The sequence below is a fragment of the Vicugna pacos genome, unplaced genomic scaffold (genome assembly GCF_048564905.1).
Source record: "Vicugna pacos unplaced genomic scaffold, VicPac4 scaffold_66, whole genome shotgun sequence".
Lineage (NCBI taxonomy): Eukaryota > Metazoa > Chordata > Mammalia > Artiodactyla > Camelidae > Vicugna > Vicugna pacos.
The window spans coordinates 135733-279911 of record NW_027328747.1 but is presented as its reverse complement, the minus strand read 5'-3'; the positions used below and the strand labels follow the sequence as shown (position 1 = coordinate 279911).

The 144179-nt window shown below is 44.3% G+C and overlaps 1 protein-coding gene, 3 long non-coding RNA genes and 1 pseudogene across 6 annotated transcripts; 4 read left to right on the top strand and 1 right to left on the bottom strand.

The window, feature by feature from the left end:
* Window positions 1–15646: 15646 nt before the first annotated feature.
* Window positions 15647–20181, bottom strand: LOC140694621 (uncharacterized). Its single transcript, XR_012070203.1, has 3 exons — window positions 19947–20181; window positions 16722–16850; window positions 15647–15869 (listed from the first exon to the last, which is right to left on the bottom strand). It is a non-coding gene; the product is annotated as an uncharacterized lncRNA (long non-coding RNA).
* A 7390-nt stretch (window positions 20182–27571) lies between these two features.
* Window positions 27572–35752, top strand: LOC140694617 (uncharacterized). The gene is made up of 5 exons (XR_012070199.1): window positions 27572–27794; window positions 28854–28958; window positions 31151–31283; window positions 33982–34094; window positions 35494–35752. It is a non-coding gene; the product is annotated as an uncharacterized lncRNA (long non-coding RNA).
* A 128-nt stretch (window positions 35753–35880) lies between these two features.
* Window positions 35881–85999, top strand: LOC140694615 (trafficking protein particle complex subunit 9-like; annotated as a pseudogene).
* On the top strand, window positions 85934–112339 carry LOC116278606 (trafficking protein particle complex subunit 9-like). Of its 3 annotated transcripts, XM_072957765.1 has the most exons (4): window positions 85934–86074; window positions 86426–86549; window positions 109807–110020; window positions 112146–112339. In XM_072957765.1, exons 2-3 carry the CDS (start codon window positions 86433–86435, stop codon window positions 109957–109959), a joined length of 270 nt encoding a protein of 89 aa, XP_072813866.1. In that variant the 5' UTR covers window positions 85934–86074; window positions 86426–86432; the 3' UTR covers window positions 109960–110020; window positions 112146–112339. The 3 variants fall into 3 exon arrangements, 1 of the variants encoding a protein (XP_072813866.1); XR_012070197.1 differs by lacking the exons at window positions 85934–86074; window positions 86426–86549 and adding an exon at window positions 107954–108055; XR_012070196.1 differs by lacking the exons at window positions 85934–86074; window positions 86426–86549 and adding an exon at window positions 108907–108975.
* LOC140694616 (uncharacterized) lies at window positions 105131–108051 on the top strand. Its single transcript, XR_012070198.1, has 4 exons — window positions 105131–105332; window positions 106750–106896; window positions 107529–107762; window positions 107858–108051. It is a non-coding gene; the product is annotated as an uncharacterized lncRNA (long non-coding RNA).
* Window positions 112340–144179: the final 31840 nt, after the last annotated feature.

The following is a 144179-nucleotide window of genomic DNA, read 5'->3' as shown; positions in this document are numbered from 1 at the left end:
CACTGCCTGGGGCAGGGTTCTAGAAGGTAGGGAAGGTGTCAGAGGAGAAAAGCTTTCTGCACTGACATCTGAAGGATTCCAGCAAATCTCTAGACCAGGAGAGTGCGTGGTGGGGACGGGATTCTCCGCAGCTTGTGTGTCTCGTGCAGAGGTCTGGTCATGTCTATGAGCCCTTTGCACTTAGGGAAGGAAGGTCAGTGAGGCTAGAGGCTGTGGGGAACTAACGGAAGCTGAGGCTGAAAAAAAGCAACAATTAGGTGATGAGAAGGTGTGACGTTAAATCAGGGAGCGTGGACTTCCTCACATACGCAACGGGGAATTCTTTGGGGTTTTAAGGAGGAGAGTGACACAGATTAGTCATTAAAAGTGAGAAAAGTGGATTGTTCACTCTAAAGAACAGCACTGGGGAGACTAGCGACGGGTGTGAATTAATGCAGTGGGAAGCAAGAAGAAGGGACTTAGTTGGGGGTTATTAAGGAAGAGAATTTTAGTACTGATGGGGGTGAGGGAGTGGAAAAGTAAAGGAAAACTCCCAGATGTATGGCACGGAAAATAGATGGGATAGTGATGCCATTGTTTGAAGAAGTAAACTTAGTTCTGAGCGGGTGTAAATTCAAACACACAGAGCTTGAGATTTTTATGGGCTAATCAAGTGGGAATGTTTACTTGTCAATTATAAGTATATTTCTGGGACTGAAATGAAATGTCCTTGCTGGAAAAGATTTGACAGTTAATCAGTGGACAGAGAGAAGTTGAAGCCACGGGAATAAATGCCACCCACAGACAGTTTACCAAAGAAAAGCGAAGGAGGGCACTTCTGGTTCAGAAAACATGGCAGACCGGAAACTTGAAGACCCACTCACTGCAGACACATAAAAACGTAGGACACAATGCCACCAATCTTTTCTTTTCTTTTTTTTAAAGGCAACTTTATTGTGGTATGATTCCTGTATAGTAAATTACACATATTTCACATGTACTATTTGATGAATTTGATAGATGTCTACACCCAGAATACCATCACCACAATCAAGATAGCTAACATTTCCATAACTCCCCAAGAGGGACACTTTTCCAATTCCCATATTTATCCCTTCCCATCCCCTTCTTTCCCTGGTAACCGTAAGTTTGTTTCTCTATGTCTGTGGGTCAGTTTCTCTTCTGTAGTTAAGTTCATCTGTGTCATTTTTTAGATTACACATATAAGTGATATCATATGGCATTTTTCTCTTTTTCTGGCTTACTTCACTTAGAATGACTATCTCTACATCCATCCATGTTGCTGCAAATGACATTATTTTGTTTTTTTCATGGCTGAGTAGTATTCCTTTGTATAAATATACTACTACATCTTTATCCAGTCAGCTGTCAATGGACATTTGGGTTGTTGCCATGTCCTGGCTATTATAAATAGTGCTGCTTTGAGCATTGAGGTGCATGTGACTTTTTGAATTAGAGTTTTCTTCTGATACATGCCCGGGAGTGGGAAGGCTGGATCATGAGTTAAGTCTATTTTCAGTTTTTAAAGGAAATTCCAGACTTCCGGGCAAGATGGCGGAGTAGAAGGACGCTTGTAAGCCACCCTCTCCCACAAATACACCAAGACCCACATCTACAGACCCACTCAGCCAACCAGAGCACCTGCGGAACTCCAACAGATCATCGCCCTCTTCAAAAGACAAAGACGCCAAAAATCTGGTAGGAGAAAAGGAAAAAAGAAAGAACAAAAGGCAAAGCAGCGCGGGACGGGTCCCGCGGGGAGGGAGCGGCAAAGGAGGACTGGCGCTTGCTCGCTGGGTCTCCCCTCTCCAACTGAGAGGCCAGCGGGACGGAGGGGGAGCCTCCGAGGCTCGGATCTGTACAGAGCAGCCCTTGTCTGACAGAACTAAGTTAAACGGGCACAGAGCGTCCCCCCGACACCCAGCCTGAGACACGGGCCAGCAGCGGCGGGCAGGGCCAGGCTGCATAATCTGGGCGGAGGACGGGGGCGGCTGCACGGAGGAAACTCCGGGGGACTGCAAGGGGCTGGGCGCCGGGGCTGTGGGTGTACAGGACAGAACAACCTGGGCCCTCCATAAAACAGCAAGGTTGATGTGCTCTCGGGGGAAGGGTGCATACCCCCATCTCTGAAAACACGCGGAAACTTTTCAGGGGAAGAGGGGCGGGGCCCAGGCAGAGCCGCCATATTCCCCGGCGCTTAACACCCAGGCAGGGGCAGAGACGAAACCTGCGTCCGCACCGAAGGGCTTAGCAGCCTCAAGGGCCAGACTGAGACGGGCCTACAGCCCTGGGCAGATAGGACCCTTCCATTCTGGTCCCCCAGAGAACTTGCTCCACAAAGACAAACAAGCAGCTGTGTCTTGGCTCGGCGCAGGGACGAGGCTGCCCCTCGGTCTTCCCCGAGCCCACCCGCGGAGCGTGACCAGGGCGGAGTGCCGAACGGGGCGGAGCGCGACCAGGGCGGAGCGCCGGCGCAGAGCGCGCAGCCGCACAGAGCAGCGGAGCTACCGGCGACGCAGGCAGGGGAAGAGCGGCCCCCCGCCTGTCGGGCAGGAACACAACCCCTGACCGAGGTGCTGGGAAGGGGCACGACCCGTCCTCCTGCCTGGCCAGTCTGCAACATCTGTCTGCGGCATCCAGAGGGGCAGTGACCCGCCCGCCCGCAGCAGAGGAGAGCTGCATCTGACCCCATGTTAGGAGGAGGCGCGATCTGCTTGCCGACAGGTGCTGGGAGCAGCACAGAAGAGGGCGCCAACGGAGGGCCTATGAAAACAAGCTGAGCTTCCAAAACAGGACGAAGACAGAAGGACTTCACATTAAAAGCACACAGACTCCAGGAGAACACCGACACCGACAACCCCCTTTTTTTTTTTTTTTTTGGTTTCTGTTTTGCTTTGTTTTGTTTTTTGTTTTCTGTTTTTGTTTTTGTTTTTGTTTTTTTTTTCTGTTTTTACCTCTTCTATTTTCAATTACTCTCTTAATTTTTACTTCTTAATTCATTTCTATTTCTCTTGGGTTTTGATATCCTGTTATAGATTAGACACAGGCTTCAAACACATATATTCATCTCCCCACCCCTTTTTTTTTTTAAAGGTTTTAAAAGGACGTCTCCACCTGATTAATACTCTGCTTCAACTCCCTCTTCTATTATTCATTATACATTGTTTTCAAACCCTCTTTCTCCCTTCTTTTAAAACTCTTTTTCTCTCTCTCTTATTTTTTTCTCTTTTTTTGTTTTTTGTTTTTTCTTTTTTTTTCCTAAGTTCTATTCCTAAATACGCATTAGATAGATAAAATCCTTAAGATCCAAAATAGACAACTGATACTCCATAAACCACAGTGCCAGAGAGGTATGAGCAAGACGAAGAAGCAGAGAAACCTTTCCCAATTAAAAGAACAAGAGGAATCCCCTGAAAGAAAGCTCAATGAAATAGACATCGATAGCCTACTAGATCAAGATTTCAAAAAAAGAGTGATCAAATTGCTGAAGGAATTAAAAGAGATAATGCTTAGAGAAATAAAATATGTCAAAAATGAAATTGAAGCTATAAAGAAGAGCCAAGCAAAATGGGAAAACTCACTGACAGAGATGAGGAATGATCTAACAGCTGTGCAAAGCCGACTAGTTAATGCAGAGGAACGAATTAGTGATCTAGAAGAAAGGGCAACAGAAAGCACCCATTCACAAGAACTACAAGATAAGCAAATAAAAAATAATGATAATAGCATAAGGGACCTATGGGATAATATAAAGCGTCCCAATCTTCACATAATAGGGGTCCCAGAAGGGGAAGAAGGATCAAAGGGAATTGAAAAGGTTTTTGAAGAAATCATGACTGAAAACTTCCCAAACTTAAAGAAGGAATCAGATATACAAGTACAGGAAGCTCAGAGGGTCCCAAACAGGAAGAACTCAAATAGACCCACACCAAGACATATCATAATCAAGATGGCCAACGCCAAGGATAAAGAAATGATTCTAAAGGCAGCAAGAGAAAAGCAAAGAGTGAACTACAAGGGAACCCCCATAAGGCTCTCAGCTGATTTCTCTACACAAACACTACAGGCCAGAAGGGAGTGGCAAGATATATACAAAGCCCTGAATGAAAAAAAGATGCAGCCTAGGATACTTTATCCAGTAAGGCTATCCTTTAGGATAGAAGGAGAAATAAAGAGTTTCACAGACAAAAAAAAGCTGCAGGAGTTTAGCAACACTAAACCCATGCTAAAAGAAATATTGAAAGGGCTATTCCAAATAGAAAAGCAGCAGGATGCTACAGAAATGAGAAACGTACAACTGGAAAGGTGATAACTCATGAATTACAAATAAAGAAAACACGAAATTATAAAAGAAGACATACAAATCACTGAGAGTGGGAGAGGGAGGCAGGGAAATATAGAATTTTTTTTCTTTCTTTTTTAAATTTTCTTAACAGTAGGATGGGTTTGAGATCATGTTATTATCAGTTTATTAAAAACGGGTATAGGTTAATAGATTTAGAAAAAAGGGTAACCACAAGTCAAAAATTTACAAGGGAGTCACAAAAATTAAATAAAATCCATGATAATACAAAGGAAAATTACCAAACCACAAAAGGAAGAAGAAAGGAACAAAGAGGATATACCAATTCAACTGCAAAGATAAGTTCAAAATAGCAATAAACACATATCTATCATTAAGTACTGTAAATGTTAATGGACTAAATGCTCCAGTCAAAAGACATAGAGTGGCAGAGTGGATAATAAAGCAACAACCTTCAATATGATGCATACAAGAGACCCACTTTAGGGAGAAGGACACATAAAGATTGAGAGTGAAAGGATGGAAAAGGATATTCCATGCAAATGGAAAAGCCAAAAAAGCAGGTGTTGCAGTACTGATTTCAGACAAAATAGACTTTAAAACAAAGGCCATAAAGAAAGATAAAGAAGGACATTTTATAATGATTAAAGGAGTGATACAAGATGAAGATATTACACTCGTTAATATATATGCACCCAATATAGGAGCACCTAAGTACATACAAGAATTACTAACAGAGATAAAGGGGGATATTGATGGGAATACAATCATAGTTGGAGATTTTAACACTGCATTAACATCACTACACAGATCTTCCAGACAGAAAATAAACAAGGCAACAGAGAAATTAAATACTACAATAGAAAAACTAGATTTGGTGGATATTTTCAGAGCTTTACACCCCCCAAAAATAGAATATACATTCTTTTCAAGTGCACATGGAACATTTTCCAGGATCGATCATGTACTTGGACACAAAAGAAACCTCAACAAATTTAAGAAGATAGAAATTATCTCAAGCATCTTTACTGACCACAATGCCATGAAACTGGAAATCAACAACAGAGAAACAAAGGACAAAAAAAGAAAAGCATGGAGATTAAACAATATGTTATTGAAAAAACAATGGATCAATGAGGAAATCAAAGCTGAAATTAAAAAATACCTTGAGACAAATGATAATGAAAGCACAACCACTCAAAACCTATGGGACACAGCAAAGGCACTGCTAAGAGGGAAGTTTATAGCGATACAGGCCTTAATTAAAAAAGAAGAAAAATCTCAAATAAACAAGATAACCCACCACCTGAATCAATTAGAAAAAGAAGAACAAAAAGCCCCAAAAAGCAGCAGAAGGAAGGAAATTATAAAGATCAGAGAGGAATTAAATACAATAGAGATTAACAAGACCATAGAAAAAATCAACCAAACCAAAAGTTGGTTTTTTGAAAAAGCAAATAAAATCGACACAGCTCTGGCCAAACTCACAAAGAAGAAAAAAGAGAGAGCACAAATTAGCAAAATAAGAAAGGAAAATGGAGAAATTACAACAAACAAAATAGAAATACAGAATATCATACGAGAATATTATGAAAAACTATATGGAAACAAACTGGATAACCTAGAGGAGATGGACAAGTTTCTGGAAACATACTGTCCACCAAAACTGAATCAAGAAGAAACTGAACACTTGAACAACCCGATCACTAGAAAGGAAATAGAAATAGCAATTAAAAACCTCCCTACAAATAAAAGTCCAGGACCGGACGGCTTCACCGGGGAATTCTACCAAACATACAAAGAAGAACTCATACCAGTCCTTCTCAAACTCTTCCAGAGGATTGAAAAGGAAGGAATACTCCCAAACTCTTTCTATGAAGCCACCATCACCCTGATACCAAAACCAGGCAAAGACACTACAAAAAAAGAGAATTATAGGCCCATATCACTGATGAACATAGACGCTAAAATCCTCACCAAAATTTTAGCAAATAGAATCCAACAACACATAAAAAAGATTATACATCATGACCAAGTGGGGTTCATCCCAGGGACACAAGGCTGTTTCAACATATGCAAATCAATCAATGTAATACATCACATCAACAAGAGAAAGGACAAAAACCACATGATCATCTCAATCGATGCAGAAAAAGCATTTGATAAAATTCAACACCCATTTATGATAAAAACTCTCACCAAAGTGGGTATAGAGGGAACATATCTCAACATAATAAAAGCTATATATGACAAACCTATAGCCAGCATAGTTCTCAACGGTGAAAAACTCAAAAGCTTCCCACTAAAATCTGGGACAAGACAAGGATGCCCACTATCACCACTCCTATTCAATATAGTCCTGGAAGTCCTAGCCACAGCAATCAGGCAAGAGAAAGAAATAAAAGGGATCCAAATTGGAAAAGAAGAAGTAAAAGTGTCATTATATGCTGACGACATGTTACTATATATAGAAAACCCTAAAAGGTCCACAAAAAAGCTACTAGAGCTGATCGAAGAATTCAGCAAGGTAGCAGGTTACAAAATTAATGTTCAAAAATCAGTTGCCTTTCTTTACACTAACGATAAATCAACAGAAAAAGAAAGTAAAGAAACAATCCCCTTTAAAATAGCACCCAAAGTAATAAAATATCTGGGAATAAATCTAACCAAGGAGGTGAAAGAATTATACACAGAAATCTATAAACCATTGATGAAGGAAATTAAAGAAGACTTTAAAAAATGGAAAGATATTCCATGCTCTTGGATTGGAAGAATCAATATTGTTAAAATGGTCACACTGCCCAAGGCAATCTACAGATTTAATGCAATCCCTATCCAATTACCCAGGACATATTTCACAGAACTAGAACAAATCATAATAAAATTTATATGGAACCATCAAAGACCTAGAATTGCTAAAGCATTACTGAAGAGAAAGAATGAGGCTGGAGGAATAACTCTCCCAGACTTCAGACAATACTATAGAGCTACAGTCATCAAGACAGCATGGTATTGGTACCAAAACCGACATATAGACCAATGGAACAGAATAGAGAGCCCGGAAATGAACCCACAAATCTTTGGTCAACTCATCTTCGACAAAGGAGGCAAGAATATACAATGGAATAAAGACAGTCTCTTCAGTAAATGGTGTTGGGAAAACTGGACAGCAGCATGTAAAACAATGAAGCTAGAACACACCCTTACACCATATACAAAAATCAACTCAAAATGGATTAAAGACTTAAACATAAGACAAGATACAATAAACCTCCTAGAGGAAAACATAGGCAAAACATTATCTGACATACATTTCAAAAATTTTCTCCTAGAAGAAATAAAAGCAAGAATAAACAAATGGGACCTAATGAAACTTACAAGCTTCTGCAGAGCAAAGGAAACCAGAGATAAAACAAGAAGAAAACCTACGGAATGGGAGAAAATTTTTGCAAGCGAAACCGACAAAGGCTTGATCTCCAAAATATATAAGCAGCTCATACGACTCAATAAGAAAAAATAAACAACCCAATCCAAAAATGGGCAGAAGACCTAAACAAGCAATTCGCCAAGGAAGACATACAAATGATCAAAAAACACATGAAAAAATGTTCAATATCACTAATTATCAGAGAAATGCAAATCAAAACTACAATGAGGTATCACCTCACACCAGTCAGAATGGCCGTCATTCAAAAATCCAAAAATGACAAATGCTGGAGAGGCTGTGGAGAAAGGGGAACCCTCCTACATTGCTGGTGGGAATGCAGTTTGGTGCAGCCACTATGGAAAACAGTGTGGAGATTCCTCAAAAGACTAGGAATAGACTTACCATATGACCCAGGAATCCCACTCCTGGGCTTGTACCCAGAAGGAAATCTACTTCAGGATGACACCTGCACCCCAATGTTCATAGCAGCAGTATTTACAATAGCCAAAACATGGAAACAACCTAAATGTCCATCAACAGGTGACTGGATAAAAAGATGTGGTATATTTATACAATGGAATACTACTCAGCCATAAAAACCGACAACATAATGCCATTTGCAGCAACATGGATGCTCCTAGAGAATGTCATTCTAAGTGAAGTAAGCCAGAAAGAGAAAGAAAAATACCATATGAGATCGCTCATATGTGGAATCTAAAAAACAAAAACAAACAAACAAACAAAAACAAAGCATAAATACAGGACAGAAATGGACTCATGGACAGAGAATACAGACTTGTGGTTACTGGGGTGGGGGGTGGGGTAGAGGGTGGGAAGGGATAGACTGGGATTTCAAAATTGTAGAACAGATAAACAAGATTACACTGTATAGCACAGGGAAATATACACAAAATGTTATGATAAATCACAGAGAAAAAATGTGACAATGAGTGTGTATATGTCCATGTATGACTGAAAAATTGTACTGAACGCTGGAATTTGACACAACACTGTAAAATGATTATGAATCAATAAAAATGTTAAAAAAAAAATAAAGGAAATTCCACACTGTCTTCTCTAGTGACAATGCAGCCCGTTTTGTGAAAGCAGAGCCGTGCTCAGAAAGTAATGGGTATTTCTAGGGGCCAGACATGAAGCGCAGTGAGTGTGGCCTGTTCAAGAATCAGAGGGCAGTCTGCCAGGGCTGGAGGAGAGTGACAAGGGAAGTGTGGTAGAGGTAGGATTCAGACCACGTGGGGACCTGACAGGCTGGGATAAGGAGCCTGGACTTGCAGTCATCCCTTGGTAACTATGGGGCACTGGTTCCAGGACTCCCCTCAGACGTCAACATCCATGGATGCTGACGCCTCTTGTATAAAATGGCATAGGACTTGCATGGAACTTATGTGCACCCTCCCATGTACTTTTTATATATATATATACAAACATTTTTTATTGAGTTATAGTCATTTTACAATGTTGCATCAAATTCCAGCTTAGAGCACAATTTTTCAGTTATACATGAATATACACGTACATTCGTTGTCACATTCTCTTTTGCTGTGTCCTCCTGTGTACTTTAAATCATCTCTAGATTACTCACGGTATCTAATACCACATGAATGCTATGTAAGTAGTTGTCAGTGTATGGCAAATTCAAGTGTTGCTTTTGGAAACTTTCTGTTTTTTCACGAATATTTTCAAACCACAGTTAGTTGAATCTGCTGGATAGGGAGCCCCTAGATACGGAGAACCCCCAAGCTCTTCCTTTCCACCTCCTAAATTTCCACTGCAAGCACTGAAGGGGTCCAAACATAGAAGAGAGCCATCTAACTGCTGGAAACGCTGAGGAATTCCTTCAGCTTTTGTAGCTCAGGAGAGAAGGTATAGGGACAACTAGTGGGAAAGGAGGGCCTGCCTGGAGAGGAAGGAGGAAGGACCGCATTGGAAGCCAGCTCGTACCCTTACTGGAGCTAGCTGATAGCAGTGAGGGACGCTGAGGAACTGAAGACACGTCACGTGGGGGGCAATCCTGGCCACCATGTGCAGGGTTCGCATAGCTGGGACCCAGTTTGCAAGATCAAAATTACAAGGGGGGAGAGGGGCTGCCTCAGTCCCGGGATCCTGACAACGGCCACAGCGCCGTGACCCCAGCTAATGCGGCTCCCCTAGTAAGCCAGAAAAAGGAAACTCTGAGCCAAGATATTGCAGATTCCACCGCAGCCACACGGATAACTAGATCTCAAAGCTGACAAAGTTTAACAACCAGAAACAGGAATCTTTCCTTTTCTCTTCATTTGGACCTTTGGACCGGGAGCCACACATCTCTGACGGGAACCATCTTTAATCCAATAGAGAGCTCACTTTTTCAGGAATAAGCATGGAGAAAAAGAGTGGGCTGATGGTTTAAAGTGGAAGTCAAAGCGGAAGCCCATCTGAGAAATGGTAAAAACATGTTTCTCAATGAATCCGAGTTATGGCAAAAAGAAGGAGGAAGGTTAAGGAAACCTCTATCCACCAGACAAGACTAGCCAGTCATAAAAAGACAGCACTTTAAATCAAGAAAACTTTTTTGCTTTTTTGGTGATGAAAAACAATGCCATATTTTAAAACAAGGCTTGGGCCATCAACAACAGGCTGAGAGTTGTTGAGGAGAACATAAAGCTGCATATAGACATGAAAGTGTTCCAATTCCACTGTTCGAAAAAACTTAACCTATCATGTGTCCAGTTGATTTGAAAATACCGATAAGTAAATAACTCAAAAGTGGGAAAGACATGGTATTAAATAGTGGTAGTGAGCAATGAAATCCAAGAAGTTTATACCTATATTTTCATTGTTAATATAACAAACTGAAAGCAACTGTCTAAAAAGTAGTAACTGGAGGACACACACAAACACACACACAAACGCACACACACACAATCTGGAACAGCAGAGAGGTAAAATATGCTAAATTTATCATTATTGAGGAACAGGATCTAATAGATTATTTCATTTTTGATAGTGTTATAGGAATACTGTTCCAATTACATGTAAAGTTATGAACTTAGAGATGATTTATAAAAATTTAGAGAGAATTTTCATTAAAAGGCAATATAGCTTCCAAATCATTGAAGAGAAAATAAACAATAAAAAAATTAATCAATCCAGCTAATATGGAGTAACAGAGACCATATTCACCATCCTAAAATAAACCACAAAATGGATACAATACATGAAGCAATGATTTTTAAGAGATGTGAAAACGATCATCCGCTAGGACCCTGTCCTGCCACCCACACATACCAAGGCTGCTTGGCTTCCTACTGCCATCACCAACAATGTCCACCAAGAGGCGACAATTCATTCCTCTGCTCCTACTGCAGGGCCAGTCCTGAGCAGTCCTTTTCCAGGTTTTGGCAGGCACCTCCCAGAAGTGCTCTCGTGGGCCTTGGTCCCTTTTGGCCACCAGCAAAGGGATCAAGGATGAGCAGTAAGCCTCCTTACTCATCCAAGACCCAGGAACCTATCTGATTTCTGAGCAGGGCTTCACTCTTGTCTGCTGTCTGGTACTCTCTGCCCGGCTTCCGGAGTCCCCGGCTTGGGCAGCCTGCATGCTGGCCGCAGCCCATTAGAATCTGTTCCCCCGCCAAGAGGCCATGCGTGATCGTGAGCAGGGCTCCAGGCCTCTGGAGCAGCGTGGCTTGGACTGCGTCCTGGCCCTGGGCGCGCGAGCTCCATGCCCTTGGTTGAGTCAGTTAACATCTCTAAGCTAAGTTTCCTCATCAGTAAAATGAAGACATATCAATATGGAAAAAATAATTCAGAATCAGGGGGCAATAAGTTTCTGGTGACTGAAGATTTTTTTAATATTGAAATATACAGTGAAAGACATCATACAAATTTTACGACTTCAGAATTCTAAAGGACAGCTTCTACTGTTAAAACTAATGCATGCATGTACACACACGTGCAGACACACTGACTCTGCTCCACATACATCCCTACACACACACGTACATGGACTCATGTACCACACACACACATACCATACACATAACCACACACGTCCTCAGGCGCACACACACACAGCATACACACAACCACATACATCCCCAGGCGCGCGCGCGCACATCCACACACACACTCACAGTCATGTACCACACAATTCCCCAGGTGCGTGCGTGCACACTCACACGTCATACACACCTTTGGCGTTATTCTAAATCAATTTACAATTGAGGGTCTCAGTGTCCATTGTTTTATCCCCTCAGATGATCCTGACTTCGGAGCGTGAAGCAGGAGCCCCTCCTCTCTGGAGACGGTCTTTGCCACTCCAGAGAGCCAACATAAATGCTCTGGACCTTTGGAAGTGCAGTTCCAGAGCATACCTGGGAGCTCACATCCTATATATCTAAACATTTTAAGTGCAGTAGGTTCTAAAGTCCTGCCTTTACAAATATACATTCATTATAAGGGGGAAGGCCAGGTTCAAAATTAGAATTCCCAGACTCAGGGGAGTCCTGCAAAGAAAGTGAGCGTGTGGGGAGAGCTGATTCCCAGACTCTGATCACTAGCCTGACCCTTTTCTTCCCAATGCTGGGTCCATCCCTTGCAATAAGGGGCCTTGGATGTGCACAGGGGGACACTCAGACTTCACGTCCGGGCTCTGCCTATAACCTCCAGGTAAACAGCTGCCCTTTGGCCTCTCTGTGAGTCCTGGAAATCTGAACTCCGGGGAGAGGCGGTGCAGGCACTAGAAATGGGTCAGGGGCTGCTGAGGCAGGGCATTCAGGGTCCTGGGTTTCTAGAGCACGGGATGGAGCCAATGACCATGCCCCCTTGGCCCTGCTGACTCCACCCGATGGAGGGCGTGGCCAGAGGAAGTGTCAGGGCCAGGGGGACCCTCTGCAGTGCAGGACCCAGGTCAGTGGGCCCCCTTGCCGGGGTCTAAGGCGAGAAGCCCTAAGGAAAGGTCTGAGGAGGCTGTAAGGTATTTTCATTCACATTAATTAAAAAAAAACAAAAGCTTACCACAGGTGTGCGTGAGAAGGGTTTTGTTATAACAAGGGAAGGCACTTGCCAAGGTCTGGCCATAGAGGGCTGGTGGGTTTGCCAGGTTGATGAGGAACCGAGAGGCCGTTAACATCCCCTGGGTCTAAACACTGCCTGAATTCCTCCAGGTGACACTTAAATGCAGTGAGTCATGGAACCCTCTCAAGTTGTTAAAATATTCATGGTGAGCCATTCAACTCTCTCCTCATTCTTGGCTACGAAAGCATGAAAAACACAGGTGGGAATCTCATTAGCTTGTCGGTTGGTTCACTGTCCATCTGGCGCCCCCTCTTGTAGGAGCCTTTATCACATCACCCGGGGCTGACCCATCTCAGAATTACAGCTGATTTTCCACAGGTGGCATCACTTGCTGGTGACACGGAGGCATTTTAGCCACCTCCCAAACACTGAGGCTTCTCCTGGGAGGAGCCTGCAGATCCCCAGTCCAGCCTCTGCACAATGATGCTCCTCAGTGTCACTCCCGGCTTGCTGCCCTAGCCTCTAACTCTGGCCAGAACCTCGCTGGATTGTCGATAAATGTCACCCATGCACCACGTCTAAGCTTGGGGTCCAGATGTGACCATGGTTCTTATTTTCTTCCCATCGATGGATTGTTTGATCTTCTTGTAATTGTGTTGGCAGGAAGGCCAGTACCGCCCTCTTGAGGCCTCCCCGATCCGCCTCTGTCTATAACTGTCCTGGCGCCCCAGGGGATCGGGTCTGAAGCCTGGCAGTCAGACAGGAGGATGACAGCTGGAGAGACAGGAATCCACTCCTGCTGTGGCTTCTGCTGAGGCTCGATGTGGCCATACAAACGGATCCCACAGGCCCTGACGTCACTTGACTCGCTGCAGGGATGCTCCCACACTGCCCCATTCCCCCGAGAGACCGAGGGCTTTCTGCTTGTTCCCGAAGGCCCCATCCCCGAGGGGGCACTGGGTCCAGTGGAGCTTCCAGCCTGGTTCCCCGCCAGCCCTTAGGGCTTTGGTGGGGCCTGGAACATCAACTACGCTCCCCTTAGGGGCCCGTTTATCCTTTCCAGCCAACAGACCTAGGTCATAAGCACTTTAACTCCCCTGAGGGTGTTTTCCTCACTTCAGGGGCAGTGAGGACTGGGTTTCTTCACACTCCAAGTGCCCCCAGTCTGGATGCAGACAGTCTGGCTCTCCCCCAAGTCCTGCAGGTCCCGGCCACACCTGCTGCTGGTCACTGAGTCTGTGCTGTGTTCTCTTCCAGGACAAGAGGTGCACTCTGCCCCCCACCCCGCCCCCACCAGCGGTGGCAGAGGCGGCGGACAGGCAGGTGAGCTGGGGCCTGAGACTGTGCCCGCAAATCAGCGCCCCAGAGGCCGCTGGTGACTAGAGGGACCACGGGGCAGAAGGTAGCATGGGAAGGGAGGAGGAGGAAGGTTCAAGATAAGGAGATGTAAGGGGGAACGGATAGCAATGTGAGGACCTCGACCATGAAAGGGAAGAGACAAGACAGAGACAGCTGGAGCAGTGTCGGCGTTAAAAGTTGCGGGCTTTTTTTTTTTAATTTTATTAATTACCAATATATATTGACAGATTTCTTATTTTATTAAAGATTATGTGCCATGTCATACAACAGGATATAGTATGTTATTATTTATTAAATAATACATAATAGAAAATATACTTGCATATTATGTTCTGTTTATTAGCAGATAGTATATAATACATATGTAGGTGTTTATATACATAATATATCATTCATGCATCTATATAATATATAACCCATAACAAATAACGTAAGACTATGATTAATATATAATATAACAAGATTACATAACAATAATGATGTAATATTACCCATTGTATGTTTTGGTTCATGACACATTCTCATCATAGGTGCCTGTCAGAGGTATTTATGTATTAAAATTAATATTATAAGACACATTTATGAACATATCACCCAGCATCATAACAGGAATATTGACAGTGACATACTGTGTCCTCTTTCCCTATCCTGCACTTGGCCTCTTCTCACAGGAAGTAACCAGCATCCTGAATCCTGGCTTACCCTTCTCTTGTGTTATTTTCACACACACAATATTTAAGATCAGTTAAAACAAATGAACTGCAGGTACATGCAACGAAATGGATGAATCATACACTCTATGTTAAACTGAAAAAGTAAGCCCTAGAAGGTAGCCTACAGTGTGCTATGCTTTTAACTTTGTATATATATGTCAACTAAACTCACTAAATTAAGAACAACTACAGCTAGAGTGCAGGTGGGAGAAGGACAGATGAAAGGTGAGGTGAGCAGATTTGCTGCAGGTGAGCGAGTTTCTTTCCAGTAACATGTCATTCTCTCCAAAGCAGGAGGCAAGGCCATCTGCTGGGAGTCAGGGAAGAGACAGAGGGAAGCTTAGACGTGTGCAGAGAGCAGAGAATGTTGACACCACTGAGTGGTAAGTGGGGAAATGTGCTCACAAGAGAAATCCTGGAGGATTGCCTGGCAGTGGCAACATGGTGGGCATTGATTTGTAGTCTTAGAAATCTGTGCTGGGAGAGCCTGCTGCCTGCAGGCTCAGAACAAATAGAGCTGGGTGAAGCGAGATGGAAGTCGTCCTGGTGAGGAACTGAAAAGATCAAGGGTCAAGGGGGTTTTGTTTGTCATAAAGAGAGTGCTGACTGTGGATGCAGAGCTGGAAGGTGGGGAAGTGGAAGTAAGAGGAACGTGGACAGGCAGGAAAGCAGAGGAGTCAGTGCTTGATGCCCCAGTGAGGGTGAAGGAGGGCCAGGGAGGCTGGTGGAGAAGCAGCTGGACGGCTAGAGGTAGGCACTTAAAGGAGACAGGCTGGACCTGGGTGGAGACACGCCCGGGTATGAGCCCGGGGGTAGGATGAATGGGGGGTGGCTGGCTCAGGCTGACGGAGAAGAAGACCCTAAAATGACCATACTGGTTGGTGGAGGGAGAATGAACTTTGACATCTTGATGGTAGGAGGTGAGGCAATACAGAGCTGGTGGTCCAGGTGCTCCTGACTGAGGCAGATGAGCAGGGAGGCCAGGGTGGCAGACACTGCTAGGAAAGGATCTGGGTTTTCCAGGTGCTCCCAAGAGAGGAGGAGCAATGATCTGAAGGTGGAAAGTGAGCACAAGGAGGTCAACCCAGGCTCCTGATCAAATGGGGGGGTGTGAGGGGGCAAAGCGTCAACTCCAGAGATGGTTACCCAGGAAGCAGGGACCACGGGTGAAGTGAGGGGACACTCAGAGAAGAGAGGGAGAAAAGTCTTCTGGGTGTATGGGGAAGAGAGGCCCCAGGACAAAGGAGCACAGAGGCACAGTGATGAGGATGGTCTGGCTCTATGGTGACACTGAAGGGATGGCTGGATCTTTGTCCTGAGGGCTTAGCTTGGGGGGACTACTGGCCTCATGAGGACTCCCCTCTCAGCAGCCAGGAAAGACTCTCCCGCTCCTGAGAGCTGTGTGGCCACCACTGTTCCCGGAGGGCCTCTGCCTCCATCTTCTCTTATCAGACTTTTCTGCCCAGCCCCCGACTGCCAGCGAGGGAGCCTGGGCCTCGCAGCTGCTTTCCGTGGAGGGACACAAGCTCCCTGGAGAAGCAGGCTGATCTTACTTTTCTCCGTAAACCAGAGCCTAGCAAAGCGCCAGCCCATGCGTGAGCCATGTAGGGGCTCGGCTACTTACTAAACTAACTCAAAGCAGTAGAATAGCAGAGCTGGAGGAAGTGACCACTGAGCTCACAGAGTTCACTGCCCACACCCCCATTTGACAGATGAGGAATCAGAGACCAAGCAGTGAAGCAGCCTTGGCCAAGGTCACGCTGCTCTTAAATGCTGGCCTGTGTCAGGCATGCCAAGTGATGAGCTGCAGTGAAGGGGCTGAGAGAGGGCTCTGGGGCCAGACAGCTTGGGTTCAAGTCCCAGCTCTGCCATTATTAGCCGTGTGATTAATGAATGTCCTTACCTTTAAAGTGGAACTCATAGTGGTGTCAACTCATTGGGTTGTCGTGAACACAGCGTTCCTGGAACAGCAGGACAGAGTTCTGTAGGGTTTGCTATTGCTTTGGTTACTATTATTATCACCAAGTGAACCCTGAAATAAAGAACAAAGGCAGCAAGAATTTTTATTTTAAAGGATTTTAAAATCCTCTGATGAAAGTTTCATTTCATCTATTCAAGTTTGCCTTTGACCCTTACTAACAACTACACAATGGATGACTTTTGAGGCAATCTTGCTTCATGTCTTTAATTCTCACTAACGACACAGGCTATTTAACAGGCAGCAGTTTCTTTTCCAGGAAGAGGGACAAAAAGTTAAAAATGACTCAGTGCCTCTCGGTCTCCAGTGAGTTGGTTGTGACCTGTCAACCCAGCTTTGGGGAAGTGCCCGCTCCCCCTGGGCTCGCTAAGCTGCCCCCCGGACTCCAGGGGGCGCTGTACCCCCACATGAATCCAGTCTCTTGGTTCCTATCTTGCTTCAGATCCCTCAAGGACTGCCTATGCCCCAGGGCCCCTTCTGCCCCACCAGCCTTGGCTGCTGGACTCCAGGACACTATCCTGGGTCTCATCCATCCTCTGTTCCTACGCCCGCCCCACTACTCTACATTTTGTCCTTCAAGTGTGGGCTCCTGTGGCTCGCCACACAGCAGGGGTCTCCCTGTCCTCCACCTAGGGTAACTGCATTGTCCTGCAAGGTGCCTAGCGAACCCGTGTGGAGGCAGGAAAAATACAGAACAACAGGTGCTCAGAGGGGCTGCCTTTCCCACTGCAGGGGCCCTAAAGGGCTTCCTTCCGGCTGGTTATTCACAGGCGCTGAAGCTGTGGAATCTCGATCTCACCAATCTAAAGGACATCATCACTAATTACAAAAGCAATCATTTCTTCAGTAGCAAATGGAGAAAAGACTTTGTGTTCCCACCTCCAACTTTTTCCCCCTACCTTCAGATGTTTCTCATCTCTGGGCAAGGGTAGAAAGAAACGCACAGAATATTATTTTTCAATGTTTTTTCCCCACTCTGAAGATTGCTTTCCCAGAACCGATGAAGGCTAGAATGGTTTAGCTTTCCTGGACTGAGTATTCAGAGGCCTAGGGGGGGAGGAGGGAGGTGAGATAACTCAGCAATATTGAACCTAACAGAGACATTAAAAGGTTCTATTCTAAACAGAAAGGAAGCAGGATGCTATAGAAACAGGAAAACCACAGTTGGAAATGCAATAACGAGTTACAAGAGAATAAACATAAAGATGTAAAAATGAAAAAGGACATCAAAATAAAAAAAGGTGGGAATGGGAGAGGGGGGCAAGAAAATATAGATTTTTTTCTTTCTTTTTTTTCTTTGTTATTCTTAGGATGTGTTGGAGCCTACGTGATTATCAGTCTAAAGGAAATAGATATAGTAATGAGTTGATATATTTGAAGAATAAGGTAACCACAAATCAAAAACATACAATAGAATCACAAAAAAAACAAAAAGAAACAAACTCAAAATGGCTTAAAGACTTAAATATTAGACAAGACAGTATAAACTTCTCACAAGAAAACATAGGCAAAACATTATTTGACATACATCTCAGCAATGTTTTCCGAGGGCAATCTAAGCAACCCAAGCAACAGAAATAAAAGCCAAAATAAATAAATGAGACCTAATTAAACTTATAAACTTTTGCATAGCAATAGAAACCATAAGTAAAACAAAAAGACAAACTACGGAATGGGAGAAAATATTTGCAAATGATGAGACTGACCATGGCTTAATTTCTAGACTATATAAATAGTTCATACAACTTAATAAGAAAAAAATAAACAACCAAATCCAAAAATGGGCAGAACAACTAAAGAAGCAATTCTCCAATGAAGACACACAAATGGCCAATAGGCATATAAAAAAATGCTCAATATCGCTCAATTATCAGAGAAATGCAGCTCCAAACTACAATGTTATCATCTCACACCTGTCAGAATGGCCATCATTCAAAAGTCCACAAGCCATAAATGCCGGAGAGGCTGTGAAGAAAAGGAAACCCTCCTACAATGTTGGTGGGAATGTAGTTTGGTGCAGCCACTGTGGAAAACAGTATGGAGATTCCTCAAAAGGCAAAAAAAAAAAAGAAAAAAGAAAAAGACTTATCACCTAATCCAGCAGTCCCACTCCTGGGCATATATCCAGAGGGAACCTTAATTCCAAAAGATACCCGCACCCCAATGTTCACAGAAGCACTGTTTACAGTGGCCAAGACATAGAAGCAAACTAAACGTCCACTGACAGATGACTGGACAAAGATGTGGTATATAGATATAACAGAGTATTACTCAGTTGTAACAAAGAAGGAAATAAGGCCATTTACAGCAAGTTAGTTGGAACTGGAGATTATCTCACTAAGTGAAATAAGTCAGACAAAGACAAGTATCATATGATATCATTTATATGTGGAATTTTTAAAAAATGATACAAATGAACTTATTTATAAAACAAAAACAGACTCACAGACTTATAAAACAAACTTAGGAGTTTGGGATTAACAGATACAAATTACTATATGTAAAACAGACAAACGACAAGGATTCACTGTAGAACACAGGGAACGATATTCAGTATCTTGCAACCTATAATGGAAAAGAACCTGAAAAAGAATAGACTATGTATATGTACAACTGAATCACTATGCTGTATACCTGAAACTAACAAAACATTGTAAATCAACCACATTTCAATTTAAAAAAATTGATAAGCTCTAAATAGCTTTATTCAAAGAAAATCTTGAACTGTTCCCTCTTACAAAACTTAAAATGGGTAGTTTGAGCAGGACCAAATTATACTGGCTGGGCAGTTACATATCTTCTCCAGCACGTGGCCTATGCTACACACACATCGTGTTTTCCTACAGGTAAGAACAGCCCTGACTGCACAGGGAGCGAGTCCTTCTGGGACAAGGCCTATGTGGCAGTGTCCTCCTTGTCACTACTCCATCTCACTAGGAGGCCAGGTTTTTCAGAGGTGAGGGGACATAGAGCTCCTACACTTCAAATTGACTTCCCGAAAAAACTATGGAAAAACCAAATTCACCTGCAGTGTGGGAAACTTGAGCAGGGCCCCTAAGCAGACCGACAAGCCCAAAGTAAGATGGCCCGATGTTCATTCGGAACCAGAACAACGACCACCTGGCCCCAGTTAAATGACCACCACCTCACCTGCAATGAACTGCTCGTACTCAGTGTCAGGGATGTTTCTTTTGAGACTTGGGAGGTCAAAGGAGTCGGACCAGGGAATCCAGACCTGGTTGATGTCGGGGTTCTGCCAGTGGTAGAGGTGGCCCCAAGGGGATAGCACCAGTACCGGCTCTTCCATCTCCAGCAGGGTCTTCAGGAGGAAGGCAATGTGGATGCAGACGTTCCTACGGAGGCTGAAGCCCTCTGGAGGGTTGAAGTCACACAGAATGTACCTGGCAGGGAGCAAAGGAGGGCGGGTCTTCAAGGCCAGGCCTCTGCACAGGAATCCCGGCTTAGATAGAACAGATACAAAGGGAATCCCTGCACACCCCATGGCCTAGACTCCAGACACATTCAGCAGCTTCTGGTTTGTAAACTGGAGGCACTGCCCACCCATCTCCATGTGGCCAATTACTTCAAGTCCGGGAGCAGTTGCGGAAGACATCTTGGCATCCGTCTAACACCACTAAGCACCTGACTAGCACCTGAGAACCCGTTCTCCAGGGGCTCTCAAACTTCTTGTTCTACAGAACCCTATACACTCTTAACAATTACTGAGAACTCCAAAAGGCTGTTATTTATGTGAGTTAAATCTATCAATATTTCCTGTGTTAGAAGTTAAATAAGAAGTTAGAAAAAGTGTATGAATTCACTTAAAAATAATAACAATCTACTATATGTTACCATTAATACTCTTAAACAAAATATAATTCTATTTTTCAAAACAAAAACCATTAGTGAGAAGAATAGCAGTGATTTTAATTTCTGCAAATCTCTTTTGGACTGGTGAGAGCTGAATTCTCCTATCTGCCTCTGCATTCCCTGTTTTGTGATATCACAGGCCAGGTTTTCCCTGGAAAACCCCACAGGAACTCGGGAGAGCAAGAGTGTGCAAAAGGCAGGTGACATCCCGGCGTTTCTATGAAAATGGTCTTGCACCACCGGGGCCTTGGATACACTTTCAAAACTGCTGCCCTATCCTAGGCGAGACTCTTCTACACAAGAGACAGGCAAGGGTCCTGGATTCTGTAATGAGTTACCGCCACCACACCCCTCCCTTCTGTGTGTTTCTCACAACCTCCATTACTGCAGATGAGGATTTAATCCTCAGCTGGGGCCTCTAATCCCAGAAGACTGCTAACTTCAAGAGAGAGGGTCCCATCTACCACCCCTACACCCCGCATAGTTTATTTTGAGTCAAGCCCTAGATAACTGCTTATCGGCACTGACCCTTGTGTCTTATTCCTGAGGTTGACTGAAGGAACCAACATCTGGATGGAACTGAAATTTCCCTGCAGATAAACAAGGCTGATAAACCACCCCATTCCAACATCTGATTCTGGGGCTCTTCAAAACCCGGGTAAGGCCCCGCTTCATCTAAGATGGGTCCTCCGCCTGCCCTTCCCGGGGGTTTCTGGGAGGCCGCGGCCACCAAGGGCGACCCAGACTCGCGGCCCCAGCCCCAGGGCCTGAGGGGGAGGAAAGCTTGAGGCTGTGCCCAAGCCCTGCCCCGCTCCGCCCCAACACGCTCCCCGGCACCGCAGCCCTCCCCGGCCACCACCCCAACCCCCATCCCACCCCGGTTCATGTCCAACGGCCCCGCCGATGGCGCGGACGTACGTTTACCGTCTGTGGGACGCCGCCCCAGACAGGATGTCTGCCGCCGACTGACCAGGCCAGAACTAGTCGCCCGGCCGTGCAAGTCGCCATCCCCAGCAGCAAGCACCGCCATGGTCCCTGGCAGCTACACACTTCCGGAGCCCGCTCCCCGCCCCAGAAGCGCACGCCGGTCCGCGCGGAGCGCGGCGCCTGTAACCATGGCAACGCCGCGGGGCCCTCCCCTAGCGCTTGCGTCGTGCGTCCTCCCGAGTCTAGATGTGCGAGAGCAGAACTTGCGGAGCCAATGGGAGGCAGGGCGCGGCCAGGACGGGGGTGGGGGGAGGCTTATGGGACAGCTGGGCTGGGCCGTGGCGGGCGGGGCCGCGCGGAAGTCCTGACCTGCAGGTGGCGCCGGCCGGAGGCTGGGGCGGTGCTGCCACCAGTGGGCGGGACGGCGGGGCAGCGGGGCAGCGGGGCGGGGGCACCCTCACCTGTCCGTGTGTGGGGATCAGCCTGGGCTCCGCGGCCTCCGCTTGCACTGGACGTGGACCCAGGCTACCGGTGGGCAAGATAGAGGACTGAGCCCAGGCACGCACGGCTGGCCAGGTAGGGCATCTGAAGTGCAGATCCGCCGGGCCCGCTGCCGGCCTTGAATACGCGCTGCTAGGCAGTTTCCAAGAAGACGGGATCTGTCATAAGAGGGGAGGTAGGGCTGGGGTGCCAGATGCCGGGTTGGGTGCAGTCTCACAGGAGAGCCACGGTGAGAGGGCGCAGAGTGGCCCCTGTGTTGTTGGAGCTAAGAGTTTGGGGTATAGGGTGGGGGTGGTGTGTGCCTTGCTCTGTGGTCTCCCCAAGAACCCTCACTCCAGAGCAAGGGGCTCTGCTCCCCCCACCCCTCACTGCACTCCCTGCCTTCCCCAGCACCACCAGGGGTGTGGTCATGTCTGGGCAGGGAAGACCCAGGGAAGGGGCTCATTCAGGGGCAGGGGCCACTCTGCAGGGATGCTGGACCTGACAGCGATGTGGTGCTTCGGAACTCCCCTGGGCTGGGTTTCTAACCAGTGGGATGGAAGGGCCTCTCCTTCCTGGGGTGCAATTGGGGGAACTAGATCCATCATGAATGTCAGCCCTGAAAATGGAGGCTGCGCTACATGCATTCCTGGAAAGAAAAATCAGGCCCCTCCAGCCCAGGTGACTCACAAAGTCATTCAGCAATTTTCGGGGTCCCCAGTTTAGGCTTTCAATTAGAGCTGAGCGGCTCAGGAGGCCAGATCCCTGTCCGTGGCTCCAGGAGTAGGCTTTCTGCTGGGGGACAGGATCCTCACAAACACCTGTGTCTTTGTGGGCCACTCCCCTCTGACAAGCTGGGAGGCAGGGTGCAGTTGTGGGAAATCGTGTTTCCATGAGGAGAGGGCCACCAAGTGGTGGGGGCACAGGAGACAGTGAGAAAGAGTCCCACAGCCTTTCTGGAATCAAAAAACTGGCAAATGTGAAAAAGTGCATAATTTGTTTTATCGAACAGGCTGCTTATGTACGTTTGGAGGGCCAGGTTCAAGGACCCTGCATCCCTGCAGGACAGTAGCCTCAAGAGAAGAACACACAGAGCAGGAGGAGATGTGGGGTTTCTCCCAGGAATGAGGCGGAACAGGGATTTCTGCAGATTTGCAAGGAGACCCCGACCACTGAGCACGGGCTTACAACCCCACGTGACCCCTGTCGTGTTTGGCTTGGGCTCTGGGTCTGGCCTGAACATGTATTCTTCAAGCTGAGTTCCAGAAACTCAGAGGGTAGACTTAGAGAGGCTGCGTTTGGAACCCGGTGTGGAGACGGAGGGACCTTTATCCTGAGTCCCCTCAGCCTAATCACTGTAGCTGAGTTCCAACACCACCCAGGCCCCCAGGGTGGCCGTTGAGGGAGAGCAAGCCTGGCAGGTGACCCAGGGGTCCCACTGCTGTTCCCTTCCCTTATCTTTGTTCCCTTTCACCCCGGAAGGTGTGATTGTCTCATGTCATGGTGACAAGCCATCTCTCTTCTCTGTCAGGTGGGGTCCCCACCCCTGCTCAGCCTTCTCTCTGCATGGATGCTGAAGGACAAGGCTCACTTGAATTTCTGAGCTTGAGCAGTAAGGTGGAAACAAAGAAACCAATGGAAACAAAGAAACAAGTCATTGTGGCAAAGCTCCCCACCACAGAGAAGCTGCCCTGAGTGGAAGGGAGGGTGTGGGCATGCCCATTTGTTTCCTGTCTCCCAGTGCTCTTCACTTTCTTATTGCAGACCTGCATGGTTACAACAAAATGATCTGCAAAACTGAAAATATTTACTCTCTGGCTTTTACAGAAAAGGCTGACCAGCCTCTGGTTCCCGGTCAGGTGATTGGAGTACCTTTCCAGTTTGGAAACATCTGGGCAGGCCCAGGTTTGCAAAATTCTTTGAGTAGTTACGGAGTTTTGCTTCTAAGCATTTTTACGGCTGTATATTTCTGAGCTGAGGTTGTGCTGTGTAATTCTGAGCCGGGATTTTCTCAAACTGTTTCTCATTTCTTATACCGGACACCCCTAAATTCCAAGGGGAATGGGGTGTTAAGGAAGCCATGGAGTTTAGGAAAAAGATACAGATTTCATTTCCATGTAAGCATCGATGTATCTCCATCCTAGGCAGTATCGGTTCTGTGGTATTGATAGGGGAACTAAATAGCAACCAAATTTATAGAAAATAGTGGGTCATTGGGTACACAAGTTCTTCTTTTCAACATTTTTGTAATGTTTGCAGTTTAAGATGACCATTCCTGAGAAGCAGGCAGCCTCTTAGAATGAAATAGCATTTTCCCTGAACCATAATCAATTTTTATTTTGTAGACAGCAGGAAGGGCAATCACACATCCAACACTTGGGGACCTCAAAGATAAAATGCAACTTTCTGAGAGCACACTCCCCCCGTCTCCCTGTGCTCTTTTCACTGTCCCATTGTCCCTGAAGGCTCTTCCGTATCTTCTGCTCATGACTCCAGTAACTCTTCCTCCTCGTTCCTCAGCTGGTAAGTTTACTTTTCTACTTTGACCAAGCAAACTGAAGCCAACAGAAGAGAACTTTCACCAGCAACTCCCAGCACACCCGCTTGCCTTCTGATGTCTGTGACCTAACTCTCGCTGCCCCACCTCTTATTACAGGTGACATCGAAAGCCAGATCATCCAAAAGTCGCCAGGGGGCCCATCCATCCAATCTTCTCCAGGCTGTCACTCCCACATCCATCCTCTCTGTCACTAACTCATCTATTTTGTTCTCTGGCTAGTTGGCTCCTATCAGTATATAAAAGACCCTCCTCTTAAAAGAAACAAACAGCACTCTTTGACCCTAATTCACCCCCACCAATTGCCAGCCCATGTCTTTGCAGCAAATCTTTAATGAGTAGTTTAAACTCACTGTCTGCATATTCTCCTGAGCCATCCCCTTTTGCACCCACTCTGGCTTTTCCCCTGATCCCTCGCTCTATGGAAACTGCTCTGTCAAGGCTATCAGTGACCGCACGTTGCTAAATATTGTGGTCAGTTTTTAGTCTTCATCATGCGTGGCCCTTTGGCAGCATTTGACCCAGCTCTGCCATCTCTCCTCCCCCGTGTTCCTGCTTTACTTGGCCTCCAGCCCATCGTTCTGCTTTCGATCCACTGGCTGGTCTTTTGCCAACGTCTCCTCTTTTTTCCAAACATTTACTGTGAATGTGCCCCGGAGATGGGTCCTGGGTCTCTCCTCTCTCTCTCTGCTATACCTTTGGTGGAAGCAACCAGACTTGGAAATTGACATGCCATCAATTTCTCGATTTGTCCAAAACTCCCTGATTTGCCCTTTCCATTTGGAACTCTCTCCCTGATACTCAAATTCTTTTTCTTTCGTTCATCTTGCTTTCACATTCATACATATGTTCTACTGTGTAAATTACTTTTCCAAATTTTGAATCAGTCCATACGTATCATGTAAAATGCTCAGATCTCTATTATTTCCACTAAGATGCTTATTCTACCTTAGAACCTTTCTGCATTTCTGTATTTATGTCAATAAAGTGAATAGTATTTCTACAAGCCTCATAGTTAAACAGTGTGTTGGTTTGGGGCTATTATGTAACATGAAATAATGATACATCAACATAGTCCTTTTTCATTTAATTTTATGTAACACCAAGATGAGGTTTTTGCACTGAAGACTGGTTTTATTGAAATTTAACCTACGTTATGGACAGTCAGTTTATGTGAAAGCACTCATTCCTCCCCTTTTCTGATATATTTTCCATTTGGCTATTATAATGTATACCTTGGCATGAAATAAAATTCCAAACTCATTCACATAATAAAATTAATACATTTAAATTATATTTTTTAATATTAAAAAGAAAGAAAACAAAAAACCACACTCCTCTACCTATTGGGCATTTCTGTGGCAATATCTAATAGACTCCTTAACCATGACATTGAAGAACTGAGCTGATTCCAGCCCCTTTCCACCTGCTCAGCCCCATCTTGTCCCATCCCCTGTGGATGGAGAGGACATCCATCCCATTTTCCAGGTCCAGATGTTGGAACCATGTTCTTTCTCTCCCTTTCTCTTACACACACACAGCAAATCCAGCTTGTTTTTTCTAATTTTCTAATTCTGGCTACTCTGTCTTCATTAACCACCTACTCCCTGTTCCCCACCTTCCTAGGAGCCACCTTCAGCGCCTTCTTGGACACCAAATAGCCTCCTTCTTCCATCTTTGCTTTTCTACAATCTCATCCACACAGAGTCAGAGGGATCCTATAAAAGCATCCATTGAGGTGGTGGGTGTAGCTCAGTGATAGAGCGCATGCTTAGCATGCATGAGATCCTGGGTTAAAACCACAGCACCTTCACTAAAATAAATTACCCTCCCCCCCAAAAAACAAAACAAAAGCAAAAATTGGACATCACCCATCCCATCAAAACTCACTAAAAGGGTCACCATTTCTTTAGGAGCCAAAGTCGTCCCAAAGTCTTCCAGGATCCGGCATGCTCTGCCTCTCCATCCACACTCTCCCCATCACTCTGGGGGCCTCTGGCTCCGGCTCTTCCTTCTTCCTCCGGATCTATTCTGCTTCAAGTTCATTACTCCGTGAGATCTGCCAGGATTGCCTTTTTCCCTCCTGCCTGCCTCCCACCCCACCAGCATCACCTGAGCTTGCTCATATCACTCTTATTTTTCCCCAAGCTCTTGCTACCCCCAACATGCTGCCTGTTTCCTCTGCTAAAACTCTGAGTCCCCAGTGATGAGGAATCGTGTCTATTTTGTTGACTAATAAAGCCCAAGACCCTTGGGAATGGGTATAGTTACTAGATTCCCATATGTAGTAGGAGCTTATACAGATTTGCTGAATGAATGCAGAGGTCCTGGTCCAATCCGATGGAGCACTTCGGTGTCCTGCTCAAAGAATAACTCTCCTTTCCTCCTGAGAGGGGATGACCACTTCCTTGGTGATCAAAGGCAAGATCTATTTTCTTTATGCTGTTAAGCTTAGGCGGGGAGACTGGGGGATCTTCATTTATATTTTAAAATTTGATTCACTCTGCAGTTTGTCTTCTGTCTATGTATCCTTTTGAGAAACCATTTATGAGTGATCATTCTTCCATCAGACTGAACAGGATCCAGGGGTAAGTACCAAGCCTGTCCCATCGGCCATCCTGTGTGTCATGTCCTGTGACCCAGTGGATGCTCAGCACGTAAGTGAACCGACAGGAGTGAGTGAAGAGATGGGAGCATCTCATTATTGTGGTGGCTGCACTCTGTCCGATGCCTTGAGGTTTGGGGAACGGTTTACAAGTGCGGAGGTGTGAGGGCAGGGCCTCTGTGCTCTTCCTGAGTGCCCTGGCCTTACCCATTCCCCCATCCCCCTCTGGGCAGCTAAGCCCAGGAGCTGGGCCACCGGCAATTGTGCTGATCAATAATCCACCTCACCCAAAGTCAGGGGGTAGGAGGGACAGCACAACTGGTTGTAGACTCTGGAGTCTGGTCCTTGGAGGAATTCCTCACTGAACCATGTTTTGGGCCTTATATTTTTCTCTATAGCCTCCAGCTGAAGAAACAGTTAGCCTTAGATACATGAAAGTTGAGGACACCTACTATCCCCATGGAGCCCAGGTGGGGCTGGGAGTCTGCTGTTTGTACAGCCGGTGGGCTCGTGTTGCTTTGGGCATCCCTGTGCCTGAATTCCTGCTGTACACTCGGTGGTAAGACCGGGGGTGCCTGGCAGGGAGGGAAGCGGGTCGGGAGACTGCACAGCTGGGGAGACGTTAACCTGGGGTGAGCGGGAGCCTGCTGATGCATGGAATCTCGGTGCAGGGAACTCTCCACACTCAGAGAGGTTCCCACTCCCGCAGGGTCCCTTTGATCAGGGTGCTGGGCTGTCAGCACAGCAGGGTCCATGTGAGGATCATGGTGCCTTCAGGCAGCGGGAAGTGAGGGGTCCAGTGGCACTTAAATTAACTGTGCACCCGAAGCCAACCCCCGTGTCTTTCAGCCTGTTTCCTAATCTGCAAAACTGGAATGATGTTAACCATCCCGCAGGTTCGTTGATGGGCTGGGACACACTAGACAGCCAGGGGCTGGAATTCCTCTGTCCCAATTGTTTTCCTTCCTTCCCACTATTTGCTCTCACAAGCTCAGTCTCTTTGTCTCTCTCTCATTCACTTGTAACTTTCCCTCCTGCTCTGGTTTCATTAGATTCCCACCCTCCTCCCAATCCCCAGATGAGTGAAATTAATTTCTGTATGTCAGTTCCAAATTCCCGGGAAAGATGCTCTGTCCCCTCTGGATTGGTTGTCCAACCCATCAGTTGCAGCCAGAGGAGTGAGTCCCACTGTGACCAGTGGAGGGGCTCTGCCCAGCCCCCCAGCCACCACTGTGGGAGCACATAGCTCTCCGAGGAGGAGGTACTGGCTGTGACTTGGTGTCACTAAGTTTGAATTTATGTCTCCTCTTGCCCCACCTTCATCCTCCTAAACAAAGATGAAAATTAAACACTCCCGAGATTTGTGTCATGGAACACTCAGGGTGGGGGCTAAGAGGGCTGGATTCCCTGCTGAGTGTAAGGGGCTACAGTGAATCCCCAACGAGAGCCTGTAAAGGGAACAGCACCAGCCCCACCGGACACTTAGGGTGCTGAGTCTGCGTGACACTGAGCCAGGCTTCTGACCACAGCTCAGGGGTCTGGTCCGACCGGTTAGTCTTTGAAACCAACCAGCTTTGGATTCCTCAATCCCTCCCTGTGGTTTTACCTGAACTACCAGCTTCTGTATCTCTGAAGACAGATGATGAGGACCCTTCACGTAAGCCGTTCGCACAGCCCTGTGCAGGCCTTTGTGCTGCACGGTCTGCCCGGCGAGCTGACCGAGGTTGGTATTTTACTGATCTTAGAAGTAGTCTGGTTTCCTGATGCACTGTTTCACTGAACAAGCAACAGAAGCCACCTCTGGCTGATAAAAGCAAAAAAGGGACTTAATGAAAAGATACTGGGAGGGTGCATGGAGTGGCCCGGACCAGAGCCGACCCGGAGGCCGTAGGAGATGTTGGGGAGCCCCAGGCACCAGGCTGGGCAGGGTGTTACCGGGCCCCCTGCTGCTCCAGCAGGGACCCCCGCTCCTGACACTCCACCTCACTGCAGGTTCATGTCCTGGCAGGGCCAGGTCACACTGAAGCCACCAGCACACACCTCAATGGGGGAGTTGGCCCCGTCTCAGCTGAGAGCGTGCCTGGCGTGGGGAGAGGCCCAGTTAGAGGAAGGCAGTTCCCCTACTGTTCCGAGTAAACGTGCAAGTCAGTGCCCATCACTCAGGAGAGCCAGGCTGGTCTGACCTCATTGAGGTGACTAGGCCGTCTGAGTTCACTTATTACTTTTTAGGTCGGAAGGCCCAAGAGAGAGAAGTGGAGGTTCTAGTACTTATTTTATATTTCCCATGTACCAGGTATAGTAAGCAAGCCACTTCAGACAAGGCCCAGAACAAGCACGTAAATTGTCCACGGAGCAAGTCATGCAGTCAGGCCACTGCAGTCCCGAAAGCCGTGTCCTCATCAGCTCCGTAGTTACCAGTGGAAGTTGTAGGGATTTATGGGACTGTGTGCTCCTGTGGGGGCTGGGATGTGTGTGTTTAAATCCACATCTTCAGAAACTCGGCTAGAACCACAGCCACTGATTGTCTGCATGGAGGCAGAGGAGGGGAGGCTTCCAGCCTCTGGTCCAGCTTGTGAGGAGCTCAGAAGTTGCTCCTTCTGTCCTGAAAACAATACCAGAGCTGAGGGAGCTGAAAACCCACTGGTCTTCTTAGATCCACAAGAAAACTGAGGGGGAAAGCTTCTCCCAACCCAGAGAGGCAGCCGGGCAGGCTTGGAGAGTCACAGTTCCCAGGGCAGAACCCGCTTTTGTAAGATCCCCGGGGGCAGGCAGATTTAGCAGGTCCCTGAGGCCAGCTGGAGGCTCAGCGTGGGGAAGTCTGAGTGTGACAACTCCAGGGGGCCAGTCAGAGGATCCCCCTGCTCTTTTTCATGCATTTTACTTCCAGGACCGTACCCTGTTCTCAGAGTGAAGATCATAGGAAAACTCCTCATGCTTTCTGCCAGGAAAGGAAAAAAATAGCTCTATTGAAATACACCCAGAACATTCTCTTCAATTGTGGGGGGTTGTGTTTTGTTTTGTTTTGTTTTTTAATGAGAAGTTATTTTACAGAGCCTAACCTACCTGGGAGAAGGGAAATACCATCTGTGTCACCCAAATTGGGGTGGGGGAGGGAGACATACTTGTGGAGGTCACAGCTCAGGGCACAGGCTCAATGAGAACTAATCACAGGACTACAGATGCCCTAATCTGTCCCGCTCCCCCAACACCTTACCTCCATGTCAGTAGGGCCCCTGTGTAATAACAGGAATAAAATTAAAAGAAGTAAATGTCTCAGGAGTGTCTAGGGAAAACCCAAAGACAGCGGGGAGATGAAAACAAGGACACACAGGCGGCTTTAGCCCCTCGCACGAATAGCTGTAGCAAACTACACACAGCCCAGCCTCAGTAGATAAACAGAAATCCTCACAGAAGAAACTATTTATTTTGGTTCTCTTACCCAATGCATTCCATGGTGCATCCTCGCCTAGAATTGCGTGGAAGCAAGTCCATCTCAGAAGGGACATAACTGAAGGGGAAAGGCTTTCCAGACTCTGAAGGGCAAAGAAAGCACCAGCCTGGGTTAGAGAAAGGTGAGGGGTGGGGTAGGGGGTGGGCTGCCTTCTTCCCCAAATAAGGAACCTTCCTGAGGCTAGCACAGTGGGAGGGAGGGCCATGGGGTGGAAGCAGCCAGACTTCTTCCTGAGAACTGACAGGATGCCTCCAAGGGAACATTCAGGTGCCCAAACTGGGTCCTGAGGGTGGGAGCCAGTCGGTCTGCCTCAGAGCCCAGGACTGAGGTGGGCGCACAGCAGGCTGGTCTTACTTGGCCGGATCCGTTTCACTTCTCCGAAGCCCTGTGTAAAACATGAAGCGTGGACCACCTGCTGAGCACAGCTCTGCCCTCAAGAGCAGTTTCAACTCCTCTCTTCCCAGAGAACAGCATCTCTGAGCCCGTCCTGGGTGACCTCCCAGAGATCACCCTAGTGGCCCAGGCTAGTGACCGGGAACATGTACCTTCCTGCAGCCAACCTCAGACGTCCACTGATGCATCATATACTGGCAAAGAGTGAGTCCCTGTGCATTGGTCTAACAGCAGAGACTCTGCCACAGGCCCAAGAGGTGGTGTGTGGGACATGCAGGGGTGCAGGAGTGTACGCAGTGCAAAGGTGTAAGTGGTGGCAGGGGTGCAGGGGCTGTGGAGGGTGCAGGCAGTTCAGGGGATGCGGGGGTGCAGGCAGTGCAGAAGTGCAGAGAGTGGCAGGGGTGCAGAGGTACAGGGAGTGTAGAGGTGCAGGGAGGTGCTCAGGCACGTAGCCAGGATCAGAAGGCAAGTGCACATCCTCGCAGTCAGCCTGACCCCGGGAGGCTAGTGCAATGGTTTGGGGCGGCGGCGGCGGCGGCGGCGGCAGGTGGGAGGCTGCCCGGGCAAGCCGGTCGATTTCTTCTCTTCCCTGCAGCCTGGACTGGGGCGGGGGGCCTTGGCCGCCGGAGATTCGCCAGATGTTGGACTCCGAGTAAGCTTGCTCCTGGGAGGTGGGGCGGTTAAGTCAGCGGGCGGCGGCAGCGGCAGAGGGGCGGAGCGCGGCTGCCCCAGGCGAACTGGTGGAATAGCTGCCTTGTCCCGGCTGCCGGGCCTGGGAGCGGCCTCTGCTGCCCCAGGTCGCCGGACACACCTGTCCCACTCAGCTTGCTGAGTGGGGAGTGGAGGCGGTGTCGTTAAGGTGCGGGGCCCACGTTGGTAGGGGGCCTGCCGCGGGGGAGCCGGTCAATTCGCTCCGCTCTCCCCCGCGGTGGAGTCTAGGAGCGGCCTCCGCTGCCCTAGAGGCGGGACGCCGGCCTCCAGGTGTGCTTGCTCCTGGGAGGCGGCGGCGGCGGCGGCGCCAGGGGGAGGGGGGCCGTTCCAGGGAGCTCTGCTCCATTTCTTCTCTCCCTCGCGGCCTGGCCTGGGGGCGACCTCTGCCGCCGGAGATTTGCCTGAGGTCCGACTCCAGGTGAGCTTGCTCCTGGGAGATGGGTGCGGTGCGGTCAGGGAGCTGGTAAGGTGGTGGCTGCGGGGATAGGGAGGCTGCCCCGGGGTAGCTTGTGGATTAGCTCCATGTCTGCACCGTGTTGCCTGCAGGCGGCCTCTGCTGCCCCAGGTTCCGGGACACCCCTGTCCCACTTAGCCAACTGGGGGCGGGAGGCAGGGTAGTCAGGGTGCAGGGGTGGCGGGGATCGGGGGCCTGCAGCGGGGAAGCGGGCCCATTTGCTCCCATCTTCCCCGCGGCTTGTCCTGGGGGCGGTCTCTGTTGCCCTGGGTTACGGGACACGTGTATCCTAGTCAGCCTGACCCCGGGAGGCGGGCGTGGTACTTTGTGGGTGGTGGCAGCAGCGGCGGGTTTTCCCATGAAGCCGGTCCATTTGCTCCCATTTCCCCTCATGGTTTGCCCTGGGGGCGGTCCCTGTTGCCCCAAGTTCGCCGGACGTCCATCTCCAGGTCAGCCTGCTCCCTAGAGGAGGCCACCGTGAGGTCAGGGGGCAGGAGCGGTGGCTGATGCGGGGGGATGGGGATGCCTTGGGGAGTTGGTGGATTGGCTCCCGTCTCCCCGATGGCCTGGTGTGGGAGTGGCCTCTCCTGCCCCAGATCAGCAGACACACCTGTCCCATTCAGCCTGCTGGGTAGGGGCGCCCTGGGCGGTGCCTTTAAGGTGCGAGGGTGGCGACGGCGGGGGTAGAGGACCTGCAGCGCGGAGCTTGTCAATTAGCTCCCCTCTTCCCTACGGCCAATCCTGGGGGCGTCCTCTGCTGCCCAAGAAGCCGGATGCCCGTCTCTAGGTCAGCTTGCTCCTGGGAGGTGGACGCGATGAGGTCGAGGGGCAGAGGCAGCTGCGACTGCCGGCTGCCCCGCCTAATGGGGCCTCTTCTCCTTTCCCCTGACCTGGCCTGGGGACGGCCTCTCCCGCCCAAGATTCGCCTGACACAACACACCAGGTCAGGTTTCTCCTGGGAGGTGGGCGCAGTGAGATCAGGGGGTGGAGAGGAGAGGGGTGCTGCCTATTGCGAGCTGGAGGATAAGCTCCCTTCTCTCTGGAGGCCTGACGTGGGGGCGGCCTCTGCTGCCCCTCGTTCCCAGGTCACCCTTCTCAGGGTCATATTGCCCCGGGGGTGCGTTAAGTTGCGGGGGCGGCGGGGTGATGGCGAGGGTATGGAGCCTGCCACTTGGGAGCTAGTGGTTTAGCTCCCATCTCCCCAGCAGCTTGGCCTGGGGGCAGCCTCTGTTGCCCCAGGTCGCAAAGCACGGTTTCCCTGACAGCTTAGCCACCGGAGGTGGGCAGGATGTGCTGAGGGGGCGGAGGCAGCCACCAAGGCAGCGACGGAGGGTGCTGTCCCAGGCCAGCTGGTCTATTTGTTCCCATCTCTACCTTTGCTGCCCTAGTTTCGCAGGACGTCCTTCTCCAGTTTATCCTTCTCCTGGGAGGTGGGTGCAGTGCATGCAGCCCAAGGTCTGGGCTCTCCTCTGGGGAGGGGAAGAACTCTCTTGTTCTCCTTTGTCTTTATTCTTCAGCGAAGGGGTTACTTGACCCAATTCTTAACCCTGAGAAAGTGTAGCCTGTGTTACGGAAGAGCTGCTGGACAGTGTGGTTTCTAGGTGGGTTTTCACATCAGCTGATGCCCAAGGTAGGCAGGAAAGCTATTACTCAGAGGTTCTTAGTGTGGAGTTGGGGGATGGCCCCACTGTCCTCACCATACTTTTTAAAAATGTGTTTCTCCCCTCTTTTTCCTAGGTGACATTTTAGGTTATTGGGTCACAGATTGCTGGCACACTCATCCCTGTTCTCAAACATCTTTTAAACTTGGGTGAAGTGATAAGTAGGGGAAGAAGATGATTTACTGAATGGTAACAATACTTAAATTTGCATTAAAGCTAAATTCTGTCAATCTTTCTCAAATGATTTTCCTCGGATTCAAAATCCATGACCTAGTGAATGTTGTACTCCTGTGTAAATCATTGATCTTCACATCACATTTGTTAAATGGTCAATGAGATTTGTTAAGTAGATTATTCCTGAAAGAAAAAGCTCAGGCTTTTGAGACTTCCTTGTCTGATGTCACCCAGGCAGTCACAGTAGAAGACAGAGCTGATATAAAAAATCCCTCAGCTGCCTGAACTGCAAAGCTTCTGGGATTACTGATCCCTGAAATGCAGGTGACTCTTGATGATATTCTGGGGGGTGGTTTACATGATCAGATTGTTCCAGTCCTGTAAATGGGTTCCGTGGCCCCAGCCCTGGGAGAACTGGTCATAAGGGCCATATCGTGAGGGGTGGGATGGGAAGGCAAGGTGTAAGAGCTGGAATCACTGAGATTCCACACTCGCTAAACACAGACTCCAGAGCCTAATTGTTGTCAGGTTCTGTTCTGGATTTGAGAGTGTGTTCAGACATGATTCTTGCCCATCAGGAGTCACTGCCTGGGTGGAAGTAACCTTTACACAAATCTGGGAAGGATGGCAATTAAGTAGATGGGCTGTTATGGTTCTCAGTGTGCCCAGGCTCCCTCTTCAGGCACTCGTGGGACTAACGAGAGTCATGTTATTCACTCATTCACTGATTTATTACCCTTGAATTGATCATTTGTCCCATAGTAAGTGAAACAAGGGATCAGGGACCTGAGTTTTGTCCCCTCTCCTATCACTGATGGTATCTGTCAGTCAGGCGCCCTGCGTATGCATTGTGAAGTGGTGGCATTTCTTGCCCAATGGGGCTGCACTGTCAGTTCTGAGAATCAGGGGAGTCTCGTGGGTAGATCAGCACCCTGACACACATGACACCCCCCCACCCCGTGAGACAGCACTGTCGATGCTCAGGTGACCCGATGTAGACGGCGGTGTTAAACGTGAGCGTGTTTAGTGATCTTGCTGGCTCTGAAAATACAGACTACCGGTCCCTACCTCTGGAGACGCTGAGTGTCTGTACCCCAGAATTCTGCATTTTAAGAGGCACTTTAACTAATTCTGATGAAGATGATCTGAGTGTCCCATTGAGAAACAGTGTTGTGCGGTACAGCAATATTGAAGATTCTCAGGGAAAGATGTCTTTTCAGGATGGTCCAAGGGCCCTCACTTGAGACTTTTGCCTTGGGTTTAATTGTATGTGTTCAGAAGTGATGTCTCTCACTTCCAGTGCTTGTAAGCGTGCTCTGTGCAGGGACTTGCACTCAGTAGATGGCAAAAACTATGATTCTTCAGGTCACTGAGCTAGAGTGTGAGCGATCTTTTATTTTGGTTTTCTTTATAGCAATGCAGAGTCTCCCAAGAAGAGATTCAGACTGAACAGCTTTGTGTCAGACTTTGGAAGGCCGCTGGTGCCCAAGGTGTTCTCTGGCAGCGCAATGACGAATCTAGGTCCCTCTTTCACTGCTACGTCATTGAAGTGGACCACTTGGGCAAGGCCAAAGCTGGTATCTCAACCATTGCCCTTGACAGTGATATTCAGCTCCAGGAAGCCATCAGATGCAGCAGGTGGCCAGAGGAGGAGCCGAACAGGCTAATGAAATGTGACATCCCCAACTTCATCAACACGGACCAGAACTCTTCCTTTGGGGAAGATGATCTCCTGTTTTTGGACCCACCAATTGTTCTAGAAGATAAGCCAGTTGCTCAGACCTCACACAAAGACTTGAATTGAGAAACGTGCTTTGTCAAGTGTCTTTCTGAAGATGTGAAGTCTGTCTTTGTATGGCAGGAATTCCCCTTTCACAAAATTGTATGTGTTTGTGTCTGAGAGAGAGAAATGGAGACAGACAGAAAGACGGAGACAGAAGAGAGCCCCTTCAGAAGAGAGCTGGTTAAGGTGAGTTTTTGTGCCTTTAAAAAACATTTGGGGTTTTGGGGGGAACAAAGTATTTACACTGTCTCATTCTCCTAGTTGGAGACCTTGGCCCCATACTCATTGTTAGCGGCCTTGAACGGGGGTTGGCACGGTGCCACTTCCACGCTCTGCCTTTAGCACGTTGCTTTGCCTCTCAGGGCTGCCACCCTTTTAACTGTAAGGAGAGGAGTCTGGAGTAGGTGATCCATCCCAGCTCTGCTGTTTTGCAAATTTCTGATTTCGTATTCGGATGAGGATGGGATACACCCAGAGCAGTATAAACCAGGCCCTACCTCCTGCCTATTGCTGGGGCATCCCTCAGGTCTGTGCCTTCTACTCAACCCTTTACTGAGCCCAGCTTTTGTCAGGAGCCCAAGTGCCTACCGAGATGGCAGGGGACGTGTCTCGTGGTCACGGTGGCCATCGTTTCTGTTGGTTGTGCTGAAACAGCTCTTCTGAGATCTCCTGGCCACTCTTGCTCAAACCTGAGGACAACCCTGTCATTTCTTTCCTAGGAGGAGGATCAATGCATGGTGCATTTTATGACAGTCCTGTCCGCAGGAATGCACGGAAGTTTATCAGCTGAGTGAGGGGAGGTGCCTCTGTGTCCCTGTGTCCCTGTATCTCTGTCTGCTCACAGTGCTCTGCCACCGGCTACTGAGCAAGAAAAGTGCTTTTCACCATGATGTGTGTTTTGCAGACGTGTAGGTGATGGTCGTGTGGCTCGTGTGTGGGCTTTGAGCTGGGATGTTGAAGGGCTTATACATACCTCGTCAACATGTATTCGAGGTGGCCTGGTGCCACACAGACTTGATTCATGAAGGCATCAAGCCTGCACACCTGTTTGGAAACAACTTGCTTTTGATCAGTCACACTGCATGCATGACTCGCTGCTAATCTCTGGGTGTTTTTTTCTTTTTAGATTTATTCACCCAGTGTCTTGCTTAAGCTGAAAAATAGTTTTATTTCACCAGAATATACTCTGATTCTTTGTTTTCACACATCCAGTTTTTTAATTCCTTTAAAAATTGTTCTGTGTTTATAATGCCTCCTTATTTTGATCATCTCTAGGTTCCCAGTGGCCTGAGCCATGCACCAGATTTTATGTAGGAACTGTAACACCAAAAGAAATCCCCTCGCCATAATATCTTTTGAGGAAATTATTATTCTTTAAGACTCTAACTCTAAATCGTAGAACAAAGCATGGAACATTTCTTGTAGTTAATACATGTTCATGCAAAAAGAAACTTGATATTTTCATTGAAGAATGTTGATTTTAATAAATTTTACTAATGTGAATATTATTATTCATAATTTAAGTAACCAAATAAAACCACAGTTATTTATTATTAAGATTGAAAACTATTTACACAGTCTCTCATTTAGAAGACTGAAGTGTACTTAAAAGATGATAAAATACCCATGATGACACCATCTTTTTTATTAACTAAATATCAAGAACTGTGCAGGGTTAAGATTTGACCACCTGCAAGCTGCCAAGTTCGCATGAGGTAGTTTGTGGATGCTGCCAGAAGACAGGACACTCCCCCAGGATCAGAGACAAAGGACTTCCTGCCAGCACAGCAGGCAGCCTGTGGTTCATGTTCATGTTGGTTCCTGGGTTCCTTTCCTATTGCTGTTGTAACAAAGAACCACAGACTCAGTGTCTTAAAGTAACACACATCCATTGTCTCACTGTTCTAGGGTGCAGAAGTGCAAAGTCAATGTCAGTGGGCTAAAACCAACATGTGGCCAAGGCTGCGCTCCACACCGAGGCTCTTGGGAGGGATTCATCTTCCTACCTTTCCCAGCTTGCAGAGGTGCTCACACTCCTTGGCCCAGGGCCCTGTGTCACTGTGACTTCTGCTGCCACTTCACATGTCTGTCTCTGACCAATGTGCCTCTCTCCACTAAGGACCTCCGTGATGACGTTTGCTTTCCCACAGTGATCTGCTATCCCAAGGTCCTTGACAGTCACACCTGCAGAGTCCCTTTTGCCATGCACTGTGACATATTCCCAGGGAATTCTAGGGATCAGACCGTGGACATATTGGGGGCCATTATTCTACCAAGTTCTTCCCTTTGGCCCCACTGGTTCTTGTCCATCCCACATGCAATATGCACCCACGTCATCCCAGCACCCTCCAGAGTCTCATTTACTATACCATCAACTCAAAGTCCAACATGTAGTCTAACTATTATCAGCTCAAAAGCCTAAATATTTTCATCCTCATCGCCTAAGTCAGGCATGATTGAGACCCTGGGTGTGATCTTCTCTGCTCAAAATCCTGCAATGGCTTCTCATTTCACTCAGTGAAGAAGCGAGAGTCCTTATGGTGACCTTACAGCTTTCCTCCCCCTCCCCAAGCTGAGCTCATCTCCGGTTTTCTCCCTGGCTCACTCCGCTCCAGCCACACTGGCCTCCCTGCTGGCCCTTGGGGACATCAGACATGCACCCACAGGCCTGTTGCCCTGGTCGGTCTCTGTCCAACTCATATGCTGAAGTCCTAACCGCCAGGACTACAGAGCATGACCCCGTTTGGTAATAGGGTTGTTGCAGATGTCATTGGTTAAGAAGAGGTCATTAGGGTGGGCCTTAATCCAGTATGACTTGTGTCCTGATAAAAAGGGGCAATGTGGACACAGAGACACGTGTACATGGGAGTTGACGGGTTGAGATGTGGAGAGAAGACGGTCGTCTCCAAGCCAAGGAGAGAGGCCTGGACCAGCCTCTCCCTCCCAGCCCTCAGGAGGAACCAGCCCTGCTGACACCCTGCCTGCAGACTCCCCGCCCCCAGGGCTGTGAGACCGTGAGCCTCTGTGGTTCACGTCACCCAGCGTGCGGTGCTGTGTTAGAGGGAGCTCAGCAACTAGCACCCCCTTCTCAAGGTCCTCAGTGAGGCCAGCTCTGGCCATCTCATTTTAAACTGGAAACTGCCTTCCCCTTGTCTCTGCCCCAGAAACCCCCTCTCCCGGATCATATTATTTCTATCACCCTCTATAATACCATATATTTCACATGACTGTCACGACTGTAGTTTATGTTCTGCTCTTCCTCAGTCCTACAGGGACAAGGATCCTTATTTGTTCACTGACGGACCTCAGGTGGCTTGAGCAGTACCCGTGGCACAGCAGTCAATACAAATTGGCCGGATGGAAGGAGGGATCGTTCCTTACATTCACAGGTGAGTGAACGAAGATTCCGGGGGATTGAATGTCTCGCTCAGGCACAGAGCTGGTAAGTGTCAGGCCAAGGTGGGTTTCAGGTACCTATGAACCTGAGGGAGGCTTGAGTGATAACATTTCCATTGATTAGTATTTCTCAGGTGTCTCTTTTTCTGGCTCTAACTTTTGACCTCTTTCTGTTATTCTTCTAAGCTTTCAACCAGTTTTAAGTTTTAATTTTGCTTTGTCTCAGTTAAACAAATGAAATCTGTAAATCTTTTAACTCATTATTTATTTCATCTAAATACATTGTGATTAGTGATGATGTTTTATTTCTGGCATCTTGTTTTGTGACTTCTATTTGCTTTGCTCTGCTTTTCTCCTGCCTGTTATATACCTTGCAGTCATGGTTAAGAGCATGGCGTCTAGAGACAGCCTATCCGGGCTTGGTTCCCTCCCTTGCTAACCATGTAACCAGGATATGTAATCCGTTTGAGACTCACTTTCTTCGTATACAAAAAGTGGCACTATCCACCTCAAAGACTGTGAGCAGTAAGTGATAAAATAGATGAAGAACTTAGAATAGTGACCGGCCTATTTTGCATTCTTCATTTTGACTCCTTTATTTTTATTCTCTTTTTAAACAATTACTTTAGAGATTTCTGTTGAATTTTAATGAACACCCTAGATATTGAAGATTAAAATTTACTTAACCCATACATTGAATTTTATATACCAAATGATATCTGTATTTTGTTTCCATAAGTTCTGTTTAGTTCTCTAAAAAATTGATCTGTTTTCTTTTTCATGATGTCCTGATTGTTCATTACGCTATATAAGATTCATTTTATCTTTTAATGATTCAGTCATACTTATTTTATGCTCTCTCTTATATTTTGTCATAATTTTAGGCTCTGGAATATTAATCATCCTGTGTTTTACAGTTAGCTCTTTCTTCCCTGTGGCACTTATTTCCTTCTGGTTTTAGTTGTGTGTCTGTGTGCGTGTAGAGTTGTGGGAGTTTCTCTATAGTGAGTACAATTTTTTTCCTATGATTGTGCCTTACATCCTGGTTTTTAAAGTTTCCCTAGAGAACAATTTTGTGTTGCTTATCCTAAGGCTCCAGGTGATATGATCAACCTTGAACTATTGTATTTTTTGGTTAGGGAATTCCGGAATCTTAAGTGGAGTATCAATTTGGATTCCACATTCATATAAAGCAGGGGCGTGGAGATTAGATTTTTTTAAGGGAGACTTTGTTTTTCCCTAGAGAACCGGTTGTTTCACCCCTTTCCTGTGTGCACATGTGGAGAACTTTGAGTCTCCCTTTCAGTGAAGAGGCAAGTCTTCCAATACGTCTTATGCAGAGGTTTCTATAAAGGAAGACTCTTCTACATCTGGTATGGACCCTTTTCCCTAAATGGACATTGTATCCCTATTTATGTGCAGATGAAAACCCCTTCCCTCCAGGGTGCGGTGGCATCAGCTCACAAGATTACCATTTTGGCGTTAAGTGTCCTCTTTGTATTGTCACCTGGGAACTTCTCTCTCCACAGTAAGCTCTGTGTTACTTTTGTTGTTGTATTTTATCCGGCATTACTGAAAGTTTTACTTCAAAGGGATCCTAATTAGCTCTGTTTACCTGTTTCCAGAGCTGAAAGCTTCAGTTCTAGAGTATCTGTTTGATTTTTCTTAAAAATACATTCCATTATATTTCTCTGGGGAAAGTCTTGACCCTGTTATCTATTCTCCCATCATTTCCTTATTTTCTTGAATATATTAAAAGTATTTTATAGCCTCTATTGGTAACTCTGATGCTTACATCACCTGGGGGTTTGTATCCATTGTCTAACGTTCCTTATTCTCATTTTATCTATCATATAGTCTTGACATGTTGCATGTCTAGAAATTCTTTATTACATGGCAGACATTGCAAATGAAAAATCCATATCTTATCTTCCGTGAGAGGTTTTCTACCTTCCCGTTAGGCAGACAGGGTGAGGGACTGATCATCTCACTCCAATCAGGCCCTGAGTTGTGTCAGGACAGAAGTGCCTTTTTTCTAAAGACAGCTTTGAGGTATACTTGGCAAAATAATTTTCACACATTTAAAGTGTACAACTTAATATGTTTTAACATAAGTATATCACCAAGAAACCATGACCATATTCAAGACAGTGAACATACCCATCACCCACAAAACTCTTCTCCTGCATTTTGTTGTCCCTCCCTCGCTCCCCATCTATTCCCCTGGAAACCATTGATCTGGTTTCTATCACAACATAGTGGATTGCATTTTCAAGATCATTGTATGAATGGATTCATGCAGTATCTACTCTATGTTGTCTGACTTCTTTCATTTAGTGTAATTATTTTGAGAGTCATCTGTGTTGCTGTATTAATAGCTTATTTTTCTTTTAGCAGAGTATTGCTTAGTTCTGAGTTTTTCCTGAATAGTTTATTGTGAGCAGTGTTTGGATAGACCATCCTTTGTTTCTCCATTTACTTCTTGATGGATGCATGGGTTATTTATAACTTGAGCTATTATAAATGATATTGTAGTGAATATTTGGTTACAAGTCTTTGTATGGACATATGCTTTTCTTTTCTAAAGCATCAGATGAGGAATGTCTGGGTTATGTGGTAGATAGGTGTTTACCTTTTTAAAAGAAACTGTTAAACAGTTTTCCAAAATGGTTGTGCTACTGTAAATTCCTCGTGGTGTGTATCAGTTCTGGTTGCTCTATTTCCTTGCCAGCACTTTGTAAGGTCGGTCTTTCTAATCGTATACATTCTAGTAGGTATGTGTAGTAGTATCTCACTGTGGTTTTTAAAAACATTTCTCTAATGACTAATGGCATCTTTAATCAGCATCTTTTCATATGCTTATTATCCATCTGGATATCTTAACTGAAGTGTGTTTTCTGGCCTCATTCATTCATTCAGGTGTTTGCATTATTATTGAGTTTTGAAATCTTTTTATTCTGGATCAGACACAAAGAGAGACACTTACCAGATATATGATCTGCAAATAGCTTCTGTCTATGGCTTGTCTTTTCATTTGCTTCACAGTGCTTAGAAGAGCTTTGAAGAGTCTTCATTTTTGTAAAGTTCACTCTATCAGTTAATTTTTAAAATAGATTATACTTCCGGTGTCATAGCAAAGAAATATTTGCCAAACCCAAGGTCATAAAGCTTAACCCTATGCTTTTTCTCCTAGCTGTTTCATAGTTTAAGATTTCCTATTAAGATCTATGATCCACTTTGAGTTAATTATTGTATATTTTGTGAAGTGTGGATCAAAGTCCATTTTTGTTTTTTGCATATCACTATCTAACAATTCCAGCACTACTTGTTGAAAAGATCCTTTTCTCCACTGCATCCTTTTTGAGAATCAATTGTCTATATAAGTGTTGGTTTAGTTCTGAACTTTCTATTCTGTTTCATTATTTTATTTTCCTGTTTTACACCAACACCATACTTTCTGATTACTGTAGCTTTATTAAAAAAAGTCTGAAAATCAGATAGTGTAAGTCTTCCAACTTTGTTTTTCTTGTTCAAAGTTGTTTTGGATATTTGGGATCCTTTGCATTTTTATATGAATCTTAGAATCAGTTTTTAAATTCCTTACATCCTTTTCTGCCAAAATTCCACCCATGTCTTTGGCCATCTCCAAAGCCACATTTTCTGAAGAAGTCTCTCTAGATCCCAGGTGAAAGGAATTTCTCTTTCATCTGTGTTCCATTCACATTTCATAATATTTGATTACATTTATTCATATTTGGCTGTATGTACTTGTCTGATCTTTCCTGCCATATAGTAAACCTCTCAAGATTAGGAATCTTGACTTGGTTCCCTATGTCTGCTGAGAAAACTAGTTCTATGCTTTGCAGGAGTGAGCCCTGTAGTAAGAGGTATCTGCAGCACACATCCAGCTCATTGCTTGCATATTGTCAAGGAATCCTGCAGATTTAGAATTGTTTATTGATTGTTGTCTCCAAGATGGCTCAGTCTTTTTTATTTCTATTACTACTCCTGCAGTTTCAAAGAACAATGGGCTAATTATTTTCCAAATATCAAAACGTAGTGTAATTGAGTTGTGATGCAAATTATGAGCTGCTGTGTCTTAAAACCTGCTTAGTGTTCACAGGCTCCTTCACTCATGGAACTTTTGGGAGAATGACATATCCTTAGAGATAGCACTGCTGACTTTGGCGACCTGAGCAGCAGTATCTGAACTCACTCCTCCTGTATTTCCAGTGTCCCGTCTAGCCCTCCTCCAGCCCTCCATGGGGGGACCTGCAGTTCTGCCCTCGAAAAGCCTGTTGCTTCTCAGGAAGACTTCCCAATGAAACATAATCATATCCTTCTTGTGGTGACATTCAGTCCAGTGACCTGACAGCAGGGGAAAATGTTTAGTCTGCTCTTAGTAGAGCCTAAACTCTTCCATACTTATTAGAAGCAAATCCAATGAGGGAACTGTGTTGGCATCTAACAAATCAGCATAAATGTCTGATGAGGAAGATCAGCTTCCCCATCCCACTCAGGCGTCATGTTGATGTGACACTCACCTTGGCTAACATTTTCTCCTGTGTGCAACGTAAGTTTCAAGGCATATGAATGGCTTTTTGTTTTTCTTCCTTGGTCTTTCCACATTCACTGTGTCTGGTGAGATTATATGAATCCTGATTATTTTCAAACCAGCGCTTACCCTTTTTAAAGGATCACGTGTTTGAAAGGCTAGTGGACAATTGGTTAGAAGATAGAAATCCTTAGATTTTGGTGCTAGAGTTGAATCTTGGTTAGGGGTGAATGAAAATTCCCATTAAAATTTTAAATTCAGTGTTACAAAGTTTTAAAAATAGTTAAATATTAGTCAATTTCATTAAACACTTTAGCAGTTATTTAGTTTTAAGCCTGTTTCTGGGGCAATTTTGCAATGATTCCCTCCCTTTATTGATTCCCTCTTTATCAGAATCCTTGAGAGGCCCCTGTCATCACTGTCAGTATCATCATCATCATCATGGAACTGATTCCTCTGGAAGATTCTAGGAAAATAAAGAGATGGGTGGGGTTATGTGTAGGTCAGTGTGTGCATATACAATAAGAACAGTTATCAGACATTAGATGCAAGATATCCATTTTATTTGGAGAAGAATGTGGTCATGAATTCCTGATGTGGTGAGTGAAGGAAGCAGTGGGAACATGATAGTCAATGGAAAGGAGGAGGAAGTAAGTGAAGTGGGGAGCATAGATCCTTGGTTAGGCGATCATCAAATTGGTGTGAATGAGGGTAGAGTGGTGGCAGAATCATGTTCCTCCCCCGCCACATGTTGGCCAACTGTGACATGTTACTGTACATGGCAAAAAGGATGACAGATATATTTGGAGAAAAATCTTAGAGGATTTCTGTCTTCTAAATTGTCTATTAGCCTTTTAAACCCATGGTACATTATTAAAGATTAGTGGAGGGCCACAAATAAAAAGGATTCATATAATCTCACCACACATACTGAATGAAGACTAAGGAAGAAAAACAAAAAGTCATTCATAAGTGCCTTGAACCTTAAATTGCTCATGAGAGGAAATGTCACACAAGGTGAGTGTCACAGCCACATACATAATGCCTGAATGCGAGGGGAGAAGGGGATCCTGAGATGAGACAATAGGGTGAGTAGCCTGGATTGTCCAGGTGGGCCGAATGTAATCACAGGGGTCCTTAAAATGGAGGACATAGCCCAGCTGAGTTTAAAATCAGAGGGAGGTGTAGCCATGGAGCAGTGTTCATAAAGGCTGCTGGCCATGAAAATGGAAGAAGTCATGGGGCACAAGCTAAGGAAGGTGGGTGACCTCTGGAAACTGGAAAGAAAAAACAAAAACAAGGAAATACTCTCTTCTAGATCCTCTGGAAGGAAGGAACCCTACTGGTAACTTGAATTTAGCTCAATGAGAACTGTGTTGGATCTCTGACCTCCACAGCCATAAGGTGATAAATCTGTGCTGGTTTAAGCTGTTAAGCTTATGGAAGTTTGTTACAGTGGTAATAGAAAAATAACACAGTGAGCGGTAGTGTAAGGGATTAAAGTTCTAGGCTGGGGTGTGGAGAGGATTCTGACATTTACACCTAAAAAACAACCAGGTTCAGTGGGAAAGTGTTTTAAGGAAGACCTACCTGGTAGGGCTGTTAAGAGGACTGTTTGGTGTGAGGAGAGCATTGGAGTAGAGGAATCAATTAAATCTCTACCAGAAAAATAAGGAATAAAATATAACAGGGCTTCAGTATTAGTGGATGCAGGAATGGAAATGGGCAGAGAGATATAAACATTACTTTGAAATTAGCTACAGGTTTGATGATTGCATGTTGGGGAGAGTTAGCCAATGTGTGGACTGAATGTTTGCATCCCCTCAAAACCCATATGTCGAAACCCCATCTCCCAGGGTGATGGTATTGGGAGGCGGGGCCTTTGGATGGTGATTACTAGGATAAAATGAGGTCATGAGAGTAGAGTCCTCATGAATGGGATTAGTGCCCTTATAAAGGGTCCCAGATTGCTTGCTTCCCTCTGCTCTGGCCCATGAAGATAGTGGGAAGACAGCCATCTTCGAGCCATGAAGGCTATCCTCTCCCAGATACATTGACCTCAGCCTCCAAAACTTAAGGACCATGCTGGTTGTTTAAGCCACCCGACCCATGGTAATTTGTTACAGCATCCCAGACTGACGAAGACAGTGGAGAATGCCTCTGAGTTTGGCACTGATTGCCTGGAGAATGCTGAAACCCAGGGAAGTGGGCAGCACAGACGCTTACTCATTTAACCCTGGCAACACGGTACGAGATAGAGTCTACATATTCCTCGCTATTTAAAAGGGAAGGAAAAAGAGGCACAAATAACAACAACAACAACAACAACAGCAATAATTTTTCCAAGATTCACACAGAAACCCCTGGAGGCAGAGTGAGAATTTATACTCAGGCAGGCTGGTCCCAGAGCCCCTGCTCATAACTACTAAGTCAGATCACCTTGCTTATGTGGATCAATTTATTTCAAGTGTGATATGAGGTTACTGTGTCCAGTAACTTATAATTTCAAAATTACTCACTGTAAGGGAATCATTAGTTGCAGGCATTGCAAACCACAGAAAGCTAGACATACAAAAATAACTCGTTAGGGCAAGATAACCAATAATGTTTTTAAATATTATACTTGCTGAACCTTTGCAATAAAATGTGTATTTATAATTCTGTCTGGCTACAGAATAACTTCATAATCCTGAATGTGGCTGGTGGCTCCCATGGTGGACAGCACGGGCCTAGAGAATTTAAGTGACTTGTCCAGTCTCGCCCAGGAAGCTCGTGGTGGGATCAGAGCTATAGGCTGGGAGTTTTCCTTCCTATCCAACAAGTCCCTCATGGAGGCTTAGAAGCTTCTCCTTTGGTGCCCAGCTGTCTATCCGTACTTATGACATCTTGTCAGGTGTCCCAGCCTGCTCCTGAACAACAGTCAGTAACCACTTCTGCTCTTTTCTGGCCAGGTAATACATTCTAGCAACTTCCATTGACTTCTTGGCATCAGTTCTTACCTGGAAGGGTAGTGCCTAGAGATGCAAATGTGTCCACATGACAGGGTTTTCATAAACATAGCAGGAGTTGTCAAGAGAAGAAAACGTCAGGAAGACGAGTGGAAGCAGGTCATTTAATATACCAAATGGGTACTTTCAATGTATTTTTGTGTTTCCAAGTCCAGACTTGTTCTGTTCGTGCATTACAGGCCAATAAATCGGGAGACCAGGACTTGGGGCAAGAAATAGCGACTTTAATTTGGAAATCCAGCTGAGAAGATGGAAGTCTAATGTCCTGGAAAACCACCTCCCAAAGTCAGAATTCAGGCTCTTTTTATATTAAAAAGGGGAAGCAGGAATGCTTGGTTGTTGCAAACTTGGTTTATGAATTCTTTGTTGTTAGAATCTTTTGTTCTTGCAGCTCTTCACCAGGGTCAGATCCGTGTAAACCTCCAACAGACAAATGTTATTTTCTATTCTGTAACTTGTTATCTTTATATGAGTGGGAAAGTTTAAAGTCAGAGCCTTGAGAATAGGGTCTCCTGTATATTTCAGGCTCTAGGCAACATTGTTTTATAAAAGGTGCAGAACCAACAAGACTAAACCTAGGAAACAGGGCACAGGGTTAAAGTCAAAAGAACAGATCTAATACGGAGTCAGATTTGTTCTTTCTTATTTCAGTAGTGCCATGCAGAAGGCACTTTGGGCAGCTTGTTGTAGGGTCCTGGAGGCTTTCTCTCTCAGCCTCTGGGCGCCTATATTGTAAACCCTTCATAGCTGTCTGGCCTGCTGGAAAACCACTCCAACTGTTTTGCCTGGAAGATGTGTTCTGTTTATAACTCATCTCTACAGCTTGGAAAACAACTCAAGAAAAACTCAGTTGGTTTTCCACCAGCCCTGGGCAGGGGTGAGGGATAGCATGTTATTATTTTATAAAATAAAAATTAAAATTAAAAAAATAATAAAAATAATAAAAGAAGTCTTAAAACAGCACTGGGCACATAGGAGAGAGTCAATAAATTTTCCTGGCTTAAATTAAAAGTGATGGATCAGTGATTCCATGGCTGCTGTATTTGCTGTGCTAGTTACTCCTTTGCTCCATTACAATTTTTTTTAACTGAAAAAGAAATACATGCATATGGTTAAAAAAAATTCAAACAGAGCACAAAAATACACAAGTGAAAGAAGTTTTCCCTCATCCTCTGTTCTTTCAGCCCTAACTGGAGATGCCGCTGTTTATTTTCCTTTGTGTGCTTTTCCAGATATGCTATGCACAGTCCCACCTATGTATGTAAGTTCCTTAAACTTTTACTTATTTTTAACTTAAAGGGGTTTAAATCCTCAAGTGCCTTCTGCCCGGGTAATAGAAAAGAACAAATCTGACTCCATACTAGATCTTTTCCTTTGACTTAAACCCTGTGCTCTGCCTCCTAGGCTTCATCTTGCTTGTGAAACAATGTTGCCTAGAGCCTGAAATATACAGGAGAGCCTATTCTGAAGGCTCTGACCTTTAAGGATATTTAACACTTTTTCATTCATAAAAAGATAACAAGTTGCAGAATAGGAAATAGCGTTTGTTTTGCTGGAGGTTTACAGATATTTGACCCAGGCAGATAGCTGCAAGAACAAAGGATTCTAACAAAAAAGAATTCCTACACCAAGAAGTTTGCTACAACCAAGCACATAGGAAAGGAGCCTGAATTCTGCCTTGGGGAGATGGTTTTCCAGGACATTAGTTTGCCATCAAGGTATACAGAAACTTGCTATTCCATGCCCCAACACCTGGTCTCCGAACTTATTGGCCTGTCCTGCACTGAGGAGAATAAATTTGGACTCGGTAACACTCCTGTCTACCTAGCAAGCTGGGCACTGGAATTGAGGACAGCTCTCCCACACCCAGGGACCTACTGTGAGCCCTTGATGGTTCCCCTAGGGTGGGCTGTGGTTTACTCAGGAGGGATGCGGACTACGTACCAACAGTCAGGCAGTCTGCTCTGTCTGGGGCTCTGATCTTTTACCTGCTGCCCCCTGGCAGCCCAACACCTGGGACATTGGAGCTAAGGCAGAGACCCTGCCAGCCTGTTTCCCAGCGTGTAAAAGGGGAATATGTACTCTTCCCAAGGTAGTTCTGAGCGACAACACTTGCGGGTGCTTGTTTCCCAGAGCAACAGGAAACCCAGCTCTGCATGGGGGCAACGGGTGTGATCCCCATAGGGGTTCTGCACAGGCCTTGGCTGGAGGGCTTGACCAAGGAGGTAAAATTTGAGCTGCGGGCCTTGAAGGGTTAGAGTAGGGTACAGACGCAGTACTGCCGCCTCTTTCAGGGTGCCCCCAGAGGTAAAGCTTTTTCTCTCCATCTCGGCTACTCCCCTCCCCCCTCCAGATCCCTCCCTTCTCTCTGCACCTCCTGTCCGTCTCCCTCCACTTTTCCCCTCCTCTCATCCTCCTCCCAACATCTCCCTCCCTCACTTCCCCAGCTTGTCTCACAGAACCCAGAGGATCGCTGGCCGTCCTGCGCATGCGCAGTCGGTGCCAGCTGGACCGCGGGTTGGAAGCTCCAGCTCCGAGCCGGGGATCGGCCCCAAAGGCTTCTCAGCTCTGTCGCCCGGTAGGCCTTTGGCTCCTGCCCGGTGCCGGGGCCTCCGGCTGTGGACGTGCAAGGTGGGGGGCTCACGGGAAAGGTTCAGGCGGCTGCGGGAGGGCGGTCCGCGTATCACAGCCCGCCAGGGCGCGAGTCAGCGTGTGTTCAGCTAAATTGCTCGGGCCAGGCCCCTCTGCCCGCGCCACCTGCCCCGGCGCCCCGGCCACACCTGTCCAGGGCCAGGTGTGCACCTGCCGCCTCTCGCCCAAGCCGGACTCCCCTCAGTCCGCGGCTGGCATCCCCTTCCCCTCTCCCGCCCAAGAGTCCTCTCCTCACGGGCTTCCTCTCCTCGGCCGCCTACCCGTCCCCGCCCCTGGGTGGGCTGTGTCCCGGAACGGCGGTGTCTGCGGACCCGGACGGGAGAGAGCGGCTGGGGCTGGGGCTGGCCTCCGAGCGGGGCTGCAGCCCGCGTCCCCAACCCCCCGCTTTCCCTGCCCTGTGACCCCGGGGCTGCTCTCCTCTCCCTTTCTCGCTCCGTCAGGACCAGCTCAGTGGCTTGGGCACTGCTCCCCGGGCTGAGAGCCTCAGGCTGTAAATTCCAGCTTCTCCTGGTGAAGTCAGGAAAAGGGAGCGTCAGTGCTATGGGAGCTTCCATCTCCTCCCTCAGTGTTTCTACCCCAGGTAAGTTCCTTGAACACTTTCAGGTGCTATGATGGCGGTGCTTGATGATGTCGCATGTTTTTATAATGAGGAGGATTACAGTGTTGAAAGCAAGGCTAGGTTCAGTTAAAAATGAGCTGAAGGCATGAGTCTGTGACATCTTCCAGGCTTCCCTGTCCCAGGGTGAAACGTGACCATCGATTTTAGAAAGATAGTTAGAGTCCCTAACTAGTCCAGCCCAGCTAGTGTGTGTTAACAGGAACAGCACCACCAGAGGCGTTGGAGACCCAGGGACATTGCAGTCCTAAAGAGCTCCTGGCACAGTTTGTTTTGTTTTGTTTTTTTGTTTTTCTTTAATTGTACGGCAGACTAGTTGTATACAGGGGAAAATCATGGTCAAAAAATATTTTTTCATATAACACTTTTATTGTGATATTGTTCACACATCATGAAGTCCATCCATTTAAATGGTACAATTCAGCAGCTTTTAGCATATTCACAGTGGTGCAACCATTATTATTCCAGAACGTTTTCATCACTTCAGAAAAAACAGTGGAAACCAATGACCTATCCACCCTTCCCCAGTGGTGGTTCTAAAGAAGTTTCTTGGCTGTTCCTGACCATAAATTAACTTGTTACATTCCATGAAATATCTGGTAGAAATTCTTAACAGAATTGCATTGAATCTGTCTATCAAAACAGGAAGAATTAATGTCTTTATGGCGTAAACTTCTTCTACCCATGAATATATCTGAGACCCTATCTTTTCATCTGTCCAGAGCCTGGCCCATGGGAAGTCCTCACTAATTGTTGGGCTTGTGAATGATTAGATTCTATACATTGTTAGTTGCAAATGTAGCCTTTCACAGAAGAGAAAAGTAACCTCAGTGAAACCAAGTGACTCTCTGATGGTCAGAAAGGGTGACAGTCAGTGCTGGAGTGATCCAGTGAACTTGCTGCTTGCAGACAGAATTCTCCACCACCTACAGCTACAGGGATTACAGTGTTCTTTTATTTTTTTAATGACTTGCTTTTATTTTTCTAATTATTTTTTATTGAAGTGTAGTTAACTTACAATGTCAGTTTCAGGTGTACAGCAGAGATTCAGTTGTAAACATATGCATATGTATATACATACATTTTTGATTGCTTTTAGTACAACTCATTACAATAACTTGAATATAGTTCCCTGTGCTATATAGCAGGTCCTTGTCATTTATTTTATATTTATTAATGTGTATCTGTTAATCCCCCATTTCCTGCCTGCTAACCACAGTTTGTTTCTATGTCCATGAGTCCATTTCTAGCAGCACCATTTTTCCTAGTTAATATATGGTGCTTGGCTGCTTTCAGTTTCAGTAATTCCATCTTATCTGTGGGTGTTTTTCTTCTGGTGGATCTGTATGTGGTTTGCACACGTGGTAATAGAGATCTGTATTTGGGAGAACTCCAGGCCTTGTGTAGTCCCTGGTACAGAGCGCCCTCTGAGATGATGTTTGAACTGGGAAAAAAGCATAGAAATTGTTGGAATTTCCACTATGCTTGAGACTTCCAGGTTTGTATAACCTCTCTAGCCCACCTTAATGTGGGCTGCACCCATACTGGGTAATTTGGTGGAACTCCATGGTATGGTGATGTAGAGACAGGGCCTTGTATGCTTCTTCTCTTTCCTTTTTCTAACACTCATTCTCCTGGGCCTCCCAGATCCTCCCACAGCAGTGCCAAGGGCTGGCTTGGTTCTGCACTCAGGCAATATTTGTTAATAAGGCCCTTTCCTCATCTCTTTGGAGCCTCCGTTTCCTCCTCTGCACAATGAGACCGTAGACTAGATAAGTCCTTTTCAGTTTCTTTTTAAGCCATGTTTCCTTTGAGAAACAGAAAATGCAAATCTCTCCTCCCATTTCAACCCTTTAGATTTTGATAAGTCCTCCAAGGAGTGACATAGCTCTTCGTGGAAAACTGATGTGATTGTGATTCCAGGTGGCACAGAAAAGACTCTTCAGAGATTTATTGCAGGGAAAGGGCAGGAAAGGGGCAGTATTTCACACTTTCTAGTGTGAGCAATGGAGCAGGGGATTGGGTTTAAATACGGTGGCTGATGTGGCCTCTCTCTAATTTTGCACAATGTGATAAACCTCTCTCCATCAGTTTCTTCATGTGTCAAGTTGGGGTGATAGTACTTTAGGGTTTTTGTGAAACATTATACACATAATCCATTTGTGTCTTGGTAGAAACAAGACCTGCTAGGGAGTCAGTGATTTCTTTAAAAAAAAAATAAATCTTATCCATAGTACTCTGTGTGTATTTTGAAGTTCCTGGAGGGTGAGTGTTGAAACTGAAGTCCATCGTGGGACAGGTGGCCCATGGTTCTCTGTGCCCCAGATTGCCCCCTCCTCCCCAGTCCTCTTCCCCTCAGTCCAGGATGAAGTTCCCTAGTAGATTTACACAGAGTTCTTGTGGAAATGGCTTTTCATTTTATTGTTTCACCAGGAAGGGCTGCCATCATGATCTCTGTGGTCATGTTTTGGTGACCTGAAGGCTATGCAATTGGGGGATTCTATTTAATAAAAAGAAAAAAAAATACAAATACAAAGTTAGACCTAGGGTCGTGACAGGGGCTCTTGGAAGTGGGGACCATTAGCTTTGTTAGCTTCAGGTGCAGTAGTCTCTGGCCACGAGGACCCATCCTCGGGCTCTGAAGTTGGAGGGACCAGAGGGTTCAGTGGGAAATTTAACTGAGTGTATCTCATGGTCTAGGGATTGTCCTATTTGTGCTGTGTGTTCCTTATTTGTGACAGTGAGCTCATTTAATCTCAATAACCTCTTTAAAAATTAGACTTTTAATTTTGTGATGTTATGTAGATTCCCATGTAGTTGTAAGAACTAATATGGAGAGGGCCTATGGACACTTTGCCCAATTTTCCTTAATGGTTCCATCTTGCAAAATTCGGGTACAATTCATTACTGACTCACTAACCCTTTGAGGTTTGTGTTATTGCCCTCATTTCTATTCATGATTAAACTGGGGCTTAGAGAAGCACACAGGCCTGCCCAGGTCACCCACATGGTTAATGTAGAGTCGGGTGAACATGGGCTTGGGATTTCCAGGCAGTACCATTATGATGGTCTGTGGCAGGGAGCAGCATTCACTTTGCTTGTTTATTCATTCATTCAACATTAATTGAGTAACCTCAGTGTGTCAGATGCTTTTATAGGGTTATCAGATTCTTCAGCAGTACTGAGAATCAGGTAATGTTTCCTTTATTTTAATCTGAGAAAATTAGCTCTGAGAGGTTATAACCAGCCCCCAAAGGTAATATAGCTCATAAAGGAGGGATAGTAAATTTGTACAGTCCCCCCTTTTTATGCAGGTTGTAACCTAGGCATTTTACATTTGCAAACTTCCATAATCTAGATATATTCTTGTAAGGCAAGGAATTTTTTTTTAATTGAATTATAGGCAAGTTTACAGTGTTGGGTCAATTGCAAGGTGTTTTTTTAATTTTGAATTAAAAAATATTTTTTGAGGAGGGTAATTAGGTTTGTCTATTTGATTCATTTTTTAAAGTGAGGTACTGGGGATTGAACCCAGGACCTCGTACATGCTAAGCACGTGCTCTAACACTGAACTGTACCCCCCTCCCCAAGGCAAGTTTTCTTATCCATTATTCTGCAGCTTAGGAGTTCAAATAAATTGGAGTTGAAATCCAGATGTTTTGATCCCACTGTGGCTCTTTTCTTTATATTCTGCTTAAAGGGTTGTGGAAAGCAGTTCCTTTGTTCATTTTTTTATTCAGCAGTTTTGAGCACTGACTTTGCATCAGGGTCTGGCTAGGTGCTTGGAGCAGAAAACAAGAAATGACCCTGCTCTGCAGGGGCAGGAAGCCTAGACCAAAAGCTGGGTAATGTGATCCGAGCTACGGTAGCCATGTGCAGACGCTGAGGACAAACTGTACCCCCGGCTTTGCTTGGGCTTCCCTTGCCTTCTGGCTGGTACACACCATGTCACCACAACCCAGAGGGGACCACAGCCCACAGCAGAGTATGTATCTCGATCTCCTCTCCCCTCTCGGCAGGGGCTGCAACATGAGCATCCCTGACTATGTGCAGTGCACTGAGAACGACCAGATTCTCCTTGTGGTGGTCCAAGCCATTGGGTTCATCTCAGAAGAGAATTTCTTTTGCATCTATAAGCGAATCAACTTGGTGAGCCAGATCAGCCCGTGCGGCTCCCATTGGGCACTCTGTATCCACTACAGGCACCACTATGCGCCCAAGAATGGGTGGAGAAACTCCCAGACCCACAGCAAAGTAGTGGGCCTTGTCACCATTACCGACTGCCTCTCGGCCAAGGCCTTCGAGAAGCTCCAAGTGCAGAGGAGCTGTATGGCACCTCATTAATGACTCTCAGCACTTTGTCTTTGTGCTGCATGGGGAAGTAGCCGAGCAGACACGCACCGACGTGGCCTTCAATCTACGAGGACTGCAGGTTGTTGGAGAAGAGGATCGAGGACTTCACTGAATCACTCTTCATCTTGCTCAAGTCCAAGTGGCTGGATAGGGCCCCCAACAAGTCTGGGGACAAGATCCCCCTCCTCTGCAACTTGATTGAGAAGGAGGACTTCATGGGACTAGACACAGACATCAGGTAAGTCTACCTGAAGGCCCGGCTGCCCTGGCTGTGAGCCGGATTGCTTCCGGACATCCAGGAAGGGATCAGCAAAGAAGAGAGCTGTCTTGTAGCCAAGGGTGGAGGGAGGTGCAGCCCGCCGGTTTACAGACATTTAAAAGTGAATCTGCCTTTGTTTCAGAGAGATCCTTTTAGGGTTAGTGTGGACACTTACTCCCGCGTTTCAGCCAGGACCCCTGGTGGGACCCTTGGACTTGCTGTCCAATAGAGTAGGCACAGCCACTGATGTTAGGAGCGCTGGGGAGGAGGCTGGTCTGAGCTGACATGTGCTGTAGGTCAAATGCACATCAGACGCTGAGACTTATCTAGTAAGAGGAATGTAATCTATCTTGTTACTTTCTATATTGATTACATGTCAAAATGATAGTATTTTACATACAGTAGAATAAGTGAGATCTGTTCTTAAAATCAGTTTCTAGCAATTGTTTTTTGTTTGTTTGTTTCTTTGTTTACTTTTTAAATATGGCAACTGGGAAACTTTCTTTACATGGATCTCATTTCATTTCTGTTGGGCAGCCTGCCCTGGGACAGTCTCATCCCTTTGCTTATACATGAGACGCTGAATCCCGAGACACATAACGAGGCTCTGGTTGAGCTGGGGGTGGTGCCGGTGTCTCCTGACTCCTAGGCCCAGCACCTGCAAGGCTCAGGCCCTCTCTTCATGCCCAACAGCCACCATGCCAGGTTAGGACATCAGAAACACCGCCAGGGTCTTCCGAATGAACTCCTTATACAGGGAAAGTCGTGTCACAGGGTATGGGACAGAGCAGGGAAAGGTTCCTCCTCACTTTGTCCCTGTGATCAGGTCAAAGGCCTCACTTTGCCTCGGAAGTGCAGACAAGCTCTTCTGGGCTGCCTACCACCCCACCTTCTGCTCTGTTTCCCCGTGTGTCTATCGTGCTGTCCCTCGGGCAGAAGAGGGTGTGATGCCTTTGCCAACAAGTGGTCCCACTTTGCTGAGGAGAGTGAGGGAAGTTGTGTCCCTCCGGCCTACAGCCTCGGGCCTTGAGTCTGGAGAGCGCTGATGGCGGTCCCACAGGTGACGGTCGGAGGACCTGGCACGTGCTGCCAGGCCCACTGTGGAGGTGGTGTTCTGTGATTCTTGAACTTAGCTAAGATCAGATCCTACTTTCTGGTTGTTGATCAGTTGGAGGAGAAGATGCCAGAGAATTGAGAAAAAGAAAGTCCAGACCAGCCCTGTGAGTGAGAGGCACAGGGGACCCGAGTCCCACCTGTGTGTGGTGCCTGGCGAACTCTGGTTGAATTTTCAGTTCCTCCCCGTATATTCCTCTATGGCTTAAGGAAGGGGCAAGGCATGTCGTGGCCATGATCTGTACTTGTCCTCACAGGGCCCTGTGATCTACATGTCCGCACTCCCCTTCTGCTACTTGGAGATGAGGTGGCAGTTTTAGGAGCCTGAGCCCTGCTGAAGGCACAGCTGCCAGCACCGGTCTTCTCCCAGACTGGCTCCGTTCACCTCACCTGTCACCTCCTGCTGAGCCCCCAGGCATTAGTCAAGGTAGGTGCATCGGAGAAACGTAAGCAGGGACCAACTTCTCCCCCTGGACAGACTGGTTGGTGAGCAGTGGAAGCCTGGGGCCCTGCCCCAGCCTGCTGGCCAGTGCCTCCTCTTTGTCATAGGAGTCACTGGTGACATTTTTGCTCAGCAACTGCTTGGCTCTGAATCTGCAGACCCACCAGAGAATGCCAGCTGGATTTTGCCTTTTGAAGTCTGTCCTTGGGATTTGGCGGAGTAACTGGATGTGTGCTTAGAGCATAGTGGTTGACACTGTCACCATTGTTTACCCAGAACCTCGTGTACCAGGCATGACTCTCGGCATCAAAATATAGCAGTGCATTAAACCTCCCTCCTGGTGGGTCTGTTTTGGTACAATAAGCGTCCAGCCAGCATCTGAACGTCAGGGAGATAACGCGGCCAGTGAGCTCGGGTCAAGCACGTTCTTCTCCAGTCACTTTTACTCCATTGTTCCTTTTACTATTCCACAGTCATTAATTTATAAAACAATGCTTTGGTACAGGAGCAGAGCCTAATTCTCTCGTGCTACTCTTGGTGGGAGTGAGTAAAAGTGTCCAGCCTGAAATGCGGCCACATTTTGTAGCTCAAAAGCTATCTAGACACATGTAGGTGGAGTTTTGGTTTGGGGCTCTGACCACGTTGGTGTCCCCCGGCAGCGCCGCTCCCCACAGGCCCCTGCCTTCAATGGAGCAGGAGGTGAGTGTGGGTGTCACCGTCCCCACGTCCCTGTCCTCATCACACTCACGTAAGTTCTTGTATAGGCTGTCAAAGTCATTTTTGTTCTTGTGTGTTTCTAATTTTCGCTTGTTCACCTTTTCTTTTTCTTTTTTCCTTTTTCTCTTGTACTGCCCTGTGAGCATGTTGTTGCGTCTGAAAAGGTGGGCTGTGCACACCCTGCATTGGAAATAGCTAGATCGCCCTCCATGCTGTCTCCATCGCTTTAAAAAGCAAAAACTTAACAGCTGCCTTGGTCCTTGTATTATCCTAGTCATCTTTTTATTTTCTAATTTTTTGGAATATTTGCTTTGTTAGCACATCACCCATTGGTGTTTGATACCTGTTAAAATCCTTGCTTTGAGGAATCTGTTTTGTCCTCCTTATATTTAGTGACAAATGTGCCCTTATTAAATTTATTTGTTTGTTTTGAAGAAGTGAGATGCGAATTGATTTAGGCTGCTGCTGAGGGATTCTTTTCATGGAGTATTTAAACTTGGAAAGTCAAAGTCTGCAGCATCTTGCTCGATTTCTGCTTTTACACAAAAGTGCTCAGCACACGGTTCCTGGCTGTCGCTGTGTGACGTGCGTGATGGCTCTTCCTGGCCGGTGGTCACTGGTGAGTAAGTGGCCGTCTCGGGGGTGAACAGCTGTTGGAGGAAGCAGTCACTTTTTTTTTTGCATTCAACTCCCCCGTGCCATTTACTTTACTTTGCCTTCATAAAGGGGCAGTATCGGTTCTAAAATCCATGCCACTCTTTTGTTCCCTGTATGAGGCTGGTTTTTCTGAGTATCAGGACAACATGGCCTTCTCCGAAGAGGCTGGCTCACCTGGATCTGGTGGACAAACGGACCGCTAAAGGGGACCGTAGGTTCCACTCTGCTTCAGCCAGTGGGCATTCAGAGCCGGGTCTGTGGTTTGCCTCAGCAGCCATGCAGGCCTCCCTACACCGGCCTTTACTTTTAACCCATGTTGGCAGTAAGTAGCTGACTCGTTGTCTGTTGCAGCTGACATCCACCATTGACGGCCGTGTCGTTAGTTTGCGGTAGTGAGTGTCCAACACCCCAGTCAGCCGTGTAGGAAGAAGCTTTGGCCGACCTAGGACCTTGGATTCTCACCCCCACCATGTTTCATCTCACCCGGGGGAAGGGTTTGGCCACCACCATCATGCTGACCATGAGGCCTTGTTTCTCCTTTCATGTTGTGGTCCAAATGTCGGCACTTCATCCTTCACTGACTTGGTCTCGCTTGAGACAGGCCAGACTTTCTTAAAGAGTCCATCACATTCTTGGGGGGAACAGAACAGAAGTAAGTGTCGCAAGTAGAAGGAGTCTAGGCTGTCCGGGTTGGCAAATGCAGGCTGGGATCTCTGATGGCTGGGCTGTGCCCTGGACACAGGCTTTTCCCGTGGCTCCCGAGGGCCCAGGGGTCGGAGTGAGAACAGCCTTGCCTGGGTTCCTCCATCCACATCTGCTCACTGGCAAGTGTGTCTGCTAATTAGGAGCTCCCCCAGACCTCGGGCCCTTCAAAGTTCAGACCACGGGAGAACTTTGAGTCCCTTCTCCTGGGCCTCCTTTGTGAGAATTCAGTGCCTTCTGAGGTGCCCCGAGCCAGGAGATGCCTCCCCCTCCAGGGAGCACCCTTTGGAGGATTGTGACTCACTGCACCATGCTGTGAGCTTGTGGGGTTCTTTCCGTGGTCCCTGCAGAACCAGTCTTGAGATGGGCTTAGCAACGGAAATGACAAGACAGGTTCCAGGGCAGGGCTAGGGGGAGGGAACAGGGGAAATTTAATGTGACTTCAAACACCTAGGTGGGTTCTGGAGCTGTTACTAAAATGGGGAGCCTGGGAGGTACCTGCCAGGAATCGAATTCCAGAGTAAATGGTGGACATGAGGGATATTTAAGATGCCATTTGTCATCCAAGTTAGGACTTCAAAGAGGCACTCGGGTCTATGAACCTGGGGCTCAGGTGAAGGAGCCGGACTAGAGATACACATTGGGAGTCGTCATTCTCAGCTGGTGTTCACAGCCGTATAGGGGGCTGAGCTCATCTTGAGATGTGCAGACTAAGGCTGAGGGGGGACAAGGCTGTGCCTCGGTTGGAGGAAAGCCCAGACCATTCAGCTTTGGTGTGTCAGTCAGTGGCATTTGCGATTTTCAGAGCAATGCCATTTATCCTTAAGGGGCTAGGGGGTGGGGAGGGCCACCCAGGAAGAAATCTGAAGGGAAGGTTGTGGCCACGTGTGTGCGTCTTGGGACGATGCAGAGGGTGCAGGGTCCTGGAGGGGAGACTCTTCAGAAGCTGGAGTTGGAGTGGGGAGTGGGGAGAAGGTAGTCACACTCACCTGTGAGGGAGGGAGGGAGGCCTAGGGAGTCCCCAACCTACCGGACTTGCTTTCCCATGAACAGAAGGCAATCAGACAGAGGATCTGAGGTGAAAAGGGATGGGCGCTGGGTGAGGAGCCAACCTGGAGAATGGTGCTTGGACAGTTCTGGAATAGTCTCCCTGCAAACTAGAGTTAAAAAATCTCAGACTCTTAAGAACATTGATAGTGACTGGGGAGGAGACAGTTCTTTTTCTGGCCTCCTAAGGGTAAGGCATGTATCCGGGGATACACAGAAGAATCAGGCAGTCTGTTCCATTGGTTTGACCCTTACCAGGGGGAACAGAGCAAGTTTAAAGGGGGAGAAGGGCAGTGGAGGGAAACTAGCAGGGCCCCGTGTCAGGTACCAGTCGGCCGCCCTACTTGCGTGTTGCATTCACATCCATGCCTCCCAGGTGGTCGGTGGCAGCCCCCTTTTGCAGATTGGGAAGCCTTCTCAGAGGGGTTAAGGAATTGGTCCGTTTAGCGGCTAGTAAATGCTGTAGCAGGATTCAAGCAGGGCCTTGTCAGACTTCAAGGGCATGTTTTCTCTACTAATTCTGGTACCTCCCTGTTGTACCTGGAATGGTGAAGGGGGTCAGTTTTGGAGCCTTTCAGAAAAAGTGCGATTCATGTGCCTCAGGACTGTTTCACAAAGCTCAGTGTTCTTTGATGGTTTGGAAGCACCGCAGTGCTTTTCGGCCCATAGAGGTAAGGTCTTACTCCTTTGACGATGACGTGGTTGCAAATGACGTACAGGTGCAAAACCAGACTTAGCAGCTTCTGAAGGGAAACTCTCCAGTTCTCCCTTGATAGACTTTCTTCCACGGGATATAACTGTGCTGCAGGTTAGGCCTGAGCTTTCCATATGAAGTGAGGGTTTCTTATCCAAAGTTAGCATAAAACGGTCAGATGAAGAAAATCGACGTTGACAATTTATTTTTGGATTTCATTAGACAAGATGTACTATCAGTTCATGGCCCATGTAGCGAATGAAATTGAGTACAGAACATTGCATTTCTTACTTTCTATTTAGAGTTCTCTTACAACATAAGGTTGCCTGCTTTGGAACATCAGCTCCACCACCAGGGCGCCTGTCGGTGTGTTGGTGTGATTGCATTTACACAGTGAATGTAATCTGGGCTTCCTCAGCCGCAAACACTCCAGTGCAGAATCACGGGCTGTAGCCATCTCTTAGTCACGCAAATACTTCTAAAATTATATGATGCCAGAAAAGAAAGAAGAGAGAGAGAGAGATTGCCTTTATCAAAGATCCTTTCAATTCTAACTGCAAACTGTTGTTGAGCAGCTCTGGTTTCATTTGGATATGAATATATACATTTCTTTGCATTTAACCTGGGTTTTGGACTAGAACACCAAGCTCTTGCTGTCCACAAGCCACAAAAATAGTAGCCAAATTGCACTCTTGTGAAATATTTTATTCTTTTTTTCTGAGAAAGGATCCTTGAACTTGGGACTTGGGCTGTGATTTATGCTTTTTGCTTTTCCCACCCCTCTTGTAATCTCACTCCTTCCCACATGGCCCCCAAGAGGTCGTGGTCTCAAAGGAGCGGGCAAACACACAGTTGGTCACCATGCAGTGCTGCTGTAGAGGGAGCCCAGCCAAGACCTAAAGGACATTATCAGAGAGGACTTCCTGGAAGAAATGGGCTGTACATTCAGTTGTGAGGACATAGTAAGTGTCAGTCAGGAGAAGGCATCAAGAGGATGGCTCACGTGGCAGGTGCAGCCTGGGCAGAGGCCTGGAGGCTTGTGGGGTGGGGACTCGGGGAGAGTGTCTTGTGTGGTCCAGGGTGGAGGGTGCCTTGCTGGGGAGGACACTGGAGATGGCCTAGGGTGGAGGGCTTTGGAAGAGTTTGGGTTTTACTAGACCTGTCACAGGAGGCAGTGAAGGGTGTCAGCAGGAAGTGACCCTCAGGAAAGGTACTTCTGGTTTTGCTTCTGATATTCTACAGAAAGTAGGGTCGGGACGGGCGACAGCAGGTATGTCTCTCCCTTTGAGACCCACCCCGTCATTCATTTATTCATAACACTAGCACTTCTGAGTGTCTAGGGGAGAGAGGGTGGACCCACATTAGTAAGCAAAATGTATTTGCTTCTTGGGAGCTTAGCAGTGTCAGAAGTTGACTTAACCTAGAATGTTCTTGGAAGAGAGGAACAAAGTGCGGAGGTTGGAGGGAGGGAAGGCTTCCTTGAGAAACATTCAAAATGAGCCTGGAGGCAAGTGGGAAGTAGGAGCAGGTCAGTGGGCCCCTGAGGTCACTGGGGACCTGGGTACTGAGGTGAAGCTGGGCGAGAAGTGTCGGGGGTGCGGCTAGAACTCCACCAGGGAGCCTCTGAAGGGTTTGAAGTGGGGATGATGTAATCAAATTTGTGCTTTGGGCAGGCTGCCCTGGCTCTGTGTGTGTGTGCGTGTGTGTGTGTGTGTGTGTGTGTAGCAGGGAAGAGGGGGAGGGTGCCACCAACTGGGGGGGTCATTAGAAGACCATTCACAGGCTGGGAGGTGACCCGTGGGAGAGGGGCGTCGGGGCTGCTTGGGAACTGCAGGGGCAGTGTGGATGCCGGATTTCCTTATGGGGAGGGCTTGTTAGCGGGGCCGCCCTAGCGGCGCCTTTTGGCTGGAAGTAAAAAGATGGAGGCCGCTAGGTGGACTTTCCTCTTCTCTCCTTCCCTGCCTTGTGTGATTATCTTAGCTCAGCCAACATTTGGAATAGAAGAGCTAAGTTTCAGGGTAGCCCAGGAATTTGTTGAGCTCGTTGGAGTGAGATCTGATAGGATTTAGGTTTGTTCTGCATGTTCACTTAGCTAGAAACGTCCCGTCTTTCGGATTTCCATAGGGGTTTTATTCTTGATAAAAATTGCGTTCTTGGTGAGAAGAAAATTAATACAGCTGTTGTCTTCCTCAAAAAAAACATATCTTTTAAGAACATTAATATTCAAAAGAATAGGAATATATAAAAATGATAAAGTAAGGCTTTGGTGTAGTTTCTTTGGTTTCTGAGTTAATGTGGAGTTACAGCGTTTGCATTACTTAATAGCACATCCTTATCAGTATTTAAAGAGCTGTTAGTGAGCGCCCCAGGCCCCACCTCTCAAAGCATCATTAGTTTGCTCTGAAATAGTGAGGTCATAAAGGTCTTGATTACAGAAGCCAAAGAGTTGGTTTATAATATGCAGCATAGCTCCCTTTAAAAAATAATAATAGGATCAACATTAAGAAAGTGGAAGATAATTGATTTTTTGAAAGCTGAAACATAAACTTTCTTGTGCTAATGTTGCAACTGGAAATTTTGAAAAGAAAAATCCTTCTGTAATATCATCTACGTGGAATTCATATGTGCCTTTCACGTTTAAAAAGTAACTGCGCAGTGGTTTTTGAAGTCAGGAGCATTCCAGCTGAGATACTAACATTGATGGTTGCTGGTTTTCAATGGAAGGGCCTATATTTGCCTTCTTAGCTGTTTTGTTTGTTTGTTTGCTTGTTTGTTTGTTTTGTTGTGAGAGGGTTGAGTAGTGCTTTGCCAGCAAGATTTTGGGGCAATTTAGGGGCAGATGTCGTGTACCAGCAGTGAGAAATTTCCATGCATTTTATTTTCTGGACATCAACGGGGCACATGTGGGGTTTGTGCCTGCAGGATGGAATGCTGCAGGACTCCCTGATCCATCACTGTTATGTCCTGGAGCTGCTCCGGTCAGTGAATGATTTTCTGTGGCTTGGAGGTAAGGTGGTCTGATGTAGATGATCAGATGTGTAGTTAAAGTGCTATTACTTGAAGTAAGAGAAACACAGAAACATGGCTCTAAAAATACAGGATGAGGGAGGAGAACTGGCTGAGCTGCTTGCAGTGGGGCGTCTTCTCAGGTTACTCCCTCACCGTGATTCCTTCCAATATCCGCCCCAGCCCTGCACGGTAGTCCTGCCGAAGCAAGCATTCACTTTGCTCAGAAACTCACTGAATTTCCTTGTGCCTCTGTTTGTTGGCTTTTTTTTTTTTTAAAGAAAATCTTGCCCTTTGCTTAAATGCCATCCCTGCTACTCACCTCTTACATTCATTCTTCTGGACTTCGTCCATACATAGCTGCTGAATGGATGAACAGAATGTAGTATCTCCATGTAGTGGAACATTATTCAGACGTAAGAGTGAATAAAAAAGAGAAAAAAAATAAAGGGGAAGATGAAAAAGGCCACCTGTTCTGGGAAGTCCACCCTGACTGCTCAACCCGCCCTTTTCCCTTTGAAACCCAATCCCTTATGCTCCACTCTACTCTTTTTGATAGTACTTACCACCTTCTAATAAACTTTAACGTTTTCAAAAAAAAAAAAAAACAGAGAGAGATGCTGATGCCACTTCAAAATGGACGAGCCTTGATAACAGCATTTTAAGTGAAAGGAACCAGACAGAAACGGCCACATATTGTTGATTTCAGTGATCTGAAATGCCCAGAATAGGCACATGCAGAGGTAGAGAGCAGGTGTTGGTTGCAAGGGTCTTGGTGGAGGGGGGATGGGGAGTGACTACTAGTGGACAGGGGGTTCTTTTGGGATGATGGAGTGTTCTGGAAATAGATGGTGGTGAGGGCTGCACAACCGTGAGTGTGCAGAAGACTGCTGAGTGCTGTCTCTGAGAGTGCCTGTTGTTGGGGCGGCTTTATCTTTTTCTCACCCTGCAATGTGAAGTGTCATCTTGTGCTGTGGCATTTCTACTCCTGTGAGTGGTGAGGATCAGAGACTTTGCAGAGTCATGTTTCTTTTTTCCCCCTTGCTAAGTGTAGGCAAAATAGGTTTATGCCTGAGAAATTGCTCCATCTGCAGAAATGTCTTTCAGTTTTGCACGGTGTAAAAATCTTGAGAGCTTTTTAATCATTGAGCACAGTCTGTGGGGGGAAACAGCCCGTGAAGCCTGAGTGAGACATGGAAGATGCGTGCTTTCCTCCCTGACACGGGTGGGGATTTCACCCCCGTTCATACAGTGAAGGGCCCAGACCCGTGAGCGGAGTTGACACTCGTGAATATTTACGTGTATCCACTGCATCATCTTGGATACTAATTCCAAGCTGAGTCAGTTTGTGGCGGCAGCCTCATCCTACATCAGGAATTTATAGTATCTGCTCTTTGAGGTGAAGACCAGACAGACGATTATTCAACAGCCTCCCTTGAATTGATATCTCAGATTCCTTTGTCAAAAGCAAAACAGCAGAAATACAGACGTCCTTTAATGTCGATGTGACTTGGAACTGGTTTAGTCTCAGTGCCTCAGTGGCCTTATCTGCGGGTGGGGGAGATGATAACAGTGCTTCCCTCAGAGGAGCTGGTGAGGGGGGAGTGAGAAGCACAAATGTAGGACTTACACGAGATGCTCATGAATGACCGGATTTAGTGCTCTCAGCCTGGTGAGGCCTCAGGGGCAGAGATGTCAGAACAGCAGCCCTAGCCAGAGCTCGATCCGCGTTGGCAGCTGTTACGATCACTATCACCACTGTGGGTTATCAGGTAGTTTTAAGACTTGGTAATATGAATTCGCGAATAATGTTAAAAGACTAGACATCTCAGATCCAGTTTACATAGTTCTCAAGATTTCCTCTTGTTACGGAAATGACAGGCCAGCCAAGAAACAAGCACCACTCGGAGGGTTGGAGTACTCAGATTTATTACGCCGGTGGGCTCAGAGGGGCTTCTGCTCCGAAGCTCTGAGCACCTCCAAGACGTGCACATGAGGTTTTATAGGGTTAATTACAAGTATGGGGCTATTAGCCAATAAGGTTGAAACAACATAAAGCAAGGAATCAGTACACTGGAGCTTATCAATTTGGAACAGATCACGTTACTGACGCTAGTTGAGCTTGGATTTACGAGTTAGCTTGTTAGCCCAGTAAACTGACACTAAACTTTAGATTTACAAGTTAGCCCAGCAGAACTTATATCAGTAAAATGACACTTATCACACTTAGATTTGTGACTTAGCTTGTTAGCCCAGCTGGGCTTTTCCTTCACACTCAGAAATAGATGTTTTTTCCCCATCTTAAATCTGAGTTGAGTCTCTAACAAAATTCTGTATTCCTCCATTTTTTGCTGTAATTCTCCATTTCTTAAAAAAAAAGTTTTAAAATGGTGTTATCGGGGACTGAACTGAGGGCCTCATGCATGCTAAGCACATACTCTCCCAAATGAGGTATAATCTCCCCCCTGATTTTTTTTAAACTTTACTTTCTTAATATTCAGAGGTTAGAGGCCTCTAATTCTTTTTCTGGAGACTTGTCCATGAACCTGTAAATCTATAATTAATGGACAAAACTTGGTTTAATAAAAAAATCAATAGAATATTCTGCAATCCATCCAAAAGGAAATGCTCATTGACTTAAAATGATTCTCCTTTATGGTGATTTCTCCTTTTTGGTCTAGCTTAATTTGTTAACAGCCATCCTCATCATCATAATGACCAAACTCACTGTAAGTGGTCACCTACCTAAGGCTAAAATACCTTCCTCAAGTTTTACTTCATAGCAGGTGTTGGAGGGTAGGTATCAGTGTCTCCTTTTTTGCAGCTGAGGGATTGAGAGATGGGCCAGCTTGTCCCAAATCACACGCAGCTGGCGGTGGGTAGCTCGGTGCTGGAACCCTGGCTGCACAGGATGCATTCTTAATTGCTCCTCTAATCATCCTCCCGTTGAGTTGTTTCCCGAACTCCTCTGAGCCCATAAATGACCGATTTTTGTGATCTCAGCCTGATGAGGCCTTGAAAGGAGAGACACCAGTGAGAAAGTGAGACAGAGTGGCATAAGTTAAAATTGTACATTTTCACAAATGTTTTATTTTCAGGTAGTTACTTAAAAATTTAGTATTTTTTTTTAAATTTAGTGCTCTGTAAGCACTAACAGCAAAACATTAAAAGTAATTATAGTGCAAAAGAGAAGTGGGCTTTGAAAATCCAACCATTGCTAATGATGTTACTTGTTTTTCTCTAGTGGCCCTTATTGTCAGAAATACTTACAAAGACTGAATTGGTTTTATGTAGTCTTAGTATGGAAGAAAAGATTGTCAGAGACTATTGTACGTAAAATCCTTACTCTTTTCTTTCCTGATGATGAATATGTTAGTTGTTTTCATGGCTTAAGCACATTTCGTCATTTGTGAAATTTGAGTACTATCGTTTACCTTGTCTGACTGTGAGAGTTAGACGCCTTGTATACAAAGCACCCAAGAGGTGCTTAATAAAAATATGCTGTCACAATGACAGATAGTTTAGAAGGATCAACTCTGAATACTAAAGAGGGTGGCTTATTTCTGATGCATATTCAATATGTATATATATGATATATATGAAAATGGTTTAAAGAAACAAGGGTTCTTTTTTTAGTGCAGTATGAAGTTTTAATGAAATCTGTAACATTCCAGTGAGACAGGGACTAGTTACATTGCCTTAAGCAGATGACCTTGAAGGTTATTTACTCAGCATATGTATTGTTGCAACTCAGAATTCATGTTGCCGTGTAACCATCCACTCAGACATTTAAATTCGTCTGACTCTGAACAGATCCATTAAGTTTAGGAAAGTCCACATTGATCATTTTCAGGGAGTAAGCTTCTCTATTTTGTGATTAAAGAAAATTTTGATTTTTTTTCCTGCACTCTTAACAGGTTTAAAATATCAAAACATTGATTTGACGTGTCACTTTTTTAATAGAGAGAATAAAGCTCATGCTGTTTTATTTTGTAAATGAATGTTTTTGTATTTCAACAAACTTGTATGATATCCTGGCTCTTTGAGAAGTATTTTGCAAGATACTTAGATAACCTGCTGTTGGAAAAATACAGACGTGACTTTTATGAATGTAGGCGTAGTACAGATCTGTTGGTTTTTGCTACAGTGCAAGACATGAGGCCTAGGAGAGATTTGCTGCGGATTGCCAGGAGGACAGATCCCAGGTCTCAGTCTCCCCTCCTGTAAAATGAAGTGGCTGGACTGTATTCTTCCCTCTTTTAAGATGAGTTTCCATGAGCCTATGTCTTCTGTTTATATTCAGGACTATTAGCAATATCAGATTAAATACTGTATACCCCTCCCTTCCCCCGAATCAAAGTGTAGTATGTGGTACGTAAGCTTTTAGTTACCTGATTCTCGTTTCTGATCCTACAGGCAATTTTTGTGTTGCATCTTTCCCGGCAACCTGGAAGGTCTTTTTAGCCATAGGTGGCACAGATGCACCTTCTTACAGTCTTAATTTTCCTGTTTGTCAAAGAAGGCTTAAACAACGTGATTTTATTTTGATATCTTTGCTTAACGCTTCAGAATAGCACAATTTCCATTGTGTCTCTCTACGTGTAAAAATTACTCTGCTTATATCTTAGTTTTATTCTGTCATCTCGCTGTGAACATTTCAGACTTGCTGTGCAAACAGTGGCAAAATCTGACTTTGCTTCCAGTGTTAGAAACCAGTGAGCCAGGATTTTAAAAAAGAGCTAGAAGTGGCCTCTGGAACACCTTAAAGGTGAAAAGTGTATTGAGTTCCCTGAGTATTGACCCCGCCGCTGTCTGTTAATTGGTGGGAGGTGATTTGGTACATATACGAAGGGGTGTAGTGTTTTGAATTGGGTTTGCGTGCACGTGCTGCCACTGAGCCACGTGAGCCTGAGTCAGTTCGTTCTGAGTTTTTCCCTCGTCTGTGAGATGGGGACGCTGGTATCTGCTTTGTAGAATTGTGAGAATTAGAAATTATGTAAAGTGTTTCCCACAGTGTGTATGTCAAGAGGGCTCTTAAACTTTAGCTGCTGTTTTCTGTGAAGCCATCATTTATGGTCTTTGGCAATTACTAAGAAACAGGAAAATAAGAAAAGCTGGTTTTATGATGAAAGATATTTGAGGAGGTTCCATAGTTCCTATACCCATAATTTAGCATTTAGCAGAGTTAGAACTGTTACACAGTCGCCCTGAACCAACGTTAAGCCACAGAATTTTTTGTTACTTTATATATGTTGGGGCTTAAGGGGATCCAATACTTATACACATGTTGTCTCCAGCAGCCAACTGAGAGATGACACAAAAGACTAGGCAGGCGATAAATGTGTTCTTTGTTACTGATGAAGCCACGTTCTCCATGAACTTCAGGGCTCTGGGAAAATGCGTGTCATGATTCTGTGTCCCAGAAGTAGAGACTCACCCTGTCGCAGGTATCTCTGGGCCACAGCGAGCCTTCCCTTGAGAGGATGTGCCCCATCATGCACAGGGCTGTCCTGCCATGGAGCTGAGCATCCCGGTTGCTTCCCAATGGTGGCCAACACTGGAGGGAAAGTAAGGGTTTCATATGCCTTGCTTGTCTCCCCGGAATCACAACTCACTCTGTTAGTGTGACGAGGGCTAGCTGTGGGCCAGGGGTCAGGGTTGTGAAGGGAGAAGCACTCTCCATGGCCCAGAGGAGTGGGGAGGAGGCATCCCCTAATTCAGTTTAAACTGGTGGTGGGATGGAACAGAAGGCTGCTCCCCAAGAGTTTATAAAAGGAGAAATAAGGATTTCCTTTGGGACTTAGTCTAGCCAGGAAACACAGAAGATGATTAGAAGGGAGACTTGTAAATCACTTTAATATTAAGTTGACGTTTGTTGAGCACCAAAAATGTGCTGCATTCTTTTCTGAGAGTTTTACAGAAATGAATCCTTCAATCTTCTCAACAAGCGAGTAAGGAAGGTTTGATTGTTATCCCAGTTTTACAGTGTGGAAATTGAGGCACACAGAGGGTAAGTAATTTGGCCAAAGTCAGAAAACTAGTAAGTGGCAGAGCTGGTATTTTAACCCTGGCTGTCTGGTTTTGAGGCTCACAGAGATGAGCTTTGGTTGTTTAGATGTACCTGCATGCCTTGATCTCTGTACCTCTGTGCATCATTTAGCCCAGAAAGACAGAGAAAGGAGAGTTACACAGGTGCTCACAGTCGAGTATCGGCCACTGTCCACGAAGAGTGCACCGTGATAAGCGTTAATTGTTTTCCAGGCAGTAGAACTTTTCGTATAACAGAAATTTAGTCCATTGAGTTAATCTAGAAACCCTTCCTGCTCTGCTTCTGTCCATGCTTGCCATGTGACTGCCTGCCCGTGATTAGGCCGTTGAGGAGAAAATGTACTCATGGTTGAGCTCTGATATTGCAGCCTGGTTCATAGTTTCACATCTTCTGTTACATTAATAAGTTAAGTTTCTGGTTTTCTTGCATCAGTGTCTCATGAGTTTGGTTAATGTGAAACCAGTCCATGGGAGCCCAGGGGTGCTGACTGCATAATTTTTGAGCACGTTGTGGCACTTCTACCCATGCAGTCCTGACTGGAGTATGTCCGCCTTCCGCACTGATTTCCCCCAACAGCAGGGTCCTATCCCACACCCGGATGTGAGGCTGGGAGCTCTCTGAGTAGGCCAGTCAGAGGCCAAGTCCACTAATCAGAAAATGATGAAGTACCTGATAGTGGGTTTAATAGAAGAAAAGGGCTTCCAGGAAGTCTGATGGGCTGTTCAAGTCCATTTGGTGAGAAGCTGTCCACTGTGTGTGGTTGAGCTTCTTCTTTGCTGTTGAAAAGTCTGGAGTAGATGAAGGGACTTTAAAAAGCAGAAAGGAGTGATTTCAGGTGGTACATCCACACCGGTGAGAAATGATGGATGACCACCTGTGTGAGGCATAGACAGAGTCCTACAAACTTCATAAAACAACTTTAAAAGCTCTTCCATCTGAGTGCAGTTCATATGGGGTCCAGTTAATCACTGGTTGCGCTGAGCGGGCAAGTAACTGATGATGACAGAAAGGACACGGAGGCATCAAAACGGTCTCAGTCATGTTCCCTGTTTAAAGGATGTGGCACAGTGTAATATATTTGAGCTGGTTTTTCACTGAACAATTTTTAGTGTTTTCTGGGACTCCCCAGTGCCCCAAGGTTCCATGCAGCTGGGAGTCCCCTCTGTGCAGCTCCGTCAGCGCTTGCCCTGGGCTGACGCGGTGTCCCGGGGAGCAGGACGGTCAGCGTCCCCGGCTACTCCGAGCCCCGTCTCCTCATCCGCAGGGCCGGGTTTCTCATCCATGTCTACTTAGTAGGGTTGCTGAGAATCACACGTGATGGTTATCAGGTGTGATTTCTGGTTGTCTCTGTGATTGGCATATAGTCAATATTTGATAGAAACACTTTTTTTTTATTGTAATTGTGGCTTTTACATTGCAGTGGTTTTTAGTCTGTATTTTTTATAACTTTATTCTTATTTTTAAATATGCCCTTATTTTTATTTATTTTTTGGAAGTACTGGGGACTGAAGCCAGGACATTGTGCATGCTAAACAGGTGCTCTACAACTGAGTAATAGCCACTCTCCTTGTCTGCACTTAAAAATACACATTGCAATACACAAAAGAGCTCTTAAACACCATCATGGGACCTAGTCTCTGTATAGGCAATTGAACACGTATACTATTTCAATAAGAATAAATGTTGTTGGGACATACATTTCTGAATCTGTTAATGTGCTTAAAAACGATCGTAGCTAGTGATAAACACAAGACTTGGATCCAGAACTTCTTAGGGTCTGTTTTGCCATCATGGGAAATTACATTCTACAGAAAAGGCTAATTGGGTCTCTTTGATATTTGGATGGTTTAGCAGATGATCAAGGCTTTCAAAAGCTGACAGTTTTGTATTTTAAACTAACTACAAAGTTATCTTCTAGAAGTTGTAAGTCTTAAGCTTTTGAAGTGCCCAGTAATCCAGGGGGTATGTGTCTGTGTCTGTGTGAACGTTTGTGTGTGTGATTTCAGGAAGGTAGAAATAATTTCCATATAGACTTTGATACCTTTCTCCTCCAGTTCAAGGTATAGGCATATATTTACAAAAATAAATTGATTTTCTTTTGTCATTTGGCATATTGGTGGGAATAAGTGGTTCTCATACTTGTTTCTGAAGTGTTGTGGAGCATGAGCTTAGAAAACGGGAGGAGAAAGAGGCAAGGAGGCACTTCACACTTTATGCAGGATATGAGAAACAGTAGCTTTTCTTTTCTCTTTTCTTCTAAAGCAAACTGGCACTGAAATGTAACATACTATTACTCAGAATTGCTTTTCTAATCAGATACAAGGGCCTCAGGTTTTTCAAGACAACATGAATGATGAAATGTGTGTTAGCGTTTATCTTTGAAAGTAGTTTTATTTTTCAAGTAAAAGGCTATAGCCTGTTCTTTCTTCCAGTGGTACATGAAGTGCTCATTGATCCAGGTACATGATCTATGTGCTTAGTTTCTTTGGGTTTTTTGTTTTTTTAAGTGCTTGTTTCATTGTGGTGAACATTATGGTGAAACATTATGAATGTTTAAAATTTTTGGATTTTGATCTTTAGAACATGTTGATTTGTCAGAACTTTTAAAAACCTGATTGTTCTTTGGTCGTAGTTTGGTGGGGCACCCTATTGGTTTCTGCTGTCTGTTAAAGAGTGAAATTGTTCCTCTAGCCTGCAGATCATTAAGTGAATGTTTTGCAGTGTGCCTTTAAAATTCATTGAATGCATTGAGCATGTTTGTCCAGTGAATTTTGAATTCACTCATAGTATTACTTTGCTTTGGTTCTGTGGCTTTTGCTCCTCTCCACAAGAATTTGAATTCTCTGTTGCATTTTGTATACGTGTTCTTAACAGGGGAAGATATTTTGCATTTTTTACAGAGGTGGGTTTTCCCATCCCCTCTGAATGTCTTCTGTAATTGATACAACAAAAATCTGTTATTGCAGTGCTAAATTATTTCATAAACTATTTTTTGGCTTAATCAGAAACAATGACAAAGAGTGATAATAAAACATACGAAAACCTTCCTTCCTTTGAAGAATATATATCAGGTGGTTAGGCTCACGCATGCTTTGTGCCTGACACACTTATTCTCATGTCATTGTGTATCATGATTCGGAGATGGAAATACTTCAGGTTTATAGATTTTTGTTTTAACATTTGTGTTGAATTCTATCTTCAGGCTGATGTTTTCTGTTGGGTTTGTGGAAAGTGTAGAAGAAGGGAAACAAATGCTTTGTCTTGTTTTCAGGAGGCCTGAGTTGCTGATGATAAAAGAATTGAGGGTGGGCTGAGGAAAAGAGTGACACTCCCTCTCCTCCCGGTTGAAATTGATGAAAAATGAAATCAATTAAGTGTATCGGTATTTGACCAATAGAAGTTAGCGAGACCAAACTGGCTAGTTATGCACAATGGAAAGTATTGAATTCACCTGCAGAGTTAGGTGCTTTACCAAGTAGCAGCAGCTTAGAGCAATAAGAAAAATCAGTCCTATGATGAGCTATAAAAATTATATAATATCTTTTGTTTCTGAAACTTTTCTACTTAAATTGTGTAGAGCTAAAATTAAGTTTCAAGCACCAGGAGTTAAGAATGTGGGTGGTTCTGTGGGATCATTATTCAGGGATGTGCCTAGACCCTGCTAGAGTGGCTGAAGCTGGCAGGAAATGACCCAAAACCAGGATTTGTCATCCCAGGGTGTTCTCCATAATGGTTCCATTTGGGAGCCCTTGATTGGGTTAACAAATTGTAACAGACCCCAGCCGCCTGTCAACTTTAAGAAGAAAAAATATGCTTAGTAACTGCTTTGCAAGCAGGGGCCTGTGCATCCTCACTCCTGTCTCCTTGCCTTAAAGAGCAGAGACAATGCTTTGCTTGCATAGTTGAGGTTTTAGATAGCACTCTGCTCATTGCAAAGCAAGGACCCAGGACCTCAGCTATAAAAGCTGGGCTTGTGTGCTGTTGGATAGTCTGTTACCCCCACAACAAGGACCTGGCTGGTCTGGTTGTCTGCTTTGTAATTCACATATCTAAAGAATGTATTTTGTTCCTCTCACCCCATGACTTCCCTAAAGATACACTAAGACTATGCACTCCTGGTGGATTCTACAATCTCTGTCTCATACAGACTTTGCCCAAGTTCCTGCTTACTATCACACAACTGTTAATGACTATTTCCTTTGATTAAACACAGTAAATATGGGAGAATTTGAGAGGCTCGTGGAGTAGGCTCCCTACTCCCTATCGATTTCTGGACTTTTTCCACTGTCTTGAATAATCATTCCGTGTCGGTAAGATTTCTGCCAGCCAGAACTCAGAGTTCCAGGTGAGAAGGATGCAGTTTTATCTCTCCTACCGGAGGGAGAGAGAGAACATAATTGAGATCTGCTTCCTTGTGGTTCACCTGCAGCCTTCTGGCCTCTGCTCACAGGGCCTCTATCCCAGGACTGACCACAGCCTTTTCTTCCCTTGTCAACATTTCCTGTGCCTTTCAGAAGTTGGTCTCTTCTCTACAATTCAACCCTGGCAGATGTGATGGTGGTCAGCGTGCTGGTGGGCAGTCACTTGGGGCTCCCAGGAGCCATGCTGATACTCCTGAGTCTCTCATTCGGGATAACAGAACTGTGGAGCACCGGAGGAAGCCCATTCATGCGAGGTCAACACAGCATTGCATCATTTTCATTTTACTTTTGAATTTTCAGTGGAGTAATTACTTGTAGCAAACTGTTCCAGATTTTCGGCCACCTGCTTTCCTCACCACCATTTCCTTGTTGGCTCTGGTGCTTGTTTGAAGAACCAGGTTTCTTCTCTGGTCATTTCTAGCAGCTGGGCTTGCCGAATCCTTGATCATCATTTGAAGCAGAATGCTTCTTCGTGATGTCAAACTGATTTTCCTATTTGTGAATATTTCATGTACACTCAGCAACTGTTTCAAGTGAAATGCTCTTATCCAATTTCGGTTAACTCACATTTGCTGATCTCCTGCTTTCATGCTGAGGGCAGTTTTTCTTCCTGTAATAAAAGCTCGCAATTTGCATTTACTATGGGAAGGTACTGGCCCGAGGTGGCTTTTGTTCTTAACAGTTTTAATACAATTCACCCATTAACATATACAGCGGTTTTTACCCTATGCCGAGAATTGTGCATCCCAGTGAATCTTAGAACATTTTCATCCCCCCAACAGGAAGCCCCGTACGCATAAGCAGTCTTTCCCATTTTCCCCATCCTCCCCCAGCCCCAAGGAGCCACTCTTCTCTCTCTGTGGATTTGCCTGTGTTGGACATTTCATGTAAACCCAGTCATTTCAAGTAAATGGAACCGTCTATTGTGACTGACTTCTTTCACACTGAGTAACGTTTTCAATTTTTGTCCACGTTGCGGCCTGGGTCAGTACTCTATGCTTTGCCATTGCTGAATTATATTCCACTGTATGGCTGGGACCCACTGTTTACCCATTCATCAGGTGATAGGCATTTTTTTTGTTTCTGCTTTTTGGCTGTAATGAATAATGGCGCCGTGAATATTCCTGTAGGAGTTTTTATGTGGACATTTCTTTTCAGTTCTCTTATGTGTGTGCCCAGAGAGCAGAATTGCTGGGTCATCCAGAAACCAAACATTTCACTCTCTGAGGCCCTGCCAGGCTGTTTTCCAAAGTGGCCACGCTGTGTTACGTCCTCACCAGCAAGGGCTGCGAGCTCCAATTAGTCTGTGTCTTCATTACTGCTTGTTACACTTTTTTAATTATAACCTATTGTAGTGAGTGTGAAGCGGTTTCTCCTAGTGGTTTTGACTTTATTTCCCTTAAAGCTAAAGATATTGAACATCGTTTGATTGTGCTTATTGGCCATTTGTATATTTTCCTTGAAAAATACCTTTTCAGATCCATTATTCACTTTTTAATTGAGTTGCCTTTCTATTGTTGAGTTGTAGGAGTTTTTTTCTTATTTGGAGATACAAATTCCTAATCAGATAAATGATTTGAAAAAATTTTCTCCTGTGTGTTTTTTTTCACTTTCTGTATGGTGTCCTTTGAAGCAAAGTTTTAAATTTTCATGAACTCCAATTTATCTCTGTTTTCTTTGTTCCTTGTGCTTTTGGGGTAATATTTAAAATCCGAGGTATTTTATTTAAACTTTTATATATAAAATAACTTAATTCTTAGGACCGTTCTAGGAGATGGGTGCTGTTGTTCTTCCCAGTCTGTGGATAGGAGACTGAGATGCAGAAAATTTCACTGACATATCAGTGTTACAGCTACCCAGTGTTGTGGGAGTTCAGACCCTCATGTTTGTCCCGAGCATCTGTGCTCTTCCCCTCCATGCTCCACTCCTTCCTGGAATTGTTAATGAAAAAGTCTTTCCTTTTTTGATTTCTTGTTAGTTTGTTTTCTCATTGGGGACCTCATCACCTCATTTTCCTTGCAGAGGTCAGTGTAGCTTTATTTTAGGTCTCATGTAGGCAGAAGCATTGCTATCAGTTAACTTCTTTATTACTCACCCTCGAGTGATGATTGTTGCTAGTTGACCCAATCAATTCATGCTTAAGTCTCTCCTGCTCATGACACTAAAAACAGTCATGACTTACAGAATGCTCAAAGAAGAAAGTACCTGATTGATTTCATTTTGCTACCCAATCAACCCAATCAAATAAAAACCCCGGTGTTGACACAGATTATAAGCCCTCCAGAATATGGTCACTGTCTTCTTTGTGTTTCATTTGTTTGGTCACAGTGTCTGGATAGTGCCTTGCTGTCCAGCAGTTTTGTTAGGATACGGTGCTCGTGAATCATTGTAAGGACAGTATTTGGACAACAGACTGTGTTGTTCATTTCACGAGGGAAAAGAGCATATAGAAATACTGCTCAGTTCTATTTTAAAATTAAGCTTGGAATTTTGAGGAGAGTTCAAGAAACCATACAAAGCTCTTTTTCACTAACTTTAGATCTATCTTATACACATTATGGTTACATAGCAGAGTAACTTATCAACTAAATTTGACAAGAAGAGTGTATTATTGATTATTTGTTTTAGTTGAAATATTCTACCTGGGATAAAGTAATCAGTGCCCATAAATGAACAACTATGTTTGTATTTCTATGCAACATGGGAGCAGACTTCATATGTTTCTATATAATATATATGACTGTGTGTTTTAATCTGTCTGTCAGTGTTTTTATACTTTTTCAGCAATGTTGTAACTTTAGAATTCTTCTAAGAAAATCACCCCCGATTCTAGTGCAGTTTGTACAGTGTATCCTCTCTTATGCATGGGATTCCACTGTCCCCTCAGTGAGGAATTTCCTCTCCTATTGAGTCAGTAGCAGAGTTAAAGGAACTGTGATTTCTAGGCCTTTGCTCTCCATGTGTTTGCAGTTGGCTGTCAATCACAGTTTTCCCTTTCTTGAGTTTTCATTGTTAAATTAGAATTATGGAAATAACTATTAATATGTTGCATCGGTCTCCCTAGAAACTTGATGTGTTTGTGCTTTTCAGTTTTCAATTTATGAAAAATTTAAACGCGCTTTTTTTTAAGTAGTCCTTTCTCACTAGATATTTGTTTAACTCTTTATAGTTAAAATATTTTTTTCCCAATGAATGAATCGGTGTGCATGTTTTAAAAGGTACGTTACTTTTTAGTTTTCATATTGTAACAGTTATATTCATTGTAGAGAATTTGGAAAATAAGGATAAAAACAATAATAACTTAAAGATGGCCTCTAACCTCACCTGGAGATACAGTTGTAAGGTTTGATATTGAGAATTACAGGTCCTCTCATGTTGTTCTTCTTCTTCAAGTATGTTTTTGTCACTTAGACCCTCGAATTCCCATATGAATTGTAGCAGCAAGCTGTCAGTTTCTGCAGAGGAGCCTGCTGGGATTGTGATCGAGACCACGTTGAATGTATGGATCGCTCTGGGGAGCACTGCCATTTCAAGAGCGCTGTCTTCTGATCCAGGAATGTGCGTGGTGTGTCTGTCCAGGTATTTAGGTCTTCTTTAATTTTTTTCAGCAATGCGTTGAGTTTACAGAGTATTATTTTACTTTTTTTTCTTTGCCTTTATACTGAGGACAAGTGTGCAAGGTACCGGGATCAGAAGTGTATTTGAGCCCCGCCACTTGCTGCCACCATGGACGCTGTGCTCTTGCTTTGCCCTCTGTAAAATCTTCCACAAAATAAGACCTCAGTAACTCTCTCTTGAATGAATGATTATATGATTGTTGGATGATGCTTGAGAGTCCTTGTGATGATGTCTTTTTCTCAGCCTTTCCCCTCTTCTTAACTATGCCCTTTCTCTTCCTTTCCTCCAGCCTGGTTTTCAGCCTGCCTGTGGCATTGATTTTCCCTGTCTGTAGACTCTTCCTTTCACTGGTACATGATAATGTTACATGGGGGCTGTGGAAACTTGCTAGATATCAAGAAAGAACAAATCCATTGCATGCTAGTATTTTTAGACTGTGGTATTTTTTATCGATTGAAATTAAATGAGTCACACCACCGGAGCCCTCCCGTGAGCTCTTTTCGCCTTCCTACAGGTGATACTGCTCTTGTTGCTGCATGTGCCCTGCCCCCAGCCTTGGTTTTGGAATTGAGAAAGTCACCCTCAGTGGAGCCCTCTCTTTAAAAGATGAAGAGAACATTTGCTCCTTCTCCCTCGTTGGGGACTTGGATGAGATGAGGTACCAGATAAAGAATGGAGCCCCTCCTCATTCTGACCCCTGCTCTTTCCGTTCCTTTCTCCAGGGGAAAAGAGTACAATTGAACAGTATAAAGATTGATTGTGAGCTAATGAGATAGACAAGACAACCGAACATTAATTAAATATCCTTTCATGCCGGAAACAAATGAATTATACACACAAAAAGCACATAAATGACGGTAGTACTGTGGTTACAAACATGGGTCCGAGTTCGAGTCCTGCTCTGGAGTGACCAGCCCTGTGAGTTGGAGAACTGGTAGGTCGGCTTAGCCTCTCCCGGACTTGTTTTCTGTCCTGCAGAGACGGGGCTCGCTAGGCGTCCCTCCCCCGTAGAGGTGCTGAGGGGTGTAAATGATGCGCGTGGGCAGCCCGAGCACAGCTGCTCGTTCCTCATAAGTGCAGGATAGAATGGATTTGCGGAGACGGCTTTATGACCGCCCCGTGTAGACTCTCAGTGCTCCAAAGGGATGCCTTGTGGTTTGGAGGTGGGATTCCCACTTCTGTAAATACCCAAGGATTGTGTTATTTGGCCCTGCTTATTTGAATGTATTCTTTAGTAAGTACATATTGTAGATATATTTTTCAAGCATGCATGCTTTTTTCTTTTATTATTTATATTTCTACCCTCTCGTCTCTTGGTGTGACATTTCATGGAATCCAAGAAACAGTCCTAAGCTACCTGCCTCTTCACACTTCTCCATGGTGGTTTTCTTCCCAGACTAGAAGAGGGTTTTGCATAGGAAATTTTCTTTGTTCCCCTTTTCTTGGAGTCTCTCTGTCTGTCTGCCCATCTCTCACCTGTCCATCTGTCCATTTCTCTACCCACTCGTTCTTCTGACTTGTTCCAAGAAGCATTTCAGGCAGCTTAGAGAAGAACAGATACCAAATAAACAGGTGAGAAAATAGGGCCAAGTTCAGACAGTGAGGCTAGGAGGCGAGCCTGTTTGAGGGTTGCAGACGTGAGACACACACCTCTGCCCTGTCATTTATAAGATGGACAGCAAGAGTGTGCCTGAGGCTCCCACCAGACACAGGGTAACAGAGTTTATGGGAAATGCTCACTGGCTGTGAAATAAATAAGTGGCTTAGGAGAAGCCCAGTCTTTCCTGCTACTAAGGCTTAGGAGAATATTTTGACTGTCTTCCAAAATCAGAGTATTTCATCGTTTCTTTTGTCAGAGTTCTATGTATAGTTGGTTACATTCTATATCTGGAAATTTCTCCAAAACTGCTTCCCACGTGAGTCCCATGGTTCAGGAATGGGGTGGTTCTGCTCATTGACCGGGGTTGGCCAGGAACAGAAAATGACAGCCTCAAAGGAGCCTGTGATTTCTCAGTTATGTTTTGTCAGTGCTGTACATTTCAGAGAATGCTTTCACAGTTTCTCTCCATCTGAGGCGGCAGCGTGCTCTTACCAGCATCAGGAGCTCAGGGCCACGGGATGGTGGGTGCTGACTGCACTGCCGTCAAGACAGCTAAGGTAGTCACTGCAGGCGTGGTGCTTTTACGTAGTGCATTTCATGTTCTTTAATAGAAGGTTTCAACAGGGAGTTAATTGAGTTAATTAACATTTAATAAATATGATGCTGTTTTAAAAGACAGTTATAGGCAGAATATAAGCTGTGTAGACTTTAAAAACGGTTTCATTTCTGAAATTTCAGTAGGGAAGATTCACAGTTTATCTTATTTATGCCTCTCTTATAAAGTAACAAAGAAACAAGACAGAAAAAGCAGAGGATGATTTCTGTTCTTCGTCTCGGCTTGCAGGTGCCCCTACCTCCAGTGGCATCCATCCAGACACCAGCAGTGACACTGGCCGTGCTCAGAACTGCCTCAGCCCTGAAGACACAACTGACAAATAGAAGGGGACCGCGTCCTGTTACAGCAGGTGCTCTCCCTTTGTGGGTCCTTACGTAACTGCGCGGTGTTATTCAGGATCGCCCGTTCCACATTGTGCGACGCTACTGCGGTGTCCCCTAGTTACTTGTTTCTGTAAGTACTCGTGTATTTTCTCCAATGTGTGGTACTAGACATCTAAAAATGCTTTTTTTCAGATGAAAAACAATGTGTTTTTAATATAATAAGTCTGAAAAAAGGGGTAAGAGAGGCTATCCTGGTCCCACTACTCAGAGATAATAATTAACACTTTAACGTCTATTTTTGTCCTTTTCGTCAGTGTGTATCACCTCTGTCATAAAAACCAGCGAGCACTCTGTGCCTGTTTACTGTGTGGAGAACTCCATTTTCCATTCGGCTTTTTATATTTTTTCTGCAATATTCTATCTCCCCTGGCATGATTTTTAATGACCAGTATAGAATTCTGTCTTGTGGAGGCATCGTCCATTTTACTTCAGACTAAAATAAACTTTTAAATTCCAAGTATACTTTACTGAAATACTGAAAAGAGAACCGTGGTGGTACCGAAAGTCCCCTACCTCCCTTCCCCTTATTTCCTGAAGGTAAAAGCTGTTGACAATGTGTATATATTTCATGACCTTTATGCCTAGGACATATATATATACACATACATACATATGTACATACATACACGTATATGAGAAATCTATATATATGTGTGTGTTTATATGCTTTATTGAAAATTAAGGCCATACTATATGTTTTCTACAGCTCACTTTATTCACTCAGGGGTATATCATAGACGTCCTCCCACTCCAGATTCACCCGGTCCTTTCAGATACAGTGGAAGGGGTCTCCTGATGTGCAGGTGTGGTCTCTTTTGGAAGGACACCTTTGGTGAGAGAGTGCTGTGGACAAGGCCCTGGACCATGCCGAAACACCGGCCCCCTCAGAGCCCACAGCTCGCCGTGATTTACTGCATAATTTTCTTGATGGTGGACGCTTAAGTTTTCTCCATTTTCCACTGTCAGTAATGATGTTTGACTGGCATCCTTCTTGTACAAACATTCCTGTAATCTTGTATGAGTATTCCTTTAGTTAAGGCTTCCTGAAATTTAGTCCCTGGATGTGACATTTACATTCATCACAGGCTCCTTTCAAGAGACTCTAGAAATTCCTTCTCCAGTGGGGAATGAATAGATGTAGAATAATTTCTGTAACCAGTTCTATATCGCTGGATATGATTTCACTTCAGCTTTTCTTCCCAGCATTGTAAAAAGTGCTGTGTAAATGCCCTGATGAATACATCTTTTTGAACTGATTTTTTTTCTAAACGAAACGATTCCTTGAAGCTGAGTTGAGTCTGTGTGTACACACGTTTTTCAGTGTTTATATATCCATTGACATGTCGTCCTCCAAAATGTCGCTCAAAATTTGTTCTCTCACAGATGGATACTAGCTAGAATATCTTTTATAAATATTTGCCAATATGATGAGCAAAAGTGCTTTTTCATTGTTTTAGCTTGCATTTGATGACCAGTGAGGTATTCAGTATTTTTCACTCATTAGCCATCTGACTTTTTAAAAGTGAATGATCCCTTTTGTCCGTTGCACACAGTTAAGTGAGGGAGCTTCTTGTTGCTTTGTGACAGCTCTTTGTATGTCATGAACATTAACCCCTTGTCTTCATCAACATGTATCACAGAGCTTTTTCTTGTCATTTCTTGCCTTTCATTTTGTTCAGTAGGTTTATTTTTGTTGTGGCCCAACGTATTCTTAAGGTATTAAATGTCTTCCTTTTGGGTTTTAACTTTGGTATTATTCTTAGAAATACTTTCTTATAATGGTACAAATCTCTTCTGCAGGTTTTTAAATCTCTAAGATGGAGATGATAATGGTAATTGTTCTAGTGAAGAGAAGTTGAAGTAATATGAGCAAAGGGTTGTATTGGCTCTTATTAGTACTTTCTAATATTTACATCACTATCTGTAATTTTTCTTGTGGTCATTATGACAGGAATAGAATTTGTTCTTTGCAGGGGATTCTCTGATTGTCCCAGAACAATTATTGAATTCATACTTTGCTCTTTGATTTGAAATCCCACGTGTACAAAATACTTATGAACACTAGAGTCTCTTTTTGAGCTCATGGTATATTTCTGTAAATCTTTCTTTCTTATTCCAGCTCTATATCTTACATATTGTAAAAATTTATTTAATATCTGACAGTGCAATGTTTTTTCATTCTTTTCTTCCATCCCAAATTTTTTTGGCTAGTATTATGACTTTATTATTCCTGAAGAATTCTAAAATAATTTGCTCAAGTTAAAAAAAAAAACAGGTAAGAGTTTTCATGGGATTTTTTAGTAAGTTTTGAATTATCTTTAGGGGAACTTACGTCTTTACAAAACTGCTTTCCTCCATGCAATATGTTGATGTCCATACATTCACTCCTCTTAATTTACCCCTCAGTACAGTCCTGTAGTTTTCTCCATGTAGAACATGGGCATTAATTTTGAGTTTATTCAAGATTATTGTTGAGGATTTTGTTAATTTTTTAAGGGAGAATTTTTTGGTATTACATTTTTTAACTGTTTAAACTGACACCTAGGAAGGCAGATTCGGTTTGTAAATACTCACTTTGTAACTTGTCATTTAAAATTGTAATTATTAAGTACTTGTTCCAGAATGCTTTCTTTTCTGTTTTTAAAAGTTTGTTTCCAAGATTATCAAAATGGTCATAGCTAAGTAGTACACGTGGGGAGACAGATGGAGAGAGGTAGTGTGGTTCATGTACAAACTGTGAGCAGTTTCATGGCTGCCTTTAGGCTGGAGAAGCCACAGAAGAGTCCAGGAAAGACCAGGGATAGCTTTGTATGCACTTGAAAGCCAGCTTTCCTGCCTTTATGGAGAAGCCTGGTGCGCGTGGCAGGTAGATGATCAAGGTCCGATGGAGGTCATTGGCTGGACACAGCACTGTGTCTGTGAGAAGTGGAGACCAGTGCCATGGGAAATGCTTGGTGCCAGGAACACTGCAGGGAAGCTGGGTAGCCTATGCGTTAAGGATTTTCCAGTCCTGAGAGTTGGAAGTTCAGACTCTGCATTCAGATCTGAGTTTGAATTCATCCTCTCTTGTTTACTGGTCCTCAGACTTTTGCCAAGTTATATACCCTCTTTGAACTCCTGTTTTCTTGTCTCTCAAAATAGGAGAATTACGGCCTGCTGCTAGAGTGTTTGATCAGGGTAAATGATTTGTGTCTGTAACATGCCACGTACAGTCACAAGCTCAGTGAGAAATGGGCTGTCGCCTCTTCTTCTGCAACTCAGTGCTTGACAAGGCATGGGAGAAAGCCAGTCCCTAATTTGTGTGTGATGCAAGAAGGAACAAAATTAATGTCTTGCCTATCCCTAGCAGTATTCTTACTCCTTAGCTTCATTTACTTCTTTCCTCCTTTCCTTTCTCCTTTCCCCTCCTCCACCAAAAGAGCCTGAGACTCTCTGAGAACACTAGATTCAAATCACTTTAAAGGTTTTCTCATCCTCATGAAATGATACTAACATAAAAAAAATCTTTACACATCCCAGAATTCATTGTATTTGATTTACACACACACGCGTGCACGCACACACACGCACACACACACACAATCAGGGTACCTCCCACTTGCTGAGGGAGGAGGACCACTTTTTCTGAGTTTTCATTCAGTGAGCGTGAGAACAAAGTCTCTTATGTAGACATTCACCCGGCTTCGTGCATGGTGTTTTCAATTGGATTTCTGCTTTGTGGCCATAGACATATTCTCCTAATAGAACACAGTAAGTGAAGACATAGACATTTTGCTGAGATATTGGTGTCATCATATTTGAGTTGGAATGGGCTTGAGACAGCAGAGTCATAACTTTTTATGGGTGAGAATCCATTAAAGTGTAACTTGGACAAAGACCTGGGTCTTCTGCCATCGTGTCCAAGCAGATGAAGAGGCAAATGGTTGTGGGATGGCAGGGATCCTTCTTGCTTGGGTTCCAGGGTCTTGCTAGTTTTCATTGCTCAGCTGCCTTTAGTTTATATCCATGTGGCCTCTCATGGGAAGGTCACTCTGTCCTTATAGACTGAGTTTCTAATCAGCAAAAAGCTCTGGATCCACTCATATTTCTCAGAGTTTTTCTGCTGACCTGCTGACACTTTATATAAATGAGACCTAAGAAACTACCGGATATAAAATCCTTACTGTTATCACTTGCCCTCGATTTCCATAGGAATGGGGTGCTGTCTCAGGCTGTCTAAGGCTATATTTGAACAATGATAGGGTGTTAGGCTGTGCTACTGGACCCTCCACAGTCGAATGGGATTTCCACCTTAGTTTTTAGAATCAGGCAGACGCTTTCAAATCTTGCCTTTACCAGTTACTAGCTTTGTGACCTTGGGGAAGAAACTGCACTTATTTGTGTCCAATTTTCTTTATATGTAAATAGGTTCAGTATTTATTTTAATGTTTTTGTTATAGAATTGAATGAGCTAATTCCCTCATTTATACCTAAAATACTGATCGTGTGGTTCAATGGTGGTGCCTTGGTAGTTGATTACTAAGGAACTCGGCAGTGAGAATAGGGGTGGGGGACCCCTGGATCATAGAGCTTATATTACAGGATATGCTTGTAAAAGACTGGATGTGCAGTGGATTTTTAGTAAATAGCCATTCCTTTCCTAATCCGCATTGATTGTTTATAAATCTTTATACTAATATATGAGCAATTTTTATTGCAATTTAAATATCTTTGTAGTATTTAATATATGTAGCTATAACAAAAATATGTGAAATAAAATGATTTGATTTTTTTTCAATAAGCAAAACAAAAAAATAGAAAAGAAAAACAGTTTTGAAAGAGTAGAAATAATTTTATTTCCATGGAATCAATTCCCAAGATAGGTTTTTTGGTTGTGTTGTTAAACAGCAAATAAAATTGATAGGTTGTGACATAATGGAAATGAGGAAACAGTGGAGACATACTACCTCCAATACAGTCATTTTGTTATCAAGTCCCATCTCGTTCTGCTTACTGCATGACAGGCCAATAAATCGGGAGATGAGCTGTTGGAGCAAGGCATAGTGACTTTATTTGAAAAGCTGGCAGACCCAGAAGATGGCATACTGATATCCTGGGGAACCCTCTTCCCCAAGTCAGAATTCCGGCTCCTTTTATACTAAAAAGAGGCGGTGGTGTGGTTGGTTGTTGCAAACTTCTTGCTGTACGAATTGTTTGTCCTTGGAATCCTTTGTTCTTGCAGCTGTCCATGTGGATCAAATCATGGTGCCCCTGAAAAACCTCCAAAAAAAAAACAAAGTTTATTCTCTGTTTTACAACTTCTCATCCCTATTTAAGTGCAGAAGAGCTAACAGTCTTAAAGATCAGAGCCCGGAGAATAGGCTCTCCTGGATATTTCAGGCTAAAGGCAACTTTCTTTTACAAAAGGTGCAGAGCTAGCAAGTCTGAGCCTAGAAAACAGGGCACACGGTTAAAGCCCAAGGAACACTTCTAACATGGAGTCAAATTTGTTCTTTTCTATTACAATTTCTTTTTCCACCTCATAAATAATTTTAGTAAGAAACATGAACAATTTTTTTATTTTTGGTTCTTAATAACAGATAAGTGGGCCAACTACATTTTTGTGATCAGGGATGCTGTTCGGGCCTTGGGGTCACAGCAAACTCTTGTTGGGGGTGGTCAAACCTGCAACATGTCTGATGCCCCGTAAGTGTTGGTGAGGGTCCCTCTAACCAGGGGCTGCCTTCAGGAACCAGCATATGGGCATTGACCTCTGGAGACCTCTTTTTCAGCTGCAGGAAATTTTTTCAGATACTGTGATTGAAAAATCATTCTAGCTGGGGATAATTAGGGAATAAAGGAAGAGGAAAAGGGCTTGGTGTAGAGTAGAAGAGAGGGACAGAAGATCAGAGAGCCTGGGGAATAGGCAGCTGGGCCTCAGGAAAGAGAGGAGTAGAGGTGGGGAGGGGCACGACCCTGGAACCAGCTCCTGCACCGTCCCCGCACCCAAGCCACACAGCTTTTAATTGGCCCAGGACGCTCTCCTGTCTGGATGTCACCCTGGGCAGAACCATGAGAATCGAATGTAAGGGGTGGGCAGCACTCACATAGGGGTCACTGAGGACTTTGATCAAGTCCACAGTGCCTTTTCTGGTCATGTGTCTTCCCTTGCCCTTTATCTTAGGATCTGAAAAGCAGGAGCAAGGAACTCAGGGAGAGATCCAGGAAGACATCTGACTGTGTAAGAGACGACAGTCACAGCGACACGGGGAACGAAGACACTTGCAGCAAAGTAAAATAACTTCACAACTATTGCATCAGAGCTGCAGGTGTGAGAGAGCCTAAGCCTGTCTCAGAGTGCAGGGGACAAACGAAAAGGAATGATAAAATTACCACTGACAATTGAAATTTTATTAAATAGCCTGCTCCTGTTAATTGTATCAATTGATTATGTGTAGGTGTATTTCTGTGAGCATTTATATGTTCAAACAACCCCACCAGCCCCTCTTGCCCACATCGGGGATGGGCTTTCTCAAGCACAGTGCCCCACCTGCTTGGGTGGGCCACACTGCGGGTCCTCGCCTGGGGCCGGGCTGCTGCTGGGCATTGAGTCCCCGAGGCCCGGCCTGTGAGACACGGCCCCAAAGCTCTTGACTGAGGGCCTCCTTTACCTCCTGCAGTGTAAGAATGCTGGTGACTCAGTTAGAAGCATGCTTCGAAGCTGTCCGTGTCCTTGCCATCCAGAAGCAGAGCCTGGAAGCTTCCAAATTTCTCCAGAATGCGGTTTACTTTCACCTTCGACAGGTGAGTGTATGTCCACTTACAAGTGGAGGAATTACTGCAGTTTTTCTGAAACTTACTCACCACTAGTCCATCTGATTTTCCTGTGCTAGGATTCAGTATGACATGCTAAAAATTCTGGAGTCAGATCTTGAATCCCTGATGAAGAGGATTATTTATTTTATTTCTTTATATGATAGTATTTTACTTTCAAAATTCAGAGTTTTCTGTTCTTTGAGGAATTTTTTCGGGGGTTGGAGAAACAACTTTGCTCTTACCATCTTTGTGACCTGTTTCTATATGCCTCTCACATGTCTTGTCACTTGTGAGGCAGTTCCATTTGTGACCCTGTGTGGGTTGTTCATGTTATAAAATATAAAGCCTGTAAAAGTACAGTCCCTCTTACTTCGAAGATATTCCACAAATACTACTTAAATCTGGGTATGGTTTTAAGAATACAGAATCATTAGAACATGTACTTGCAGGTTGCTAGTGCAAAATCCCCAAATCAATAGTCTAGCTCAACATCTAAAATCTTTCTTATCTTCCTTGGATTTGTGTACATAAGTGAAGCAGTTTGCCAAGAACTCAAGACCAGGTTTAGAAAACAGGCTGGTGTAGCTCAGCAGGTCCTCAGAAGCTGATGCTCTGCCAGAGGGCGGGGCCGAGGGGAGAGGGCGTGTCCTGCCCTCCCTGAGCTGACAGTTTCATGGTAAAGACCTTCACCAGGTGAAGAACTGGGAGTTTCTTCTAAGAAGAGCGGGTTTGAAAAGAGTCCTAAAAGCACGGGAGTGACACAATCCCATTTGTCTCAAGTAGGGGAGAGCGGCTGTGGGGCCACTTGGGAGACTCGTGAGTCCAGGTGGGCAGTGTTGGTGGCTTCCCCTTGAGCTGTGGGACGGTCAGTGGGTAAAAGTGAACAGAATGAAGACATGTTTAGATGGTTAAAAGGAAAGGATGAATGCTGTCTGTGAAGGTAGGATGGAGTAAGGCCCAGGTTTCTGTGTGGATTAATGAGGTAAATGATTGTCATGCTGTGCTCTGAGGAGGGAAACTGCAGAGGGAGTTCCGGGGGGGAACTAAAGAGTTCAGCTCTGGGTAAAGTGAAAGGCTGTTAGATGTGTGATCTGGGAGCTCTGGTGAGAGCCAGTAGTGTGTAGGGGGAGAGGAGAGAGACTTTCAAATCATTTTGTCTTGTGAACATACAAATAAGTATGAGTAATGACAGACTTAACACCTCTATATTCTGGATTTAAAGCCCTGTAAACTTTTGCTATATTGACTGCAGAGGTTCTTAATTTTTTTTAATAGAAATAAAATAAATGGAAACTAAATAGTGTATTTAATGAACATCTAAGAGTTGATGTTTGTCCTTGTATGTATTTTGATACCTCATCTGTTTATAAACATAATCTACAAAAAGTTAGCTTGCTTAGCATAAGAGTTAAAAAGAGGGACGGGGCACACAATGTTGGGGGTTGAGGCTGATCTTCTTGGGCAAATTTTGTAGGCTTTCTGTGCCTTAGTTGCATCTTCTGTGACTGCCCCCGGGCCCCTCATCACAGCTGGTTTCCTAGACTAGATGTTGGGAGGGAGGCTGCTGAAAGGAGTAAGAAGTGGCAACTGTTAGGGATACTGAAGAGAGAGACAAAAACAGATTAAGCCGATAAACTGAGTACAAATACCCTCAAAAGAGAAAGAATCCTGCAGTGTTTTGAGCCCCTTAGCATAAGGGAAACAAGATCAAGTGGACCCAAACTGTTGAGAATGTGAGTATTGTGGGTGGGAGGGTGTCATCAGAAAATGGTTGAGAAAAGGCCTTTTGGTTTCCCTTGACGTTTCCAGTAAGGATGGGACGCAGAAGCGAAAGCCCCCCCGCTTCACAGCGGAAGCTGCTGTTTTGTGCGAAACTGACCAAAGTTTGGAAACCAGTCATCAGTGGTGCTGGCAAATGAAGAGACTTCTGGATTGGGTGGGGCACTTGCTGTGACTTCCAGGTGACCTGCTGGCTGGGGGCTGTGAGGCGGACAGTAGGTTTGCAGGGTGGCCCGGGCATGATCCCTGGCTCTAAGGCTGCTGGTCTGATTAGCAGACCTTGGCACCCACAGTCCTAATGGGGCAGCTCGTGATGTGGCCTGGGACACCTGCCATGCTGAGGGGGAGAAGAGGGCTCCCCTGAGTTGGTGTCCCTGCGGAGAGTGGAAACATCCTCCTGCAGGGGAGGAAGATCCTCTGTACAGGTGGCCGAATGCATAGGCAAGACCAGCCTGAGCACGGAGGGTTTGGGGAGCTGGAAGTCATACAGTGGCCCGAACAGCCTTGTTCCTGAGAGACTGGAGGGAAAAGATGCTGAAAAAGGCAGGCTAGTGTCTGACCCTGTGGTGGGTTATGAGTGACAGGAAAGGACTGGTCAGGCAGGCACAAGAGAACCCTGTGGGCGTCCCAACTGGGGCGTCTCGCTGGAGGGAGTAGCAGAGTTATAGACTTTTCAACTTATTAGCTGTGTGACTTTGAGCAATATCACCCCACTTCTCTCTCTATATATCTTGATGTGTAAAGTGACAGAGTGACCAGCTCGTGTCATCAGAAGGCTTAGTTTAGCTCTGATCCTCTGTGTCCAGTCCTGTCAGTGCTGCCCTGCAAGGTTCTGCAGCGGCTGCACTTACCCTGAGATGGGAGGGTGTAGAGGGACATTGTAGCACACGAGGACAGGAAGGGACTGCTTTAAAAGCAGACATGTAGCCTGCTGAAGCTGCAGACCTGCAGGCAGTTTGGTTGATGGTCGTGGAGAGGACTTTGGAGGCCTTAGCGTCGTCTTAAGACATGTTTTCCCTTGGGGACCGGATTTGCCTTTGCAGAATAATATTGAAGATTTGGGCTTCTGGCAAAGCTGTTTTCAGAGATGGGTATATACATAACATATCGTATAAAACAAAATGATTTATTTAACTTGTGGGACTTTGCAGCTGTTGGGAACAGCTCTGTTGGCCTGGTCTCCACGGAGGACACTAGGGGTCAGCAGAGCGTGCGTTAGGGCAGGCAGCCCGCAGTGCTGCTGCGGGGGGTTCTCCCCAGTAGGGCGCACTGCTGAGTTGACTCTTCTCTGAGTTTGGATGCCAGATGAGCAGACAGCAAAGTAATGAGTTCTGGTGGGATTGTATAATGACAGGTAGAAAGAGGAACCCGTAGTTTTTGGGACTAGAACATGCTTCTGGTTCCTGAACCCGTGTGTTCCATGACAGAATTGATGAGTTTTGTCTATTCTGGGATTTGATTGAAATAAACGTTCAGCCTAAAAGTTAAGAGTTATGTTTTATTTGGGGGGAAGCCTCGAGCCGGGATGACAGCCTCTCAGATCACTCTGAGGGACTACTCCCAAGGTGTATGGGAGGATCTAGGATATATAGGAGCTTTACAACAAAGACCAGGTAGTTGGAACAATAAAACATTGCTTGTTATCTAAAGAAAGCCAGGTGTCTCAGGTTCAAGAATTTAGTGCTTTTCTATGTATGGGAGGAAGCAAACATTTTGGTCATTGAATTTCTTCCTTCGACAAGCACCTAGCTATCTAGGGCCAGTGTCCTGTCGTTTCTTATTCTGAGTCCGCTCAGAGGGCACCACTGTGAGTGGCTAAGAGGTTGGGCTGCAGGCATGTCCTCGCTGGAGGGTGGCAGCAGCCGCTGATGACTTGGTTTCAGCATTCTTTGTTTACTGACATGGTTGCAGTATTGTCATTCACATTGTAGTACTTTCATTCACAGTGCTCCCCCTTGGTCCTAAATTCGACCAATATTTTGAGAGACATTTCATGACCTATTTTGTCCCACGGTGCTAGGATGGCTCATTCCTAGTTCAGGTGAAGAATCTTCTGAACTGCCATTCAAGGTGTTAGGTGTTTTTATCAGGCCCTGTTCATACTAAAAGTTCTCTGGATCTCCTGTCTTACTAGTGTATTATGATCCAGGAAATGTTCGCCCTTCCTTGGTCATTCCCATACCTAGAATCACACTATAACAATTATTTTATGCAGGGCTATAAATTTTATCTATTTCTTCAAGATGTTTAGCCATCATCAATCTTGTAGGCCTAGTTACACATAGGGAAATGTAACAGACAACAATTTTATAAAATAGACAGGATATAAGTAATACAGCTAGTAACGTTAATAAAGTCATGAGTAAGAATTTAATAGCCGAGAAGTTATATTTTTGGGTTAAAATTGTTCTTGTGTTACTAATTGAGTTTGAGTTACCTTATGAGAAATTTCATATTTATGGGCAGGGTCAGAGCAGGTATTATTTGGCCAGGTGAGGTCACCCACCTTGTAAGATCAACAGTGGCCTAAAGAGAACTATAATTTCCTTTTTAGAATAACGTTTCTGAGGGCTATCTAGTTAGAGCCTTTGAGTAGGGAAACCCACCAAAGTAACACAGAAGTACTAGACATAGGTAATTTACCATAAACTTAACAATAGGTGTAGTTCATAATCAAAGGTAGGAGAAATTATCAAAGTAATTGGTATACAGGCATGGTCCGTTGTCTTGGGTCAGCTGTCTACGTCAGATGTCGTCTTCTTCTCATTCTGGCCTGGTAGCTTTTACTCCATTTGGGCATTATTTTAAGGTGAGCAGTGCTCTATAGGCCAGTGCACTGTAGGGTCTGTTTCTGATAGGAAATGAATCTGAAAGTCCGTTTCCTTCAGCCTTGGTTTGTATGGTCTAGTTAAGAGTACTTGATAAAGGGTCCTTCCATTCAGGATGGAGACAGTTTTTTAAGTCATGCCTGTTCCAGTATGTATAATCCCCTGGCTGCAGGTCATGGGGCATTGGAAATTTACCCAAGGATAGATTACTGAGCTTCAGAAACAAACCTAGAGTATCCTTTTCATAATTCAATTAAACTTTACAGCAATGTGACATAACAGCAAGGAATGATCTGGGAAGTGCCTTAGTAAATATAGACCTCAATTAACAAAACTAGAATTTAATATCCTCTAAAATATAATCTTTTTTCTCTCTAAAGTTACCCTCATTTTTCTCAAATATAGCCAAATGAAGATTAACTTGTTTACAAGTTAAGTCTGATTATTTGATCATATAGGCTTTTTTAAATTGGCTGTGTTGGAACTTTTAATAAGGAGTCTCAGGGTAGAATGTTAATAAGATTTCCTAAGGCCAAGAAAGCCACGTCAAGGGCTTGTCATGGGTTTCTGCCTTACAGATTTAGGTAAATCCTTTTCTCTTTAAAATCCTTAAAATACCTTGAGATTCCTATATCTGTTAGGGGATGATCTTCCTCATTTGTCTGATAGAGCCACTGGGGACCTAAGAGTTTTTAGTCTCTTGAGGGATCAGATAGAGAGAAAAGATAACTGTTCCAAGTCGGATTACATAGGTATAATTTATCAAATTGCTGTGAATCATAACTAGCTTAAGGAGAATAGTTTCTTTATGTCTGGGAAACAGGTTAAAAGCCAGGAGTATTTCAGACAAAATCAAAAATTATAACCATATTCACCAGTTTACTCAGTCCCATGTAATTAATTCATTTAATCAGAGTTTTCATTAGACCTTTAAAATTTCATACCCAGTTTAGTTCAGTGTTATAGTTTGAAATTTATTAGAAATCAGTAAATTTCCTTGAAGAGAAAGCATTTTGCAAAACCATCAGAAGAAAACAATTAACTGTCTATAAATGACAAAAGATTTAAAATCATGGTTAAACACAGTTACACTATAATCAATAAAGAAACCTGATCACTACAACCAGAATTATGACTGGTAACATTTCAGATATACCAGAATTTTAGGGAGTCCATATAATTTCTAGAATATCTATGTTAATAATATTTTCTCATACAATATTACCTAGGAAGATTTATTATTCAGTTGACAATACCATGTTATTTAACATGCCAAATGAAACTTACTAGTTTAAAATCTCTCTTTGGGATGTTTCAGGGGCCCTCTGTAGCATCCCAAACTTAACTGGAGACTAAAAGAACTTTAATTGGAAATTGATATTTGGGTAGCTTGTTAAAAGATTTGAGAACACTTGGTCAGATAAACTTATAGTTCACTGTAAAGAAGTACTTATTCATTAACAAGAAAATACTTCAAAGGTAAAGGCAGAACAGATCAGTTAAGTGGTATAAGAAGTTTTACAATTTGTTACTGAAAGTGGATTAACATTTTAAGAAAATTTTGTCCTCTTAACAGTGAAAAAACCAAATCTAGTCTTGTACCAGCTTGCTTCTAAGATTCATTTACTTTGCCCAAGTTCATTGCAAACTTAGCCAATTCCGACCACGTACAAAACTCTTTCCTCAGGGTTCCTCTTCCACAAGCCTTCCACAGTTTCTATACTCATATTAGTGTGTCCCTTATTTTCTCTTCCATTCAGAAGTAACCAGCTTCAGGAGAAAGTCACTATTTTTCCTTAACAAAATATAATTCCATTCTTATATCTTCCTTTACACATTTCTCTTACTTTCCTAGGATTCTGAGATCATTCCCTTAATAATAGAGACTATTTCAGGGTGGCACCAACCATTTATTAATATTTCTAAACACCTTTAGTTTCTCTGTAAGAAGAAGTTACATGTTAAGTAATTCATATTTCAATCTTATTTTATCTGAAAATGGCATAGCTATTTAGTAAAATCCTATCAGTTAACTTAATTTAGCACATCTCTAGAATTTAAAGATACCAATCATTTAGAGATTATCTTAAGCATACATTTTAAAAATGAACCCAAAGCTCTCATCTCATTTGCATTTAATTTACTTAAAATTTTACCACACCACATTTCTATTATTTTTTTCTTGACAAATCTGCAACAGATATAACAGGATCTTATTTGACTTTCATTAAACCTAGGTACAGTAAAGGTATTATAGTTAATATTGATGACTTTAAAGATGTTTATATTAATTAGAACGTACTTAAACTGAACAATATCAAATATTATCTTAATATTGAATACTTTCCAGTTCACGTGAAGCTGAAATTCAATTTGGTCAGTTTCTATTTTAAAAATACTTCATTTGTAATCTCTTATTTTTTATGCCAATTAAGCAGAGCTCTTTGACTTTGATTTTTTTTTTTAGCTGTAGAAATATCTCACGTCTATAATGTGCATGCAGGCTTATAAAACGACAAAAGCTAGAGATCTCATAGCTTCACTTTGAAACTTACTTATAAGATAGGTATAATAATAGCTGGAGTAAGCTGAATTTGCTTGCTCAAATCACTAAGGCTTACTATTTATGAAACAGACATTTAAGATTTCTTGACAAAGTCTGAAGGACCCGTCAGAGTTCTGAGTTCTAAAATGCCAAAAATTTCTTGGCCTTAAGTTTTATCTCATTGAGCTAATTAGGCTCAGTCCTAGGTCACTGTTTGGTGAATTTACATTTCTGATCTGCAAGACAAAGACACACGCTTCCAGTTCCCCAGAGAACTGCTCTGTCACCCAGTCCCAATTGTATATCCTTAATTTGCTTTTTTGTATCAGTGAGAAGAGCTGTAAACAAAGAATTCCATGTTTTAAAACTTTAAGGTTTACTTTATCATGTCTTCCAAAGCTTGCATAACGCATTTAGTAAGGCCTCTTTTCCTTGAGTTATAAGTTAAACCCAGGGTAAACCTCTTATTATATGTTTTTATTAGCCACTGAATATTAGTTTTTAGTTTTACGTTATACTGGACGGCTCATGTAACTCTATTGGTTTCCTTTATTTGTACAATTAATATTTTCTGAGGGACAGATATGGGCCCAGCCTTATAATACCAAGAAGGGAAGCGTTTTTCCATTGAAACATATCTATCCCACAACACAATTAAGCAGAAAGTTTATATAAAGCCCATTTAAATATACCAATTTTAGAAACTTTTATCTCAATTTTATTAAATCTTATACCTTTAATTTTTATATTTATTAGGTTTAATCAGTAATTCCTATTTCTAGAAGGAGTGCCAGATGCTTTTTTGTGTGTGTGTGTGTTTGTGCATTGTATCTAATTTTATAGAAAAGTCTCTAGGATCCCCAAGTTTGAGCCAAAGGGCTTAGGGCCTTCTCAATTTTTAATTTGACTATTTGGTCTGTTGTTCCAATCATTGATCAAGTATTTCAGTCTATATATATATATATATATATATATATATATATATATATATATATATATATTTATATTTTAGCCCTATAAATACATATATTTTAAACTGTGTTAAATAAAACGGACTTGTTTGAACTTTAATGTTGGGGGCAGTAGGTGATCCCTTTGGCCCTTTTTCTTAACTTTACGTAGTGTAGTATCAAAACCTAGTATCTAAATCCAAAAATGTCCATTTTATTTATCTCATTCAAAATAACCATTTAAAAATATTTATCCATTTGGGATAAGCCCCTTATCTTTTTTTCCGACATTTTTACAATCGTTTTTCCAATTATCAGCCTAATTAACATTAATTATTCTAAGTTTTTATTAGCATCTCTAAAACCATTGATAGGAAAGGAAAAACACAAATGTAGCATTTCAAACCAGTGTTTTTTTTAAACTAAGTTCTTAGGTTAACCATTAAATATATTCTTCTACCTTTAAACTTGATTTTAATAGGTACCAATAAAACAGCTGTTTATAATGAGAGCTCTTTCAACTTTCACCAATTTAAAAGTTTTTCCAAATTAAAGGATCCATCATATGGCCATCAATTTATATATATGTAGATCGTGATTTTAAACCAATAAGATGAAGATGCATTTCCACATGAGAGTGGGGGTGTTGCCTAAATAAAATTCAAAAGTTTACTCTCCAAAAGCTAGAGGCCTTTGTGGCCCAGGCTGATGCAACAAAGGTTAAGATGGCAAAATGTCTGAAAATTAGTACTACAAAAGGATTGTTGAGAATCCCAATTTATTTGCGTGGCCACCATATGTACACAATACTTGTACCTTTTGCATGGCAGAGTCCAAGGTTTCCTTTAAAAAAAGGAAACACATATATACATACATACACACATATAAAACACTCGGAGAAAGATAAAATGTTTACAATTCAAGGACACAGGAAGAGAAATCCAAGTTTCCCCTAAAGGGGATTTCGTTTTTATAACTTCAGAATTCCAAAAACTGTTTATATCAGGCCTGGTTAGTTACTTTCAGAGTGAGATTTTTTTTTTCTAATTCCCAAATAATGTTGTAAGTCTTGTACGTATATAAACCTGGCTGGGGTATTAGGTGGAGGCTGGCAATCTGTTATTTCTTTTTCTTTTCTTTACTTTTTTTTTTTTTTTAATTCTATTCCCCATTGTAAGGTCGGGTTCTCAGAATAAAATTGCTAGTAAGATTTCCCACAGGGACAACTCTATGGCATGAAGTCTTTGCCCCTACCATTCCTGCAAGTTTCTCTGTCACGGAAGAAAGCTGTTACCAGCCAGGAGGAGGGTCCCATTTTTGGAGTTGAAAGGTTCCTCATAAGAGTTTTACTTTTATCCCGAAAAATTCAATGGAGGTAACCAAAGTGAGGAAAACATTAGACCAGCCTCTTACCTAACCACTCAGTCCTGAAGCCAGTGTCTTTCAACTTGGACCCGCTCAGGACGTCTCCACTGGGTGAGTATTTTCCTGGTATGTTTCCACCAGCCCCACTTCGGACGTCTATTCAAGGTGGCTATTTCCCGTTATGTTTCAACCAGGCCCCACCCAGTATGTCCCCACTAGGTGGGTAATTCCCCCCAGTATCTTTCAACTGGAGGGCCAGGTACCTGGAAAAACCGCCAAATAAATCTCAGGATCATCAACCAATATGGGAGATCCTAGAACCAGGAGAGACTCACCCAGGTTCATCTGGACTCCCCGAGGAGGCGGATGGGCACAAAGGGCCACTGCTGGTACCAAGGCTCCGGCTACTCGGGGAGCTCAGGTAGAGAGAAATCTGCTCTGGGTCCCTTTATGGTTTCCAAAACTGTTGACTGAAATACATGTGCAGCCTAAAAGTTAAGAGTTATGTTTTATTTGGCAGGAGGACTGAAGGCCAGATGACATCTTCTCAGATCACCCTGAGGGACTGCTCCCAAGAGGTTGAGGAGGAGCTAGGATATATAGGAGCTTTACAACAAAGACCAGGAAGTTGGAACAATAAAAGACTGCTTCTTATCTAAAGAAAGCCAGGTATCTCAAGTTCAAGAATTTAGTGCTTTTCTATGTATGGGAGGAAGCAAACATTTGGACTCGGAATTCATTCTTTAGACAAGCACCTAGCTATCTAGGGCCAGTATCCTGTCCTTTCTTATTCTGAGTCTGCTCAGAGGGCACCATGGTGAGTGGCTGCAGAGGCTGGGCTGCAGGCCTGTCCTTGCTGGGGTGTGTTGGCAGCCGCTGATGACTTGGTTTCAGCATTCTTTGTTTACTGACATGGTTGCAATATTTTCATTCACATTGTAGTATTTTAGCTCACAGACTGATTATGGATAATCTGCAACCTTGGAAGGCAGCCGAGACCGAATTACTGCAGGTTCCTTCTACTTTAATAAGCCGTGTGCAAACATAAACATGGAGGAAGCAGACATTTGGATTTAGTGGTGTAGGGAAGGGTTTCTGCACATTACAGGAGAAGGCATGGCAGAATTCCTCTTCTTTGTGGGCAGGGACGTGAGTCCACCTTTCTTTTCTGTAGTGGTTTCTGAGAACAGTTAATGGTAATTAACCAACATTGACAAACGGTGGCACACATTGCATTTAAGAGCTGGCCGGCTGCAAACTTGTGTATTGGACAGGTGGATTTCATAGGCAAGTGGTCAGGTGGATGGGAGAGAGATGGAGCCCAGGCCTGGGCCCAGATTCATTTTTAAATCACCATTTCCTCACCATAGGGCCTTGGACTAGTATGTAACCTCTCTTAACTTGTTAGTGAATCTGTGAAATGGGCATGATAATATTCGTTTTTTCCTGGGATTGTTGTAAGTTGTAAAGAGTATTATAGCACACGTGAAGCACTTAACACACTGGCACTTAGCAGTGTTCACTGTGTGCGGCTTTCCCGCTTGGCGTGTGTCAGAGCCGTAAAGGCAGCATTTGTCTGTTGAGGATGCACTGGTAGCCCCTTGAATAGTTTGTGAATTTGGTGATTTCCTTTAATCCTTGTAACTCTGTGTGCCATGGGCAGTTCTTTTCATGGACAGATGAGGAATCTCAGGGTAAAGAAGACTGTGTAATTTGCCTAAACTCAGACCATAATTTTGGGTGCAGGGCCTCAGTTCAGCATGGGCCCCTGTGCTTTCTGCCCTCTCCATTCAGCACCAGAGCACGATGTGGGTTCGGCTGTCTCCCAGCCCAGAATATCCAGCAGGCAGCAAGACACACCTGGCCCTGTGCTGCTTGAGCAAAAACTCCGGAGGGGAGGCAGTTACAAAAGGGATAAACATAAAAACAGAAGACTGCAAATTGTGATCAGCTCTGAGAAGGAAAGGAACACGCCTCGCCGTGCAGAGCTGGGAGATTTCCCGTCGGGGCTGCTCTGGGGGCGTTCATCTCAGCTAAACAAGCTCCGCTCCTGCACCAAGGCAGGAAGGCAGGGCAGGTGTGACCAGGTAGACTGGGCCTCGTTGATCATACTCATTCCCCATTAACGGCAGCTGTCACGGGCACTTAGCTAGTAAACAGATGTCGGCCACAATCATCACGCACCTTGCTTGGTAGTTTTATTGGCCCCACCTTTGAGATGAGGTCATTGAAACTGGGGAGTTTGTTGCATGCCCGTGGTTACCTTGGAAATACGGCCATTGGTCTTTCAACTTAGACTGTTTTGGCTGTCATGCCCCAACCCTGTGAATGGCATCGTGTAGCTTCTCCCAAGTGGCCCAAATGACTGACATTGATTCTCTTAATTCGTAGGAAATGGTATGTGACAATAGGAGAAAAAGGAAGTAAGAAATTATTTGGAAAAATTGAAAAAAATCCAATTCTTCCCCAGCTGGGGGAGCGTACCCTGTGTCACTCACCCTCCTCACTGCCTGGCACCTCCTCCCTGCCGACTCCGTGTTCAGAAGCCACTCTGAGCCTTTGAAGAACATTTTGCCTCATGACATTATTGACTAGGACCTGCGACCTCTCTGTCCCTGGTTTACACTCTCTTCAAAGCCATTTCAATTTTATGCAGGCTTCTCGGCTCAGATGTAAGAATAACCTCTTTAAACTTCTTGATGCAGCTCCTTAATGAAGACCTTGCAAAGGAAACCTAGCCAAAGCTTGGGAGGTATGCAGATAGTGACTGTAACCTCAGCACTTTTTGATGTTCAGAATCAGAGGGGTGGGAGACTTAGGAAAGGCTTTTTAAGGTAGAAAGGGGAAAGTGAAAGGACGAAGGCTGTGTGAGACTGAAACATCTCTGTCTCAGCCAGCAAGGCACTTGAGTTCAGGATGGTGAGAGGAGAGTGCAGAGTTCTGACAAAGAAAAAATGGTGGGATGGGAGGGAGGACAGTTAGGTTCTTTACTGGGGAAGGAAAAATTGGGCTGAGCATTTCCTGGTTGAACAAGAGGATTGTGACATGATGTGCTTGTATTTTGGAGAGAAGGGTTTTGTGGGGACAGGCCTAGGGAGAACGCTCTCTGGATGGGGAGTCAGCACAACAAGGAACCACAGACAACCGGGCCGACCCCAGCGTCCCTGCTGGGGGAGAGGCTGCCCGCCAATTCGAGCCCTGGGGGCTGCTTCTGTCCCTTAGCTGGGGCCTCAGAGCTCCCTTTACAACCCAGTCCTGTTGATACAAGAAAAAATAAGTGGAGCATGAGAAGGGCTGTGTCCCAGGCTTTGGTTGGGCCCCTGGGATGTGCCTCGGCAGATGTTGGTCCTAGGCTTCGTGCAGGAAAGAATTCAAGAGCAAGCCAGTGTTGGGTAAAGGTAGATTTATTCAGAGAGATACGTTGAACGGCAAGAGAAACACCACGAGGTGTGGGGGTTTGATGCTCAGATTAAAAGTAGGTACCCAATCCACAGACAGTGTGTGGGCCTTCTCCGAAGAGGGAGAGACAGGGGTGACCGCGAGGCTGTGCTGTGTTGCTGGTTTTCCTGGGCTTGGTGGTTTCATATGCTCTTAAGTAGAAGGACCAGCCTAAGGGCAAGGGGATGGAATTCCCAGGGAGTTGGCCATTTCCCACCCTTTGACCTTTTGTGGCTAGTCTTGGGACTGCCATTGTGCCTGGGGGTGTGTTATTCACCATGTTACTATTACAATGGGTGTATAATGAAGCTCAAGATCTGCTAGAAGTTAAATCTCTTCATCCTTAGCCTCAAGGCCTATTGGGGGTTGAATCATTCACCATTTTGGTGTTAATTGCTGTGGCCTTCCTTGAATGGCTGTGCTTTGCCCCCTTCCATCCTGTCTCACTGTGATGACACAGAGAGAGCAAAGGTCTGACCCTGCCTGTGCTCCTGCATTTAACAGGGAGAGGTGTGGGGTGGGCTGAGGATGACTCTGTGTGGTGAGAAGAATGTTTCAGATTTTCGCTCGTGGGACATGGGGACCTTCCAGCAGCCACCTCAGATATATCTCACGGGCATTATCGCTTGTGTCACTCATCTTTTTCTATTTTTCTTTTTTTTAAGTATTTATTCTAAATTTAATATCAGGTTTTTTAGGAAAGAAATTTCTCTTTATCTTTTCGTTGAGGCTCTTGTGGGGGGGGAGGTAATTAGGTGTATTTATCTGTTAGTGAAGGCCCTGGGGCTTGACCCCAGGACCCCGTGCATGCTAAGCACACGCCCTATCACTGAGCTCTACCACCCGCCCCGTCATCTTTTTCTTTTTGCTTTAGCTGCCAGGAATCTTACAGCTGAATTTCTAGTCGGCCTTTAACACTTACCCTGACTTCATGGCATCCGTTTTTATGAATTTACCTCCCCCTGGTTTCATTTAAGTATTGAATCTCCATTTTCTCTTCACTCTCACCTTTGTCTTTTTGTTGTTACTGTTGTTAAGCTGTGTTTAAAAAATGTTAAATTTCTCTTTTAGCAGGAGGCTGAAAGTAAATATATATGTAAACAATCTTATCACACTTAAATGCATTTATACATTCTAAGCTGTTTAGTAGTTACTTAAAAACTGAATTGAATACTAAAGTGATACAATTTTTAAATTATTTTTTAGTTTTTTATCACGGTATAGCTGATTTACAATATGATATAAGCTTCTGGTGTACAATAGATGCTCCATTTATAGTTATTGTAAAACATTGGCTGTATTCCCTGTGTTGTAAGATACATCCCTGTAGCGTGTTTACGTTACATGTAGCAGTTTGTATAAGAAAGTTGGGTACCGCAGAGTTTGGGGCGTGGCTGTATCTGACCCAGGTTCTCGGTTCCCCTGCCTGTCAGAGCCCAGGCCCTCACTCTTGTCTGCAGGGGAGTGAGTGGAGGCAGCTCTCATCAGCGCTGGCACCACCCTCTGAGTAACAGTGACAGCAGTGACTGTGGACATGCAAAGTGTTGTTCCAGGACCTTTACATGCATTTCTTCATTTATTATTTAAAGTCCTCCTGTGAGGAATCGTTTAATGTTTTTAATGAATAGTACACTTTATTTTTATTTTGATAGACCAAACTTCCGGAAAATTTACAGGAGTAGTACAATGAACACTTAGATACACTTCACCTAAAAGGGCAGTATTTGTCCGTTTGTGTCTGGCTTATTTTAGCATACATTTTGAAGGATCATCCATGTTGTAGCCTGAAACATTAATTTATTCTTTTGGTTTAATAATATCTTTTTTCTTTTTTTTTGTTTTTGGTGTATTTAAAAATAGTTTCATTGAAGTCTAGTCAGTTTATAATGTTGCATCAGTTTCTTGTTTACAGCACAACACTTCAGTTCTATAGGAACATACATGTATTCATTTTCATAATCTTTTTCAACATAAGTTACTAAAAGTTAGTAAATATATTTCCCTGTGCTATACAGTATAAGCTTGCTGTTTATTCTATACATAGTCAGTATCTGCAAATCTTGAACTCCCAATGTATCCCTTCCGACACCCTCTCCCCTCTGGTAACCATAGTTTGCATTCTATGTCTCTGTGCCTGTTTCTTTTCTGTAGATGTTGGTCTTGTTTAGTTTTGTTTTGTTTTCTTTCTTTTAGATTCCACATAAGCGCGATCTCATATGGTAATTTTCTTTCTCTTTCTGGCTTAATTCTCTTAGAATGACATTCTCCAGGTCCATTCATGTTGCTGCAAATGGCATTATTTTATTATTTTTTATGGCTGAGTAGTAGTCTATGGTATATTTATACTACAACCTCTTTATCCAGTCATCTGTCATTGGACATTTAGGTTGTTTCCATGTCTTGGCTATTGTAAATAGTGCTGCTGTGAACATTGGCGTGCAGGTGTCTTTTTGAATTAGGGTTCCCTCTGGATATATGCCCAGGAGTGGGATTGCTGTGTCATATGGAAGTCAATTTTTTGTCTTTTGGGGAATCTCCATACTATTTTCCACAATGGCTCCACCAAACTGCATTCCCAGCACAGTGTAGAGGGTTCCATATTCTTCACAGCCTCTCCAGCATTTATTGTTTGTGAACTTCTGAATGATGGCTATTCTGACTTGTGTGAGGTGATACTTGATTGTAGTTTTGATTTGCATTTCTCTGATAGTGATATTGAGCATTTTTTCATGTGCCTATTGGCCATTTGTATGTTTTCATTGGAGAAAGGTTTGTTTAGATCTTCTGCCCATTTTTGGATTGAATGGTTTGTTTTTCTTTCTTATCAAGTGTAAAAGCTGTTTATATATTCTGGGAATTAAGCCCTTGTCAGTCTCATTCATTGCAAATATTTTCTCCCATTCCATAGGTTGTCTTTTTATTTTGCTTACTGTTTCCTTTGCTGTGCAAAACTTGTAAGTTTAATTAGATCCCACATATATTTTTGCTTGTATTTCTATTGCTTGTGTAGACTGCTCTAGGAGAATATTGCTGAGATGTATGTCAGATGTTTTGCCTGTTTTCTTCTAAGAGGTTTAAAGTGTCTTGCCTACATGTTTAAATCTTTAAGGCATTTTGAGTTTATTTTTGTGTATGCTGTGAGGGAGTAGTCTAACTTCATTGATTTATATGCAGCTGTCCAGTTTTCCCTACACCATTTGCTGAAGAGGCTATCTTTACTCCATTGTATTTTCTCAGCTCCTTTGTCAAAGATTCAATGACCAAAAGTTTGTGGGACTATTCTTGATCATCTTCTTTATCCATTCATTGATGGATGGATATTGTTTGTAACTTTTGGCTACTCTGAATGATACTGCTATGAATATTGATGTGCAAGTTTTTGTGAGAATATGTTTTCATTCTGTTGGCTGTAAAGTTGGCCCACCATATCTGTAGATTCCACTTCATGGATCCAGATGGCTGATTGTAAAGGGACTCGAACATCCTTGGATTATGGGATCCAGGGTGGTGGGTTCCTGAATCCAACCCCCCGAGGACACTGAGGGATGACACTATATGTAGGAGTGGAATTGCTGAGCCATATGATAACTCTAGCCTTTTGAGGAAACACCAGACTTTTCCAAAGAAGCTGCACCGTTGTCTCTTTCTACTGGCTGCATATGAGGGTTCCCATTTCCCTGCCTCCTGTCGGACACTTGTTATTGCCCATGTTTTGATTATAAACATCCTAGTGGGTGTAAGATGAGATCTCATTTTGATTTCGATTTGGCTAGTGATGCTGAGCATCTTTTCATATGCTTATTGGCCAATTGTGTATCTATTTAAATCCTTGGCAAATTTAAAAATTGGGTCGATTTTCTTTGTATTGTTCAGTTGTAAGCATTTGTTTTATATCCTGGATACTAGTCTCTTATTAGATATATGCTTGCAAAATTTTTCTCCTAGTCTGCAGATTGTCGTTTCATATTACTTTTTTTAAACATTAAAACAATTTCTTTATAGGGGAGGTAATTAGATTTATTCATTTTTTTTTACCAAGCATGCACTCTATCACTTGAGCTACCCCCTTCCCCTTTCATTTCATTTTCTTGATGATGTCCTTTGTAACAAATGGTTTTAAATTTCATGAAGTCCAGTTTATCTGTGTTTTTTTTTTTTTATCACTTCTGCTGTTGGTATTATATCTAGGAAAGCATAGCCTATCCTAGGACCACAAAGATTTATACTATGTCTTCTTTTAGAAAGTTTATAGGTTTAGATTTTACGTTTCTCTCTGTGATCCATTTTGAATTAATTTTTATTTGTTGTATACAATAGGGGTTCAAGATTCCAGATTCTTTCTTTTGCCTGCAAATACCCAGGTGACCCTGCTCCATCTGTTGAATAGACTATTCTTTCAATGGTGTGTTGTTGGCACTCTTGTGGAAAACTGACTGTAAATGTAAGTTTCCCCCCCTGGAGTTTTTATTGTGTCTCATAGATTTACGTATCCAAACTTATGCCAGTACCATAATGACTTGAGTACTATAGATTTGTAGTAACATTTAAAGTGAGTCCTCCAACTTTGCTCTTCTTTTTCCAGATTGTTTTGGCTGACCTTGGTCCCTTGCACTTCCATATGAATTTTGGGATCAGTTTTTGCAAAGAAGACAGCTGGAATTTTGATAGGGATTCCATTGAATTTGTAGATCACTTTGGGGAGTCTTAATATTTTTAACAATATTGTCTACCATTCCTCGAACATGGGATGTCTTCCATATATGTAGATCTTTTAAAATTTTTTTCGGTGAGACTTCAAAATTTTCAACGTACAAACCTTGTAAATTTTTGTTAAATGTGTCTCCCATTTTATTTTTAATGCTGTTGTAAATGGAAAGACTGAGGTTCTTAAGGGTGGGACTATATATCAATTTGTTTATTTCTAGGATTCCTACACAGCAAATACACTAGGTATATATTTGCTACATAAATCTATCCACAACTATTCCCTCACCCGTGTTATAAGAAAGCAAGACCCAGGTTAAGCAACCTGAACACCTACATGGAAGTGAGAAATGAGACCCTTGGGTGGGGCTTTGTGCAGATAATACTGAGAGCTTATTTAGGATGGCTTCATCTAAATTTCTTTTAAACAATCCTTTCAGTGTATATAGTCAGATACATTAAGAACATGCCCTTTTGATGTGCAGAGGAGCTAAGACTATGATTTTCAAATAATTCCTAGGGAGAATGTTGTACTTGAAACCTAATTTGCATCAATCTTTGAAGATTTATGTTTCAGGAGCTTTGACTAAAGAACACCTGTCTTTATTCAATAACGACAACTAAATGCTCAAGCAACATGTAAGAGTTTGAGCAAACTGCCCCCGCCCCGTAGTGCTGGTTGGCTGCCCCTGAAACTGGAGCCAGCGCTTACCTCTCCCAGGACGCTTGTGCTGATCTGCTCAAAGGGGTTCGTCCAACAGTTTGTCTGTAGTCTGTTGGACAAAGCCATAAAACATTGATTTAAGTTTGCTGGAATGGAATCTATTCTTATTAATATTAAGTAAGCACATATTGAGTGCTTAGTGTATGTTGGGAATTGTCACTCAGCCTCACATGAATATTATTTCTCTTAAAACCTCACATATTTCCTTGTTATTCCCACTTTTCAGATAAGGAGACTGAGGAATAGTTCTTCTCTCTTTTGGCGGAAGCTCATTATCAATGACTGGAAGTTGTAAGGAAAAAGATATTGATTCATCCAGAGAAAACATTTTTCTGAGAGTCAGTATTGAAGAGGGTGATCATTGTTCGAGTGAGAAGAGCCCCAGGTTGTACGGAGTCAGCATCCTTGTCCTGGACACGGCACGTGTAGAGCTGCGTGGTGGGTGAGGCAGCGCGGCCGCTCAGGGAACGAGGACGCCGGGCCATTGGGCTGTGCTCAGGCGCGGTGGGGCTTTCCCTTAAGGGCAGTGGACCGTCATTGACAGATTTTAAGTAGGGGAGTGGGGTGCTCTCGTAGATCACTTTTGTGCTTGTAAAATGCTTGCAAACATTTAGTAGGCTCGGCAGGAGGTGATGTGATGAGTCAGAGTAGGGTGGCTGCGAGGTGTAGCAGTGTTCAGTTTTCAAGTGGTTTTCAGTCCCAGGTTTTTGGCTCGGTAGCCGTGTCACTTTGAACGATGCACTCAAGGAAGTGAAACAATTTATCTAATCAATTGAAGCAGTGATGTACCCACTTCCTAGGACTGCTGTGGAGATTGAGTGAGATAACATGTGCACAGTGTGCAGCATGGACCCCAGCACAGAGTCAGTGCTGAGTGAGTGCCAGTGAGTACCTGGTAGGACAGGTGTGGGTGGTGGGACTCAGTGACTGAGGAAATCTGGGCCCTGAAGAAGGGGTCCAGGCCCATCTGTGAGTGATGGGCCTGAGCTGGAAGAGGCAGTGAGACCTTCCCCTCCCGACCAGGGTTCCTGGGCAGGAAGGCTATGGGAGGAGATCCGTGAAGTCAGCTCTGTGCAGGTAGAGTTGGAGGTGCCCTTGAGACATCTAAGTGCAGTGTCACGAGCTCAAAGAGGAGGTCTGGGCCCGGGCTGTGCATTTTCCTATAATCTCAATCCCTCAGGACGCCGAGGTATTGATCACTGAACGTGAAGACATACTTTACAGGACAAGTGAATAGTAGTATCATCTCTGTCATTAAAGCTCACGTCTCTTTATTCATCACTCACTTTGCTAATTGGGTACTTACAGAGCTCATTTCACCGCCCTCCCCTGGGCTCAGGCCCCACAGTAAAGGGCTGGTGAGCCTCCCTCCTTTCCAGAAGAAGACACATGTAGCTGGTAGCCTTCTATACCTCGCCAGACTTAGAATTTTAATTTGTTGTTTTAATTCAATTTTCTGTTGGCCATCTCCTGACAGGAGAGAAGTTTTACCTCATGGTCATGTTTCAATTAGCTGTTGCTGAGAATTGCTGATCTGATCCATAGTGTATGTATTCTATTAACTTTGTAGAGTACTTATCATTTTTCTGTCTTTGCCCTTTAATTTTGTTTGCCCCTTCAATGTTCTATCCTATTAGCGGCCATATTTTTTTTAATTAAAAAATGTCTGTTAGCAGTTAAGAAAACTAAAGCAAAGAAAAAATGCACATGATTCCTAAATTTAGAAAATATCTAGTGTGTTTTCTGTCTTGGCAATGGAGGATTCTAGAAACTTGTGAAAACCTTCATTACACAAGTTCCTTAAAATGCTGATTAAGAAATAAAACCTTCCTTCCTCATCTTTCATGCTGCACAGCTAATTGTCAAGAAAGTGAGGGGAAATCCTCAGAAGCCAAGACAAACCAGAAAGCAGAAATTCTCGGAGATACACGAGCCTTAGAATCCCCGGGGTGCTGGTTGGCTCCTGAACTGAGTTTCACTTGCCCTGACATGAGGGTCGGAGGTGAGCCCCAGGCCTCTGACACTGGGAGTTGGATGGCTGTTCCTATGTAAGGCCAAGCACATCCTGAGAAGCCTGCTTTACTAAAGGGTGAATTAGAAAGAAAGAAAAAAAAACATTCCTCAAGGCAAGAAAATAAGGAAAGTCAATTTTTTTTGGAACAGGGGAAAATAACAAATCCAAGGTAAGGATTTAGTTTAAAGCTGTTCTGGCATGAGAGTGACCACAAACTCCTGGCCGAAAATCACAGCTTCTCCAGGAATGAGAAGTTGTGTTTTGAATGAATCAGTGAACAGCCATTCCAAAAAAGACCTCCAGAGTCTTCTGGATCAAGATACTGGACCCAAACACCTCTCTTCCAAGGTCTCATTTAAATAACCAGAAAGCTTTTAAAGGAAAGAAGCCATAATCATAGTTCTATTTATTGTCATTACTATATGCTAGGAATTCAGAGGTGACTATGGAGTTGTCTCCTCTTTGATGGACCTTACTTTCTGTTTGTCATAGTTGGGGAGCTGGGTGGAGGGAGGTGTTAGTCTGTTGCAATTAGCCAGGAGAGGAGATTAAGAAAGCAGTGAAGGGTGGGTGAACTTTTTAGCTGAGGACAGTCCTGTTCAGTTGGCTTTTAATTGCAGGCTCGATGACTTGTCACTGGAGGGAATTGATCTTACAGAGGATGGACTTAACTCAGGCCTCTTCAGAATGGACAAGTGAACCTGGAGAAAGACAGTCAAAGCTGTGCAGACATTAAAGACCACGTGAACGTGCTGTATCCCTGAGCCAAATATAGGGCAAGTAGGCAGCACTTCTTGAGGACAGAGGAGTGGTTTTTAAGGTTCTCCAAGAATGAATCCCAGGGAACTGAGATGGTCAGTTGTCAAACTGTGACATTGCTCTTTGGACAGTGTACCCACCAAGGGTATTGGCCATTTATAGGTTTTCATTTCTCTTTAATACATGTCAGGTGATGATGACGTGGGCACAAGCGTTTGACACCTTGTCGAGGTGACTTTGGGTACCTGCCTAGAAGCGTGGGCACAGCTGCAGCTGCGTCATACATCTTGCCGCCCATCCCGTTCCCCGGCTCCGTGATCACGGCAGAGTGGCTCCTTGACGACTTGTCCATCTCCTCTGTGACATCGTAACCCAACAAAAGACTGGAGTATATTAGCTTGGCTTTGTTCTTTTCCATCCTTCTCTTCGAATGTTGATGACTGATAGTGGACCCAGTTATGTTAGCAGATGTTTTACAAGTAGGGCTCTTAGAACAAACCTTGTAATCCCCGCTTTGTGATCTAAAGAAAGTTACATTCTTTCCAAATAGTTTTGATGCACTTATGTGGGAAATTGTTGTAAGTTTGAATATGTATTTCCTCTCTGAATCATCATAGCTAGAGATCAATGTGGGTAGACATGGAATGTGTATTCTGTATTTGAACTGCATGGTCCTCTAAATTCTCCACAGCTTTTTAATGTCATCACTGGAGTGCTACCTCCAGAGTGTCCCAAAGCATCCACCACTGCCTGTTCTTCAGATACTATGAGTTTCCAAGTTGGAGAAGGCTGCTGGCTGGTGAGGCATTCTCCGTCACATCTCTGGCTGGCTGATGTGGTCTTAGCACCCAAGACTTGGCAGACAGTAACTAACCACGATCACGTCCATTTCTGGAATACTCATGGAGGATTTTAGACCTATGCTAGTGGCATACGTTATTTCATTTAGTTTTCCCAAGAATCATAATTAGATTTTATCACCTGTATTAATACGGTAACTGTCAAATCGAGTGACGTGCAGACTTTGGACTGGAAATCGGGTCTTTCTGATCCCTGTCTCTGTTCCCTCCCGGGCCTATCCTTCCAGATGGCCAGGAGACTTCCTCTGTCTTGAGTTTCCTGCTGATGTTACCACTCTCTTTGTTTCTAGGAGAGGAAAACAAGTCTAAACTTACTTTCCAGTTGGAAATGGAATGGAGAGTTAACGTTGGAATCCGGGAGAGTCTCTCCTGTGTTGAAGTGGTCTCCAAGCCACTTCCACTGGGACGTCATGCCACTCTCTGGGCCCCTTGCTCAGCCTGTGCACAGGTGACAGCGCAGATGTGCCGAGCAGTCCTCCCGGACAGGGCAGTCGGTTGGAAATTAGTTTGGGGATTTGGTTCCATTTCATAGGTTCTTGAGTGTCTTGGCCTGGCACTTCAAGTGGGAGCATTCCCTGTCGCACAGACTCATGCTCTGGGCCCGTGCAGACCTGACATGGCCTCAGCCTGAGCCTCAGGGCCTGTGGTGAACCGGAGCATTTTAGTCCAGGTTCTACTGGAGGCTCTGACACTTCTGGGTCAGGGGACTTTTTCCAGGATGATAATAATTCCTCCCCGAGTTTCAGATGTCCTTGCCTGTGAGCCGGGGTAATAATCGTTTCTGAGATGATTGTAATGATTCAGTAAGGGGCGCAGCGTGTGCTGGCAGGTAGCTGCTGCTTAAGGAGCAGAAGTCGCAGTCACTCTGTCAGCCTCTCACTGTGTGCTCTGTGCTTTGAGAAGTTGTGTGTTTGGTGAAAGTCCCGTCCAAACCCTAGGGTCTAGATGAACTGTTGTTCCTTTACTTTCCCTTCCTTTTCCTCTTTCCCTTCTCTGTTTCTCATGTGTGGTTATCAGATTCCTCTGTTTCAGGGAATACAGGCCTTTCTAGTAAAAGGACAGGCTGAACGCAGAGAGGTGGGGCCCGGAGGGGTCTGGAGCATCTGCACTGCGCTGCTTCCCTGCGTTTCTGCATCCGGTCCCGTCAGTGCACGAAGTCAGCCTTCCTCTTCCTTCCTGTGTCATCGGGTCTCTGTTTTAAGGGAAAACTTTTATTCTGGGTCTTTGTTCACTTACATGTTTCGTTCAGATGCTTGTTGCTTTTCTCCCTGTGCTTCAGCGTTCTGAGGAGCGAATTCAGCAGTGCAGCATCCTCTCCGAGCTCTATGAGTTGATCGGCTTCCACTGCAAGTCCGCCTTCTTCAGGCGGGTGGCCCCCGTGCAGCGCGCGGCCCCCGGCATCCCAGAGCCTGGCGGGAAGACCTGCTACTGACTCCTCCTGCAGACGCTTCCTGGCTACATTCTGTCACTGGACCTGCAGGACTTCAGCAAAGGTGTTGGAACTAAAACATTGCTTCAGTCACATTAACCATGCCTGGTTTGGGCCCTGCTGTCCTGTCTCATCAGGGTGAATTCTGATTCGTGTAGAACAGGGCTGAGCAGAATTTTCTCTGTCAAGGGCTTGGAAGTAAGTATTTCAGAGTCTGCAAGCCTCCTGATCTCTGGTGCAGCTGCTCAGCTCTGCTGTTCAGACGCCAGAGCGGCCGAACAATCCACACACCCGCAGAGCTTTATTCACAGCGGTGCCTGGGGCTGGATTGGGTGTATGAACTGCAGTTTGTCCCCACAGCCTCCTCACTATTGACGCCTGCACCAGAGCGTGCATTTGCGACAATGGGCGAACCTACACTGACACGTCATCATCACCCAGAGCCCATACTTGACACTAGGATTTACACTTGGTGGTGTGCACTCTGTGGGTTTGGACAGATGTACAATGACATGTATGCACCGTCACAGCCTCATATAGAGTAGTCTGTCTTAGTGACCCTAAAAATGCTCCGTGCTGCACCTCATTCATTGCTCCTTCCCCTCTAGCCTCTGACAGCCACTGATCTTTTAGTCTCTGTGGTTTTGCCTTTCCCAGAACACCATACAGTTGGAATCAGACAGTTGCAGAACCTTCCCAGATTGGCTTCTTTCACTTAATAATATGCATTTAAGGTTCCTCCATGTCTTTCCATGCCTTGATAACTCATTCCATTTTAACACCAAATAATAGTCCATTTTCTGGCTGGACCACAGTTTATTTATCCATCCACCTACTGAAAACAGCTTAGTTGCTTCTGAGCTCTGGTGATTATGAATAAAGCTGCTATTAACATCTGTATGCAGATTTGTGTGTAGACATAAGTTTCCATTTTGTCGAGTAAACACCAAGGGGCACAGTTGCCGGATCATATGGTAGGAGTACGTTTAGTTTTGTAAAAAATTGCCAGACCGTCTTCCAAAGTATCTGGGCCATTTAACATTCCCACCAGCAATGCATGGGAATTCCTGTCGCTCCACGTCCTCACCAGCATTCGGTGCTGTCAGTGTTCTGCGTTTTGGCAGTTCTGACAGTTGTGCAGTGGTACCTCGCTGTTTCAGTCTGCATCCCCTTGATGACAGATGCTGTGGAGCATGTTTCCATAGAGTTCTTTGGCATCTAGATTCCTTCTATGATGAGGTGTGTGTTCAGGCATTTTGCTCATTTTTTAATCAGGTTATTCATTCTTCTTGTTGAGTTTAAAGAGATTTGGGTATATTCTGGATATCAGCCCTATTTCAGTGTGTCCCTGTCCTTCACCTGCAGCACCGGCATTGTCCTTTGGGTCTCAGTGGAGTGTCAACCCTTCAAAGAGGTTCCCTGTCTTCCCTCAGCCTAAATACAGTCCTTGTATTTTTCTCTTTCATTGACTCATTTTGTTCTTTTTAAATAGCATTTCCCATAATTTGTAAGTACATTAAAAAATGGCAATGATTGAACACCGGCCCCCCACCAGGCTGTGTGCCCTGTGAGAGCAGAGACTCTGTCCCCACTCACCATGTCCCATGACAGCACATGGCAGATGTTCATGTAAATGTGTGTAACATGGGGCCAAACCTGATGAGCAGCTATGACGACATGTGTTGGCTAATATTTATTGAATAGAGTTTGTTTCTTGATCTTAATTATTAAGTCACATGAATGAAACATGTTTCTTTTGAAAAATAAAACAACAAAGCACACCTCTATGTGATTGGTACTTTCTACGTAGCCTTCTGACCCAGGAGGGGACGTTCACCGTCATTTTGTGAGGTGGTTGGAGAGGTAAAGTAGGAGAGTGAGATCAAATAATCAAAAAATGATAACTATCAGCTGGCTTTATTTTCACTAAGACATAAAAGTTACTTTAAACCCTATCTCAGCTGTTGTTCTGTTGTTTTAAACACTTCTCATAGAATTAAATGGAAGCCCACTAAACCCGGAAAGTGAAATTGTGTGCTCAGGTCCTGAAAAGTGTTTATGACTATTTCTTGAGATGCACCTTTTCCCTGCTGCTTACAGAAAGTCGAGGCGGGAACACAGCAATGCGCTGTGTGTGTCTGCCGGCTTCACGGGCTGCTCACAGTCATTTTCATTTTCTTGTGTTGCAGTGTATGAAGATTTTCCATCAGACCGTTTGTTCAGCCCTTTCCTGAATGAGGGATTGAATTTTCCACAGGAAATCTTATGAAAGAGAGTGACAAGGCACATGGGTTTCCCAAAAAGCAATAGTTGATGTAATAAACTCTCACATTGGTGAACTTTTTGAATACAAGCTGGTTGAAAATTTTATCACTAGGTCATATGCCACAAATATGTCTTAAGAATAAAAGAATTCAGATTCTTCTTTAAGAAGAAGCAGTTTGAATCAAGTAGAAATTATAATTTGTACACTATTTGGTGTTAGAATTTATACTCAGTCTTATCATAATTGCCTGTGGTAGGAACTGGGTCGTTATTTATTTATTTAAAAAAAAATTCGACTAGGTGCTCTTTACCCCTTTCTTGATGCGGCAGTGCTGAGGTTAGTTAAGTTGGGCCATTTAGAATTCCTGGCTAGGTTTTCAGGACATTGATTTCAGCCTCTTTATCTTTTTTCGAATCTCTTACTTTGTGTCAGTCTTGGGTCTCTTGACAACGTGGAAATACTGCACGGATCTGTCTCCCTTTTTTCTTGTCTTTGTGGGAAAAGATTTCTGTAAGACAGACTACTAGGACATTAAGGATTTTGTGTGGGGTAAATTTGGTCAGCTCTAAGGATTTCAGTTAATACGTATTAATACTTGCTCTTCAGCTAATGGTAGTAAAATTATAAAATAACTTAAGTATACATCAATAAGAATAGAACAATAAGCCCGTCACCCAGATTAAGGAATTCACAGACTTTTCCGTATTTCCTTTATTCAGACCTTTGTTCTTTGCCTTGTCCTTTGTTGAAGTATTTGACAGCAAATCCCAGAAGAGATGTCATTTTACCCTATGTACTCAAGTAGGCATGTCTGAAAAACGAGAGCCTTTTCTTTGATCACGTTTTTCCATTTGACCCATGTGCTCGTTAAGTACCAGCTGTATCAGGCTTCTCACTAGGCATTAGGGATCCTTGGGGCAATGAGACAGTCCTGGATCCCAAGGAAGTTAAGGGCTGATGGAAGAAACCTACACAGGAGCTTAGGTGCCTCACCGAAGGTCCCTACGGGATGACACCAATTGGACAAAATTTGTGCACAATACAGTGGGATTCACAGAAGGGACTGGTCAGAATTGTAGGGCAGGCAGTGAGAGAGGCGGTCAGCAGGGCTACAATAGGAGGAATCGTTGGATCAGAATCTGAAATCCTTTCCGCAAACCTTCCTACCAAGCCCCCAGGGCGCATCACAAACAACCCTGTGCTTTAACTGTTTTTGATTCCTGTTACCACATACCCTTCAGGAAGGATTTTAAGGTGGAAAATATTTAAAATCAGTAATTGCTGCCAGAAGGGACATTGAAAAAGAAACATGGAAACAACACAAATGTCCATCAGCACATGACTGGATAAAGACGAGGTGATACATATCTACAATGGAATACTACTCAGCCATAAAAGATGCCATTTGCAGCAACATGGATGGACCTGAAGACTGTCATTCTAAGTGAAGTGCGGTGGAAAGAGAAAGAATAATGCCATATGACTTCATTTATGAGGAATCTAAATTTAATAACAATAATAATAAGACCGCCAATGAACTAACTATTATTTTGATTTCTTGAATATGTGTAAGCACATCTGACTGTCCTTTGTGATTGGATTACCATATTCTGTTTATTATTCTTTTGTAGTTGGCTTTATTCCTCTGGTAACTATGTAAGTTTAAAAATCTAAAGCTCTAATCTGTTCTTAGAAACAATAATTAGTACATATATGTAAACTAAAAAATGCAGTGTACTCTATACATGTATTTACATGCAATATGTGTATGTGGAGTTGAACTGTAATAATTCTACCTAATAATACTGAGAAAGGAAAAAAAATAAAATAATTTATTAAAAATAATCACCTCTCTTTAAATATTAAAATGTTCAGTTCTGAGATTCTGTGAAACACAACATGGAAGTAGGTTTTTAAGTTTTTCTCCTTGCGCCTCAGTGAGCAGCCTGGGCTGCAGAGCATGGCCGCCACAGGCACCCAGGACTTGCCGGCTTGCTCCGCACTTCTTGGGAGGAAGGTTAGCTGCTTCAGGAGTACTTATACTCTTAGAAGTTGCTGAAAACCCCACAGAGCTTCTGTTTACATAGAGTGTATCTGTCACTATACCCCATTTTAGAAATTAGAACAGAAAATTTTAAACCCAAGAACTGACAAGCACACGCTGTCCCAACACGTGGTCAAAGCAGTGCAGCCATGCTGGCTTGTGTTGGTTCTAGAAAAAAATTCACCTTACACTCAAGAATCAGGGTGATCCCACAGATCTCATCTCAGCAATGCTATGAAGAGTTGGGACCCAAAGCCCCTAAAACAGTGCTGAAGTCCCCAGATGTCCCAGAACACACAGAGTCATGGGACCAAGAATCCAGTGTCTCGTGGATCATCAGCCGAGGAGACCACGTCCTGGGTCAGGAGAAGCAAAAGTAGGGATACCAGGCACACAGTCCTATTGACAGCAAAGCTTTAAAGGTGTTGAATTGACTAAATTTTGGCAAAATTTGCATTGAGAATACTACATTTCCTCTCCTAGAGACGTTAGAAGGATAACACTGATTAACAGAGGATGATTGTAATGGATTAATTATGATACTGATGATGTGGGCTGCTCACACTAACCCTGCACTCAGTGTAGAATAAGCCTTTTATGTACACACTTCATTAGTTCTGCACACCCCTGCAAGGTGGCATTAAGCACTCATACAACCATGAAATCAGTGACTATAAAACAGTCACAAGGCTTCCTTTCCAGCATGAGGTAGCAAAACCAGCAATGATTTTCAATGACAAAGGCCAAAATCATATATATTTGGAAAAGAAAGCAAATGAAACTCTGAAGAACAATAAACCAAAAGGGCAGAAGGAATGGACATTTTATTGAAGAAAGCAATGATTGATTCAATTAAAACAGCTAATGTCCCTGGTATAATTGAACCATCAATCCAAATTTTTGGAATAGTGGGTTGTGAAATTACTATCTCATTTAATATTGGAATTCCTAGTTGGACCAATTTGATATGCATCACTGGTGCGATGTTAGCTATTTAGGTAAATAGCTTCATATTTTTTAAGTTAACAGAAAACATAACACAGGACTCCAGATTTAGGGAGAGAATGCAAACAACTACTATCATACTCCATCCCGTAATGACACGTGTCCCTGCGTCACCAAAGCAGTGAGAGATTGCACACAGAAAGCACAGTTCTCCAGTTGTGACAAATACGAGACCGTGAGCCATGAATTACGAGAAAAAGCAACTGTTTAAATGCCATGGGCAAGTTTTTTTTATCATCCTGAAAACATCACTGATGCTCTAGGTAAGAAAAAGAATTGTTTTACTAACAAATCTAACTGACACAGGGGTTTTTCCAAGTGAAAATGTAATTCCAAAAAGTGCAGTAAAATGAGTTAAGATGATCTGTGCAGTGACGGAGCCGATCTTAGACTGAGCAGCATCACGATTCCCGGTTTTACACTTGCTCTCTGCTCGTCACCTCTGACACAAGAGTGCATCATATGATTTTTTTTTTAAAAAAAAAAAATAAATAAAATCTAACTACAATATGTGGTATGAAAAGCGGTAATGAAGTTGTCTAACATAATAATGCAGCCAGTGTAATGTAGCACTTATTCGGGCACTAGAATTTTTAAATCATGATTTATTTTATAGCCTATTTCTATCCTAAAGGAGACACTTAAAGTTTTCTACTTTATTCAACATATCTTGGGGGGTTGTGATATACACTGGTATGGCAGCTTTCAGAGATTTAAAATCGCCTCTGTAGTTGTGGACAGGAAAGGCAAGACTCCCTCACAGCTGCGACGGAGAAGGAATCCCCGGAGTCAGCCTCCGGGCAGCTTCCGAACAGCATTTGCTTGCACTTAGCACAGGACACCATCAGCAAGTGTAACTCTGACAAGGAGTTTTCCCCGGGGCCTGGAAGGTGTTTTAACATTTTGAAGCCACTTGTTTCCCAGTTAGGTAAGGCTTGGAAAAATAGTTTATTGTCAGTGACTTCCTTTGTATGTGCCTTTTGTCCTGAGAGGTCACTAATTAGCATAGAATATAAAATACCCCATAATATAAGGACTTAGGTACTCCATCTTTCCATCTACCTATTTGTTTATCATATTTATACTTAGGTTACACTTTCTATGATGTTCAATTCCGGGCACCAAAAAAGAAAGGTTACAAATAATTTCTTATAAAAAGTGGGCACTGGGTCTAAGGGTTAAAAACCACTACTGCTAACAATAAAAACCAGATAATATTTTTAATCTCAATTGCATCAGACCTTCCCGAATTCCTCCCTTAAGTTCACTGTTACAACAGTAATGGAATCTCTGTTCTTCTAAGACTCGGGCCTGATCGCCACCCATCCAGACATCTGTCCGTGGGTCCCTACTTGTCCCCGAGGCCCCCGAACACACCTTACAGGGTGAACCTTCTTCAGTGTTCCTACTGTAGCAGAAACCTGGAAGTCCCAGGCACTGTCCAGGAGTCACAGCTACCAGTAAAAATCAAACTCATGTGACTGAAACGGGACAACCCAGGTGGTGTGATAGGGCTGAAAGCTCACCAAAAACAGGTTTGGGGGCCTTACCCAAGCCCTCCGGCTCCTCACATGAAGAAGGACAGGGAGGCCCAATTAGCCACGAGGCTGGGGGCCTTCATTACTCCATGAATAAAGGATTTGTGCTAGTGCCACCTTTAGACAGGGAACCCCAGAACCCAGACTTGGAAGCACCCTGTCACCTCCCCTCTGAACAAATATTCTCTCAAGACACATAGTGAGAGATGGGAGCCCCGGTGAGCTCTGGAATAAGATGCAATCTGAAAGACTGCTGGTAACAAATTGTGTGGAGTTCGGGCAGCCCCCAGGGCCAGCAGCCCTTCTGGTACCACTGATGCCCACAATTCCATCCACAACAGTTTCTTCAGGACACTTATGCACACATAATCATCACACAAAAATGATTGCTTAGACATATTTTAAGAGAAATAACATTATGAGAATGCCAAATTCATGACAAGTCAGAGTCAAGACCCCAGAGTATTTACTGAATGAGATCTCACGTGTGTTCCCCAGTGAGCTTTAAACCCTAAGGACACAGTCATGGAACAGTAGGCATTTTCTTTCTTTCCTCCAAGTTCGCTTTACTGGAGAACTCCATAGACACAGGAAGACTCTGGATCCCACCTCTACTACTTAAACAAAGGGCTCACCATGTGGAGTGGAATCAGTGCTGGTGCGACCGGCTCCAATGTGAGCACTCCCGTGTCCAGCTCCCCGAGGAGCAGAGCTCCAATCACAGAGCAGAGCTCCCCCCACGGGCACTGCAGTGCCTGTAAGAATCAGGTGTCCGATGAGTGAGCCTGGGGCGGGCAAGACAGGAAGCAAACACGGCTCCCTCACTCTCTGCAGGTGATCTCTGTGTCATCTTGAATAAATACAGTCAGCATTAAAGATGTTTGACAAGAGGGTAAAAGGTAAGGCCTCCCCAAATCTCCACGCATTCCTTTAGTGGGAGTCCTGGTAGAACACATGGCGACAAGAGACGCTGGCTTTACATGCGCACGTTGGCCTCAGGGCTGCAGGGGAGGCCACGGTGCTGTCTCTGCCCCACCTCCTGCCCTCGTCCCCTAGACCTCACAGGGGCCGCTGACTCGTTTCTCTGACTTTCTCTCCTTGGTGGTGCTGCTCTTCCAGCTTTTAAGGGCTCATAAAAACCTCACCAGCAAAATCTTTAACAATGAACCCAAGTCAAATGAAATCAACCAAAGAGACACACTGCCTTCATCATTACTTTATATTTTAAGAAGAAATTCTTGAAGACGACTCCCTGACCTGAAGGGGAGGATGGAGGAGAAAAGAAAACAAGACAAGCATTTTTTTGGCCCATAAAAAATGACAGGTAACCAGATGGTGGCTAGTCTTCTTTGCACCTCTCTGCCCGTCCCAATTTCACATGCTCCTCCCATCTGAACGCATCAGAACTCGACTGAAGGAGATGGATGTGCAAATTCATCGGAAACCAAAGAAATCACTACAGAAACAGTCTCTCAAACCCAGCGAGAACACTGTAAGCTGACCAGTGCCAGGATCTGAATACTAAAACATGCAGATCCAAATTCCGACCCCCTCCCTGGTGGGTGTACTGACAGTGGGGGTGTCGCTGTGCACTTTGTCTGCATCCAACATATAAAAATGAAAGGGACTCCAGTTTTCAACATTACAGTCCCTCTGAAACAACTGGTGGTCAATTAGCATTTGTCGGCAGCAAAAGTCGATTTTCTCCCCTGCACGTGGACGTGAACACACAGAAGTGACTGATGATCCCCGCTGCGAGTGTAGCTAAGTGTTTCTAAGCAAACTGTCTCCATCACCCTCCTGATGATCAGGGGAGTGTGTTAGCCGCAGGGCTCTGCACACTAACGGCCAGGCAAGGAGGGCGCTTCCGTACTTTGGGGAGAAAAAGGCGGGAGCAGCACTCGCTGGAAATAAATTCTAATTAAAACTCCAGGTGCGGTTCCTGCAGCGGAACCCACGCCAATAGATGAGGCTCCCTCCGAGCTGTCCAGTCATGTGAGCCAGGCTCATTAACATACCTGTGTGTTTGGTATAACAAGTGAATCATGTCTGTTTTCTGGAAATTACATGAGGGTGGAAAACCTTCCACACGTGTTCATTTATTTGCTGTGGAATTTGCTTAATCCTCTTAAGAGCATTTAGAATGACAACCTTCTTAAATTAGCATCTTTGCCCGAGAGACCTTTCCAGGCACATGCGCCGAAACCTAGGACAACCCAGAAGCAAAATCAAAACCGTTTCAGCTGCACAGCACCTCAGAATCTGTCCAGTTTGAGAACCAAGGATTTTTTCTCCACACACTTTTCCTCCTCTGCCCAAATTAATCAGCCTCTGCTGCTCTTGTATAATGAGTATCGTATGACTCATCTTCTCTGCCTGTAAAATGGAAATACTAAATACTTCTACCCAATAAAATGTCAAAGAACTAACCCCTAAAATTATATATATTAAAAAAGAAAACCAGGGCTTTATGCTGTCCAGGGATATGAATCAATTATTTAATGTATCAATTGTTACTAGAATAAACTTTTCAAAATGTAACAGCTCCTCAGAAAACTTCAACTACTATTCAATAAAAAATCACAGAAAATTTCTGAAAAGGATTTAAAGGAAAATCATTTTTAACTGAATCATATTCTAGGCACACTGAATAAATTCTCTTTAGAGAACTCCTGCTTTTTTTTAGTAAATGACCCATAAAAATACACCGAGCATTAATCAGTAAATCTTCATTCTTTATTTTTAAAATTCTTAAGGCATGCTATTTTTTTTAAACCAAATGAGGAGGTATTCGCAAGCCAATGGACAACGGAATTACCTAAGAAGACATTATAAAGCAGCAATTTGCCAAGCATTCTGCCTGAGAGTCACTGTACCATCTCATTTTGACCTGACCACTTGTAGGTGAGCTCCATCAGCCCATTTAACACATGAAGAAACTGAGGCTATGGGTGGTCATGTTTTCAGTACCTGGTGGAGCCAGGATCCAAACCCGGATCTTTGTCTATAGAGCCTGTGCCTTTACCAGATCACACTACATTTCTCACTCTTCAAATGCTCTCAGTCCCCGAGGTAACACACCTTCCTTGCATTTCTAGGAGTTTTAGGAAGTACTGAATTACAAGGACTGAGCAGACATTTGTGTGGGCTAATTTTTAATTTTCTGGTTTTCCTGACTCAGTTCAGGCTGAATTCATATTACTTACGAGGAGAAGACCTGAGGCAGAAGAGACAGGGGAAGATAAGCCAGACATAAACAATTTCAAGAGATCCACTTCATCAAGGAAGCAAAGTATTAAATAAACCACTTAAGCAACACGCTTGTCAATAAACCTTGGTGTCCTTGTCTCAGCCTGAAGGAGGGTAAGCTCTACAGCCGGTCTTCCTTCCTGCCACTTACCCTGGATGATCTTGGTTCCCTCACCTGTGACACGTGTGTTCTCCTGGGACTCTTTGTGGAGATTAAATGATAAAACTATATGAAAAGGGGCTACTTCATTGCCAGACAGTAGGCACTAAACAAATAATACAATTATTTTGTTTCATGAAAATGGGAGGCAAGTCTCCCAATTAAACATTCCTGATAGAATCCCAACAAGCACTTTAATTTATCTGCCAGAAAGTGTAAAATTGCATTTCTTTTTTGAAGGCTGTATCCATTCTCCCTACTTTTTACCAATCCTGGCTGTTATCCTGAAGATCTATTCCCAGAACTTGGCATCCATCTCCCATATGTAAATCCTTTAAGTTTGAAATTATGATGAAGCTTGGGCACATAAAGATTCACACCATAATTCACAGAATAAACAAAGACCACAGGAACAGGGCCGTCTCCAGACCCCATGTGCTCAGGACAGGCTCCAAACTTCACAAAATCAGATGCATGCTGTTTGAACAGAAAGAAATTTGAATGTGTTCAAGGAGGCTGACAGAACACTGGCCGGCTCACGAGACGACTCCTTCGCCCCCTCATCTGACCTAAGTCATCTAACACAGTTATCCGTTGATCTCTAACTAAAACTAGAACACGGGTAGGGTTGGAAAGTAACATTTTTTCCTACAATATATACATATTGTCAACTAAAAATTGGCACTTGTCATCTGCCTCTGATTTGATTGTCATGAGCCACTGCAGCTGCTGACCTTCAACACCCTCTGAAAATAGTTAAGGGTGGAGATCAGGAATGGGGTGCTCTGTGCTCTTGGAAAATGGGCAGAAAAGCCTTCAGATAGTTAGACATTTTCAGGAAATCTTATGAGCCCAAATTCTTGCATCTCCTCCTATCTAGAAAAGCACTAAAATCATTAACAGAGACACCTGCTCCTCGATAAGCTGCAGCCTCTGCCTAAACGTGTACTGGACCACACAGCCCCCTTCACTGAAATCTCATATAATGCTGAGCTCCCCCTCCTCTTCAGAGCAGTTCATCCGAGCTCTCGGCGATGCTGTCACCTGGGCTCTGGTCCTCGTTTTGCCCCAGATAAACCTTAACCCACATCTCTCACATTGTGTGGTTTATCGACAGTACCACAAAAATTAAGCTTACATACTTGAACTCATAGTAAACATTCAGTATCAAATATTTCTTGAATTAAATTCCTTTTTAAAAGTAAATAATCATTCAATTTCTTAAACATAACATCTTTAAAGATAAATTAACAGATATTTGTGAATCTTAGGAAAATATATTCTAGAAAAAATTTTAGCTAATTAAAAAAAAACTATTGTGTGGAGCTTTAGAATTTCAAAAGTGGAGGAGAATAGTATTGTAACTCAAGTTCTTGTTTTAAATGCAGAGATCCTGAGGCCTCAAAAGTCATATCAATTTGCCTGATTTTATACACTTTCCTTTAACAGGAAACCTAGAACTAAGTTCCTGGTCTTTGAGAAGCCAAGACTTGCTCTGCTGGTGCAGGGCTGAATCTGATGAAAATGGGTGGTGAGAAAGAACCAGAATGCGGTGGCCTGGGCGAGGCAGCGGAGGAAAGGAGGGTCTCACCTGGTCGTGGGTGAGAAATAGGCTCCCGCAGTGCCGGTGTGATGGGCATCCCTCAAGTGCCTAAAAACTACTATTTAGCACACCTGCCACCGAAACGCACACGAGCTAGAAGGCTGACCAGGAGGCTTCCTCAGTGACACAACAAGCTATTTTCACGTTAACTCTAAAACTACAGGAAGAGAAAGAATAGAAAGCTGATATTAATTATTAAAAATTTACACCAAGAACCAAGGAATTTCCAGGAGAAATAAAAAGACTTGTTGGACATTTCATTATGTGACCTTACTGCCAATTCAGTTGTCTTAAATGTTGTGCTATAAAATATATTGTCCTTTGTTGTTCCAAATCACATTTGAAAGAAATAATGTTTCTTAAGGGTGTTTCTGGAATTTTCTTCTATTTTCTAACACCAAATCTCAGACCTTTAAAAAAATGGGGGTTTGGCATTTCGTCCACTGTTCTCTAGGCAATTTGTAGTTCCTTCAATGAACAAGGGGGGAATCACACAGAAAAGCATTTGAGCATCAGGCTGCTTACATTTCCTCCGGAAGTCTTGGAAAATAACATGGAAATGAACAGCAGGACAGAAACCTGGCGGGAGGGTCACTGGCTAGAAGGTGAGAACAAATGTGTTCTCCAACGTGCTCTGGTAGCCACTAGTTTAAATGAACCGAGCAATTGTTCCAGCATACACGCACCTCTACGTGAAAATCTCAACGGTTACCAGCCGCTCAGTGCAGCCCGAAGCAACGGACGGACTGCGGAGGCCCCCGGCGGCTCATCGTGGTGCCTTACACCACGTGTAGGATGAGTGCTGCCTCCCCGCCCCCTCCCTCCCCTCCCCTCGAGGGAGATGGCCGGTCCTGAGCTGAGCTTACCTCATAGCAAGCTGTCTCTCAGCCCTCTGTCTAAAGCAAGATAAAAGCAGGAAAGCTACCAGGGACTTCACAGAACCATCCCAAAAGGGAACTGAAGCACCTTTCTTCCCTCCTGTCTGCTGCCTGGAATGTGGCCTGATGGTTGACCCTCAGGCAGACACTTTGGGCCATCAGGTTGACGGGCTGAAAGCAACAGGCATCTGGTTCTCTGACCCTGGGGCCTTCATGCCAACCAGCCCTGCGGTGCTGATTGCTTGACTTCTTTATGTAAGAGGGAAATTCAAGTTTAGCATGTGTAAGCCACTGCTGTTATCTGGGGAACTAGGTATTGTATATTGCCACGGTAAGTCCTAATAATAAAGTTAAAATTCACCAAAAACTATTTACCAGATAGTTAATAAATGATAAAGAGATCTTGATTTTTGTTTTAATGCTATGAAATGTAACTCAAGTTTCAGCATATGCCAGTAAAACAAGACACTGTGGAGAATAAGCAAAACAGAGACCCAAAACATCCTCTTCTCCAAGGCATAGGAGGACAGCCGTGACTCTACGTGCCAAGGCTGGAGTCACATGGGCTCCCTGTTTTCCTTGTCTTGGGTTGTGTTTTGTTTCCAGCCTTGAGAAAAATGGATAAGACTGCTGGTCAAATCATTTCAGGACCGGCTTCCATCGTGTAGAACCCCTGTCTCTTCCTTTCCTCTGCCTCCTGGAATGTTCTGACACAATTAATCAGTCCAGCCTTCTAAATTGAGTAAATGGAGCTCAATCAATCTGGTTTTAGACAGAGTTAAGAAATAGACATTTAAAAGCATAACTAGGAAATCTTTTCTCCCAGAGGTCATTGCACAGAAGAAATAGGACAATATCTGTGAATCACTCTGTTAACACTAAGTACAATACAAACAATAGTAGTACTGATTCTATGTCACATTCATCAAAAAAGGAAAACAGAACAGTTTTCTACCAGAAGGAGAAGGTGCTTTGCAATTTTCTGTCTCTTTAATTCTTCAAAAGTTTCTATAAAATTGATGTCTTTAAAACAATCAATGCACATTAGGGACTAATTTTAATTCCTTCATCTTCCCCTGTTTAACAGATATCAAGAATGATACCATTTCTAGATATTTTATTTAGGAAAGCCTTCGGTATACATGAGGCACAGAGCATGACAAATTGTCAGTATCACTCAGGATAGGAAACCCATGTTTGATACCCGTAGTTGAAGACATGAAGAAGATGCCTGGCATGTCCCACTGACCTTTCAAGCTATTCTTTTTCAAACATTTGTTTCTTCTTGGTCCAGAACAGACCCGCATTTGTTGATGTGAGACTCTTTAAGTGAAAAGGTCAACCCATCATTACCACTTTAGAGACTGAAATCTTACCCTCCCCATCCATGTGGACATAGCATCCTTACTGATTCCTAACATGAAAAATGACCACTGATGACATCTCTGGAAGCTTCAATGCAGAGGTTCTCTGCTGCAGTGAGGAGGAAAGAGCCGTGTGCTTCAAGATGTACTTACTGTCTGTAGCTCACTTAGCAAGACACAGCAACTTGTCTAACCTAAAGCTTAAAAGTGGAAAATAGAGACAACATTCATGGCAAAGGGCTTTCAGAGGCTAATTCCTTGACCCCACTTCATCCCTTCTCATGAGCCTTGGGCAATACCTTGAGAAAGGCAGCAACATGGTACCCAACTCATCAAAAAGCTGCACCTCCTACTAATCGACAGTAAAGCAAGTGTCATCTGGCTCAACAGATCTCCCTGTGTCTCTACAGTGTACATCTACTTTTTCTTTATTTTCTCCTTTGGGGGACACTCCTTTTTTGAAAATCCCCCTCCCTGCAGTAGAAGATCTTAGTTTCCCAATCAGAATGCAGGCTTGAAGGGGGGACAACAGAGCTGACAAAACATAGATCAGTATTTATTCCTTGATATATTTTTGGCACATGGACTAAAGATCATTGGGTCAGTTGGACATCAAGATCATATCTAATTTACACAATTGTCAACTGTCATTTTACTACAAGCTCCTGAAACAGTCACGTGGTCACTAGGTTTTTTCCTTCCCTTGACCCATGGATTCGATGATTTCTCCCCAGACACAATAGCTTTTTGAAAACAAGTCTGTTTCACCTTTTGCTTTTAAGCTAAACTTGCGTGCTTGACCCTGACTTCACTCTAACATTCACAGAAAGCTATCCAAGGACAACCACATTTGACATCATCTCTAGATGTCTTGAGTACACTGCTGAGCTATTTCTTCCAGATCATTAAAATATATATGCACATTATGCTGTGGTCCTCTCCAATTTGTGGTGTTTTCAGTAATCATTACCTCCTTGGATACTTTATTACACATTTACTAATTCTTTATCCAATTCAGTTACATTAGTATATAAGATTTCAGAAGAACTTGTTTCTCCAAATGATGATATTTAACATCTATGGTCTATTTTAAATCAAGTAATTCAATAAGGCTGTCAAGAACAGCAGTGAAGTTTGTGTGTGGTGATTGCTGCTTCAGCGTCTCCAGTCCTGCCCCATGATCTTGCAGGTAAACACCTGCATCCTTGTCAATGTCATCACATCAGTCTATTAGGAGCTGAAATTAAACTACCTGGATGCTAATTTTTCTTTTTAAAAACAATAAACTCAATTTCCCCTACTAAGTCTTTATTGTTTTTTTACTGAGGCTCAACACTTTTTCTAATATATATATTTGGTGGGGAGGGGGGCAGAGCCCTGAAAGCCTGCAGACAGCACCCACCCTATAAGAGTAACCAGAGGAGGCCGTGGATGTTGTGTGACTTCAGCCACTGAGCACGAGCACCTTTTGTCCCTCCAACTGTTCTGCCTCCATTGCTGACAGTACTGAAGGTCACTGCCTCTTGTAAAGTTCTACAACATTACAGTTCATATATTTTTAAAAGGTATAAAATTGTGAAAGTCGTCTGCTGTTTGTGTAAAATGGGGGTACTTGCCTTTGCTCATTTCAGGCTAAACTAACTCCAGAAGGACACACACACACACATACACACAAACACACACACACACACACACGCAGTTCTGAATGCCCCCAAGGAAAAGTTTGAAAGGCTTCGGGAGAGTGGTGGCAGTCAAACCTTTGGAATTTTGAGCTCTGTGAAAGCATCACTTATTCAGAAATTAAGCAACATAATTCTAGAGGAAGAGAATCAGAATCACCCACAAGATAATTACCAGAATTTTTTTAAAGAAACTATCGTCCCTAAAATCCAATGATTATTCAAATATTCATGGAAAGAAAATAGTTCAGTAATATCAAGCAATAATTTCTACAGTATTGCTGATTAGCCTTCAGCCCCAACCAAAGGACATAGAAATGAGACACCTGGAGATAAAGAGATGGAAGAGAGGTATTAAAACAACAAGAATATAAAAGAAGTAGTGGCCTTATGGAAACCTGCACATTTTCCTTGAAATATTTACTTGGTTAAAGGAACTCACACGTGAGTATCTGGAAATGCAGCAAGAGGAAATCTAGCAGGGTAAAGGAGCAGAAGCAGGCCTCAGTTTTCTCCGAGGCTGCTCCTAAATGAAAAAAATTTCCTTGGCTTCCAGAATAGACAACCTGCATGGTTCCCTTAGCAGAAGAGTGAGGAGGAGAGAAACCCGAATGTTTGTGCCAACCATCCTTCGCCAACCCTGTTGGAACACAGAATTTTGGTGTTAAGAGCACTGACCAACCTATAAATATAAGAGAAGGAACAAGCTCTAACAAGTTTTTTGAGCAAAAAGTGCTTTTAGCTTTAAACCTACTCTAGGAAACATGCTGAGAAATCATGGTAAGTGCTTGAGTTGTAGCCTTGCTGTTTAGGTTAGATAAAGGAATGCTTCCCCACATGTACCATTTTGGGAACGGAATCTGTGTGGAAGCCTCCTTCATCTAGGTTTTTGGAAACCCAGTGTTTCTGGCCACAGGAAATTAAGCTGGTTACATATCTGAAGGGAGGCAAAAACTCCAGGGCGCTTTTCCATTGCAAACCGCTTTTACCTGAGACCGGCTTTAAGAATCATGCTGAGAAATCAGAGTGTTTCTACATGTCACTCTACCTCTTATGCTGGATGAAAGAACGCCTCTCCACATGCTCACTTCTGACATCTCAATCTGTGTGGAAGCCGTTGTAAAACTAGATTTTTGGGAACACAGAGCTTCTGTCTTAGAGCATCTACACTACTTACATATGTAAGGGGAGGCACAAACTCCAACAGGGTTATCTACAGCAAACGACTTTTACTTTGAAACCAGCGTTAAGAAACATTCTAAGAAATCAGAGAATGCGTGTCTAGAAGTCCCTCTGTCTTTTATGCTGGATGAAAGAATGTCTCTCTACATGCTCAATTTTCAGATCTGTATGCATGTGGAGGCCGTCCTTCCAATAGCTTGTTGGGAAACCAGAGTTTCTGGCCTAGGAAAACTACGCTGCTTTCATATATATGGGGATGTACTAGCACCAACTCGGTTTTCCACTGCAAATCACTTTCATTTGAAACCGGCTTTGAGAAACATGCTGAGAAATCAGAGTAAGTGTTTCTGTATGTCACTTAACTTTCAATGCTGGATGAAAGAATGCCTCTCCACATACTCACTTCTGACATCTGAAACTGTGTTGGAGACGTCCTTCACCTACCTTCTTGGAAACCCAGAGTTTCTGGTCTTGGGGAACTACACTACTAGCATATCTAAGGGGAGGCAATGGCTCCAATTCGTTTTTCCACAACAAAACACTTTTACTTTGAAAGCGGCGTTAGGAAATAGGCTGATAAATCAGAGAATGTGTTTCTAAATGTCACTCTGCCTTTTATGCTGGATGAAATAATGACTCTCCACATGCTCTGCTTTCAGGTCTGTATGTGTGTGGAAGCACACCATCACCTAGCTTGTAGGAATCCTAGAGTTTCTGAACTAGGGAAACTCCGCTGCTTTCATATATATGGGGATGATTAGTACCAACTCGGTTTTCCACAGCAAACCGCTTTTCCTTGAAACCGGCTTTCAGAAACATGCTGAGAAATCAGAGTGTTTCTAAATGTCACTAAACCTTTAATGCTGGAAGATAGAATGCCTCAGCACATGGTCAATTCTGACATAAGTATGTGTGTTGGAGCCGTCCTTCACCTAACTTCTTCGAAAGCCAGAGTCTCTGGTCGGGGGACCAACGCAACTTAAATATCCAAGGTGGAGCACTCGCTGCAATTGTATTTTCCACTGAAAACTACTATTACCTTGAAACCGGCGCTTGGAAACATGAGAGAAATCAAAGAATGCGTTTCTACATTTCACTCTGCCTTTTAAGATGGATAAAAGAATGCCTCCACACATGTCAAATTCTGAGGGTTGAATGTGTGTCAAAACTGTCAATCACCTAGCTTGAAGGGAAGACAAAGTTTTCTTTGAGTGGGTAACTGGAATACATACATATATAAGGGGAGATACGAGCTCCAACATGGTTTTACAGTGAAAATTACATGAACTTCATACCGGCACTAAAAAACCATACAGGAAATCAAAGTAAGTCTTTCAAATGCTATCCATTTCTTCTATGCTAGAAGAATGAACGCCTCTCCACAGCTAATTTCTGAGAGTTGAATGTGTCTGAAAGCAATCAATTAAATATTTTGTTGAGAAAACACAGTTTCTTTTGAGTGGGGAACCACACCACAGATATATCTAAGGGGAAGACTATCTACAATTTGGTTTTACACTGAAACTGCATGAAATTCAAACCAGCAATAGGAAACAGACTGAGAAACCAGAGCATGTGTTTCAACTACAAACCATTCCCTTTATTCTAGATGAATGAAAGATTCTCCACAAGCAAAATTCTGAGAGTTAAGTGTGTGTGAAAGCCACCAATCACATAGCTTGTAGGGAAAACACAGATCCTTTTCAGTTGGAAAATTCACTACTTACATATATATGGACAGGTACAAGCCCCAAGTTGGTTTTAGAGTAAAAACTGCATGAAATTCAAACTGGCACTAGGAAAACATACTGAAAAACAAGAATAATTCTTACTATAGAAATCACTCCCCTTAGGCTAGATGAACGAACATCTCTACATGCTCAATTCTGACAGTTAAGAGAGCGGGAAGCCATAAATCCCCTAGCTTGTAAGGAACATGTTTTTTTCAGTGGGTATCTACACTATGTATGTATATATGTGGAGGAACAACTTCCAACACTGTTTTACAGAGAAAATTCAATGAAACTCAAACCGGCACTAGGACACAAAACGAGAAAATAGAGTAAGTGTATCCACAGCAACCCATTCCTTTTAAGCTAGATGAATGAATGTCTCACCACAAGCTCAATTCTGAGAGTTAAGGGTGTGTGAAAGCTGACATCACCTAGCTAGTTGGGAACACACACTTTCTTTTGAGTGGGAAAATACACAACAGACATAAACATGTGGAGACACTAGTTCCAACACGGTTTAACAGTGAGAACTGCAAGAACTTAAAACCGGCAATAAGAAACATACTTAGAAACGAGAGTAAGAGTTTCAACTTCAAACAATACCATTTATGTTAGATGAAGGAACGTCCCCCCACATAAACAATTCAGGGTAAAATCGAGTTGCAGCTATTACATCCCCATAAACGTATATAGTTTAGTTTTAAACTGAAAAGAAAGTTTGTTTCCAAACAAGGTCGGTTATTGAAGGCATTCACACACACTTAACACTCAGAATGGAGCATGTGGATGCAAGATCATTCTCCTAGATTAAAGGGAATCGTTTGAAGAGGACACAATTACTCCCGGTTTTCAGAACACTTCCTAGTGCCTGTTTGAAGATACTGCAGTTTTCACAGTAAAACAGACTTGGAGCAGGAACTTCCCCATATAAATGTATGAAGTTGAGTTTCCAACTGCAAAAAAAAAATTGTGCTTCAAACAAGCTAGGTGAAGGACGGCTTTCACACACAATTATCTCTCAGAACTGAGCAAGTGGAGAGACGTTCGTTCAACCAGCACAAAGGTAACGGGTTGTAGGAGAAACACTTAGACTGGGTTCTCAGTCGGTTTCCTAGTGCCGGGTTGAAGTTCCAGCAAATTTCTCTGTAAAAGAGTGTTGGAGCTAGTACCTCCCCAAATATATGTATGAAGCCGCGTTTCCAACTGGAAAGAAACTTTCTTTTCCAAACAAGGTAGGTGAAGGTCGGCATATACAGACAATTATATCTCAGAATTCAGCATGTGGAGAGACGTTCGTTCATCAAGAACAAAGGGAACGTGTTGTAGGAGAAATATTTACTCTGGTTTCTCAGTCTGTTTCCTAGTGCCGATTTGAAGTTCCAGCAGTTTCCACTATAGAGTCGATTTGGAGCTAGTACCACCCATATATATTTATATAGATGAGTTTCCAACTGAAAAGAAACTTTGTATCCCCAACAAGCTAGGTTAAGTTCGTCTTTCACACACACTAATCTCTCAGAATAGAGCAGGTAGAGACACGTTCGTTTATCTACAATAAAAGGGAACCGGTGGCAGGAGAAACACGTTCTCTGGTTTCTTAGTCTGTTTCCAGGTGGCGATTTGAAGTTCCTGCAGTTTTCACTATAAAATAGCTTTGGAGCTTGTACCTCCCCATATATATGTATGTAGAAGAGTTTCCAACTGAAAAGGAACCTTACGTTCTCAAGAAGCGATGAGAAGGAATGCTTTGACACACACTTTAATCTTATAACTAAGCAAGGGGAGAGACTTTCGTTCAGGTAGCACAAAGGAAACAGTTGGCAGTAGAAAACCTTACTCAGGTTTCTCAATCTGTTTCCTACTGACGTTTGAATTTTCCTGCAGCATTCACTGAAAAACCGAGTTGGAACTTGTACCTCCAAAAATATATGCAGATAGAGGACATTGTAACTAAAAAGAAACTTGTTCTTCCATTGAAGCTGGGTGAAGGACGGATTAAACACACATTTATCTCTCAGATCTGAGCATGTGGAGAGACGATCGTTCATCTAGCACAAAGGGAACGGGTTGCAGGAGAAACACTTACTGTGGTTTCTCAGTCTGTTTCCTAGTGCCGGTGTGAAGTGCCTGCCGTTTTCACTGTAAAACCGAGTTGGAGCTTGTACCTCCCCATATATATGTATGGAGTGGAGTTGGCAACTGAAAAGAAACTTTGTGTTCCCTTCAAGCTAGGTGAAGGACGGCTTTCACACACACTTATCTCTCAGAACTGAGCATGTGGAGAGACGTTCGTTCATCCAGCACAAAGGGAACGGGTTGCAGGAGAAACCCTTACTCTGGTTTCTCAGTCTGTTTCCTAGTGCTGGTTTGAAGTGCCTGCCGTTTTCAATGTAAAACCGAGTTGGAGCTTGTTCCTCCCCATATATATGTATGGAGTGGAGTTTGCCTCTGAAAAGAAACTTTGTGTTCCCTTCAAGCTATGTGAAGGACGGCTTTCACACACACATATCTCTCAGACCTGAGCATGTGGAGAGACGTTCGTTCATCCAGCACAAAGGGAACGGGTTGCAGCAAAAACCCTTACTATGGTTTCTCAGTCTGTTTCCTAGTGCCGGTTTGAAGTGCCTGCCGTTTTCACTGTAAAACCGAGTTGGAGCTTGTACCTCCCCATATATATGTATGGAGTGGAGTTTGCAACTGAAAAGAAACATTGTGTTCCCTTCAAGCTAGGTGAAGGACGGCTTTCACACACACTTATCTCTCAGAACTGAGCATTTGGAGAGACGTTCGTTGATCCAGCAAAAAGGGAACTGGTTGCAGGAGAAACCCTTACTCTGGTTTCTCAGTCTGTTTCCTAGTGCCGGTTTGAAGTGCCTGCCGTTTTCATTGTAAAACCGAGTTGGAGTTTGTACCTCCCCATATATATGTATGGAGTGGAGTTGGAAACTGAAAAGAAACTTTGTGTTCCCTTCAAGCTAGGTGAAGGACGGTTTTCACGCACACTTATCTCTCAGAACTGAGCATGTGGAGAGACGTTCGTTCATCCAGCACAAAGGGAACGGGTTGCAGGAGAAACCCTTACTCTGGTTTCTCAGTCTGTTTCCTAGTGCCGGTTTGAAGTGCCTGCCGTTTTCACTGTAAAACCGACTTGCAGTTTGTTCCTCCCCATATATATGTATGGAGTGGAGTTTGCCTCTGAAAAGAAACTTTGTGTTCCCTTCAAGCTAGGTGAAGGATGGCTTTCACACACACTTGTCTCTCAGAACTGAGCATGTGGAGAGAACTTCGTTCATCCAGCACAAAGGGAACGGGTTGCAGGAGAAACCCTTACTCTGGGTTCTCAGTCTGTTTCCTAGTGCCGGTTTGAAGTGCCTGCCGTTTTCACTGTAAAACCGAGTTGGAGCTTGTTCCTCCCCATATATATGTATGGAGTGGAGTTTGCCTCTGAAAAGAAACTTTGTGTTCCCTTCAAGCTATGTGAAGGACGACTTTCACACACACTTATCTCTCAGAACTGAGCATGTGGAGAGACGTTCGTTCATCCAGCACAAAGGGAACGGGTTGCAGCAAAAACCCTTACTCTGGTTTCTCAGTCTGTTTCCTAGTGCCGGTTTGAAGTGCCTGCCGTTTTCACTGTAAAACCGAGTTGGAGCTTGTACCTCCCCATATATATTTATGGAGTGGAGTTTGCCAATGAAAAGAAACTTTGTGTTCCCTTCAAGCTAGGTGAAGGACGGCTTTCACACACACTTATCTCTCAGAACTGAGCATGTGGAGAGACGTTCGTTCATCCAGCACAAAGGGAACGGGTTGCAGGAGAAACCCTTACTCTGGTTTCTCATTCTCTTTCCTAGTGCCGGTTTGATATGCCTGCCGTTATCACTGTAAAACCGAGTTGGAGCTTGTACCTCCCCATATATATGTATGGAGTGGAGTTTGCAACTGAAAAGAAACTTTGTGTTCCCTTCAATCTAGGTGAAGGACGGCTTTCACACACACTTATCTCTCAGAACTGAGCATGTGGAGAGACGTTCGTTGATCCAGCATAAAGGGAACGGGTTGCAGGAGAAACCCTTACTCTGGTTTCTCAGTCTGTTTCCTAGTGCCGGTTTGAAGTGCCTGCCGTTTTCACTGTAAAACCGAGTTGGAGCTTGTACCTCCCCATATATATGTATGGAGTGGAGTTGGAAACTGAAAAGAAACTTTGTGTTCCCTTCAAGCTAGGTGAAGGACGTCTTTCACGCACACTTATCTCTCAGAACTGAGCATGTGGAGAGACGTTCGTTCATCCAGCACAAGGGGAACGGGTTGCAGGAGAAACCCTTACTCTGGTTTCTCAGTCTGTTTCCTAGTGCCGGTTTGAAGTGCCTGGCTTTTTCACTGTAAAACCGAGTTGGAGCTTGTACCTCCCCATATACATCTATGGAGTGGAGTTTGCCACTGAAAAGAAACTTTGTGTTCCCTTCAAGCTAGGTGAAGGACGGCTTTCACACACACTTATCTCTCAGAACTGAGCATGTGGAGAGACTTTCGTTCATCCAGCACAAAGGGAACGGTTTGCAGGAGAAACCCTTACTCTGGGTTCTCAGTCTGTTTCCTAGTGCCGGTTTGAAGTGCCTGCCATTTTCACTGTAAAACAGTGTTGGAGCTTGTTCCTCCCCATATATATGTATGGAGTGAAGTTTGCCACTGAAAAGAAACTTTGTGTTCCCTTCAAGCTAGGTGAAGGACGGCTTTCACACACACTTGTTTCTCAGAACTGAGCATGTGGAGAGACGTTCGTTCATCCAGCACAAAGGGAACGGGTTGCAGCAGAAACCCTTACTCTGGTTTCTCAGTCTGTTTCCTAGTGCCGGTTTGAAGTGCCTGCCGTTTTCACTGTAAAACCGAGTTGGAGCTTGTACCTCCCCATATATATGTAAGGGGTGGAGTTGGAAACTGAAAAGAACCTTTGTGTTCCCTTCAAGCTAGGTGAAGGACGGCTTTCACACACACTTATCTCTCAGAACTGAGCATGTGGAGAGACGTTCGTTCATCCAGCACAAAGGGAACGGGTTGCAGCAAAAACCCTTACTCTGGTTTCTCAGTCTGTTTCCTAGTGCCGGTTTGAAGTGCCTGCCGTTTTCACTGTAAAACCGTGTTGGAGCTTGTACCTCCCCATATATATGTATGGAGTGGAGTTTGCCACTGAAAAGAAACTTTGTGTTCCCTTCAAGCTAGGTGAAGGACGGCTTTCACACACACTTATCTCTCAGAACTGAGCATGTGGAGAGACGTTCGTTCATCCAGCACAAAGGGAACGGGTTGCAGGAGAAACCCTTACTCTGGTTTCTCAGTCTGTTTCCTAGTGCCGGTTTGAAGTGCCTGCCGTTTTGACTGTAAAACCGAGTTGGAGCTTGTACCTCCCCATATATATGTAAGGGGTGGAGTTGGAAACTGAAAAGAAACTTTGTGTTCCCTTCAAGCTAGGTGAAGGACGGCTTTCACACACACTTATCTCTCAGAACTGAGCATGTGGAGAGACGTTCGTTCATTAAGCACAAAGGGAAAGGGTTGCAGGGTAAACCCTTCCTCTGGTTTCTCAGTCTGTTTCCTAGTGCTGGTTTGAAGTGCCTGCCGTTTTCACTGTAAAACCGAGTTGGAGCTTGTTCCTCCCCATATATATGTATGGAGTGGTGTTTGCCACTGAAAAGATACTTTGTGTTCCCTTCAAGCTAGGTGAAGGACGGCTTTCACACACACTTATATCTCAGAACTGAGCATGTGGAGAGACGTTCGTTCATCCAGCACAAAGGGAACGGGTTGCAGCAAAAACCCTTACTCTGGTTTCTCAGTCTGTTTCCTAGTGCCGGTTTGAAGTGCCTGCCGATTTCACTGTAAAACCGAGTTGGAGCTTGTACCTCCCCATATATATGTATGGAGTGGAGTTTGCCACTGAAAAGAAACTTTGTGTTCCCTTCAAGCTAGGTGAAGGACGGCTTTCACACACACTTATCTCTCAGAACTGAGCATGTGGAGAGACGTTCGTTCATCCAGCACAAAGGGAACGGGTTGCAGGAGAAACCCTTACTCTGGTTTCTCAGTCTGTTTCCTAGTGCCGGTTTGAAGTGCCTGCCGTTTTGTCTGTAAAACCGAGTTGGAGCTTGTACCTCCCCATATATATGTAAGGGGTGGAGTTGGAAACTGAAAAGAAACTTTGTGTTCCCTTCAAGCTAGGTGAAGGACGGCTTTCACACACACTTATCTCTCAGAACTGAGCATGTGGAGAGACGTTCGTTCATCCAGCACAAAGGGAACGGGTTGCAGGAGAAACCCTTACTTTGGGTTCTCAGTCTGTTTCCTAGTGCCGGTTTGAAGTGCCTGCCGTTTTCACTGTAAAACAGAGTTGGAGCTTGTTCCTCCCCATATATATGTATGGAGTGAAGTTTGCCACTGAAAAGAAACTTTGTGTTCCCTTCAAGCTAGGTGAAGGACGGCTTTCACACACACTTATCTCTCAGAACTGAGCATGTGGAGAGACGTTCGTTCATCCAGCACAAAGGGAACGGGTTGCAGCAAAAACCCTTACTCTGGTTTCTCAGTCTGTTTCCTAGTGCCGGTTTGAAGTGCCTGCCGTTTTCACTGTAAAACCGAGTTGGAGCTTGTACCTCCCCATATATATGTATGGAGTGGAGTTTGCCACTGAAAAGAAACTTTGTGTTCCCTTCAAGCTAGGTGAAGGACGGCTTTAACACACACTTATCTCTCAGAACTGAGCATGTGGAGAGACGTTCGTTCATCCAGGACAAAGGGAACGGGTTGCAGGGGAAACCCTTACTCTGGTTTCTCAGTCTGTTTCCTAATGCCGGTTTGAAGTGCCTGCCGTTTTCACTGTAAAACCTAGTTGGAGCTTGTACCTCCCCATATATATGTATGGAGTGGAGTTTGCAACTGAAAAGAAACTTTGTGTTCCGTTCAAGTTAGGTGAAGGACGGCTTTCACGCACACTTATCTCTCAGAACTGAGCATGTGGAGAGACGTTCGTTCATCCAGCACAAAGGGAACGGGTTGCAGGAGAAACCCTTACTCTGGTTTCTCAGTCTGTTTCCTAGTGCCGGTTTGAAGTGCCTGCCGTTTTCACTGTAAAACCGATTTGGAGCTTGTACCTCCCCATATATATGTATGGAGTGGAGTTTGCCACTGAAAAGAAACTTTGTGTTCCCTTCAAGCTAGGTGAAGGACGGCTTTCACACACACTTATCTCTCAGAACTGAGCATGTGGAGAGACGTTCGTTCATCCAACACAAAGGGAACGGGTTGCAGGAGAAACCCTTCCTCTGGTTTCTCAGTCTGTTTCCTAGTGCCGGTTTGAAGTGCCTGCCGTTTTCACTGTAAAACAGAGTTGGAGCTTGTTCCTCCCCATATATATGTATGGAGTGCAGTTTGCCACTGAAAAGAAACTTTGTGTTCCCTTAAAGCTAGGTGAAGGACGGCTTTCACACACACTTGTCTCTCAGAACTGAGCATGTGGAGAGACGTTCGTTCATCCAGCACAAAGGGAACGGGTTGCAGGAGAAACCCTTACTGTGGGTTCTCATTCTGTTTCCTAGTGCCGGTTTGAAGTGCCTGCCGTTTTCACTGTAAAACCGAGTTGGAGCTTGTACCTCCCCATATCTATGTATGGAGTGGAGTTTGCCACTGAAAAGAAACTTTGTGTTCCCTTCAAGCTCGGTGAAGGACGGTTTTCACACACACTTATCTTTCAGAACTGAGCATGTGGAGAGACGTTCGTTCATCCAGCACAAAGGGAACGGGTTGCAGGAGAAAACTTTACTCTGGTTTCTCAGTCTGTTTCCTAATGCCGGTTAGATGTGCCTGCCGTTTTCACTGTAAAACCGAGTTGGAGCTTGTACCTCCCCATATATATGTATGGAGTGGAGTTTGCAACTGAAAAGAAACTTTGTGTTCCCTTCAAGCTGGTGAAGGACGGCTTTCACACACACTTATCTCTCAGAACTGAGCATGTGGAGAGACGTTCGTTCATCCAGCACAAAGGGAACGGGTTGCAGGAGAAACCCTTACTCTGGGTTCTCAGTCTCTTTCCTAGTGCCGGTTTGAAGTGCCTGCCTTTTTCACTGTAAAACAGATTTGCAGCTTCCACCTCCCCATATATATGTGTGGAGTGGAGTTTGCAACTGAAAAGAAACTTTGTGTTCCTTTCAAGCTAGGTGAAGGACGGCTTTCACACACACTTATCTCTCAGAACTGAGCATGTGGAGAGACGTTCGTTCATCCAGCACAAAGGGAACGGGTTGCAGGAGAAACCCTTACTCTGGTTTCTCAGTCTGTTTCCTAGTGCCGGTTTGAAGTGCCTGCCGTTTTCACTGTAAAACCGAGTTGGAGCTTGTACCTCCCCATATATATGTATGGAGTGGAGTTTGCAACTGAAAAGAAACTTTGTGTTCCCTTCAAGCTGGGTGAAGGACGGCTTTCACACACACCTATCTCTCAGAACTGAGCATGTGGAGAGACGTTCGTTCATCCAGCACAAAAGGAACGGGTTGCAGGAGAAACCCTTCCTCTGGTTTCTCAGTCTGTTTCCTAGTGCCGGTTTGAAGTGCCTGCCGTTTTCACTGTAAAACAGAGTTGGAGCTTCTTCCTCCCCATATATATGTATGGAGTGAAGTTTGCCACTGAAAAGAAACTTTGTGTTCCCTTCAAGCTAGGTGAAGGACGGCTTTCACACACACTTATCTCTCAGAACTGAGCATGTGGAGAGACGTTCGTTCATCCAGCACAAAAGGAACGTGTTGCAGGAGAAACCCTTACTCTGGTTTCTCAGTCTGTTTCCTAGTGCCGGTTTGAAGTGCCTGCCGTTTTGACTGTAAAACCGAGTTGGAGCTTGTACCTCCCCATATATATGTAAGGGGTGGAGTTGGAAACTGAAAAGAAACTTTGTGTTCCCTTCAAGCTAGGTGAAGGACGGCTTTCACACACACTTATCTCTCAGAACTGAGCATGTGGAGAGACGTTCGTTCATCCAGCACAAAGGGAAAGGGTTTCAGGGTAAACCCTTACTCTGGTTTCTCAGTCTGTTTCCTAGTGCCGGTTTGAAGTGCCTGCCGTTTTCACTGTAAAACCGAGTTGGAGCTTGTTCCTCCCCATATATATGTATGGAGTGGAGTTTGCCACTGAAAAGAAACTTTGTGTTCCCTTCAAGCTAGGTGAAGGACGGCTTTCACACACACTTATATCTCAGAACTGAGCATGTGGAGAGACGTTCGTTCATCCAGCACAAAGGGAACGGGTTGCAGCAAAAACCCTTACTCTGGTTTCTCAGTCTGTTTCCTAGTGCCGGTTTGAAGTGCCTGCCGTTTTCACTGTAAAACCGAGTTGGAGCTTGTACCTCCCCATATATATGTATGGAGTGGAGTTTGCCACTGAAAAGAAACTTTGTGTTCCCTTCAAGCTAGGTGAAGGACGGCTTTCACACACACTTATCTCTCAGAACTGAGCATGTGGAGAGACGTTCGTTCATCCAGGACAATGGGAACGGGTTGCAGGAGAAACCCTTACTCTGGTTTCTCAGTCTGTTTCCTAATGCCGGTTTGAAGTGCCTGCCGTTTTCACTGTAAAACCTAGTTGGAGCTTGTACCTCCCCATATATATGTATGGAGTGGACTTTGCAACTGAAAAGAAACTTTGTGTTCCGTTCAAGTTAGGTGAAGGACGGCTTTCACGCACACTTATGTCTCAGAACTGAGCATGTGAAGAGACGTTCGTTCATCCAGCACAAAGGGAACGGGTTGCAGGAGAAACCCTTACTCTGGTTTCTCAGTCTGTTTCCTAGTGCCGGTTTGAAGTGCCTGCCGTTTTCACTGTAAAACCGAGTTGGAGCTTGTACCTCCCCATATATATGTATGGAGTGGAGTTTGCAACTGAAAAGAAACTTTGTGTTCCCTTCAAGCTAGGTGAAGGACGGCTTTCACACACACTTATCTCTCAGAACTGAGCATGTGGAGAGACGTTCGTTCATCCAGCACAAAGGGAACGGGTTGCAGGAGAAACCCTTACTCTGGGTTCTCAGTCTGTTTCCTAGTGCCGGTTTGAAGTGCCTGCCGTTTTCACTGTAAAACAGAGTTGGAGCTTGTTCCTCCCCATATATATGTATGGAGTGAAGTTTGCCACTGAAAAGAAACTTTGTGTTCCCTTCAAGCTAGGTGAAGGACGGCTTTCACACACACTTGTCTCTCAGAACTGACCATGTGGAGAGACGTTCGTTCATCCAGCACAAAGGGAACGGGTTTCAGGAGAAACCCTTACTCTGGGTTCTCAGTCTGTTTCCTAGTGCCGGTTTGAAGTGCCTGCCGTTTTCACTGTAAAACCGAGTTGGAGCTTGTACCTCCCCATATCTATGTATGGAGTGGAGTTTGCCACTGAAAAGAAACTTTGTGTTCCCTTCAAGCTAGGTGAAGGACGGTTTTCACACACACTTATCATTCAGAACTGAGCATGTGGAGAGACGTTCGTTCATCCAGCACAAAGGGAACGGGTTGCAGGAGAAAACTTTACTCTGGTTTCTCAGTCTGTTTCCTAATGCCGGTTAGAAGTGCCTGCCGTTTTCACTGTAAAACCGAGTTGGAGCTTGTACCTCCCCATATATATGTATGGAGTGGAGTTTGCAACTGAAAAGAAACTTTGTGTTCCCTTCAAGCTAGGTGAAGGACGGCTTTCACACACACTTATCTCTCAGAACTGAGCATGTGGAGAGACGTTCGTTCATCCAGCACAAAGGGAACGGGTTGCAGGAGAAACCCTTACTCTGGGTTCTCAGTCTGTTTCCTAGTGCCGGTTTGAAGTGCCTGCCGATTTCACTGTAAAACCGAGTTGGAGCTTGTACCTCCCCATATATATGTATGGAGTGGAGTTGGAAACTGAAAAGAAACTTTGTGTTCCCTTCAAGCTAGGTGAAGGACGGCTTTCACACACACTTATCTCTCAGAACTGAGCATGTGGAGAAACGTTCGTTCATCCAGCACAATGGGAACGGGTTGCAGGAGAAACCCTTACTCTGGTTTCTCAGTCTGTTTCCTAGTGCCGGTTTGAAGTGCCTGCCGTTTTCACTGTAAAACCGAGTTGGAGCTTGTACCTCCCCATATATATGTATGGAGTGGAGTTTGCAACTGAAAAGAAACATTGTGTTCCCTTCAAGCTAGGTGAAGGACGGCTTTCACACACACTTATCTCTCAGAACTCAGCATGTGGAGAGACATTCGTTCATCCAGCACAAAGGGAAAGGGTTGCAGGAGAAACCCTTACTCTGGTTTCTCAGTCTGTTTCCTAGTGCCGGTTTGAAGTGCCTGCCGTTTTCACTGTAAAACCGAGTTGGAGCTTGTACCTCCCCATATATATGTATGGAGTGGAGTTTGAAACTGAAAAGAAACTTTGTGTTCCCTTCAAGCTAGGTGAAGGACGGCTTTCACACACACTTATCTCTCAGAACTGAGCATGTGGAGAGACGTTCTTTCATCAAGCACAAAGGGAACGGGTTGCAGGAGAAACCCTTACTCTGGTTTCTCAGTCTGTTTCCTAGTGCCGGTTTGAAGTGCCTGCCGTTTTCACTGTAAAACCGAGTTGCAGCTTCTTTCTCCCCATATATATGTATGGAGTGGGGTTTGCAAGTGAAAAGAAATTTTGTGTTCCCTTCAAGCTATGTGAAGGACGGCATTCACACTCAGTTATCTCTCAGAACTGAGCATGTGGAGAGACGTTCGTTCATGCAGCAAAAAGGGAACGGGTTGAAGTAGAAACCCTTACTCTGGTTTCTCAATCTGTTTCCTAGTGTCGGTTTGAAGTGCCTGTCGTTTTCACTGTAAAATCGACTTGCAGTTTGTTCCTCCCCATATATATGTATGGAGTGGAGTTTGCTACTAAAAAGAAACTTTGTGTTCCCTTCAAGCTAGGTGAAAGACGGCTTTCACACACACTTGTCTCTCAGGACTGAGCATGTGGAGAGACGTTCGTTCATCCAGCACAAAGGGAACCGTTTGCAGGGGAAACCCTTACTCTGGGTTCTCAGTCTGTTTCCGAGTGCCGGTTTGAAGTGCCTGCCGTTTTCACTGTAAAACCGTGTTTCAGCTTCTACCTCCCCATATATATGTATGGAGTGGAGTTTGCAACTGAAAAGAAACTTTGTATTCCCTTCAAGCTAGGTGAAGGACGGCTTTCACACACACTTATCTCTCAGAACTGAGCTTGTGGAGAGACGTTCGTTCATCCAGCACAAAGGGAAAGGGTTGCAGGAGAAACCCTTACTCTGGTTTCTCAGTCTGTTTCCGAGTGCCGGTTTGAAGTGCCTGCCGTTTTCACTGTAAAACCGAGTTGGAGCTTGTACCTCCCCATATATATGTATGGAGTGGAGTTTGCCACTGAAAAGAAACTTTGTGTTCCCTTCAAGCTAGGTGAAGGACGGCTTTCACACACACTTATCTCTCAGGACTGAGCATGTGGAGAGACGTTCGTTCATCCAGCAGAAAGGAAAACGGGTTGTAGGAGAAACACTTACTGTGGTTTTCAGTCTGTTTCCTAGTGCCGGTTTGAAGTTCCTGCAGTTGTAACTGTAAAACCGATTTGGAGCTTGTACCTCCCCATATATATGTATGGAGTGGAGTTTGCCACTGAAAAGAAACTTTGTGTTCCCTTCAAGCTAGGTGAAGGACGGCTTTCACACACACTTATCTCTCAGGACTGAGCATGTGGAGAGACGTTCGTTCATCCAGCACAAAGGGAACGGGTTGCAGGAGAAACCCTTACTCTGATTTCTCAGTCTGTTTCCTAGTGCCGGTTTGAAGTGCCTGCCGTTTTCACTGTAAAACCGAGTTGCAGCTTCTTCCTCCCCATATATATGTATGGAGTGGGGTTTGCAAGTGAAAAGAAATTTTGTGTTCCCTTCAAGCTACGTGAAGGACGGTATTCACACTCAGTTATCTCTCAGAACTGAGCATGTGGAGAGACGTTCGTTCATGCAGCAAAAAGGGAACGGGTTGAAGTAGAAACCCTTACTGTGGTTTCTCAATCTGTTTCCTAGTGTCGGTTTGAAGTGCCTGTCGTTTTCACTGTAAAATCGACTTGCAGTTTGTTCCTCCCCATATATATGTATGGAGTGGAGTTTGCTACTAAAAAGAAACTTTGTGTTCCCTTCAAGCTAGGTGAAAGACGGCTTTCACACACACTTGTCTCTCAGGACTGAGCATGTGGAGAGACGTTCGTTCATCCAGCACAAAGGGAACGGGTTGCAGGAGAAACCCTTACTCTGGTTTCTCAGTCTGTTTCCTAGTGCCGGTTTGAAGTGCCTGCCGTTTTCACTGTAAAACCGAGTTGGAGCTTGTACCTCCCCATATATATGTATGGAGTGGAGTTTGCCTCTGAAAAGAAACATTGTGTTCCCTTCAAGCTAGGTGAAGGACGGCTTTCACACACACTTATCTCTCAGAACGGAGCATGTGGAGAGACGTTCGTTCATCCAGCACAAAGGGAACGGGTTGCAGGAGAAACCCTTACTCTGGTTTCTTAGTCTGTTTCCTAGTGCCGGTTTGAAGTGCCTGCCGTTTTCACTGTAAAACCGAGTTGGAGCTTGTACCTCCCCATATATATGTATTGAGTGGAGTTTGCCACTGAAAAGAAACTTTGTGTTCCCTTCAAGCTAGGTGAAGGACGGCTTTCACACACACTTATCTCTCAGAACTGAGCATGTGGAGAGACTTTCGTTCATCCAGCACAAATGGAACGGGTTGCAGGAGAAACCCTTACTCTGGGTTCTCAGTCTGTTTCCTAGTGCCGTTTTGAAGTGCCTGCCGTTTTCACTGTAAAACCGAGTTGGAGCTTGTACCTCCCCATATATATGTATGGATTGGTGTTTGCAACTGAAAAGAAACATTGTGTTCCCTTCAAGCTAGGTGAAGGACGGCTTTCACACACACTTATCTCTCAGAACTGAGCATGTTGAAAGACGTTCGTTCATCCAGCACAAAGGGAACGGGTTGCAGGAGAAACCGTTACTCTGGTTTCTCAGTCTGTTTCCTAGTGCCGGTTTGAAGTGCCTGCCGTTTTGACTGTAAAACCGAGTTGGAGCTTGTATCTCCCCATATATATGTATGGAGTGGAGTTTGCAAGTGAAAAGAAACGTTGTGTTCCCTTCAAGCTAGGTGAAGGACGGCTTTCACACACACTTATCTCTCAGAACTGAGCATGTGGAGAGACGTTCGTTCATCCAGCACAAAGGAACGTGTTGCAGGAAAACCCTTACTCTGGGTTCTCAGTCTGTTTCCTAGTGCCGTTTTGAAGTGCCTACCGTTTTCACTGTAAAACCGAGTTGGAGCTTGTACCTCCCCATATAAATGTATGGAGTGGAGTTTGCAACTGAAAAGAAACATTGTGTTCCCTTCAAGCTAGGTGAAGGACGGCTTTCACACACACTTATCTCTCAGAACGGAGCATGTGGAGAGACGTTCGTTCATCCAGCACAAAGGGAACGGGTTGCAGGAGAAACCCTTACTCTGGTTTCTTAGTCTGTTTCCTAGTGCCGGTTTGAAGTGCCTGCCGTTTTCACTGTAAAACCGAGTTGGAGCTTGTACCTCCCCATATATATGTATTGAGTGGAGTTTGCCACTGAAAAGAAACTTTGTGTTCCCTTCAAGCTAGGTGAAGGACGGCTTTCACACACACTTATCTCTCAGAACTGAGCATGTGGAGAGACGTTCGTTCATCCAGCACAAAGGGAACGGGTTGCAGGAGAAACACTTACTCTGGTCTCTCAGTCTGTTTCCTAGTGCCGGTTTGAAGTGCCTGCCGTTTTCACTGTAAAACCGTGTTTCAGCTTCTACCTCCCCATATATATGTGTGGAGTGGTGTTTGCAACTGAAAAGAAACTTTGTGTTCCCTTCAAGCTAAGTGAAGGACGGCTTTCACACACACTTATCTCTCAGAACTGAGCATGTGGAGAGACGTTCGTTCATCCAGCACAATGGGAACGGGTTGCAGGAGAAACCCTTACTCTGGTTTCTCAGTCTGTTTCCTAGTGCCGGTTTGAAGTGCCTGCCGTTTTCACTGTAAAACCGAGTTGGAGCTTGTACCTCCCCATATATATGTATGGAGTGGAGTTTGCAACTGAAAAGAAACATTGTGTTCCCTTCAAGCTAAGTGAAGGACGGCTTTCACACACACTTATCTCTCAGAACTCAGCATGTGGAGAGACGTTCGTTCATCCAGCACAAAGGGAACGGGTTGCAGGAGAAACCCTTACTCTTGTTTCTCAGTCTGTTTCCTAGTGCCGGTTTGAAGTACCTGCCGTTTTCACTGTAAAACCGAGTTGGAGCTTGTACCTCCCCATATATATGTATGGAGTGGAGTTGGCAACTGAAAAGAAACTTTGTGTTCCCTTCAAGCTAGGTGAAGGACGGCTTTAACACACACTTATCTCTCAGAACTGAGCATGTGGAGAGACTTTCGTTCATCCAGCACAAAGGGAACGGGTTGCAGGAGAAA

What these genes read in the sequence shown, in the direction of transcription:
- LOC116278606 (XM_072957765.1), top strand. Translation starts at nt 86,433, where the DNA reads ATGCTGGTGACTCAGTTAGAAGCATGCTTCGAAGCTGTCCGTGTCCTT. An exon ending in TTTACTTTCACCTTCGACAG is followed by an intron (nt 86,550 to 109,806) that starts GTGAGTGTATGT and finishes CCTGTGCTTCAG; the next exon opens with CGTTCTGAGGAGCGAATTCA.